This window comes from Mangifera indica, chromosome 3 (assembly GCF_011075055.1).
Source record: "Mangifera indica cultivar Alphonso chromosome 3, CATAS_Mindica_2.1, whole genome shotgun sequence".
In the NCBI taxonomy this organism is placed as follows: Eukaryota; Viridiplantae; Streptophyta; class Magnoliopsida; order Sapindales; family Anacardiaceae; genus Mangifera; species Mangifera indica.
In genome coordinates this window covers 19,065,889-19,210,067 of record NC_058139.1, presented here as the reverse complement: position 1 = coordinate 19,210,067, position 144,179 = coordinate 19,065,889, and the positions used below count along the sequence as shown (strand labels likewise).

General features: G+C 30.5%; 13 protein-coding genes and 1 long non-coding RNA gene across 37 annotated transcripts in view; 7 read left to right on the top strand and 7 right to left on the bottom strand.

Annotated features, from left to right (window-relative positions):
• LOC123211092 (pentatricopeptide repeat-containing protein At4g15720) overlaps positions 1-248 on the bottom strand; it is a 1,959-nt gene extending 1,711 nt beyond the window's left edge. The window contains exon 1 of the mRNA XM_044629626.1: positions 1-248. This exon is cut by the window's left edge and continues 1,711 nt beyond it. Within this exon, the coding sequence (XP_044485561.1) occupies positions 1-152 (152 nt within the window). The 5' untranslated portion in view covers positions 153-248.
• Positions 249-8,151: 7,903 nt separating this feature from the next.
• On the top strand, positions 8,152-9,806 carry LOC123210982 (protein SRG1). Its single transcript, XM_044629481.1, has 4 exons — positions 8,152-8,488; positions 8,577-8,824; positions 9,014-9,341; positions 9,436-9,806. The coding sequence occupies exons 1-4, from the start codon at positions 8,231-8,233 to the stop codon at positions 9,694-9,696; spliced, it is 1,095 nt and encodes a 364-aa protein (XP_044485416.1). The 5' UTR covers positions 8,152-8,230; the 3' UTR covers positions 9,697-9,806.
• Positions 9,807-16,221: 6,415 nt separating this feature from the next.
• On the bottom strand, positions 16,222-49,630 carry LOC123211771 (cullin-1-like). 20 transcript variants are annotated; one of them, XR_006501471.1, is made up of 21 exons: positions 37,485-37,574; positions 22,650-22,830; positions 22,434-22,533; positions 21,709-21,894; positions 21,456-21,503; positions 21,169-21,372; positions 21,007-21,084; positions 20,718-20,807; positions 20,536-20,616; positions 20,367-20,429; positions 18,788-18,823; positions 18,622-18,708; positions 18,388-18,537; positions 18,248-18,303; positions 18,032-18,152; positions 17,741-17,902; positions 17,479-17,622; positions 17,145-17,363; positions 16,896-17,063; positions 16,487-16,804; positions 16,222-16,386 (listed from the first exon to the last, which is right to left on the bottom strand). XR_006501471.1 is itself a non-coding variant. In XM_044630644.1 (20 exons), exons 2-20 carry the CDS (start codon positions 49,216-49,218, stop codon positions 16,703-16,705), a joined length of 2,235 nt encoding a protein of 744 aa, XP_044486579.1. In that variant the 5' UTR covers positions 49,219-49,259; positions 49,550-49,630; the 3' UTR covers positions 16,353-16,702. The 20 variants fall into 20 exon arrangements, 19 of the variants coding, with proteins under 19 accessions (XP_044486579.1, XP_044486578.1, XP_044486576.1 ...); XM_044630644.1 differs by lacking the exons at positions 22,650-22,830; positions 37,485-37,574 and adding exons at positions 49,079-49,259; positions 49,550-49,630 and having other exon boundaries at positions 16,353-16,804; XM_044630643.1 differs by lacking the exons at positions 22,650-22,830; positions 37,485-37,574 and adding exons at positions 49,079-49,259; positions 49,514-49,625 and having other exon boundaries at positions 16,353-16,804.
• Positions 45,933-47,000, bottom strand: LOC123211773. Its single transcript, XR_006501472.1, has 2 exons — positions 46,404-47,000; positions 45,933-46,322 (listed from the first exon to the last, which is right to left on the bottom strand). It is a non-coding gene; the product is annotated as an uncharacterized LOC123211773 (long non-coding RNA).
• Positions 49,631-69,293: 19,663 nt separating the features above from the next.
• LOC123212479 (nuclear transcription factor Y subunit B-1-like) lies at positions 69,294-69,880 on the bottom strand. The gene has a single exon (XM_044631636.1). It carries the CDS (start codon positions 69,838-69,840, stop codon positions 69,367-69,369), a length of 474 nt encoding a protein of 157 aa, XP_044487571.1. The 5' UTR covers positions 69,841-69,880; the 3' UTR covers positions 69,294-69,366.
• Positions 69,881-83,976: 14,096 nt separating this feature from the next.
• Positions 83,977-88,273, top strand: LOC123212006. The gene is made up of 3 exons (XM_044631019.1): positions 83,977-84,113; positions 85,249-85,983; positions 86,076-88,273. The coding sequence occupies exons 2-3, from the start codon at positions 85,249-85,251 to the stop codon at positions 87,906-87,908; spliced, it is 2,568 nt and encodes an 855-aa protein (XP_044486954.1). The 5' UTR covers positions 83,977-84,113; the 3' UTR covers positions 87,909-88,273.
• Positions 88,274-89,269: 996 nt separating this feature from the next.
• LOC123211601 lies at positions 89,270-90,412 on the top strand. The gene is made up of 4 exons (XM_044630399.1): positions 89,270-89,410; positions 89,500-89,613; positions 89,790-89,882; positions 90,269-90,412. The coding sequence occupies exons 1-4, from the start codon at positions 89,270-89,272 to the stop codon at positions 90,410-90,412; spliced, it is 492 nt and encodes a 163-aa protein (XP_044486334.1).
• A 1,925-nt stretch (positions 90,413-92,337) lies between these two features.
• On the bottom strand, positions 92,338-96,865 carry LOC123210125 (mitochondrial thiamine diphosphate carrier 2-like). Of its 2 annotated transcripts, none has more exons than XM_044628343.1 (8): positions 96,630-96,862; positions 96,334-96,494; positions 95,577-95,693; positions 94,837-94,948; positions 94,359-94,486; positions 93,648-93,800; positions 93,031-93,180; positions 92,338-92,845 (listed from the first exon to the last, which is right to left on the bottom strand). In XM_044628343.1, exons 2-8 carry the CDS (start codon positions 96,448-96,450, stop codon positions 92,627-92,629), a joined length of 996 nt encoding a protein of 331 aa, XP_044484278.1. In that variant the 5' UTR covers positions 96,451-96,494; positions 96,630-96,862; the 3' UTR covers positions 92,338-92,626. The 2 variants fall into 2 exon arrangements, with proteins under 2 accessions (XP_044484278.1, XP_044484279.1); XM_044628344.1 differs by having other exon boundaries at positions 92,806-92,939; positions 96,630-96,865.
• A 5,773-nt stretch (positions 96,866-102,638) lies between these two features.
• On the top strand, positions 102,639-103,652 carry LOC123212565 (protein SRC2-like). The gene has a single exon (XM_044631743.1). The coding sequence runs from the start codon at positions 102,639-102,641 to the stop codon at positions 103,509-103,511; it is 873 nt and encodes a 290-aa protein (XP_044487678.1). The 3' UTR covers positions 103,512-103,652.
• A 1,659-nt stretch (positions 103,653-105,311) lies between these two features.
• Positions 105,312-106,615, bottom strand: LOC123210236 (glutathione S-transferase F13-like). Its single transcript, XM_044628481.1, has 3 exons — positions 106,469-106,615; positions 106,329-106,377; positions 105,312-105,769 (listed from the first exon to the last, which is right to left on the bottom strand). Exons 1-3 carry the CDS (start codon positions 106,613-106,615, stop codon positions 105,318-105,320), a joined length of 648 nt encoding a protein of 215 aa, XP_044484416.1. The 3' UTR covers positions 105,312-105,317.
• A 6,912-nt stretch (positions 106,616-113,527) lies between these two features.
• LOC123210494 (60S ribosome subunit biogenesis protein NIP7 homolog) lies at positions 113,528-115,817 on the top strand. Of its 4 annotated transcripts, none has more exons than XM_044628880.1 (2): positions 113,528-114,198; positions 115,574-115,817. In XM_044628880.1, exon 1 carries the CDS (start codon positions 113,593-113,595, stop codon positions 114,154-114,156), a length of 564 nt encoding a protein of 187 aa, XP_044484815.1. In that variant the 5' UTR covers positions 113,528-113,592; the 3' UTR covers positions 114,157-114,198; positions 115,574-115,817. The 4 variants fall into 4 exon arrangements, with proteins under 4 accessions (XP_044484815.1, XP_044484818.1, XP_044484814.1 ...); XM_044628883.1 differs by having other exon boundaries at positions 115,529-115,817; XM_044628879.1 differs by lacking the exon at positions 115,574-115,817 and adding an exon at positions 114,995-115,169.
• Positions 115,818-124,066: 8,249 nt separating this feature from the next.
• Positions 124,067-124,772, top strand: LOC123212429 (flowering-promoting factor 1-like protein 3). The gene has a single exon (XM_044631559.1). The coding sequence runs from the start codon at positions 124,227-124,229 to the stop codon at positions 124,524-124,526; it is 300 nt and encodes a 99-aa protein (XP_044487494.1). The 5' UTR covers positions 124,067-124,226; the 3' UTR covers positions 124,527-124,772.
• Positions 124,773-130,609: 5,837 nt separating this feature from the next.
• LOC123210742 (vesicle-associated membrane protein 724-like) lies at positions 130,610-133,623 on the bottom strand. The gene is made up of 5 exons (XM_044629216.1): positions 133,294-133,623; positions 132,312-132,453; positions 132,091-132,211; positions 131,011-131,073; positions 130,610-130,940 (listed from the first exon to the last, which is right to left on the bottom strand). Exons 1-5 carry the CDS (start codon positions 133,481-133,483, stop codon positions 130,791-130,793), a joined length of 666 nt encoding a protein of 221 aa, XP_044485151.1. The 5' UTR covers positions 133,484-133,623; the 3' UTR covers positions 130,610-130,790.
• A 6,685-nt stretch (positions 133,624-140,308) lies between these two features.
• LOC123210451 lies at positions 140,309-143,717 on the top strand. The gene is made up of 7 exons (XM_044628807.1): positions 140,309-140,612; positions 140,708-140,746; positions 140,838-140,891; positions 140,983-141,036; positions 143,088-143,141; positions 143,230-143,301; positions 143,409-143,717. The coding sequence occupies exons 1-7, from the start codon at positions 140,559-140,561 to the stop codon at positions 143,505-143,507; spliced, it is 426 nt and encodes a 141-aa protein (XP_044484742.1). The 5' UTR covers positions 140,309-140,558; the 3' UTR covers positions 143,508-143,717.
• The last annotated feature ends 462 nt before the right edge of the window (positions 143,718-144,179 follow it).

The following is a 144,179-nucleotide window of genomic DNA, read 5'->3' as shown; positions in this document are numbered from 1 at the left end:
AAGTATAAAGAAATTAAACGGTTACATTTCTGAAGCTTTTGAATCAAATAAATTTTGGTGTGAAAACAGGACAGTTTAATTTGGCGGGAAAGACAGAGAGGGGGAAAGGTAAAAAGAAGGATTTGGTAAACAGACTTTTTGACTCTCATCATTCGAAAGTAAAGACGGCCCCCCGCTTTGAGCAAAGACTAGGCATCCAGGAGAGAAAACCAGTGCCCCATAATTTGGTCTTCCTAGAGCTTTTTAAATCTTTATTTCATCTAATCTCTTTACTGTAATAAATCAAACCCTTTTGGAGTGCTTGGTTCAATAAAAAAAGATAACTTAATAATTTATTTTTATTATTTTAATTATTAATCATAATATAATAGATAATATAGATAACAATCAGATAGATATTAAAAAATTATCAAGATAATTTTAATTTTATAATAATTATATTTTTATTTATTAATTTTTATAGAGTAAATAATCTCATTTTTAGTTAATATAACAAGTAAAATAAAATATATTTTTGAATAATTATACTTATAACATTTAAGTAAATTAATTTACTAGTATTCTTTTATTATCTTTAACTAAATACAATAATTATTTATACCTACTCATTTTTACCAAATTTTATCAAATATAATAATCATTTATACTCAGTATTCTTCTAAATAATCTATTTTCTTTTAAATAATTTATTTTCAAGGTAATCTTTCAACTTTGATAATAAAATATTATCCAACCAAATACCCATTTAAGTCTTAATAACTTCGACCCATTTACTTATTAAGTAAGGTTAGCTAAGTGGGTCTCAATATCCTATTGAAATAGTGGAACCAACCGAAACAGTTTCCTATCCGAAACCTACTTGACTACTACTGATTCTGATTTCATTTGACCCATATTTTTTATTTTTTTTCTTGTAACTTCAACGTCTTTTTAATACTTAGCATAGTAATCAAATCGTGTATCGTATCATGTATAAAAAATTTAATTTTACATATCATATATTGAGCATCATATACAACTTTTAAGAAATAAAATAATAAAAAAATAATTAATACATCATCATTTTGAAAAATATCACAAGTATATTTGAAAATTTAAAATTTTGCATATATACCTCTACTACATCATCATTTTTTTTTTTAAAAGTGTATCAATCTATAGCAGTAATATGTATCATATCATACAATATGTTTACTGTATCATATTAATTATGATACATCGCATAATATATATTGTTTTTCATCTATATCATATTATATTATAGAATACGTATCGTATATTATAAGATACTAATAACTATACTTTTAAATAATACTATATGTATAAATTTATACATACAAACTGAGTTGATAATATTTGATTAGTTGTTTTTAAATTGAGAAAAAAGTAAATAATTATATCACCCAACTATAAATTATCACTTTAAATTATATAAATAAATTTATCATAATTTTATTCTTCTTGCCCTCATCCATTCAACTTTATTTTTCAGCTGGGTTTTACTATTCAAGCCAAACCAGCTGCCATGGTTAAAAACTCATATTTTTCTTATGCCTAATTACAAACTTAAAGCCCTCAATTACTCATCCATCAAAGGAAAAATGTTTACATTACACGATAAAGTCATTCCCACTTATCATTTAAACAAGAAAAAAAAATTATATTAAAAGGATGGAGCCTCAAAATGTGAGAAAATATCATTGTGTTTGACTCATGGAAAGAACAATAGAATAGAATGTAATAAGAAAAATGATGACAGGGTCGTAAAGGGGCAAATGAAAGAGGTAAAAAGGCATAATCTTGATTTATTTACACATTTTTTCAAAGTTTATGAAGCATGGCAATGAAAGAGAGTATTTTCTTGGGATATGGATATGAAAGCATCAAAAAGAAAAACGAAAGCCAATTTAGAGTAATATTTTACGTACCCACTTTGGATACATAAATATATATACACTTACACATATCATCACATAATTATATATTGTTTTATCATTAATTCAAAATTATATGATAACACATATAAATATATATATATTTATATATCTAAAATGTGTATATATAATTTTATTAAAATATTTAATCATATTAAAACAAATCATTATTAATATTAAAATTAGTTTTATTATAAATGTATGTAACATCATTCTTATTCAAAATCAAGAAGAAAGAAAAAGAATGTGGGAAGACTTACTAAAAGAGAGACTTTAAGATGAAAAGCCGATGCAAGGCGAAAGTGACAAAGGCATCGTATCGGTGATGGAGAACCAATGAAAGATGCTCTTGAGCTTGTTGGCAAAGTTGGCTTTTGCACTGTGGCGGTTGGAATTAGGGATTAAGGTTAAAGGAACTTGAGCTAACACAAGTCAAGGCTAGAGTCTGATTTTTTTTTTCCCTCTTTATTAACTATTTGAACAAATGACATCATTTTATTATAGCTAATTTGAAGAATTGTTTCGGTCCATACCCTCAATTGGTTTTAGATTGAATTTAGAGGGTTAGAGTTGGAAACTACTTGCACAGTTTCGATTCCACAAAAATTATAATTGAAACTTACCGAAGATAATTCAATTCTAGGAACCTATCGACTATTGCGTAATTCTAATTTTAAGCAATAGTCGATGCCTACAAAAGCCCAAATTGTGGGGGTTTTTAAGGACTTGGAACCAGAGGCAAAGTAGCACGGAAACTCATAATAGAGTACGTTCCCATATTTCAAAAATATTTTCGTTTCTGAAACTTCTAAAAGACATTTCAAGTAATTTGGAAATTTTTGAAAAATTTTGAAATGTATTTCTTTTAAAAGAAAAATTATAAAATCGATTAAACACATATCTTTTGTATTTTTAAACTTGAAATGTCTTTAAATCTTATATTGAATTCATCTCCTCCTCGACATATTATATAGATTAGTGTGTAGTATTGCTTTTTTCTTAAATATCTATATATATTTACTCAAGAATAATTTATAATAGATTTTATGACTCTATTTTTTTAATCATTTTTTTATTATTTATTTTTATATTATACAAATTTATATATTTTTATTATAAAAATTTAATATTTATAAAAAACTTTTACATGTTTTATATTTATAAGTTTTTTCATATTTTTTTTATATTTTTTTATAAATATGTTTTTAAATTTCTATTTTCATATTTACATGTTTTTCGTTTTTGTACCCAGAAGAAATTTTCTTTAATAATCAAGAAGAGGATAGACGAGAAAGGTGGACGGAGGCATGATGACATTGAACACTAATTTTGGTCAGCAGAAAAGGGGACATGGTTGGAGAATGGCCCCTACCTACTGGTAGTACTGCTACTCACTATCTCTGCAAAAAGAGATAACGTTCTGTGCTCCAACCATTCTGCTTGACTCCTTTGTTCATCTTCTTTAGTCTTTTACTTAACCCACATATTCCCTTCATCATAATGTCATAAAATACCAACAAATGTACAGACAAACAAATCCTGAAATATGACATAACATGCTCCTCGAATTATGTTTATTTGACAGATCAAGTAGCAGTTTGCAGAAGAAACTGTGATTGAACACGTATTAAAGATGATAAACGAAGGTAATTATTACTTCTTCATATTGATTATGAAGGTAAGACACCTGGTGGGCTTGGAAAGAACTGAAAGTTTGGTCCACTTTCCTGCCGGGAAAAAAATTTTCATGGCAAAGGTAAAGTTAGAAAGTCTTTTAACAGCATGTGAAGTTCAGGTTTCAGTCTCATCAGAACAAAATCTGATAAGATCTTGTAGCTTGTCCTCCACTAATACTTAGCCTTTTACATCCAAAAAAACAATTAAAAGGGAACCAAAAGATTTCCAAAATGCTGACCAAGGGGAATGTATACAGGAAAAAGATGGACCTTAAACACATTTGGACACTAATTCTAACTGGGGTGCATATAAAAAAGGGAAATTAATTAAATTACTCCAAAGATAAGGGGCAAAAAAAATTACCCCTACATGTTACTGTTAAACAAAACTGGCCCAAAATTATGAAGAGATAAAAATGCCTCTCATATCAAAATCGGCCATAACCACGCGCATCATCGTCAAACACACGAAAACAAAAATTTTGAATTCACGTTTTCACGCACTCGACAACTTCGATTTTTTCCAGCAATTTTTGTGACATTTCCGGCCACGAAGATGGACAAAAGGGTTAGTAAAACAACCCTTGTCATCTCTTTATGCATTTCGATTCACAATTTGAGCAATTTGATATGAAATTTGGGTGTTTAGCATTAGGGTTCTTATTTGAAATTTTTGACGAAAATGCTTAATTTTTTGGTGATTTTGATAAATCTTCTTAGAGCTTTTGTGTTAGATTAGGTGTAGAGTTGATTGTTGTTGAAATGGAGTTTGAAAAACGAAGTTTGAGAGGTGAAATGTGGCCACACAAATTCGGCAATCACTACGCGAATAGCGCAGTGACCACACGAATTCGTGTGGTGAGAATTGTTGAAGACAGGGTGGTTTTTTGCACTTTTCAAACTTCGTGGACTACACAATGTCTTGTGGTTGGGGGTGAAAATGTATTTTTTTCATCGTGTGGTAGGGCAGAATATAAATTGAAAAAGTTCGTTGACATGTGAAATTACGGTCAACCCCCCGAATTCGTGTGGTTGATGCGCGAATTTTCCGTGGTTGACGCATGAATTCACGAGGTGGGGGCAAAATGCAGTTTTCCAGAGTTATCCGCCACGCGATTTCGTGTGGTTGGAATTAGGGGGCAGTATACGATTATATATAATTTTAGGGCTTTTTTGATATTTTTCATATGAGAGGCAAATTGAAATTTGTCCATCTTAAGGTTTTTTGATGTATAAAATTCGAATTTGATATCTATTTTTTCGAATAAGGCCTCGATATATAAAATTGAATAATTTATAATATAAAATTGATATAAATTTAATATAATTGTAATTTAATTTTCATACAGTGAGCTAGACAAAAGAGGAAAAGGGACAAAGGCAGGGATGAAATGCGATTTCCTCCCGAAAAACACTTCAAGGCTCAAGTTACTACACGTGGATATAGAGATGTGGGAACCGCAATAAAAAAATTATTAACAGAGAGACAATTACAAATTTTTCGACGTACCTGTTTCGGATACTTCATAGACTTGAAAGATAGTTGATTTAGTGGGGTTCTAATACATTATTTCATCCTTCGAGCGGTAAATAAGGTGACCTGGCCAGAAGAGTTATGGTTTCGAGTTAATGATGTGGATGTTAGATTCAGTCCGTATGAGTTTGCTATTATGACAGGCCTTCGATTCAGTCATATGGTAGATATTGACATCTATATTTCATCGAAGGCCACAGATTGGATCTTCCAGACATATTTTCACAGGTATAAATCAGTTATATATGTTGATCTAAGCCATGTTTTCCAATGGAGACTGTAGGGGGAGGATGATGTCCCCCTTAATGATTGAAGCGCCCAATTTCTTGTCAGTCATGCTTGTGCGTATGATATATCAATTTTATATCGGTCAGCGATATCAGCAATGATCTCCTTTGGTCGATAAACACGATCAACTAATATGAATTTGGTCCTCAAAATTTGTCCTAAAGCTCGGGCACCTGTTTGCTTATGATGAGGTAATATCTTATCTCTACAACATGTGTGACGGCTATCCAAATGATGTAATTCAAAACTATCACTTTCTCCCACCCTAATTGTTCGTGCACGCCATTTACATTCTTCGTTACGACATTTAACCCCCCATCTAAGCGTGTCTGATTTGTTCACCAAAAATTGATATCTCCTACAAAGCGCGTCTTGATATATCGCATCAATGACATGTTGTTTACTTTGAAATAATGTACCAACTTTTGGAAAATCACTATCGGTCAATACTTTTGAGCTTCTGGATATAGATGGTTGATCAGGAAAAGGTGGTAACTAATGAAATGCATCAGTACAAACATTCCCACCAGCAGGATTTGTTTTCGAAAAACTACTTGTACCTCCGAAATCTTTATTAACGTAGGTCTTCTTTTCAACCTTCGATTCCTCAATTGGAATATCATGTATAACCTTTCCATCAAATTCACTCCACTCTGGAAAAGTTTCTTCGTAGCCATTAAGAAATTTTTTCGCACGATACAATGCATCAACATCAATAGTATTTATATGCAAAATCTTCCTCTAAAAATTCGTGTTTCGGATTGATCTCGATATTTTGAATCTCTTCTACACCAATAGTTTGATTTTCTGGATAATTACTTTGCTCACCACCTTGTAAATCTTCATCTACTTGTTGAGTCTCATAACTATCATCATTAACTGTAGTTATAACAAAAACTGGAACACATTTTTTGAAGAGGTTAGATAGACCGTTAAGAACTTCAACATCTTCATCATTCAAAATTTCTACCGGAATGTTGTTGTCGAGATGCTTTGGTTTCATACGTAACTGAATGTTAAATATTCTTCGATCTATATTACACTTGTCGCTCACTATTTGGATTAATTCTTCGAATGATATGTGTTCTGGAATTTTAATCAATTTCCTATTATCTCCAACATATTTTATAACATTGTCACCCTTTTCTATCCATTTCTCCCTATATCTAATTGAAGCATATCCAGCCATTTAGATTAATCCTACAATAAAATATATAATCAACATAAATAATACGACTGAAAATATTATTTACAGATGTCTATTGCACAATTATACATATTCCATAATTCAATTATATATTGTGACTATTTAAATATTTTAATTAATGTTATACTAATTTATGAAAATATCACTTGACCTTTACATTGTATAATATCATGTTTTCCTAAATATTATCTAACACATCTCTAACACCCTTCATTATAAAATATCATTTTACCTTCTAATATTATCTATTCAAAACTATCATCTAACACCCTTTATTAACAAATATCATGTTGTCCTATACTACTACAATATTTACAACATAGTCTATCTAATTTTTATTATTTTACTTATTACACACAACTATAATTTATTATATAAAATATCACATATAATTGTATTATTAATAAAATAATAACGATTGAAGTAATATCATGTTATCCTATACTACTATAATATTTACAACATAATCTATCTAATTTTTATTATTTTACTTATTACACACAACTATAATTTATTATATAAAATATCACATATAATTACATTATTAATAAAATAATAATGATTGAAGTAATAACAGGGATAAATACCTCGAAACGACGAACTTTTCTTTTCTCGCCCGAAATCCTGAACACGAACTTCTTTTCTCTCTTCAGAAATCTTTCTCAGATATGTTAAAAATGAAGAAAGATATGTGGTTTATATATAAATAGAGAAATGGTAGTTTTGGTATTATTTTGGGGCATTTTTGTTTAAATGCCTTAAATTAAGGGTATTTTTGTTTAAACCCCAAAATTAGGGATAAATTTGTTTATTACCCTTAAAAAAAATAATTTAATTTAGAAGGGTAGTTTTAGTATTTATGGGGATATTTGGGGTATTTTCGTTTAAATACTTTAATATAAAGGTATTTTTCTTAAACCCAAAATTTGGGATAAATTTTATATTACCCCAAAAAAAGGGGTAATTATTTTAATTTCCCTATAAAAAATGACAAAAGCATATATATCAATAGCATATATGATAATGTCCAACACAAGATGCTATAATTGATAGAAGGAAATCTCTCTAACAAAGGTCAATTTTTTGCTGCCATGCCTGAAAATTGGAAAAAATATATATATATTTTAAAGATGAAATATGCTAAGCACTAACCAATCTCTGTTTTAAATTGAAGTAATGTTATATGCACACTTTTGAGTTTATAATTACATATATAGATGATGTGTTATTATATAATTAGATGTTATTTTATCTTAAATTCAAAATCACTCAATCAAAATAATAAAATATCATTTACGTTCTTAAAAATATGTATACATAATTTTATTATTATCACAAAACCAATTGTGTCACTTGTGGTCCAAGTTGATTGTTGCCATGAATCACGATGCATTTACTTGAATCAAATTTATCTTAAATTATGAAGAACAGAGTATGAGGCCCCTACAGGCCTCACATAATGATACTAAGTGTATGGAAATTTAACTTTCTTTTTCTCTATAAATATTGAGTTGAGCAAGAGTGGAGCTCCCAAGTAAAGCTTTGCTTCTTACCTTTGAGTTGATATTTTTTGCTTCAAAATTCTGTTTCAATGGCTCCAGTACCAGTTTTTCCTATAAACGTTGGTCATATTGATGATGTTCAGGAACTGAGAAAGGCCAAACCAACCACAATTCCTGAAAGATTTGTTAGAGACGTAACTGATAGGCCAAAAATGGCCACAGAATTATCAACATCTACTGACATTCCCATTATCAACTTCTCAAAGCTCCTCAAAGGCAACCCAGATGAATTTCATAACGAAATTTTAAACCTCACTGCTGCCTGTGAACAGTGGGGATTCTTTCAGGTAGAATAATATATATTATTTCACTGTTTATGTATAAGTTCTTGTGAAAAAATAGTGATGAAGCTAATCTTTAGTTTCTTTTTGTCAGGTGATTAACCATGGGATTGATCTGAGTTTACTTGAGAGCATAGAGAAGGTGGCCAAAGATTTCTTCATGCTGCCTTTAGAAGAGAAACAAAAGTACCCCATGGCTCCAGGCACAGTTCAAGGATATGGCCAAGCTTTTGTCTTCTCAGAAAGCCAAAAATTAGACTGGTGCAACATGTTTGCTCTAGGGGTTGAACCTCACTACATAAGGAACCCAAAACTGTGGCCTGAAAAGCCAGCAAACTTCAGGTAAATACTATGTTTACACAATTTTGAGTACATAAATAAACATACAGATGATATATTATTATGTAATCAAATGATTTTAAATTAAGTATAAAAACACACTCAATCACATGATAATAATAATCCCATAATGTAACTTGCAGAAATGTCATATTTTGGCTTGCAGAATGTAATTCTTTTGCTTTTCTGCAGTGAAACTCTGGAGAGTTATTCAAAAGAAGTGAGGAAACTTTGCAAGAATCTGTTAAAATACATAGCAATGAGCCTGGGTTTGAAAGGTGATTTGTTTGAGAAAATGTTTGGGGTGGCTGTTCAAGCTGTGAGGATGAACTACTACCCTCCATGTTCAAGACCAGACCTTGTTTTGGGTCTTAGCCCACATTCAGATGGAAGTGCTGTCACAGTGCTGCAACAGGGAAAGGGTAGCTCAGTAGGACTGCAAATTCTCAAGGACAACGCATGGGTTCCTGTTCAGCCTATTGCAAATGCACTTGTTATAAACATTGGTGACACCATAGAAGTAAGAAAGCATAATCTCGTGAAAAACTTTAACCCATTTTTCAGAATGTTAAAATTATGATTCTTGCTAATTCATTACTATCATTCTGATGCAGGTTTTAACAAATGGCAGATACAAAAGTGTGGAGCACAGGGCATTGACACACAAAGAAAAAGACCGACTCTCAATTGTCACATTCTATGCCCCTAGTTATGAAACAGAGCTTGGCCCTATGCCTGAATTGTTGGATGAAAACACCCCATGCAAATATAGAAGATATAATCATGGAGAGTACAGTAAACACTATGTAACCAACAAGCTGGAGGGCAAGAAAACCCTGGACTTCACCAAGATTCAAATTGACAATTCTGCTTGATTATCCAGACTCCACTGGCTCCTCTGTTATTAAGATAAACTTTATGTGCATTTCGTTTTGGGTATTCAATAAGATACTTAAATGATGTGTTATCATGTGATTTAGTTTTATTTTATCTTTAATTTAAAATCACTAAATCACACGATTAAATATCATTTGAGTACTCAATTAGATACTCAAAATTGGGTACTCAAATAATATTTAATCGTGTGATTTAGTGATTTTAAATTAAAGATAAAATTAAATTAAATCATATGATAACACATCATTTAAGTATCTTATTACGAAATAGTTTTATTGTATTATTAATGTTTTAACTTTCCCTATTATAGTGGATAGAATAAAGACCAGAACCCAAGTTGCATGTTACGTATATAGCAAAAAGTCTTTGATGGACAGCACCGTTTATGAGTTCTGTATGATTCATATTTATTTAAGCACATTCATTATGGAAGGTTGTGGGGCTTATATACCAAAAAAATTATTGTCAAATTGTGTAAATTTGGAAGGAGACTTAGATCATTAGCATCTATAACCACTAAGCAAACGAAACAAACAAAGTTCAGAATGTCACTTTTACTCTTATCCATATTCCAGAATCTGAATAGAGAAAGAACCAATCAATGATAAGGAACCACCAAAACACATACTTTATACTACCTTATTCTGTAGAGTAATGGGTGATAGGTATATGAAGTTATGATTTATGTGACATGAGGATTCACCAGCTTGGGGTCCGATTAGAGTTAAAGTTTTATTTACTTAGTGTGATCGGTCGATCCCTAAAGGATGGTATAACTTAAATAAAGGTTATTCATTAAAATAAAGGTTATGATTATAATTTATGTGATTCATAATGTATCAATATTTTTATTAATTATAAATAAATCGAAGAACTTGTAATTAATGTGGTAGTGATACGTTTTTAGTCACATTACTTCAAATATAAAATTAAAATTTGAACTTTGTTTTTGTAACATTATTATATATTTTTAAATGAATCAAATTAACCATCGATGTCTGTTGAGGTGATTTATTATTACTAATTGATGTACATAATTCAAAGACGTGCTACGATAAAGATGTTGAAAATCCATTACTAACCCTTGATGTCCATTGCAGTGTCTAATAATTGCAAATAAATAATTGGATAAGGAATGATTTTCTAATGTATTTTAGCTCGATGCTTGAAAGTCAACATTTATTATTATAATATCAGTGACTTTAAAAAAATACTCTAATAACGTATGTGTTTAAAATAGGGGTGTACATAATTTGATTCAAATTATAAAATCAAACTATAGACCGTATTATATATATATATATATATATATATATATATATATATATATATATATATATATATATATATATATATAAAAACTATGTTTGATAAAATTTTCTAATAAACAGTTAGGTGCACAACTTATTTTTTCATATTTATTTTGTCATTTGTTATACGTGTATATTATATATATATTTTATATTTATTTTACACATGCATATTATGTTTTAGAAAATTATAATTCAGTTAATTTTATTAAATTATATATATAAATGATTTTAAAATATTTAAACTATAGTAGTTGAATCGTGTATCATATCATATATCAAAAGTCTAATTTATTATATCGTGTATCATATTGTATGGTACACCTTTTAAAAATTAAACAAAAAATTACTAATAAAATATTATAATTAAGATATCATCATTTTAAAAATTATCATAAACATCTTTAACATTTTAAAATTTTTTATATACACCCCTAATGCATTATTATTTTCTCTAAAAAAGTATATCAATTTGTATAAATAATAGATATCATATTGTAAAATATGTATTGTACCTTATGATTCGTTTATCGTATCGTATTAATTCAATATAATTTATAATACGTATCAATTTACATCTGTATCGTGTCATATCGTAGGATATGATACATATCATATATCATAGGATACTGATAACTATTGTTCAAACTAAAATTCAAATTGAAACAAACTGTATTTTTTCAATTTGGTTTGAAAGCTAAAATAGTTTGGTTTGATTTGAAAATTTTTCAAACTGTTTTTTTCAGTTTAGTTTGAAAAATCTCTCAAACCAGACCGTGCACACCTCTAGTTTAAAAATTACAAGAAAGTGTCCTAAGAAAAATTCAATGAGGACAAGAGTTATAAAGGGAATAAGTATATTTATTTTACAAGAGCATCCTCGCCTAATCATAAAATTTATTTAATCTTAAGCATTGAATTTTTCTATCATTGCCTGTTCTCTTCCTCTCTATCCCAATAAATTTTTTTATTTAAAGGATGAGAGAGAGTGGTTACAATCCTAACAATTATATTAAAATTTAAATTTAAATAATAATTTCTTAATAAGTGACATTAGCGAATAACATAATGACCGAAAATTGATACCTTAGAAAACTATTAATTTTCATCGTGGACAGATAAAACGAAAAATAAGTTAATTAACAAATTTTATCTTATGGGTGAGGAATTTTTATCTGTTGGTTGAGGTACAAAGTATCATTTATACAAATGATCGTTTCTCAGATAGATACTTCATAGATAAGAAACTACCGTATAACAATATCTTCCATCGATTGTTGAAGCAAGGGAAATCAATAAAGCTTTTCCTAGGTGGTTGAGGAGAAAAGATCCTCATCCAATCATGTATCCATGTTGGTTAAACCCTACATATTATTGGTTTTGATGGAATGCACTAACTAAGCAACTTGTGATTGATGATTCTAAGTTGAGGTGACATATGAATCCAAAGAACAAGTAGAGCACAAACTTCAACTCAAACATTCATCACATCTAATGTCATGTATGTATGTAGAACAAGCATAACATAAATTAATCATTATAAATTTTCTTTCATAATTCAAATATATAATTTTTTACATGACTAAATGACTATTTTCCACCCAAGGTTTGATGAAATAACAAGTTTTTACTCTTTAAATTTCAAAAAGTCAAATTTTTACTTGTCGTCTATTTTTGTTAATGAATCTATTTGGTTTTTTTAAACATTACTATTTTGCTTTTTTATTGAAATTACAAAATTATTATTAACACGTAATAAAAATATCAAATTATTAATATATTTTTATCAGTTAAAAAAATTATCATTTACAATTATAAAAAATATCAAAACTCCAATCAATTTTAAAATATTTTTTCAAACTATTGAAAGGCGTTTAAGATTATAAAAATTCGAAAAACACCCAAAAATTTTTCAATTTCTAAAAACCCCCTAAAATCCTTATTAACACCCCTAATATTTTTAAAAGTCATAATTTTCTCTCCAAACTTTTGAGAAGGGAAATAAAAAAAATGAAGGAAAAGAAGTAAAAAGAATAAGGAGAAAAGGTAAAAATAGAAAAAGGAAGAAAAAAATTAAAAATATAAAAATCCATGCAAATGATTTACCTATTTATTCAATTAACGACGTGTAAGAATTTGGTTTTATAAAACTTAAAAGATATAAAATAGCCTTATTAACTTTTCTCAGTTTAATATCTCGACAAACTTTTGATTTAAGTGTAAACATAATATTAACTATTGTATAAAACAATATTATTAAAAATATCGTATTTCGACGACATTCATTAAGAAAAAACGATATAATTTGTAAATTCTTCGATCCTAAGAGTTTAACAAAATTATATTCGAATTAAAAAGTTTTTATTTTTTAAACATAATTAATGTGTCAAGTTGATAAAATGATTAGCAAAAGAAACGATGATGCAATGAAATTAGTGGGATTAAATTCTAGAAAAGAGAAGAAGCAGATAAGAAGTAAAGCTGAGTGAGTCGAGGAGGAAGATGATGATGCAATGAAGTTAGTGGAGAGAATCCAAACGAAGAAAAATTAAAAAAGAAGAAGAAGAAGAGGGCACTGAAGAGGAAAGTTGAAAATATTTTAAGCAACATGAGGATGATTAACTCCACTCCACTACAATCAATTACCCAACGCATCGGGAAAAGATTCGGTGACGCATTGTTTCCCTGTAAAAGGGTCAAAGAGAAAATTATACTCCTGTTGTTTCGTGAAGATAAATAACACTTGCTGAATTTTCCTTTTTTTTTTTTTTTCTTTGTTTGTTTTCTGTCTAGCACATCAAAATTCCCAATGACAAATGAAGTGATAAGGAAAATAAGGAAAATAATGGTGCAAGATGACAGTTGAAAAAGGATATGGCCACGTACACCACTTCATAAGATTTAGAAGTGATATTATACACTAGGAATGGAAAAGACGTAATATTCCTGTTTTGATAATCTGATTTATTTTATATATATATATTAGATATACAGTTTATTATGATTTTACTTTGACATCTTAATAGTTTATGGGTTAACTAATCAGTTTAATCTTAGTATCCGTAAGTGACATAGAATATATATATATAAACCCAGTATCTCTCATATATTTTTTTGATATGAGATTTATTTAAGAGTATAACATTCATTTCTTTTATAGAATTCAACAAAGTTTTGTCATTGTAACATCCTCAGTTAAACCTCATATTAACAAAGCATGAGAAATATTGAGTTTATACGTGAATCCTATATTGTTGAGAATGCTAAGATAAGTTGTCGAGATATATTTTGAGTTACAGTGCTTAAAAGCAAACAAATGATATTGAAACAAAAATGTTAATCAAGATAAGTATGACTTTTGGATTGCGACATAAAAATGGAGAGTGGAGAGGGGCCAGCAATCTAGGAACCATGTTTAAAGAGAGGAAAAAAAAAAGATGCAACAGCAGAACTGGTTTAAGCTAAGCTTGAGTCAAACATATGCCATGAATTTGGCAACCCACTAATAGAGAACCAAGAGCTCACGCAAGCTGTTCCCAACTTGCCATTATCATCAGTAATTGTGGGTACATAGCCTACTCCTTTCCTTCTGTCTTTCAAACTCTTCTTTAGGTTCATTTAATAATAATATAAAATTAACCTGATCTGCGAAAAGTGGAGCAGCATTTTGTAAGAGTGAAGGAGGGAGCCAATAAGGCTAAAGAGAACCGTTGATTTTGGTTCATTCACTTCCATTTTGAAGCACATTCATCGAATCAATGAAATTCCCACTTCTTCAAGCCTCATGCTTAAAAAAATGTGTAAAGGTAGAAACACTTGAACCTGACAAAGTGACAAGAGCAATTATCAAAATGTCGTAGGTTGGAAAAATAATTGAAAAAGGGCCTTCGAAAATTTGCAGCCTTAATGATAATGCAGGCAGAACAGAATGCAAAACAATTGATGACGGCTACTCCTTTTGTACTGGAAAATAAATGTTTAATATTGGGAAAGTTGCCGTGTAACATTGGTAACAAAATAAAATATAATTTTCAGGTTCCATATCTTGCTGAAACCTACTTCCATTTTTCAAATGCTTTCCAACGTCACACAAGCTTTATGTATTTATTTATTTTTTAAAGAAAGTTGGAATCCACGTTTCATAAGCGTAGAAGAGACTGAAACCTAGATTTTATCCCTTAAGTTCTAATGCTCCTTTAAAGTTTTATTTCACAAGTGTGGCAGGTCACACAACCTTCTTTGATGCATATTCCTTGTTCCCATCAAGAGGGTTTGAATAAAACGAACTGAATGGTAGAATAGATCGAATTATTTGAAATTTATGGTTTAATTTATTTGGGTTCGAAACGGATTAATTTAAGTACAAAAATGTTTATAGTTTAGATTGTTATTAAAGTGGTTTGTACTTTTAAATCAAATCAAACTATAAAATATACATATACATATATTGTTTTTTTTTTTTCCACTAATGGAGCATATTGTATATATTTAGTCATAAATTATATTTTATTAAAAATATGTACGCTCTTCAACATTCATATTTCCTAATCTATTTATCTGTAAGGGGTTTTTTAAATTTATGAAAACATAAAAATATAAAATATTTTTAAAAAAATATTTAAAATAATTATATAGTATAATACAATATAATCAACTAAATACAATATAATCTATTTATGTGTAAGGGGCTTGTTAATTAGTATGTCTATGCATAACCCAACCCCTAGGCACAATGAATTGTGTCAAAACCAACCTTTTATGACTCTATCATATCTAGTTGAATCCAAGTTCAAATTTTAGAAATATTCAACTTACCGCATTCGTAAATCTAAAAAATTTTGATACAAATCAATAAAACAAAAAGATTAATAAAAAATGAATACAAAAATTATATTGTTTTAAATCAAGATTTAAAGTTGTCCCGTCACATATTGACGTACGCTTCACCTTACTTACAATTACCAATATATTTAATTATGTAGACAATAATATTTATCTGTAATTCTTAATATGTCAAGCTTAAAATATTATTAACACCAAAAATAATTAAAATTCTAAAAACTTTATAAATAGATTTATAAAAACAATATTTAAAACGTGATTAAAAACATCTTGCACTAACAATATTAAATTTTATTTTTATAAACCCAAACCATGAATCAAACTAAACTAGAATGTAATTTTTCACTTTAATTTAAAACACAAAATAGTTTTATTTAATTTGAAATTTTGTCAACCATTTCTTCTAGGCTCTAAATACCAATGTTCCTCGTTCCTAGTTTGGTCATTGCATTTCTTCCTAGGAATTAAAAGCGTTTCTCGCATTGGAAGAAAGACATTCACCTCATACTTCTTTACCTTACAATCAAAATGCAATTTTCATTACACATCTCGCATTGGAAGAAACCAACGATGTAAAATCACAAACAACAACCTCATGAAATGGACTTTTGCATACCTGCGTGATTCCTTTGCTCAACTTAACAATTTCTCCACCACCGGTTTACAATCTATAGTTGTTCTCCACGACTGGCTCCACCGATATAATTTACAAGCATCAAAGCTCTCCCTCCAAGGTAATCACCAACCATGGCACTCGTTATGGCAGTGGCTGTTTTATATGCCCTATTTCCAGAGGCAATAAGTCATCACTTCATGTTGAACCCAGGCCAGATTATGCCAAATACCTGAACAAATTGGGGTTAGCTTTGTCCCTCTCCAGATAGTCCCGAGTGATGAGGTCTTCAATCCTCTTTTTAATTGCTTTGAAATCAGGCTACAAAAATTTACATTTCAATTAACAGAGCTATAAACGAGGAAAGATAAGGCAGTACATTATAACACGAAAGGAATTGCTGTATATAAACCTTGAACATGCGGCCCAACTGCTCTACACACTCCAGCACCAACTGTTGGTGCCCTAAAACCTTCCGACTCTTCATGATTCGAACAATTGATGCATCAATTGCATACCGTCTGTCCTTATCAACATCTTCAGTCACTTTCTTCTTCTCATCCACAGGAGGAAGAGGAATCTGCATATTGAACACGGTTAAAAATCATCCAAGAGAAAAATTAGTAATTAGAAATATGAGACAAGAAAACATTTCCAGAACCTTGATCCTCCTCATTTTATCAGTAAACTTGAAGTTGAACTCAAAGTGATCTGTGGGAGAGATGCTTTTCGTGGGTGGCTCTTTGTTGAGAATCTTATACTTAGCACATGACAAGGAATGAAGCAGTCTAATAACATCATCATCAGACAAGTTCAACTGAGTCATGATCTCTGAATAACTCAGCCTATCGGAGGAATTGAATAGTAGCAAGGCAGAAGCCTGCAGACCAAAAAACCCTCAGTTAGTAATTAAGAAACCCATCTCAGAACCCACACTCTCCAAACAAAAAGGTATTATAAAGGATACTTGAAAAAAAATGGCATGAGCTTTCTACCTGATAGGTTGTGACAATCAGCTCAGTGGTTCTCGTTTCAAATTTCCCAATGAGATTACAAGTACCCAATGAATATATCCAAGTAAGTTTTCTGTGCTTGGTTTTTGTCTGATAGAATTCTCTAAATATTTCAACACACTTCACCTAAAGCAACACAGTTTAAACAGAATAATATTAGAAAAAGTTAAACAAAATAAGCATTTATGAGCCCAACATATGTAACATATCATTTCTTGTCTATACGAGAGATTTATGAACCTACCATCTCTGCTGGAAGGTTAAGATCAAATGACTTGTAACTTGGCCAGAAGCCAGTAGTTAAAACCGTAACTGTCAAATCAATCCCCGGGTTTGCATTTGGGTTGCTGTTTAGATATTCCTCGAAATTGTTCTGATTTTCCTTTGCCAATGTCAGGTCCGTAACCTAGAAAAAATTAAATAAATATATGTGAACAAAGAATAGAGAATCACTCCCTCCCTCTCAGTGTTTTCAATACTATCTGCATTTAACATTGAAACTTCTGATTCACCAAGGATAGTAAAGCGTACTGACCATCCCCTCCATCTTGGAGGTGAACTGACCACCACACTGCTGCTTCAGCTTTGTCAAAATACTTCTCTCATGGTCATCATTAGCACTCTTGTCAAAAAGAAGCCGCCGAGCAAGCTTTTTCCTGCCAGAAGCCATGCAATGTAAAGATTATATTTCTAAAATGACTTCATCCAACAAAAATAGAGTGATTTACTATCCAATAGTGATGGCTTATACCTGTAAAATTCAGCAAATAAATCCTTGTCGCTAATATATGCAAGCAGCTTCACTACCTGTGATAGATGACAGATTCACTTACAAAGTTAAACATCATGTCTGCAGAAGCCATATCAACACTACTCAATGATGTAACAAACCTTCTCGAGTGTTTCTTCAATTGCTTCATCACTAAGTTTCTCACTCCCACCCTTCTTAAGAATATTATCACAAAAAGTGGCTAGGAGTTCTGCACTTGAGCTTCCAGCAACACCCTTATTGCAGAAAACCTCAAAAGCCTCCTTAAGCGACTGCAGGAAAACACAAAACAATCAGATTATACAGGAGTCATTGAATGTTATCTTAAAATGCTGAACCTATTATCTATTTCAGACCTTGTGGAAGAGAGTGTGGTTCTGGAAACAATCATTTACATATGCTAGGTACTTGTCATGTAGCTCAATCACTTTCCTAACAAAAACCTGAAAACCACAAGAAATCAGTTCCTACACACACACACAGTCCTCGTGCTCAATAGAAGTGAAGAGGGAAAAAAAATACCTGTTCTTGCAAACCAACCATGTCCCTTTTTTCAGCCTATTAAAAAAAAAAAAAAACCATTGGCATGAAAATCCATGGATGTCTGCTAACAATTATGCCTTAAATAAGAACTTTTAATATAGAAATGACAGGTAGAACAACAAAACACCATTAAACAGAAGCCAAGCATACTGCAGTAGCAGCTTAAAAGATATGCTGGCTATAATAGAAATACAACTCCTTAAGCTCAGTTCCAACACCCTGTAAGCTATAAAAGTAATACAACTGAAAGTTTGACAATAAAGATAATTCTAAATACATAAAAACTTTATTTCAAACATATTATTCCTTCATTTGTATACTAGAGCATATACCATCTTGCCACTATCACACCTTCCAAAATCCAAAACCACATAAGAGATCTTATTTTCCAGTTTAGCTTGAGATAAAGAAATGAACTGTCGATCATGTCATTCAGCAACTTTAACTTCTCACAATAGTGAAGAGAACCACTAAATGACCTATGCTTCACTCAGTACAATTATTGACCATGATGTGTCTTGAAACCATTTTACACCATTTCTATTTTCCATCCAAAGGAGAATCTCCACCATATGCATGCAATAACTTGACTTTTCTAATTTAACTATAAAAATGATACTTGTAAGAAGTTTATCAGGTAAGGACTCTAAACAAAATGACAGAAAGGACTAAGTAACTACCATTAACACAATGTTACAAGTTAAAAAGCCATCTCAACCTGTGCAGGCCAATAGATTTAAATTGAACACAAGAGTTAAAACTATCTAAGACCCCATCATGCAAAAGATTCAACTCCAAATTTTACTTAGGCAACTGACCAAATATCACCTTCCCCAACCCTGCTCTGTAGCAATTGCCATAACTGCCACAAACACAGAGGGTTGGGCCAGGCAAGACGAGAAAAGGAGTAAGTACATGGTGAGTGAAGACCTGTTACTTGTGCATACAAGTAACAGTAATTGTCCCATCATCTAAAAGCTACTTTTGACGAAGTAAAACATGGCAGGTCTGAAATGTGACAGACCCTGCAAAGCAACTGATATTTGTAAAAGCTAAGAGCGATTTCACATAAAAAGAGCTTTAACTTTAGGTTTTCAGTCTCTAACATGGAGTAGGTGTATAACCTACATATAGTCAGAAACAAAACCCCACACCAAATACACACTAAAAGCAAATAGCCTCTATGTTGTCAGAAGGCACTGAACTTAATGATTTTCATCAAACTCCGACAGTCTTGCTCGGGTAAAATCAGAAAAGGAACATGTACAAATAGTACTACATGCACAAAACCCACAGCCCTAGAAAACATAAAGTTTGAAAGAAAGCACCAAGGCAAAAAGATTAATGCCAAAAAATCTAAACTGGAAACACCAATAATTAGGAAAAGAAATAAAATTCCTAGAAGGTGATCCCAAAAACAAAATTTTTAAATCTTCAGTCAACAGCTAATATGCTCTGCAAACTGCCATCTGGATAAGAATACCAACAATTGTAAATGTATGGCTTTACAGGAGTCTTCATGCGTAAGGAAATAAACAACGAACAAACATATACAGACCTTCTTGTTGCTTGCTGCATCTTCAGCCTGTTTAACCAAAGCTGTACCTTCGGCAGTAACATGCTGCACAGAGAGACAGAGAAAGAAGAAAATGAATGTACAAAATACAGAAGGAATAAAAAAACTACACTTGATTTTCCCTTAATTCAATAAAAATTTAAATAAGTACTTGCTTAAATATGTTGGAAACTGGGTCTAATCCTCGAGGTATTTTAGAAAACAGCCGGAACGTTCTTGACAAATCCTTCACCTAAAACATCACCCAGAAAGAGTTAAAAAAACAGCAGTTACTGCTTAAATTACAAACAATCTACAACATGTATTCAAAATATATGATAATTCAATTAATACCTTGTCATCTCTAAGCAGTGCATGGCATCCTGAGTGCTCTTTTTCAAGCAGTTGGTTAGCAAATACAGTCAACAATTCATGTTGAACTTTCTGTGAAGGAGAAAATAGACTTGTAAAAAGAACAATATCGATGAAAAATAAATCTTTGAATAGGGGCTTCATAAAATGGAAGAACTGCAAATACATGGTGAAATTTGAGTACTATGTATCTTGGAAACCTAGACAACCTTCCTCCATTTGACTGACTGATCTAAAAATGATCGATATTAAATAAAACACAATGGCAAACCTCCAGTAACTTTGGCTCACTACTAGAATGCAAGTAATGAGCAACCCTATCTTTCTCCCGTTTCAGACACTCCTCAGCCTGGAAGTACCAACAGACATATTAGAATCATTTAGAATTGTACAAAAATGAAACTTTGATCTAACAAGAGCATTTAAAGCATACTTTCAACATATAATCTGGGCAAGAATCTTCTAATATCCAGCTTGAAGCCTTCCGAGAATAATATCCAGATGTATCAATAAGCATGGCTGCTTCAAAGTCATTTTCATAGGAATCCATTTGCCCCATCCCAATTTCAACAAATATATCTAAAACATTTTTCAATAAAGCTCGATCAATCTGCTCACCCTCTCGTTCTTGATCAATCTGACTTAAAATAGTTCTGTTAATACACCTTAGCCAAACAATTAAAATGCATGGTGCAAACTTTGGCAAGAAACAACACATACCAAAGATATTACAGCATCTCTTACTTTTCCATTCAACTCCAGGTAGACCTGAAATTAAAACAATGTACGCATAACATAATTTGACATTGTAATACGTAGTGTTGACATCATGTGGAAGAAGGAAACTAAAACTATATGTTAAATTAAAAAAAAAAAAAGTTTAAGCAGATATAGATTTCAAGAGGAAAGGAAGAAAACAATCCAGCAAATACCAAAAGGAAATGCAATAGCACCATGCTCACTCATGGCATACCAGATCACGGAAACAGGAAAGCCCAACTTCATTAAGGGGTGGCAGTGACCTCCGAGCTATAAAGTAACGATCAAGATAATGGAAGAATCGAGAAAGCCACCTGACCATAACCTTATGGTTTTCCCACCGTTTTACAAGCTCTCTTAACATAAACTCATCATGCTTCTCTCTTATAGAAGGCAATACCTGAAATACAAATGCAGAAGTGTATGAGAACAATATTTAGAAACTATAGTGTAAAATGTTAACAACGAAATTAATGAATGAAAGAAAATATCTATTGTCAATTCCAACAATAACACTATTCAGCCGCATATGTACTGAGGGAAAGCATATTGTTGATGTCTTCGCAATTTGTTGACATAGATAACCCTTCAATCCAAAACCCAAAAATAACAAATCCCCATGTACACATCTTAGCTCACACCCTAAATAAATATCTTTTTCATAAATTCAATGTACATCAATTTAATACATATACACATAAAAGGGAATGTTGGACGATGAAGTTAATCTAATTAGGACAAGTTTATGAATCAATTCTGAAATATTGCAAACTTAAGCATGAATACCAAGAGCAGTATTGTTGGTTATGTTAAGCAATTTAGTAATAAGAAATATGGAACCTCAATTCTTAAATTGCAAACCATCGAGACAAATATAAATTCAAAGAAAATTATATTTGATAGATAAATATAAAAATACATCTACAACAAAATTACTACCGTGGAGGTAATGTATTCTTCAAACGACTCTCGGTACTTGTCATACAGCTGTTGGGAGTAGTCATGAGGAGGCTTTTGTGTACACATGTTATAGATGGTTCTATATGTGCAGTTAAGAAAAGCAGCAATAATAGTTATACAATTTTGTTCACTCCACTCAAAAGTACAAGTCCAATCAACAAATATCGATAAACAAAATCCCATAGAAATGGATACGTATAAAGCATCATATAGTCCTCAGAACTGAACTGCGGCTCGAGCAGCCCTTCCAGAATGTTCTTTAACTTTGTAATTCCCTTCTGCATAAACTCCCATCCTTGTTCTAGGTCAATTGTCTTCCGTTCATTCATCGCCATATTCCCAAACACTAATTCTCAATTCCGAGAAAACCCAGAATCTGCAAAATTGAAACAATCAACCCTCATACCAGCTCAAAATCATAATGGAAATTACTCTCAGTACACACCAAAACCTAATCACAACTCAATCAAGAAAAGAAAAAACCAAAATAAACCCTAAACTATAGCAACTCAAAACCATAGTACCAAGAACTCAATTAGATTCTAGTGAGAAATCAACACAAATTCACGTCATTCCCGTCACAGAAACCCTAACTACGTCTCATATATATAGACAAAAGCTAACACACACCTAATTCGAGAGTTCTCATAAATTGTCCATTCCTAGCTCTGAAACCAACAATCAAAGAACCCTAAAAATGTCTTTTGAAGCTAAAATAAACAAAGAAGGCTTAATCATCACTTCAAATTACGACACTTGTAGTAGCTACCGCAAGTGCTTAAGCTAATTTGCATTATATCCTCGGAAACCAAACAAAAAAGCCTAAGATTGAACTCCTCCGAGACAAAACCTAGTCGAATCGAAGCTCAATTGAAATTCACCGCTCCAAAATTAGGGAAAGATTCGAAAAGAAGAAACACAAACAAAAAACAGATCACAAGAAAAAACAAACAAGAAAAACAGATTAAAAAAACAAAGGCGAACTGGTTTATAACCAAAAAGACGATATAAATCGAAAAGGTAAAGACCTGAATTGAAACGAAATCGGAGCAAGAGTGAGTGGTAGACTGGCCGAAGCCAGGTTTTCTCTCGAGTAGACAGAGTGAACAAATGTGGGGCTCCTTTCGGTTTCGGATCCTCTTTTATTACATTTTTTAATTTTAATAATATATTTAAATTAATTAAAGTATATAAATTATGGGAAATTAATAAATACCTTAAATTAAGGGGTCTACTTAAAATTGTCCAAAACAATTAGGGTTAAGTAAAAATACCCTTTTTGTGAAATGCCCAAACTGCCTCTATATATAAACTAATATTTTTTCTTATTTTCCATGTTATTTTCCCACGGGTAAAAGAGATTTTCGTTGATTTTCATGTTTTTTGACCACCGAAAATGACAAAGAAGGTTAGTACATCTTCTCTACTCTTATTTAAATCAATTTATTATTCCGTCTGAACGAATCCATAGTAATTGATATTGAGTAAAAATAAGAGTGAAAGTGATTGTCTGAGTATTATGAGAAGTGTGTATAATAAAAGTGAGTGAGAGAGTTTATATAGATGTGGTGAATGGTAATTTTAGTATTTTTAAAAAAATTTATAGCATTTTTGCTTAAAAATAAGAAAAATGGACATTTTTACTTAATGAATGAGTAAAATGGGTATTTAATATAATTTTTCATAAATTATTATTTGTTTGTTCGCTCTTCCTATAAATTTTTGCTAATTACGTCATTATATCAAAAAGAGTAACTCATCTATCCTCGATAATCTATATTCAGGTTTTATATAATTTGATTTTCAAATTGTAGATTACAAAAGTTAATTCACAAATAAATAATTAACGAAGCCAAGGAACCATACATCTAACACTAACATAAAATTATTTTTAAGATTCAATAGCTATTATGATATAAATGTTTAAGCGTTTAAATGTATTATCTTTTTATATAAACACTTATTTTAATAGCAAAATTTTTAATTACCCTATATTAAAATTCTTTTTTTGGAATTTAAAGCCCAAGACTCTTATGAAATATTTGAACCATTAATTGACTTTTGAAACATGGACAGGAAGAGCTGAAGTTGGGATTTATGAATTAATAACCCAAAAATCACTTATCATCAATTGATCTAATTTGAATATATAATTGGGTAAATATTGAATCAAGACAATTCTAAATAAAATTTGAAATATTTGAAACGAGAGATTTTTGGGAATTTAATGTTAAATCACTTTCAACCTAACGAAGCTTAAACCCTAAATAATATGAAAATAGGGGTATTTAAAACTAGTTAATCGAAGTAATTTCACAATATTTTAAATTGAATTAAATTTTTTGTTAAGAGAAAATCATATACTAGTTAACTAAATCAAATTTTTAATTAATTGATTTTGAACCAAATTCTAAAGAATCATCCTACTTTTATCTTTTTTTTTTTAAATAGGTTCAATATTTCGTTAATTTCTTATTTAATTTTTTAAAATCAATTCGACTCGATTAATCAATTTAAAAAATAGATAAATCAATAATCGAATAAAAAAATTAGGTTTTTTATATTTTTAAACTGATATTTGAATTAATTTTTTAAATAATTTATTTTTCTGATTGGGATTTTAGTTCAAAATATATTTGACTGGATTGTCAGAAAACTTGAAACACCCCTAAAAATATACTGTTCAAAATGTTGCTATATTTCCCACGCACTATGCTCTTTTTCAAGTACGAGTCTATTTCTTATAATGTGGTGAGGAATTTTCTATCTAAGTAATGGTTGCTACGTATAGGAAGGTCTACTCAATTTGGATTATGGATCATTTTTTATTGGCCTAAAAAGTATTTCCCATCGAAGTTTTACCTAATCTCAAAAGTATATTCAAGACAGTTGAAAAACTCAAATCTCATTAATAAGCTAACTTCTATTAAAATTTTTTGTTAGAAAAAAAGGTAAAATCTTCGTTTTACACTAAACTCTAAACCTCTAAAAATTTATATCATCTATCCCCCTTAGTTTAGAAAACTAACAATTTTTCTCTATAATTAAACTTTAAAAAGTTGCATTTCCCCCAAGGTTTCGACTTTTCAGGCAATCTCTCCCTCTTTGGCAATTGACAGTATCTGGTTGTCTCTCTCCTTTCTTCCGATCTCATCTTTGGTAAAGAAAACGAAACTTCATCTAAACAAAGACAAATCGTCTTCGTCCAAATGAATCAATGAAGACGATTCTTGTCTTTGTTGATTCCAAATGAATCAATGAAGACAAGAAAACGTCTTCGTTGAGCGATGATGAGGTCAAATCTTCAAGCGACAATAAGACTAAAGTGATGATGAGACTGAATCTTCAAGCGATTTCTAGAATCGACAATGAGACAAAGATGAAGATGATTTCTCATCTTAGTCGATTAATCTAGATTCAACAAAGATGAGTTCATTCAGACAAAGTTTTGATTTCTTCAACAAGGATAAGACCAGAAGAAGGGAGAGGGACAATTAGAGGTTGTCGATTGTTAGAGAGGGAGAGGTCGCCCGAAAAGTTGAAACATTAGGGGGGAAATATAGTTTTTCAAAATTTAATCTTGGGGAAAAATTGTTAGTTTTCTGAACTAAAGGGGGAAATTATATAAATTTTTAGAGTTTAACGTAAAATGACGATTTTATCTTTACTTCTAACAGAAAATTTTAACAAAAGTTAGTGCATATGTGGGAATTTAGGTTTATCAAATGTCGCAGGTGTGTTTTTGAGATTGGGGTAAAACTTGGATGGGAAATTGTCTTTTGGCCTTTTTTGTTTTGCTAAATATTGTGAATCATATATTACATGCTTTATAAATAGATTTTTTTTTAATAAAACTATGTGTACCTATTTTGAATATATCTAATCATGTGCTGACACACAAAATTGTGAATCCATAATATTGGTTTTTTAAATGTAAAATAAATATAATTAAAGGCATAACAAAAATAAGTAAATAAAATCCTAATTACTTAATTTAAATTAGGATTTATGTTTTCACTTTTAAGTAATGAAATGTGTAATTACTTTTGTATGTCTAATTGGGATTATAAAATAATCTATCATCATATAATTTAGTGTTGTTTTATCATTAATTTAAAATTACTTAATCACATATTGATACAATATTTTATAGTCAAAAGACTTATTTCTACCCAAGGTATAGTGAAATCTCAAAGTTTTACCCTCCAATTTCCAAAACTCAAACACTCATCCATAAATAAATTTTTGTTAAAAATCTCAGTTAGAGTTAGAAGTAAAACTGTCATTTAACAAAAAAATTAAAAAGCTAAACTTTTACAAAAAATTTCCCCCTCAATTTGAAAATCTCACACTTTTCCCCTCAATTTTTCCTTCAAAGTTTGAAAAGTGACTATTTTCACCTAGATTTTTTCTTCTCTGGCAACTCACTTTTTTCAACCGTCGGTCGACCTTCCCTCTTTCTTCTCCCTCGGTTGCCTTTCCTTGCTTTGATTTTTCCTTCGTCTGAGATGGAGATGACGGTCTCCATCTATGATTGTCATCTTTGTCTCAAACAAATGCAAAATCAAAGCAAGGAGAGGCAACCGGCAGAGGGAGAAGAAGGAGGGAAGGTCGGCTTATGGGTGGGAATAAATCGGTCGTTAGAAAGGAGGGAATGCACATAGTTTTCATATATTAAAGGTTGGAAAGCACAATTGTATCAAATTGAGCAAAGATTATTTCTCTCTAGCTTCATTATACATTCTTCTGTCGGATCAAAACTTGAACTTAATCATTTTTCTTTCTTTGTTATACAAAGTGAGTACACGTTGTTTTATAAAGAAGTATGATGCTTCAAATTTTTAAGGTTGACTGATCATTTTCCTTTCTTTCTAGTTTTGAAAAGACTTATAGGACGCTTGATCCCTAAGAAAGCGTGAGAAAGTGAAAGAAATTGAGAACCAAACTAGGCAATTCATCATTTGCAAAGCTTTTCAATTTGGCAGCAGGGTCTATATTGACTAATGGAAAACATTGATGGAATCAATAGTTATATGTTAATGTTAGATTATTTACGTGAACATACAAAAGAGTACAAAATATTGAATTAAATTAGTTTAGGGTTACAAGAGTACCACAAGTGTCATATTTTTTGAGTTCATAAAAACTCCTAAAATTTATCTAAATTGATGTAATTTGTTTTCCTCTCCTAAAAGGTTAAATCCTCTCTTGTTATAATTTACATAAAAATATATAATAAATTATTGGACTTTCCCATAAAAAATTCAATAAACTTTAAAACCCATAACAAATTTATTGAATTTATTTTTATTAATTATTTAAACTCATTTATAAACTATTATTAAATTATTAAATTATATATTTTATTAAAAATTATATTATAATTAATTTATAAACAAAGAGAGCATAGTGGTACACATTTTCTTTGTCTTAGGAATCTAATGAAGACTCAATGTTCACATAGATCCAAATTTTGCTTTTGATTTTTGTATTTGTTAACTAGACATTACCAATTATTTCAAAACAAAATTATAGTAAAGTCCAATCAAAAGGGATTAATTTATTTTTTTCTCTGGAATCTTATCATGATAGGAACTTTGATAATTTTTTAAAAGAAGATAATTTATGATTTCGATCATTATAATATTTGTCTGACGGTACCTTTGTGTTGGTATTTTTTCAGTAGAGCAAGCTTAAGTTGTGTCAAACTTTTCAAGTGTCGTTTTATTTCTGTTAATATATACATTTAATTAAAAAAAAAAATCAAAAGGGATTGATTGGTTAAAAGATAACCCTTAACCAAACAACTTCTAAAAACGACGTGCTGAAATCAAGGCCGTAACATGCAGTGGAGGACCCTGTCTGGAACAGTAAAAGGTAAGGATATAAGGCCAAACCCAGAAAATTAACAGCCCAAAGTTGTTAGAAAAGTTGTGTCAACAGTTGATGGCTTTAGAGGGATTAGGATTGCATATATAAATATCTTTGTAGTGGCACTGCCCTTTTTCAAATAGGGAAAAAGGATTGGAATTTTTGTATGGCTATTCTAGTTTTAATAGAGTATTTCTAATGTTTTATCCAAGGTTTCAAGAACCAAAGCAAAGCATGAATCGTTTTGAGTATTGCTTTTAATTGAATTGATTAAATCGATCGGATAGTTTTAACTTGTCGGTCCAACTTGAATTTTAGGTTTTTGTAAAAACTTAAAATAATTACATCTGATTATATATTCTTTACACACTAAATTTTAATCTATGTATAATTTTCAATTAAAACTCTATGAAACACTTGTTAAAATACTATTACAAATTAATTATACAATATAACTATTACAACACAAATCAAAACAAAAATCAAACTTACTATATTAAACAAAGGCCAAAGGACTATTTCCCACCCAAGGTATGTTGTATTTGCAAGTTTCCCCCGTTTAACTTTGATAATCTCAAATATCCATTTATGCGCAGTTAAAATTAACAGTAGTAAGGGTAAAATCGTTATTTTATCTATAATATTAAAAATAAACTAAAATATAATCTCTTTTTGCCTCTTGAACTTTAAAAACTAAATGTTTCCCCTAGCATAAGTTTTAAAAAATGACAGTTTCCCCTTAAAGTTTCGTTTCCAGATCTCCGACGTCATCTCCGGTGCTATTGCTAGTGACCTCTCTCTCCCAAAGCTTACTCTTCCTCCGACAGTCTCTCTCCTCCCATTTGAAAGTCTGATCTATGTTGAAAAAGTCGTGAAAGACGAAGAGTTTTGTTGGGGAAGACGAAATCAATTAAAACCCTATAAAACACCTGTTAAAATACTATTACAAATTAATTATATAATATAACTATTACAACACAAATCAAAACAAAAATCAAACTTATTACATTAAACAAAACACAAGAACAGATTGAACAAAACACAAATTATGGGTTGGGAATACTATAGTATATTATATAATAGATTATAAAATTTAAATTTTATACTGTCAACTTAAATTGAAAATGCCAAAATAATATATGATACAATAATATTGTAATATATTATAAATAATATATTATATAATAATATTGCTTGGGAAGTTGGGAAAACCATCCTTCCCCCAAGATTTTTGACTCTACAATATTAAAAAATGAGAGTCAACATAATGAGTTTGAAGAGAAACTTGACCATAGCAGTGGAGTTGATGAAGAAGCACCGATATCTACAGTAAACTTTGGGCAGAAAGAGCAGAATTTGAAGATACAATCTTGGGCTGAACGACACAAACATCGAGAACAGTTGTATATCGTCAAATTCTGTAAGTTTTTTGGTTGGCTGGGTGCGTTTGGTTTAGGCCGAAGATGCACAGTCGAATGAATTAGGTTTTACAATTTTTTTTTAAAAAATTTATTATATATGATTCATTGAACCTGATTAGTTTAGAACTATCTTAAACCGAGAACCAATGTTAAACTGCTGTTCCAACTATGGTCCGATTCTCACAACCATGGTTGGTCGATGAAATATAGTTAATAACATAATTTTAAAAACTGAACCAGATCGATAAATTTGACTGGTTGAACTACCAACTATTAACTAAATCAATTAGCTCATATGTAAAATCAGGTTTAACTTGATGTATATAAAAAATTGATCTTTATTTAAAATTTATTATGAAAAACTTGAACATAAATATTATTTATCAAATTAAGTTTATTTTAATATTAAATAAGTCAAATTATATATTTAATAATAAATTATATAAAAATATTTTATATATTATTTTTAAACAGTTAATCGATCTGATCATTAATCAACTAATTTGATCATTAGTTAGATCAAATCATCCCCTTTACATAGTTTATATTTAGTCCACTTCTATAAATATTGCTTAATAAAACTGAAATGCCACACTTAGGTAAACGGTATGTGATTGATTTTGAGATCTTTTAATAAAATTAAGATTTTGAGATAAAATCAAGCCAACAAAACAAGTTGAAATGTACAGGGATATAACATTTTTACATGGTGCTGCTATAAATACAGTTTACATCCATGACTTTATCCGGTCATCCCAAATCCACTATGAATAGTAGGCAGAGGTGTTAATGGGTTGGGTTAGGCTGGGCTGGGCCAGCTGTGGCTCAACCTATCGGGCTAATGGGTCGGATCGGGTCTAAAGTCTAAACAATAATAGATTTCGGGTTGGGCTGACCCATTTATATATAAAGGCCCAAGCTTCAACCCATATAATAATGTGTCTTAATTGAACTGGGTCGGGTTTTAAATGGGTCGGCCCGACCCATGTAATCAATATTTAAAAAAAATTATTTAAAATTTTTAAACACAAATTATTTTTCAATTATTAAAATCAAAGACAATAACTTCAAATATTTTATTTATAATCTCTCACTTATAGCGGAGAAATATTGTGAGTACATGATAAAAAATATTATAAATTTTAATATAGTATAAATAAATTAATTTACATATTTTATAAATTATAAAACATAAACAAATATAGATAATATTCAAATAGAATGAATTCATTTGAAACTTGATTTATTTGTAATATTTTGTAATGATAAAATTAAAATTAAAATAAAATTATAAACACAAAGAATTATTATTTGTGAATTTAGATAAAAAAAGTTGATAAGAGAAAATAAAATTGAAAATATAATAAAATAATTGAGATTGAGAGATTTGTAAATGAAAGTGAAAATAAAGAAAAATTGAATGGGTTTATATTGACAAAAAAATTAATTAATTAAAATATTTAAAAAAAATAAGAAGGCCAAGGCTTTTGCCACAAGACAGAGGGAAGCAAAGCTTCTACCGCAGAAGCCTTGTGCCACAAGGTAAAAGGAAGCACACAAGATAGAAGCAAAAAAAAGAATATTTTTATTTTTAAACAATATCAGACCAACCCATGAGAGAAGCTTTGTGCCACAAGGCAGAAAGAAGCACACAAGATAGAAGCAAGAAAAAAGAATATTTTTATTTTTAATGTTTTGTGTCGAGCCTCCATTCGATCCGACCTAATTGACGTGTCTAATCGAAGGAAAGTCCATTACATACAGAATTTAAGTATTAATGAACTCTCTTACTGTTTGACTAATTAATTTCTTACAAACACTTACTATAGTCTATTTTCTCATAAAAAACACACACACCAAGCTCCACTTGGTTTCCAAGTTTTTCATGTTCATGTTGTTGATCTAATGGGTTTGAAGGTCTAATCCATATTATTAAATAATAATAATTTAATTTTATATTAGTGTCCTTACTATAAAGAGATATAAATATGTCTCTTTTGAATTTTTGGATATAACAGACAGAAGGCAAAGATTACACATCAAAATTTTGTTTTTTTGTGCTTATGCAAAACAAAGAAAGAAAAGGTTAAATTTTTACTTAGTGTTTGGTTCATCACTAGCAATTATCAAGATCATTGGGGCTTCATTTCAAGAATTATTTAAATAGTTATTTTTTTTATATTGATCTATACTCATAAAATATTTAAAATTCTGAACAGAAAAATAATTTTGATATTTCTTGATTATTGATTTCAAATTCATATTTAATTTGAAAATAATTATACATGTTTTTTATTGATAGTGAATTTAATTTTAAATTTGACTCGTAGTTTTATATCTTTACACGAGGGTTTCCACGTAAATCTTATATTCTTGTTTGTGGTTGTTTTGGCTTATTTCACACAAGCAATTGATTTTACATGTTTGGTCCAGAATGTACACATGTATTACAATAAAATTTTTTACACCCAATTATGAATATTTAGTTAAATACTCAAATAATGTGTTATTATATATTAATAAGATAATTTTGAATTAAAAATAAAGTAATATTCAATCACATTATGACACATTATCTGATTACCAAATTAGAAATTCAAAATTCGGTACGTATAATATTACACATTATATTAAAGATACAAACACCCTCCAACAATATATTTTACAATTTATTTATATACAAGAAGTTTTTGTCTAAAAGTTCTTCACCAAGTTTCACACTCCCCATCTTTCTTAAAGAATATTATCACAAAGGAGTTCTGCACTGGGGCTTCCAGCAACAGCCTTGTTGCAGAAACACTTCAAAAGCCTCAAGCAACTGCAGGAAAAACACAAAACAGTCAGATCATACAGGAGTCATTGAATGTCATTCTAAATGTTGAACCTATTCTCTATTTCAGACCTTGCGGAAGAGAGTGTGGTTCTGGAAACAATCATTTACACATGCTAGGTACTTGTCACGTATCTCAATCACTTTCCTAACAAAAACCTGAAAACCACAACAAATCAGTTCCTACCCACACACGCAGTTCTAGTACTCAATAGAAGTGAAAGAGGAAATAAAAGGTCCCTTTTTCAGGCTATAAAAAAAAAAAACCATTGGCATGAAAATCCATGGATGTCTGCTACAATTATGCCTTAAATAAGAACTTTTAATATAGAAATGACATGGAGAACAACAATACACCAGTAAACAGAAGCCAAGCACACTGCAGCAGCAGCTTAAAAGATATGCCGGCTAAAATAGCAATACAACTCCTTATGCTCAGTTCCAACACCCTATAAGCTATAAAAATAATTAGACCGGAAGTTTGACAATAAAGATAATTCTAAATACATAAAAACTTTATTTTAAACATATTATTCCATCATTTGTATACTAGAGCATATACCATCTTGCCACTATCACACCTTCCAAAATCCAAAACCACATGAGAGATCTTACTTTCCAGTATAGCTTGAGATAAAGAAATAAATTTTCAATCATGTCATTCAGCAACTTTAACTTCTCACAATAGTAAAGAGAACGACTAAATGACCTATGCTTTACTCAGCACAATTATTGAATATGATGCGTCTTGAACCCATTTTACACCATTTCTATTGTCCATCCAAAGGAGAATCTCCACCATTTGTATGCAATAACTTGACTTTCCTAATTTACTATAAAAATGATACTTGTAAGAAGTTTATTAGGTAAAGACTTTAAATAAAATCACAGAAAGGACCAAGTAACTACCATGAACACAATGTTACAAGTTAAAAAGTCGTCTCAACCTGTGCAGGCCAATAGCTTTAAATTGAACACAAGAGTTACAACTATCTAACACCCCATCATGCAAAAGATTCAACTCCAAATTTTATGTAGGCAAATGACCAAATATCACCTGCCCCAACCCTGCTCCGTAGCAATTGCCATACCCGCCACAAACACAGAGGGGTTTGGACCAGGCAAGGCAAGAGAAAAGGAGTAAGGACAGGGTGGGTGAGTGAAGACCTGTTGCTTGTGCATACATGTAGCAGTAATTGTCCCATCATCAAAAAGCTACTTTTGACGCGGTAAAACATGGCAGGTCTGAAATGTGACAGACCCTGCAAAGCAACTGATATTTGTAAAAGCTAAAAGCGATTTCACATATAAAGAGCTTTAATTGTAGGTTTTCAGTCTCTATGTGGAGTAGGTGTATATCCTACATATAGTCAGAAACGAAATCCCACACCAGATACACTATAAGCAAATAGTCTCTATGTTGTCAGAAGGCACTAAACTCAATGATTTTCATCAGACTCCAACAGTCTTGCTCAAGTAAACTCAGAAAAGGAACATGTACAAATAGTACTACATGCACAAGACCCAACGCCCTAGAAAACATAAAGTTTGAAAGAAAGCACCAAGGCAAAACGATTAATGCCAAAAAATCTAAACTGGAAACACCAATTATTAGGAAAGGAAATAAAATTCCTAGAAGGTGATCCCAAAAACAAAATTTTTAAATCTTCAGTCAATAGCTAAAATGCTCTGCAAACTGCCATCTGGATAAGAATACCAACAATTTGTAAATGTATGGCTTTACAGGAGTCTCCATGTGTAAGCAAATAAACAACGAACAAACACATACATACCTTCCTGCTGCTTGCTGCATCTTCAGCCTGTTTAACCAAACCTGTACCTTTAGCAGTAACATGCTGCACAGAGAGACAGTGAAAGAAGAAAATGAATGTGCAAAATACAGAAGGAATTAAAAAACTACACTTGATTTTCCTTTAATTCAATAAAAATATAAATAAGTACCCGCTTAAATATGTTGGAAACTGGGTCTAATCCTCGACGTATTTTAGAAGGGAGCCTGAACATTCTTGACAAATCCTCCACCTAAAAAAACACATAGAAAGAGTTAAAAAACCGCAGTTACTGCTTAAATTACAAACAATCTACAACATGTATTCAAAATATATGATAATTCAATTAATACCGTGTCATCTCTAAGCAGTGCATGGCATCCTGAGTGCTCTTTTTCAAGCAGTTGGTTAGAAAATACAGTCAACAATTCATGTTGAACTTTCTGCGAAGGAGAAAATAGACTTGTAGAAAGAAAAATATTGATGAAAAATAAAACTTTGAATAGGGGCTTCATAAAATGGAAGAACTGCAAATACATGGTGAAATTCGAGTATTATGTATCTTGAACCCAGACAACTTTCCTCCATTTGACTAACTGCTCTAAAAATGATCGATATTAAATAAAACACAATGGCAAACCTCCAGTAACTTTGGCTCACTACTAGAATGCAGGTAATGAGCAACCCTATCTTTCTCCCGTTTCAGACACTCCTCAGCCTGGAAGTACCAACAGACATATTAGAATCATTTAGAATTGTACAAAAAATGAAACTTCGATCTAACAAAAGCATTTAAAGCATACTTTCAACATATAATATGGGTAAGAATCTTCTAATATCCAGCTTGAAGCCTTCCGAGAATAATATCCAGATGTATCAATGAGCATGGCTACTTCAAAGTCATTTTCATAGGAATCCATTTGCCCCATCCCAATTTCAACAAATATATCTAAAACATTCTTCAATAAAGCTCGATCAATCTGCTCACCCTCTCGTTCTTGATTGATCTGATTTATAATAGCTTTGTTAATAGACCTTAGCCAAACAATTAAAATGCATGGTGCAAACTTTGGCAAGAAACAACACATACCAAAGATATTACAGCATCTCTTACTTTTCCATTCAACTCCAAGTAGACCTGAAATTAAAACAATGTACACATAACATAATTTGACATTGTAATAAGTAGCATTGACATCATATGGAAGAAGGAAACTAAAACTATATGTTAAATTTAAAAAAAAAAAAGGTTTAAGCAGATATAGATTTCAAGAAGAAAGGAAGAAAACAATCCAGCAACTACCAAAAGGAAATGCAATAGCACCATGCTCACTCATGGCATACCAGATCATGGAAACAGGAAAGCCCAGCTTCATTAAGGGGCTGCAGTGACCTCTGAGGTATAAAGTAACGATCAAGATAATGGAAGAATCGAGAAAGCCACCTGACCATAACCTTATGGTTTTCCCACCGTTTTACAAGCTCTCTTAACATAAACTCATCATGCTTCTCTCTTATAGAAGGCAATACCTGAAATACAAACGAAGAAGTGTATGAGAACAATATTTAGAAACTATAACGTAAAAATGTTAACAAAGAAATTAATGAATGAAAGAAAATATCTATTGTCAATTCCAACAATAACACTATTCAGCCGCATATGTAGTGAGGAAAAGCTTATTGTTGATGTCTTCGCAATTTGTTGACATGGATATAACCCTTCAATCCAAAACCCAAAAATAACAAATCCCCATGTACACATCTTAGCTCACACCGTGAATAAATATCTTTTTCATAAATTCAATGTACATCAATTTAATCCATATACACATAAAAGGGGATGTTGGATGATGAAGTTAATCTAATTAGGACATGTTATGAATCAATTCCGAAATATTGAAAACTTAAGCATGAATACCAAGAGCAGTATCGCTGGTTATGTTAAGCAATTTAGCCATAAGAAATATGGCACCTCAATTCTTAAATTGCAAACTGTGGTGACAAATATAAATTCAAAGAAAATTATATTTGATTGATAAATATAAAAATACATATGCAACAAAATTACTACCGTGGAGGTAATGTACTCTTCAAATGACTCACGGTACTTGTCATACAGCTGTTGGGAGTATCCATGAGGAGGCTTTTGTGTGCACATGTTATAGATGGTTCTAGATGTGCAGTTAAGAAAAGCAGCAATAATAGTTATACAATTTTGTTCACTCTGCTCAAAAGCATAAGTCTAATCAACAGATATCGATAAACAAAATCCCATAGAAATGGATACGTATAAAGCATCATGTACTCCTCAGAACTGAACTGCGGCTCAGGCAGCCCTTCCAGAATGTTCTTCAACTTTGTAATTCCCTTCTGCATAAACTCCCATCCTTGTTCTAAGTCAATCTTCTGTTCATTCATCGCCATATTGCCAAACACTAATTCTCAAATCCCAGAAAACCCAGAATCTGCAAAACTGAAACAATCAACCCTCATACCAGCTCAAAATCATAATGAAAATTACTCTCAGTACACACCAAAACCTAATCACAACTCAATCAAGAAAAGAAAAAACCAAAATAAACCCTAAACTATAGCTACTCAAAAACACAGTACCAACAACTCAATTAGATTCTAGTGAGAAATCAACACAAATTCACGTCATTCCCATCACAGAAACCCTAACTATATCTCATATATATAGACAAAAGTTAACATGCACCTAACTCGAGAGTTCTCATAAATTGTCCATTCCTAGCTCTGAAACCAACAATCAAAGAACCCTAAAAATGTCTTTTGAAGCTAAAATAAACAAAAAAGGCTTAATCATCACTTCAAATTACGACAATTATAGTGGCTACCACAAGTGCTTAAGCTAATTTGCATTATATCCTCGGAAACCAAACAAAAAAGCCTAAGATTGAACTCCTCCGAGACAAAACCTAGTCGAATCGAAGCTCGATTGAAATTCGCCGCCTCAAAATCAGGGAAAGATTCGAAAAGAAGAAACAAAAACAAAAAACAGATCAAAAGTAAAAACAAACAACAAAAACAGATTAAAAAAAAACTAAAGCGAATTAATGAATAACGAAAATGACGAATAAATCGAAGAAGTAAAGACCTGAATTGAAGCGAAATCGGAGCAAGAGAGAAGTGGTGGACTGTCGGACGCCAAGTTTGCTCTCAAGTAGACAGAAATAGAGAAATGTGCGGCTCTTTCGGGTTTCGGATCCTCTTTTATTACATTTTATAAATTTTAATAAAAGGAATATAATTAAATTAAAGTATATAAATTATTATTATTATTTGTTTGTTTCGCTTCTTCTATATTTTGATGATAAATTTCCAGAATTTAACTTTTTAGCATAGCTTTCTAAGAAATATAAATTTCTAACTACCAAAAATTTAATCATTTTGATTATTGAATAATAGTTTAGTGCAAGCAAAATTAGATTCGAATTGAGTTTATTCAAATGTAAGCTCAAATGAGATCTAAACGAGTTTAGCTTAAACAAACTCAAGTTTAAAAATTCAATATTTTTAAACTCAAACTTGAATTTCAGTTTTACAGTTATTCGACTTGTTCAACTCGCAGCCCTAAAAATTCAATACGAAACAACATCATTTTGACTAATATGCATTAAAATGATATCATTTTAGTAATGTGACGATTTCAAAGCTCAATTCAAGTTGAATTTGTCCTTGACTCTTTTGAAATGAGACGAGTTTGAATTCTTTTTAAAACAAGCTTGAACTCTTTTAAAACAAGTCCAAACTCGGTTTTATATAAATGAAATTGAGTTAAACTTAAATCAAATCCAACTCTAACCCTAAAGGCAAGTTCAGTGAACAGATTTACATTTTTAAATTGACGTGAAATTCATTTATTTATTTATATTTCTTAAAAACAAGAATTTATTTATATCTTAAATCTTTATAAACTTTTAAATTTTTATTTCTTATATATTAAAGGGAAGTTGAAATTTTTACCATTATTTGGGTTCGTTTATACAGATTTATCACATTTTTTAAATATTATATAAATTATCCTTGTCTTCAAGCTAGGGTTGACAAGGTCTCCAAGTTAGGGTTAGCGAGGTCTTTAAGCCTGGGCGATGTCACCAAGGCTTAGAGACCTCGTTAACCTGTTTTTGTCTAATTTCCATTCTCAAACCCTAAACCAAATCAGAATCAACAAATCAAATCTAATATTCATTTTTAAACCCTAAATCTAACAAAATAATGCAACCATCATCAACAATCTATAAATCATGTTATCAACTAGAAAAATAACTCACATATCCTCAACAATTCATGTTTATGTTTTGTGTGATTTGATTTTCAAACCGTCGGTGGTAAAAGTTAGTTCACGGATAAACAGTTAGTAAAGTCAGGGAGTCATGCATTCAATAGTAATGTAAGGGTATTTTTGAGATTTAATAGCTATTGTGGTATAAATGTTTAAGTGTCTAAATATATTGTATTTTTATAAAAATGCTCATATTTTATGGTAAAAATTTTAATATCCCTATATTAAAATCCTTTTTCGGAATTTATGAATTAATAACCCCAAAATCTCTTATCATCAATTGATCTAATTTAAATATATAATTGGTTAAATATTGAATGAAGACAACTCCAAATAATATTTGAAATGAGAGATTTTTGGGAATTTAATGTTAAATAACTTTCAGCCAAATGAGGCCTAAACCCTAAATAATGTGAAAAATAGGGATGTTTAAAACTAGTTGACTAAAGTAATTTCACAATATTTTAAATCGAATTAAATTTTTTGTTTAGAGAAAATTATAAGTTGAAATTGAACTAATTTAAATATTAATTGATTTCAAACCGAAAATACTAGTTAACTAAATCGAATTTTTGATTAACTGATTTTGAATCAAATTCTAAAGAAGCATTCTAATTTATCTTTTAAAAAAAATAGGTTCCATATTTTGTTAATTTCTTATTTAATTTTTTAAATCGATTCAATTCGATTAATTAGTTTAAAAAACAGATAAATTGATAATCAAACAAAAAAATTAGGTTTTTTATATTTTAAACCAATATTTGAATTGATTTTTTAAATAATTTATTTTTTAATTTAGATTTTAGTTGAAAATATATTTAACTCGATTGTGAGGTAACTTGAAACACCCCTAATAAATACACTGTTTAAAATGTTGCTATATTTTCCATTATATTTTCCATGCACTATGTTCTCTTTTACTTCTTTTAATGTGGTGAGGACTTTTCTATCTTAGTAATGGTTGCTACTTATAGGAATGTACACTCAATTTGGATTATGGATCATTTTTTGTTGGCCAAAGGAGAATTTCCCACCCAAGTTTTAACTAATCTCAAAGCACATTCGAGAAAGTTAAAAAACTCAAATACCCACTCATGAGTAATTTATGTTAAAATTTTTTATTGGAGATAAAGGAAAAATTGTCATTTTACACTAAACTCTAAAACTCTAAAAATCTATATCATTTGCTTCCTTTAGTTTAGAAAACTAACCAATTTCCCCTATGATTAAACTTTAAAAAATTGTATTTTTCCTCTAAAGTTTCAACTTTTCAGGCGACCTCTCCCTCTCTGGTAACCGATAGCCTCTGGTCGTCTCTCTCCCTTCTTTCGGTCTCATCCTCGCTAGAGAAAATGAAACTTCATCTAGACAAAGACAAATAATCTTTATCCAAATGAATTGATGAAGACAAGAAATCATCTTTGTTAAGCAATGATGAGGTTAAATCTTCAAGCAACAATGAGACTGAAGTGACAATGAGACTAAATCGATGACGAGACCGGATCTTCAAGCGATTTCTAGAATCGACAATGAGATGAAAGTGAAGATGATTTCTCGTCTTTGTCGATTCATTTAGAATCAACGAAGATCAGTTCATCTAGACGAAGTTTTAATTTCTTCAGCAAGGATGAGATCGAAAGAAGAGAGAAAGACAGTCAGAGGTTGTTGATTGTCACAGAGGGAAAGGTCACCTAAAAAGTTGAAACCCTTAGGGGAGAATGTAGCTTTTCAAAGTTTAATCTTTTGGGAAAATTGTTAGTTTTTTAAACTCAAAGGGGAAATTATATAAATTTTTAGGGTTTAGTATAAAATGACAATTTTATCTTTGCCTCTAACAAAAAATTTTAATAAAAGTTAGTGCATATATGGATATTTAGGTTTTTCAACTGTCCTATGTGTGTTTTTAAGATTGAGATAAAACTTGAATGGGAAATTGTCCTTTGGCTTTTTTATTTTGCTAAATATTGTGGATCATATGTTACATGTTTTATAAATAGATTTTTTTTTCAATAAAACTATGTGTACCCATTGGGTATATATTTAATTAGGTGATTTTAAATTAAAGATAAAATAATATTTAATCACATGATAAAACACATAATTATATATACATGATATTGTTTTTTTTTAAATGTAAAATAAATATAATTAAAGGCATAACAAAAATAAGTAAATAAAATCCTAATTACTTCATTTAAATTAGGATTTATGTTTTCACTTTAAGCAATCAAATGTGTAACTACATTTGTATGTCTAACTGGGATTATAAGATAATATATTATCGTATGATTGAATGTTATTTTATTATTAATTCAAAATTGTTTAATCACATAATAATATAATATTTAATGGCCAAAAAACTTGTTTCCACCCAAGGTATAGTAAAATATTAAAGTTTTACCTTCTAACTTTCAAAAATTCAAACACCCACCCATAAAAATTTTTTTGTTACAAATCTCAATTAGGGTTAGGGGTAAAATTGTCATTTAACAAAAATTTTAAAAACTAAACTTTTAGCACATTTCCCCCTTCAATTTGAAAATCTCACAATTTTTTCCTCAAATTTTCCTTCAAAGTTTGAACAGTGGTTATTTCCTCTAGATTTTTTCTCTTTCAGTGACTCACTCTTCTTGGTTGTCGACTGGCCTTCCCTTTTTCTTCTCCCTCAGCCGATCGCCTCTCTTTGCTTTGATTTTGCCTTCGTTTGAGATGGAGACTACAGTCTCGATCTCTGACAAAGGTTGGAAGAAGGAGGTGATAGGCAAAAAAAGAAGGAGGGAAGGTCGATTGACAGACGAGAAGAACTCGGTCGTTGGACAAAAAGAGAGAAAACCCTTGGGAAAAATTACCACTTTTCAAACTTTAAAGGAAAAATTGGAGGGAAAAAGTGATAAAAATTTAGTTTTAAATTTTTTTTTTATTAAATAACAGTTCTACCTTTAACCCTAATTAAGATTTTTTTAAAAAAATTATTTATAAATAGATGTTTGAATTTTTAAAAGTTTGAGGATAAAACTTTGGGGATTTCATTATATTTTCGGTGGAAACAAGTCTTTCGATTATATTTAATTACCCAATTAAATATTCAAAAGTAAATACATATAATTTTCGTATGTAAGTTTAGAAAGCATAATTGTATCAAATTGAGCAAAGATTATTTCTCCCTAGCTTTGTTATACAAAAACACTTTTTTTTCCATCGGATCAAAACTTGAACTTAATCATTTTCCTTTCTTTGTTATACAAAGTGAGTACACGTCGTTTTATAAACAATTATGATGCTTCATGTTTTCAAAGTTCTTTTCTAGTTTTAAAAGGACTTGATGCTTGATCCCTAAGAAAGCGTGAGAAAGTGAAAGAAATTGAGAGTCAAACTAGGCAATTTATCATTTGCCGAGCTTTTCAATTTGGCAGCAAGGTCCATATTGACTGATGGAAGGCATTGATGGAGTCAATAGTTATATGTTAATGTAAGATAATTTATGTGGACATATAAAAGAGTATAAAATATTGAATTAAATTAGTTTAGGGTTATAAAAATATCACAAGCGTCATAATTTTCAAATCTGTAAAACTCTTGAAATTTATCTATGTTGACATGATTTGTTTCCCCCTTTTAAAAGGCTAAAGTCTCTTTTATTATAGTTTACATAACAAGTATATAATAAATTATTGAACTTTCTCATAAAAAATTCAATAAATCGTAAATCTGTAATAAATTTATTAAATTTATTTTTATTAATAATTTAAAATCATTTAATTATATGTTTTATTAAAATTATATTAAAATTAATTTATAAACAAAGAGAGTATCGTGCTACACATTTTCTTTGTCCTAGGAATCTAATGAAGGCTCAATGTTCACATAGATGCGTCCAAATTTTGCTTTTGATTTTCCTATTTGTTAGCTTGACATTGCCAAATCATTTCAAAACAAAATAATAGTTTTGATTAATTTAGTTTGTATAAAAGGAGATGATTTAAGTTTTTGATCTTTTACAGATTTTGTTTGACAGTAGTTTTGTGTTAATCTTCTTTTGGGTAAATCAAACTTAAGATTGTATCGAATCCTTTCAAGTGTCATTTTGTTTCTGTTAATACGTACATTTAATTACAAAATAAATAAATCAAAAGGGATTAATTGGTTAAAAGATAAGGCTAAACCAAACATTTTTAAAAGACAACGTGCTGAAATCAAGGCCGCAACATGCAGTGAAGGACCCTGCGTGCAAGAGTAAAAGGGAAGGAAGGAAATAAGGCTAAACCTAGAAAGTTAGAAAAGTGGTGACATTAGTTGATGGTTTCAGAGGGATTAGAATTGCATGTATAAATCTTTGTAGTGGTACTGTCGTTTTTCAAATAGGGAAAAAGGAGATTTTTGTTTAAATCTCCTCATACCAACTCTAGTTTTAATAGAATGTTTCTAATGTTCTATCCAAGGTTTCAAGAATCAAAGCAAAGCATGAATCATTTTGAGTATTGGTTTTGATCAAACTAATCGGATCAACCAGACAGTTTTGATTAATCGATCCAACCGAAATTTCTGTTTTGTGTAAAAATCTAAAAAAATTACGTCTGATTAAATATTTTTTACATACTAAATTTTAATCTATGCATAATTTTTAATTAAAACTCTACAAAATTACATCCTCCTTACATTGTTGATATCTAATTCAATTCTAAAAATATTGTTTAATAAAACTAAAATGCCACACTTAGGTGAATGATATGTGATTGATTTTGAGATTTTTTAGTAAAATTGAGATCTTATTAAAACATAACTACAGATTAATTACAAGCATAACTACAGATTGATAAACACATTTAACTGAAACATCTCATCAAAATAATGAATTAGTTAGATATGTATTTGTAAGGAAGAGCTGACTAATGGGGGGGATGTAACAACTTGATTATGCAGTCCGACAGGCCTTATGAGAAGGAAAGGGTGGAAGCCGCAGGAGGTAGGGTCATCAACTGGAATGGTAGCAGCGTTTTAGGAGTTCTTGCTACTTCAAGGTCAATAGGTATATGTCAACACTGCCACTTCTAATTATTTATATATTTTCATACTTGTTGAATTTTACATTGAATTTTTTGATTCATTAGTTTCCTACAACAGCAAAGATTGGTATTTCTTCTGCTTGAAGTTTATTGCATGTAGCAGATGTTAGATGATATTACCGTTTAGATGTGGATTCAAATTGAGTCAAGTCTAATGTTGATCGATGTAAACTTATAATACCCAGTTTAAGTTTAAGTTTGAATTCCTTTGAATTGATGTATAGTATTGTCAAAATAAACAATGTTCTCTTAATGAGATGTACAATATTGTTAAAAAGACAAACAAGATAGTTTAGTTTTAATTCACCTATGTTTCTATCTATATTTCCCATTAGATGACAGATGAGCTCAAAACATGCTCTAATTAACCGTTTCTAACCTTATTGATCTTTTTTCAGCCGCATCAAATGTATAGAAGTACCAAATATAGAAGAGTTAAATTGCGAGAAAACACGTTTCTAAGTTTTGAGCTCTACAACATATTTTTCTAAATGATTCATATGGTGCATAATACAGAAGATCAATATTTGAAGTCGGTATGTGATCTTTGAGCTTGAGGTCACTGTAAATGAGCGAAATGAGTTAGATGACTTCCTAATAATAGCATCTGACAGATTATGGAATGTTGTGTCGAACGAATTTGCCTATGAAGTTCTTAATGGTCAATTGACGGTGAGGTTTTCAGATGATTGTAGTGAAACTTCTGCTGCCGAGACACCGACATTACGGATTGAGCTGGCTATGGCTCGAGGCAGCAAAGACAATATCAGTGTCATAGTAGTTGTGCTCAAAAGCTCGAGCAATATTTCTTGCTATGTTCTTTCTTCTTTCCTTCAAGCTTATGCTGTCAACAGGGTCGCTGGATAGTTGTAGAGATAATTTTATCTTTATATTATTTTGTTCTTAGTAAAATCCTATAAAGATATGTGCTAATTAAGAATCATCATCCATTTGGTAAAAAAAATCTTGTTTTGATGCTTCATTTTTAGTTCAATCATACTGACTCTGTTATCATGACTCTCAGTTTTGCACACTCAACATGAAAATAATTCTGAAGATGAAATGATCCCATGACAGAATTTGAATCAACTTAGAAGTCAGCTGGCAATACTTTCAGTGTAACACTCACAAGGAAATATCACTGACAAACCATATTCATATTAGAAACGTAGAAGGTTGAAAATTGCTCGCAATTCGCAACACCCATAAGGAAATACATCCAAAGCTGTTTTAAAGGACACAAATAAAGAAAAGACTGCTTTCAATATATAGAGAAGCTAGCTTGTTTCACTTCTCGATTCTCAATCTTTAACTGTCTCTGAAATCTATCAATATAACTAAGGAAGTAGAGGAGAGGGAGGATGAGCACTCATCTTAAATCGTCTCTTCACTCCTTTCATCCTCAAACCTTCGAACTTATTTTAAATATGATCTATTATCCTAATCTGACAAGCAAAGTTGAAAATCCTTCCCCCGAAGAAAAGGAAACCAAAAAGAAAACATTTTCCGGACTGCATTCAGTATAAACTGCACAATTCTTACTCAGAACCCCAGAAAGCTTCAGAACCTATTCTCTATTTCAGACCTTGCGGAAACACCTTGAGAACCTTTTCCACTTGAGCTTCCGGAAACACCCTTGTTGCAGAAAGACTTCAAAAGCGTCAAACAACTGCAGGAAAACACAAAACAATCAGATCATACAGGAATCATTGAATGTTATCTTAATATGTTGAACCTATTCTCTATTTCAGACCTTGCGGAAGAGAGTGTGGTTCTGGAAACAATCATTTACATATGCTAGGTACTTGTCACGTAGCTCAATCACTTTCCTAACAAAAGCCTGAAAACCACAACAAATCAGTTACTACCCACACACGCAGTCCTGGTACTCAATAGAAGTGAAAGAGGAAAAAAAAGGTCCCTTTTTTCAGCCTATAAAAAAAAAAACCATTGGCATGAAAATCCATGGATGTCTGATAACAATTATGCCTTAAATAAGAACTTTTAATATAGAAATGACATGGAGAACAACAAAACACCAGTAAACAGAAGCCAAGCATACTGCAGTAGCAGCCTAAAAGATATGCTGGCTAAAAGAGAAATACAACTCCTTAAGCTCAGTGCCAACACCCTATAAGCTATAAAAATAATACGACCAAACGTTTGGCAATAATGATAATTCTAAATACATAAAAACTTTATTTCAAACATATTATTCCTTCGTTTGTATACTAGAGCATATACCATCTTGCCACTATCATAGCTTCCAAAATCCAAAACCACATGAGAGATCTTACTTTCCAGTTTACCATGAGATAAAGAAATAAATTGTCAATCATGTCATTCAGCAACTTTAACTTCTCACAATAGTAAAGAGTACACTGAATGACCTATGCTTCATTCAGTACAATTATTGAATATGATGCGTCTTGAACCCATTTTACACCATTTCTATTTTCCATCCAAAGGAGAATCTCCACCATTTGTATGCAATAACTTGACTTTTCTAATCTCCACCCCATAAGCTATAAAAATAAATCGACCGGATATCACCTTCCCCAACCCTGCTCTGTAGCAATTGCCATACCTGCCACAAACACAGAGGGGTTTGGACCAGGCAAGGCAAAAGAAAGAGTAAGGACAGGGTAAGTGAGTGAAGGCCTGTTACTTGTGCACACATGTAACAGCAATTGTCCCATCATCTAAAAGCTACTTTTGACGAAGTAAAACATGGCAGGTCTGAAATGTGACAGACCCTGCAAAGCAACTGATATTTGTAAAAGCTAAGAGCGATTTTACATCAAAAGAGCTTTAACCGCAGGCTTTCAGTCTCTAATGTTAAGTAGGTGTATATCCTACATATATTCAGAAACGAAATCTCACACCAAATACACAATATAAGCAAATAGTCTATATGTTGTCAGAAGACACTAAACTTAACAGTGTTCATCAGACTGCAACAGTCTTACTCAAGTAAACTCAGAAAAGGAACATGCACAAAACCCAAAGTCCTAGAAAACATAAAGTTTGAAAGTAAGCACCAAGGCAAAACGATTAATGCCAAAAAATCTAAACTGGAAACACCAATAATTAGGAAAGGAAATAAAATTCCTAGAAGGTGATACCAAAAACAAAATTTTTAAATCTTCGGTCAACAGCTAAAATGCTCTGCAAACTGCCATCTGGATAAGAATACCAACAATTGTAAATGTATGGCTTTACAAGAGTCTTCATGTGTAAGCAAATAAACAACGAACAAACACATACAGACCTTCTTGTTGCTTGCTGCATCTTCAGCCTGTTTAACCAAAGCTGTACCTTTAGCAGTAAGATGCTGCACAGAGAGACAGAGAAAGAAGAAAATGAATGTGCAAAATACAGAAGGAATCAAAAAACTACACTTGATTTTCCTTTAATTCAACAAAAATATAAATAAGTACCCGCTTAAATATGTTGGAAACTGGGTCTAATCCTCGACGTATTTTAGGAAGGGGCCTGAACATTCTTGACAAATCCTCCACCTAAAACATCACTTAGAAGGAGTTATAAAAACAGCAGTTACTGCTTAAATTACAAACAATCTACAACATGTATTCAAAATATATGATAATTCAATTAATGCCATGTCATCTCTAAGCAGTGCATGGCATCCTGAGTGCTCTTTTTCAAGCAGTTGGTTAGCAAATGCAGTCAACAATTCATGTTGAACTTTCTGCGAAGGAGAAAATAGACTTGTAATAAGAACAATATTGATGAAAGATAAAACTTTGAATAGGGGCTTCATAAAATGGAAGAACTACAAATACATGGTGAAATTCGAGTATTATGTATCCTGGAAACCTAGACAACCTTCCTCCATTTGACTAACTGCTCTTAAAATGATCGATATTAAATAAAACACAATGGCAAACCTCCTGTAACTTTGGCTCACTACTAGAATGCACGTAATGAGCAACCCTATCTTTCTCCCCTTTCAGACACTCCTCAGCCTGGAAGTACCAACAGACATATTAGAATAATTTAGAATTGTACAAAAAATGAAACTTTGATCTAACAAGAGCATTTAAAGCATACTTTCAACATATAATCTGGGTAAGAATCTTCTAATATCCAACTTGAAGCCTTCCGAGAATAATATCCAGATGTATCAACTAGCATGGCAGCTTCAAAGTCATTTTCATAGGAATCCATTTGCCCCATCCCAATTTCAACAAAAATATCTAAAACATTCTTCAATAAAGCTCGATCAATCTGCTCACCCTCTCGTTCTTGATCAATCTGATTTAAAATAGCTCTGTTAATAGACCTTAGCCGAACAATTAAAATGCATGGTGTAAACTTTGGTAAGAAACAACACATACCAAAGATATTACAGCATCTCTTACTTTTCCATTCAACTCCAGGTAGACCTGAAATTAAAACAATGTATGCATAACATAATTTGACATTGTAATACGTAGTGTTGACATCATGTGGAAGAAGGAAACTAAAACTACATGTTAAATTAAAAAAAAAAATGTTTAAGCAGATATAGATTTCAAGAGGAAAGGAAGAAAACAATCCAGCAAATACCAAAAGGAAATGCCATAGCACCATGCTTACTCATGGCATACCAGATCACGAAAACAGGAAAGCCCAACTTCATTAAGGGATGGCAGTGACCTCCGAGCTATGAAGTAACGATCAAGATAATGGAAGAATCGAGAAAGCCACCTGACCATAACCTTATGGTTTGCCCACCGTTTTACAAGCTCTCTTAACATAAACTCATCATGCTTCTCTCTTATAGAAGGCAATACCTGAAATACAAATGCAGAAGTGTATGAGAACAATATTTAGAAACTATAGTGTAAAAATGTTAACAAAGAAATTAATGAATGAAAGAAAATATCTATTGTCAATTCCAACAATAACACTATTCAGCCGCATATGCACTGAGGGAAAGCATATTGTTGATGTCTTCACAATTTGTTGACATAGATAACCCTTCAATCCAAAACCCAAAAATAACAAATCCCCATGTACACATCTTAGCTCACACCCTGAATAAATATCTTTTTTATAAATTCAAAGAAAATTATATTTGATAGATAAATATAAAAAATACATCTGCAACAAAATTACTACCGTGGAGGTAATGTATTCTTCAAACGACTCTCGGTACTTGTCATACAGCTGTTGGGAGTAGTCATGAGGAGGCTTTTGCGTACACATGTTATAGATGGTTCTATATGTGCAGTTAAGAAAAGCAAAAATAATAGTTATACAATTTTGTTCACTCCACTCAAAAGTACAAGTCCAATCAACAGATATCGATAAACAAAATCCCATAGAAATGGATACGTATAAAGCATCATATACTCCTCAGAACTGAACTGTGGCTCAGGCAGCCCTTCCAGAATGTTCTTTAACTTTGTAATTCCCTTCTGCATAAACTCCCATCCTTGTTCTAAGTCAATCGTCTTCCGTTCATTCATCGCCATATTCCCAAACACTAATTCTCAATTCCCAGAAAACCCAGAATCTGCAAAATTGAAACAATCAACCCTCATAACAGCTCAAAATCATAATGAAAATTACTCTCAGTACACACCAAAACCTAATCACAACTCAATCAAGAAAAGAAAAAACCAAAATAAACCCTAAACTATAGCAACTCAAAAACACAGTACCAACAACTCAATTAGATTCTAGTGAGAAATCAACACAAATTCACGTCATTCCCATCACAGAAACCCCAACTATGTCTCAGATATATAGACAGAAGCTAACACGCACCTAACTCGAGAGTTCTCATAAATTGACCATTCCTACCTCTTAAACTACCAGTCAATGAGAGATTTTTGGGACTTCCAGATTGTCGGTTGCCCAAGTTGGCTTAAGGATAAACACTGAGAGGTGTTTCGTTTCGGTAATGCTTTATTATCCATAAAAAGATTATTTTGAATGTAAATTATTAAAAAAATTATTAAGTATAAATAATTATTATATTTAATAAAATTTAATAAAAATTAATGATATAAATAATTATTATGTTTGATTGATAGTAATAAAAAAATACTAATAAATTATTCAACTTAAATATCTTTGAATATAATTATTTTTAAATATTTTTAAATTATTTATTATATTAATTAAAAATAAATTTATTTTTACTTTAAAACTTAATAAATAATAATAAAATTATAATAAAATCAAGGGTACTTTGATAATATTTTAATACTTAAGATAAATGTGGTAATCAGATTATCATCTATATTACTTTTCACATTAACCTTGATAATAGATAATTATTGTAATTTTTTATTACTGACAAACCAAACAAAATAATATCAATAATAAAAGATAGATTATTAAGGTAATTTGTAAAATACTCCAACCAAACAACCTTTTAATTGTGTCAAGAAGTCATGTGTCTAATAGTAATATAGGGGTGTTTTTGGAGGGTAATTAATTAAAATAAGCAAAATTTTAAGCGTGTATACATTTTTAGGCCACCCTAGAAAAGTTTTACCAAAATAAACAAACCGTATTTTTTTTACCCTTTTTACCATTATGTTGAAAAACCAAGTAAAAATATTTTTTATGAGAATGTGCGTCGGTTTATGGCGGTTACGATGGTGGCTAGGGATTTTACACTGAAACCCTATATATGTCGAATTATGTATATGGATGTTTTTGAATGTTTCGAACGCTTAAAATGATGTAGTTTCAATGTTAATGGATGTCTGGAAGTGTAGCCGTAGAGAGACAAAAGCGCGCAAATTTACAGTGTCACGCAAACTGCGCAAACACTGTTTACACCGCATAAAAGTAGATATCATAGTCTGTGAACAGTATTTTTTGCGCGATTTTGCAAGCAGTTTGCGTGACACTGTTCACTTTTTGCGTTTTTGTCTCTCAACGGCTACACTTTTAGGCATCCATTAATATCCAAACTACATCATTTTAAGCGTTCGAAACATTCAAAAACATTCATATACATTCGACATATTTAGGGTTTCACTGTAAAATCTCTAGCTACTATCGTAACCCCCATAAACCGATACACATTCTCAGAAAAAATACTTTTACTTGATTTTTCAACATAAGGGTAAAAAGGGTAAAAAAAATATGGTTTGTTTATTTTGGTAAAACTTTTCTAGGGTGGCCTAAAAATGTATACACATTTAAAATTTTGCTTATTTTAATTAATTACCCGTTTTTGGAATTTAATAGTTTTTGTGACATAAATATTTAAGTGTTTAAATATACTGTACTTTTATAAAAACGCTGATTTTTTATGACAAAAATTTTAATATTCTAAATAAAGTTAGGTAAATATTGAGTGAAGATAATTCTAAATAAAATTTGAAATATTCGAAACGTGAGATTTTTTGGAGTTTAATGTTAAATCACTTTCAGTCCAGCGAGGCTTAAACCCTAAATAATGTGAAAAAGAAGGGTGTTTAAAATTGGTTAACTGAAGTAATTTCATAATATTTTAAGTCTAATTAAATTTTTTATTTAGAGAAAATCAAAAATTGAAATTAAACTGATTTAAATTTTAATTGATTTTAAATTAAAAATACTAGTTAACTAAATCAAATTTTGGGTTAATCAATTTTGAATCAAATTTTAAAGAATCATCCTACTTTATCTTTTTTTTTTTAAAATAGGTTTAATATTTCATTAATTTTTTATTTAATATTTTAAAATCGATTTGATTTGGTTAATCAATTCAAAAAATAGATAAATTAATAATCAAACAAAAAAAAATAGATTTTTTGTTATTTTTTAAATAATTTATTTTTTCATTCAGATTTTAGTTCAAAATACATTTGACTTGATTATCAGATAACTTGAAACACCCCTAATAAATACACCGTTTAAAATGTTGCTTTATTTTCCAAGCACTGTCTTCTTTCTCAAGTGCAAGTCTGTTTCTTAAAATGTGGTGAGGAATTTTCTGTCTTAGTAACGGTTGCTACATATGGGAAGGTCCACTCAATTTGGATTATGGATAATTTTTTGTTGGCCAAAGATATTTCCTAAGTTCAAAGCACATCCAAGACAATCGAAAACTCAAATATACACCTATGAGCTAACTTCTGTTAAAATTTTTTGTTAAAGGAAAAAATAAAATTGTCATTTTACACTAAACTCTATACCTCTAAAAATTTAGTTTAGAAAACTAATAATTTTCTCTCATGATTAAATTTTAAAAAGTTACATTTTTCCCCTAAGGTTTTAACTTATCAAGTAACCTCTCCCTCTCTGACAACCGACAGCCTCTGACCGTCTCTCTTCCTTCCTCCGGTTTCATCCTCATTAGATAAGATGAAACTTCATCTGGACAAAGACAAGTTGTCTTTGTCCAAACGAATCTATGAAGACGATTCTTGTCTTTGTTGATTCCAAATGAATCAATGAAGATTAGAAATCGTCTTCATTGAGTGATGATGAGGTCAAATCTTGAAGTGATGATGAGACCGAATTGATGACGAGATTAGATCTTCAAGCAATTTCTAGAATCGACAATGAGACAAAATTGAAGATGATTTCTCATCTTAGTCGATTCATCTAGAATCAACGAAGATGAGTCCATAGGGGAATTTGTTAGTTTTCCAAATTAAAGGGAGAAATTATATAATCTTGTGGAGAAATTATATAATTTTTAGGGTTTAGTGTAAAATGACGATTTTATTTTTGCTTCTAATAGAAAATTTTAACAAAAGTTAGCGCATAAGTGGGTATTGCATAAGTGGGTATTTATGTTTTTCAACTGTCGTGAGTGTGTTTTTGAAATTAGGGTAAAACTTGGATGGGAAATCGTCCTTTGGCCTTTTTTGTTTTGCTAAATATTGTGAATCATATATTACATACTTTATAAATAATTTTTTTTCAATAAAACTGTGTATACTTATTTTAAATATATAAATGAGTGCACATTTGATTAGGTGATTTTAAATTAAAAATAAAGTAATATATAATTATATGATGATACACATAATTGTATATCTATAATATTGTTTTTTTTTTCAACGCAAAATAAATATAACTCAAGGCATAACAAAAATAAGTAAATAAAATCCTAATTACTTCATTTTAATTAAGATTTATGTTTTCACTTTAAGCAATCAAATGTGTAATTACTTTTATATGTTTAATTTGAATTATTAAATAATGTATCATCATATGATTAAGTGTTATTTATTTAAAATTATTTAATCATATAATGATACAATATTTAATGGCTAAAAGACTTGTTCCCACCCAAGATATAGTAAATTTCAAAGTTTTACCCTCCAACTTTCAAAAACTCAAATACTCACTCATAAATAAATTTTTGTTACATATCTCAATAAGGATTAGAGGTAAAACCGTTATTTAACAAAAAATTTAAAAACTAAACTTTTATCACATTTCCTCCCTTAATTTAAAAATCTCACAATTTTCTTCTCAAATTTTCTTTCAACGTTTGAAAAATCGTTATTCCCCCTAGATTTTTTCTCTTCTGGTGACTCACTCTTCCTGGTCGTCAATTAGCCTTCCCTTTGTCTTCTCCCTCAATCGGTCACCTCTCCTTGCTTTGATTTTGTTTTCGTTTAAAACGAAGACGATAATCTCAGTCTCCAACAAAGGTTGGAAGAAAGAGATGATCAGCAAAAAAAGGAGGGAAGGTCAACCGACGGGTAGGAAGAAATCGATTGTCGGACAAAAGGAGAGAAAATGCTAGGGGGAAATTACCACTTTTCAAACTTTGAAGGAAAATTTGACGGGAAAATTGTGAGATTTTCAAATTGAAGGGGAAAAAGTGATAAAAGTTTAGTTTTTAAATTTTTTGTTAAATGACAATTATACCCCTAACCCTAATTAAGATTTTTAACAGAAATTTACTAAAGAAAGGGCGTTTAAATTTTTGAAAGTTTGAGAGTAAGATTGTAGAGATATCACTATACCTTAGATGGAACCAAGTCTTTTGACCATATTTAATTACCCAAGTAAATATTCAAAAATAAATGCATATAGTTTTCATATGTTAAAGTTTAGAAAGCACAATTGTATGAAATTGAGCAAAGATTATTTCTCCCTAGCTTTGTTATACAAAGACGCTTGTTCTTCCATCTGAGCAAAACTTGAACTTAATCATTGTTCTTTCTTTGTTATACAAAGTGAGTACAAGCCATTTTATAAAGAATTATGATGCTTCATGTTTTCAAGGTTGACTGATCATTTTTCTAGTTTTGAAAGGACTTATAGGATGCTTGATCCCTAAGAGCTTTTCAATTTGGCAACAGGGTCCATATTGACTGATAGAAAACATTGATGGAATCAATAGTTATATGTTAATGTAAGATAATTTAGGTAGACATACAAAATAGTACAAAATATTGAATTAAATTAGTTTATGGCTATAGGAGTACCACAAGCGTCGTAATTTTAGAATCTGTAAAACTCTTAAAATTTATCTACATTAACGTGATTTATTTTCCTCTTTTAAAAAGTTAAAACCTTTTTTATTATAGTTTACATGACAAATATATAATAAATTATTGAATTTTCTCATATAAAATTCAATAAATCTTAAAATCTATAATAAATTTATTTTTATTAGTAATTTAAAATCATTTGTGAACTATTATTGAATTATTTAATTACATGTTTTATTAAAATCATATTATAATCAATTTATAAACAAAGAGAGTATCACGGCATACATTTTCTTTGTCTTAGGAATTTAATGAACGCTCAATATTCACATAGATGTGTCCAAATTTTGCTTTTGATCTTTATATTTGTTAGCTAGACATTACCAAATTATTTGAAAACAAAATAATAGTTAAGTCAAATAAGAAGGGATTAATTTAGTTGGTATAAAAAAAGATGATTTAGGCTTTCGAATCTTTGTACATTTTGTCTTACCAGTAGTTTTATGTTGGTCTTTTTTTGGGTAGATCAAGTTTAAGATTGTGCCGAACCCTTATTAAAACACAAATCAAAACAAAAATCAAACTTATTACGTTAAACAAAATGAGAGTCAACATGGTTTGGGAATAATGCAGTATATTATAAGATAGATTATAAACTTTATATTGTCAACTTCAATTAAAAATGTCAAAATAATAATATATTATATAATAATATTGCTTGGGAAGTTGGAAAAACCATCCATCTCGAGATTTTTGACTCTGCAATATTAAAAAATGAGAGTCAACATACTGAGTTTGGAGAGAGACTTAACCATAGCAGTAGACTTGATGAAGAAGTGCCAATGTCTACGATGAACTTTCAACTGAAAGAACAGAATTCGAAGAAGCAAATTTGGGCTGAACCACACAAACATGGAGAACAGTTAAATGTCGTCAAATTCTATAAGCTTTTGGTTGGCTGGATATGTTTGGTTTAGGCCGAAGACGCACAGTCGAATGAATTAGGTTTTATTGCTTTTGAATGTCCGGTTCACAGTTCAATTGATTTGGCCCAGTTCTCACAACTATGGTTTTACTGCAGTTGGTCAATAAAATATAGATTGATTAGTCTGACTAGTTGAATTATCAACCGTTAACTAAATCGATTAGATCATGTGTAAAACTAGTCTTGACTTGATTTATATAAAAAATTGATCTTTGTCAAAAATTCATTATGAAAACTTGAATATAAATATTATTTATCAAACTAAATTTATTTTAATATTAAATATGTTAAATAATATATTTAATAATAAATTATATAAAATTATTTTATATATTATTTTTGTATAGTTAATTGATCTGATCACCAATCAACTAATCTGACCACCAATTAAACCAAATTGTCTCCTCTATAAGGTTTATATCTAGTCTAATTCTAAAAAATATTACTTAATAAAACTGAAATGTCACACTTAGTGAATGATATGTGATTGATTTTGAGATTTTTTAATAAAATTGAGATCTTGAGATAAAATGAAGCCAACAAAAAAATGTTGAAATGTAAAAGGACATAACATTTTTAAATGGTGCGGCTATAAATACGGCCTACATCCATGACTTTATCCGGCCATCCCAAATCCACCATGAATCGAAGGAAAGTCCATTACAAGCAGAATTTAAATATTAATGAACTCACTTACTGTTTGACATATTAATTTCTTAGTAATACTTATACTTAAAAGATTGGGTAAAGAGAATAGATGTAAAATAAACATATATGTCCAGAGAGAAAGAATCAAAACATGTATTTGCAAAAGAGAGAAAGGATAAAAATTTTACTTACTTCTTTGCCTCGTATATGGAAATAAGATGATGAAATAAGTCTCTCACTTGCAAAACCTCCAAAGAAATTCCACCATTAAGTCAAAATACAACTCTTGTTGTGAGGTAAAGAGAGAGGAGAGGGTTTTGCAATTTAGTAAGAGAATTTTTAATTTAAAACGGAGTAAGTCTCTTTCAATGAATTAACTTTACTCTTTTATAATGGTGGTTAGTTGTAGTTTTTTAAAATTCTACTTTTGAGCCACCAAAATGTTGATTTAAATATTTACCATGCATATATATATATATATATATATATATATATATATATATATATATATATATATATATATATATATATATATTAGTCACATTAATTTTATCTCACTAATACCTTAACTTTTAAGATATTATTTTTACATATATATAACATTTTATATAATTGTTATTATCCTTCGAAAGGTGCTAGCCAATCTCAGATAATTAATTAGTTTATTGGTGTGATCCTTTAGGTTCACCATGACGTAACTGTGAGTTCTTTTTTGAATGATTCAAAAGTGTATATAGCAACCTAATGATTATGGTAAACATCTAGCAAAGTGTTATAGCCCCTAAACCACGATGAAGAAATACTCAATTCAGCCTAAAATATCCAATCGTACGTTCCATGTAGGTAATATATTTTCGTTGTCCAATCCAGATTGATTTTGGACTTATGGATTGTCAAAATCCTAATTTTGATTATTTATGAATCATTGATTTAAATATTTAAAATATGTTATAACGAACATCCTTCGTATGACTTACCTTATAATTTGGCCAAATATTCGATTTCTAATATTTATCAATGTTTGCTTCAAAACTCAGATATAGGTCGAATCGAGGGATATTCAGAATTCAATACTTTCGAGTAAATAGATCATATTTTGACCATCATTCTTCTTCACATACAAATAACATATGACCAATATGATTCGTTTTACGATATGTGGTTAACCCCGTATATGTACACCATATAAATCACACATATCCGTATTGGATCTAACTATAACATCTTAGATCAAAGGATTACTTCGTATACCGGTACGATCTTATGATAAGTTATTAACTATGATTTAATGACCAAGTGATTTATCGTTATTGGTCATGTTCAAAAAATAGTTTTCTAATTGTTAATTCATACTAATATTTTAATAACATGAGTATCATTGTCACCCATACTAATGTCATCTCATGACATTCAATAGAGATATTCAATATACCTACTATATAATATAATTGTCCAAGTTATATCATGTCTATAAAGAACAATTCAATAATTCAATTTGTATTAAGTGAGTCATCCAGACAATTTATACACATACTTTATATTATCATAAAATAAAATAAACAATTTTATGCATATGAACAAAAGAACTACTTCCTTATTAATAAATTATTTAAAATATTATATATAAGATGAAATACCCTAAAACCAATAACATAAATACTTCCTAGGGCATACATTAACAAAAGTCCCACTTGCACTAGAGTCATTCGTTGTTGTATCATATACTCATTTTCTCAAGATGATGATCCAACTGCTTTAGTGTCATCACCTTAGTCAGTGGGTCAACAATGTTTTCTATTGATAGTGTTTTATGAATTATGATACCAACAATTCCAATGAATTATCTTAAAATGTGATATTTTTGCTAAATATTTTTGACTTCTGATGTACCCTTGGTTCTTTTGCCTGTGTAATAGCACCGATATTATCACATAACATGGTTATTAGATAAGTCATGTTTGAAACCACACCAAATTTAGATACAAACTTGAGCATTCATATAACCTTTTTTGTAGCTTCTGAAGCACCAATATATTCAGCTTCTATAGTAAAGTCAATTGTGGTTGATTGTTTGGAACTCTTTCAACTAACTGTACCCCTATTACAAATAAAAATGAACCTTGACATAGATTTTCTATCATCAACATCTGACTAGAAATTAAAGTCTGAGTATCCCTTAGATTGGTGTGATATCTGCTCGTAACACTTACAACAAATGTTATATCAGGGTCTTATACATAGCATTGAGTATATGAGTCCGCCTACAACCAAAACATAGGGCACATTACGCATCCGCTATTGCTCTTCATTGGTCTTTGGACTTATATCTTTAGAAAGATGAAAACCGTGAGTGAAGGGCAAAAATCCTCTTTTCAAGTTTTCCATATTGAACCTTTTCAATAATTTTTCTATGTACATTTTTTGGAATAATCTAATTATCTTTTTTGTTTTATCTTTATAGATACAAATTCCAAGAACATACGTGACATCTTCTAAATATTTCATTAAAAAGTATCTAGATAACCAGATCTTGACCTATTCATCATGTCAATGTCATTACCCATTAGTAGTGTATCGTCTATATACAATATGAGAAATGTAAGGGCATGATCCTTAACCCATTTGTAAACACAGGATTCATCCATATTTTTTTTAAAACCAAATGATTTGATTGTTTCATCAAATCAAGTATTCCAGCTTCTAGAAGCTTGTTTCAATCCATAAATGGATCGATACAACTTACATACTTTATGTCTTTCAAAAGTAGATACAAAACCTATAAGTTGTTCCATATATATGTTTTTCTCAATGAATTCATTCAGGAATGCGATCTTGACATTCATTTACCAAATTTCATTACCATGGTATGCTGCAATAACTAGCATTATTCGAATAGATTTAATCATAACTACAGGTGAAAAAGTTTCCTCATTATCCAACCCCTGTTTCTCAGTATAACCTTTTGCTACTAGTCATGTCTTATAAGTCTCCACCTATCCATCCTTGCTAATCTTTTTCTTGAAGACCCACTTATAGTCAATAAGAACAATTCCTTCTGGTGGATCAACAAGTGTCTAGACTTGATTAGCATGTTGGATTCTATTTCAGAATTCATTGCTTCTAACCATCTACCTGAATCAATATCCAGTATTACTTCTTTATAGCTTCCAAGATCATCATTACGATTTATTTCTCCCACTAAATAAGATTCAAAATTTTGTTCATAAAGAAATTTTTATCTGTTTAGAGGTTTGGATACTCTAGAAGATCTTCAAACTGGAATTGATACATCAAATATAGAGGTCTATTGAGAGAATCCTCCTGGCTTAGCCTATTTGATTTGAGGCTCTTCGAAATTTTCTTAATCTCTATTCTTCTTCCCACACCTCCTTCTTGCAAGAACTCTTTCTCCAAGAAGTGCGTATTTCTATTAACTAAAATTCATTTATCAGTTGCAAAGTAAAAGTAATATCCTAAATAATCTTTAAGATAACCTATGAATTGAGCCTTTTCAAACTTGACATCCAACTTATCGATTTTAATTAATTTAACATAAGTTAAATATGCCCAAATTTTAAGATAATTGACATTGGGAGGCTTACCATACCACATCTTAGATGGTATTTTCTAAACTGATTTGAATGGTGCTCTGTTCAGAATACACATAATGGTAAACAATGCATATCCCCATAATGATATTGGTAGGTCCATAAAACTTACTATGGATTGTACCATTTCTAACAGGGTATTATTCCTCCTCTTTGATACACCACTGTGTTATGTTATATACGGAGAAGTCATCTGGGATATGATTCCATTTTCTTTTAGATAGTCTCGAAATTTCATACTCAAATATTTACCTTCATGATCTAATTGTAAGACTTTGATATTCTTTTCGGATTGTTTCTCTACTTCATTCTTCAATTCTCTAAACTTTTAGAATGATTCATATTTGTATTTCATTAAATACACATAACCATACCTTGAATAATCATTGGTAAAGGTGATGAAATATTGAAAAATACCTCTTGCCATTTCACCAAATGGTCCTCATATATCAAAATGTATTAGTTTCAATAGTTCTTTGGATCTTTCCCTTTTATTTTTAAAGAGTAATCTGGTCAGTTTTCCTTGAAGACAAGATTCACAAGTTGGATAGGTTTCAAAACCTAATGAATTCAAAATTCTACTTATTTCCAATCTTATTATCCGGTTATCTCCTATATAAGCAAGACAATGATGCCAAAGTAACGTTGGATTAATTTCCTCTCAAGATCTTTTATTCGTGACAAAATTTATAGTATTTAGATAATTTAGTTTCAAAACATTCAAACCATTTGTATTTGTTACTTTGCTAACTAGAGAATTTCCAAAATGAATCAAACATTTATTACCATTGAATTGTACACTATAACCATTTTTACATAAGATAGATACAAAAATCATATTTCTAGTAGTTTTAGCAAAAGATGTCCTAATGGAAGCTTCAGAGAACAATCCCTTATGGCTTCAACTGTAACTCTTGCTCTATTAGCCATCTTCAAAATGACTTTATTCTTGGATAGTGCAAAACTATTCTGCAAGTTCTACAATGACACACATATGTGAGATGTAACTGCTGAATCTAATATCCAAATTTGATTATTTGAATTAACATTTAACTCAAATTCTATCACAAATAAAGGAAATATACCTACTTTCTTTTCCTTCAAACACTAAAGGTATAGAGGACAATTCCTCTTCCAGTGTCCATCTTTGTTACAGTGGAAGCACTGCCTTTTTGCCTTGACCTTGTCTATATTAGGTTGGTCTTTCTTAAAGTTCTTTTTCTTTGGTCCAACTTTTGGACCTTTCCAAGGTCATTTGTGTTTCTTCTTTACTTCACTTATGGGGGCAATGTTAACTTCCCCATGCCCTTTCCCTTGCTTATAAAATTCTTGAATCTCATTTAGAAGCTCTGGAAGTATGTGTTCAATTCTATTTAGATTGTAATTTGTTATAAATAGTTTATAACTATTCGAAGGGATTAGAGAATCAAAATCACCTTCATTTTGTGGGGAATCACAACCCCATAGACAATTAACTACTCTAGAATATTTATCATCTTGAGGCATTCCCTCATTTAGTCTCTATCTAAAAAGTCACACGGATTATACTCGACCACTCATGAGTTCTCGCCACACAACTCTTGTAAGGCCCTTAACATGTTTTCATGCTTTTTTTAGAGCTTTCTGTTCATTTAAGCTAGCATATAACTTTGGGCTCTCCGGTTATGATCTTGCCAGGCTTCAAAAACTTATTTTTCATCATCCATGGCATTCGGAGCCAAGTCAAGTAGAATGGGTGCTTCCAATACATACACAACCTTTTCAAAAGTGAGAACAATTCTCAAATTTCTTAGCCAATCATTAAAGTTCGATCCGATCAATATATTATTATCCAGAATTCATAGTAAAACTTTATTGGCCATTTCTTTTTATCTTATCATAATCATTTAGAAAATACTGTTAAAAAAAAATGAATTTTTATTAGTCTTATATATATATGAATTTAAACCCTTTTATTGCATAATCTCATTTGCTCCCACTATTTTATTCGAATTCCACACTCTCTTAGATACGATCTGAAATTTTTGTTAGATTAAATTTCTTAGTGGGGAATTGAATTCTTATTAAACGTAATTAACCTCACGTAATAGAAATCTTGGTTAATTAAATTTAATAAGTAGGAAACCTTTTCCATTTATATCCTATATAAAACTCGATTAATTTAGCATGTTTTTCGCTCCGGATACCTCACATAATAGACTTCTTGGTATCTTCGGCTAGTTAAATCCGAACCATCACGCTTTCTCGAAATGACATTTTTATCATATCCTCACATATTAGAGTTCTTGGTCATGATAAAAATAATCACTTAAGAACAAAATAAATTTAATTCAATGACATAAATCTTACATCCCTCACATAATAGAAATCTTGGGATATTAAAATTTATGTTATAGAATTTAATTATCCGATGATGAAAGACATAAATTTAATAATTTTAATTAAGGAGATTTATATTTAACTTAATTTTAGTTAATTTTTATTAAACATGACATACATACATCTTATATATGCATAATTTAAAAACATGGTGGGATGATCACGGGGTTTTCGAAATTACAACCTAATGGCAAACTATTCACCCAGGTCTCTGTCTTTATTCAGATCGCTGTTCAAATCGTCTTTGGGTTTTCGTCTAATCACTCCGATTATACTAGAAACTAAGGCATGCAGGTCTGATAAATAAAATTAAATAAATAATATGTGGTTATTTAATACAAACCCCTTAATTAAAAGAATATTACAACCAAATTATTTATACTTTGAAAAATGACAAATTACACCCATGATCATCTCATAATCATCCATCTATCCAACATTTATATTAACATTTACTATAAATTATGAACTTATTAATAATCTATTAAATATTAATTCAAAATATATGATCTAATCAAAATTAAATCATTTAAATATAAATGATATGATGTATATTATTTAAATATTCATAACATTTATTTTATGTAACATTTACCTAACACTAGACCATGAACTAACTTCATTTTTTATGAACATACATGCAAATATATTAATAATTCAGAATTTTTTATTAATATATTTTTTATGAACTTAAAAAATAACACTAGACCATAACATTTAGTATGTCCAAATATGAACTTAAAAAATAATTCAGAATTTTTTATGAACAATTTCAACATATATATGCAAATATGTTAGCATATCTCTATACATCAAACTTTCCTATGCATATAACATACATGCATGCCCTTAATTCATGTATTTTATGTACAATACACAAAATTAGCATAAATTTTTCAATGCATATCATCATATACATCCAGCCAACATGCATTAATAACAATTCCAGGATTTAAATTTCAATTCTTAAGCCAAAAAGCACATGTATGTCTAAATCAAGCACATATACATGTGTCCTATGAACACTTCATCATGTACATATCTTAAAGCACATATTCTTCATCTTAAAATCATTAGAACATGGAAAAAAGAAAAAAAACTCAGTCAAGAGTTATAAAGCAAAACATGCTTGAAAAACTTAATTTCCTAACAAACTAACAACATGCATGTACACATATGGTACATATACATACCCTTATGTATAAAAATCATATATTTAGCTTCAAAAAGACATGCAAGGTATTAAACCAAGCTCTGATACTATTTGAAAGATTGCGTGAAGAGAATAGATGCAAAACAAACATACTTGTTAAAAGAGAAGGAATCAATGTATTTGCAAAAGAGAGAAAGGATAAGGATTTTACCTACTTCTTTGCCTCCTATATAGATATAGGATGATGGAATGGGTCATTCACTTGTAAGGCCTCCAAAGAAAGTCTACCACCAAGCCAAATTACAACCTTTGTTTTGAGGTAGAGAGAGAGGAAAGAGTTTTGCAATTTAGTGAAATAATTTTTAGTTTAAAATGAACTAACTCCTTTTGAATGAACTAACTTCATTCTTTTATAATGGTGATTAGCTGTAGTTTTCTAAAATTCTATTTTTGGCCTACCAAAATGTTGATTTAAAGACTTACCATGCATTAGCCACATTAATTTCATCTCACTAACAACTTAACTTTTAAGATGTTATTTTGCATCTATATAACATTTTATATGATTTTTATTATCCTTTGGCAGGTGCTAGCCAACCCTAGATAATTAATTCTCTCTTTCGTAAGTTTAGTTTATTGGTATGACCCTTTAGGTTCATTATGACATAGCTGTGAGTTCTTTTTTAGACGATCCGAAAGGGTATATGAAAACTCAACTACTATAGTAAACATTTAGCAATGTGTCATAGCCCCTAAACTAGAATGAAAAAAATTCTCCATCGAACCTAATATATTCGATTGTATGTTCCATGTAGGTAATATCATTTTGGTGTCTAATCCAGATCAATTTCAGACTCATGGATTGTCAAAGTCCTAATTTTGATTCTTTACAAATTATCAATTTAAATATTTAGAACATGTCATAACGAACATTCTTTGTATGACTTATATTATACTTTGATCAAAGATTTGATTTCTAATATTTATCGATGTTCCCTTCAAAACTCAAATATAGGTCAAATTGAGGGATATTCAAAACCCAATACTTTCGAGTCAATAGATCCTATATTGACCATCATTCTTCTCTATAGACAAATAACACATGACCAATATGGTTTGTTTTATTAGATGAGGTTAACCCTATATATATATACCATATGAATCACACATATCCGTATTGGATCCGACTATGATGTCTTAAGTCAAAGGATTATTTCGTATATTAGTATAATCTTACGATAAGTCATTGATTATGATTTAATAACCAAGTGACTTATCGTTATTGGTCATGTTCAACAAACGGTTTTCTAACTGTTCACCCATACTAATACCCTAATGACATGACCATTATCGTCACCCACACTAATGTCATCTCATGACATTCAATGGACATATTCAGTATGCCTATTATATGATATAATTGTTCAAATTATATCACATCCATAGAGAACAATTCGATGATTCAATTTGTATTAAGTGAGTCATCCGGACAGTTTATACACATATTTTATATTATCGTAAAATAAAGAAAATAACCTATGCATATGAACAAAAGAACTACTTCTTTATTAATAAATTATTTAAAATATTATACACATGATGAAATACCCTAAAACCGATAATACGAATGGTTCCTAGCACATACACTAACAAGACTATAGTTTATTTTCTCATAAAAACACTCACACCAAGCTCCACCTGGTTTCCAAGTTTTTCGTGTTCATGCTGTTGATCTAAAGGCCTTGAAATTCTAATCCACATTATTAAATAATAATAATCTAATTTTACATTAGTGTCATTTTTATAAAGAGGTGTAAATATGTTTCTTTTGAATTTTTGGGTGTAACACAAAGAAAAGGCAAGAATTGCACATCAACATTTTGTTTTTCTTGCTTACTCAAAACAAAGAAAGAAAATGTTAGATTTTTTGTTTTTTGACATTTGATTCATCACTAGTTATTATCAAGATCATTGAAGGTTAATTTTAAGAATTATTTGAAGGGTTATTTCTTTTATATTAATCTATAATTACAGAGTATTATAAGATTTTTGTTAGAAAAATAATTTGGGTATTTCTTAACTGTTAATCTCAAGATCGTTGGGGGTTAATTTAAAAAATTATTTGAAGGATTATTACTCTTATATTGATCTATAATTACAAAGTATTATGAGATTTTGGATAGAAAAATAATTTGGACATTTATTAATTGTTGATCTCAAGATCATTGGGGGATAATTTCAAGAATTATTTAAAGAATTATTTCTCTTACATTAATCTATAATTACAGAGTATTATAAGGTTTTGGCTAGAAAAATAATTTGGATATTTCTTGATTGTTGATCTCAAATTTATAATTAACTTATAAATAATTGTACCTATTTTTTTGATTGATAATGGATTTAATTCGGAATTTGACTTGTGGTTTTTTCTCTCTACATTGAAAGGTTTTTCCCGTAAATCTTATGTTTTTGTTTATGGTTGTTTTGTTTTATTTCCTGCACGCAATTAATTTTTTTTTTTTTTTTTTTTGTGATTGATTGACTTGATTAATTTTCACAATTAGATTTCTTGTTGATGGCCCCAACACAAGCTCCAATTGAAGTTGTAAATTTTTGTGATTAATTGACTTGATCAATTTGCATAATTAGACTTTTGTTTGTGGTCCCAACACAAGCTCCCATTGAACTATTTTACAACTGCAATCCCCCCAATCTCTAGCCCTGAAATCCCTTCAAGAATCAGATGGAAATTGTATCCCGCAATTTGTGTTTTGATATGCTAATTTGCAAGAATTTATGAGAAGAAACAGTCAAATTGTAGGGAATATAAAAATAGAACCCAACACGTAAAAGTATTAGCAGCAAAACCGATTATTTTTTTCAAATAAAACATATTTTACATCTTTGGTCAAAACTATACACGTGTACGTATTACAATAAAATTATTTGCACCCAGTTTTAAGTATTTAATTAGATATTCAGATAATTTGTCATTATATATTGATAAAATAATTTTAAATTAAAAATAAAATAACATTTAATCACATTATGACACATTATCTGAGTATCAAATTAGGTATTCGAAATTAAGTACATATGATACTGCTCATTATATTAAAGATACAAATGCCCTCCAACAATATATTTTATAATTTATTTATATATGAGAAGTCTTTGTATATAAACTATTGAGAAACATAATAATACAAAATATTTTGAATAATTATTTAAAAGATTGGATGGTGTAAGGCAAAATTTATTATTGTGAGTTATGTCGACCAAGCACTAAAATTGTAAAAAAAAAAAAGGTCAAATAACTATGTTGCACCCAAGGTTTGATGAAAAGACAAATTCTTACCTTTTTAATTTTGAAAAAACCAAAAACCTCTCGATTAAAATAAAGCTTATACCCCAAAATATTATTAAACATATATTTACCCCTAAGTTATATTAATTTTGATTAAAAATATAAACTTATAATTTAACAGTTGCTAGTGAGATTCATGGTTGGTGATGTCAGAATCATACGAAGAAATTGTAGGGGTGAAGTGAAAATGAGGAGAAAAAAGAAAAAAAATAAAGTAATTAGGGTTAACTTACCCAAAAAAAAATTTAGAATTAAGGTGTATTTTGTTTGTATTATGTGATATTTACCGTATTATAATATTTAAAAAAAATGACGTAAATATATTTTAACTATTAAAACTAATAATTAACTTTAATAAATTAGTGAAAAATGATATTTTTAAATTTAAAATGTGAAAATATATTATTTTATCAAATCTTAGGTGAAAAAAGTAATTAAAAAAAGAAAATATATAAACTATACCGAAAAAACAAAACAACATTGGTATATTTTAATCTTTTAATCACCTTCGGTACAAGGAAACTATATATTAAAAAGTAAAAGAATTTATCCAAAGTTTAAAAATTGCAAATAGGTGCACCTAGGATTTGACGTTTAATTTTAATACATAAATATGACATTGAAATACAAGACAATGTCCTGCATTAACGATAACACATTAATAAAAAATAATATATAAGTTAGTATTATTTTATTTATAATTCATAATTATTTTATTATATGATATATCTATTTTGTGTATTCAAAATAGATACATATAATTTTATTAATGAATCAAAATTGAAAACAAAAATTATACCGTTGCTAATGAAAATTTAAATAATTTCCCTAATATAGGTTGATGGGCACCTCATTGTGATTATTCAGAATTAACAATACATTTAATTATGTAGACAATAATGCATATTCCTAATTTTTACTATGTTGATCTTGAGATGGTAACACTAAAAATAATTAAAGTTCAATAAAGTCTACATATATATAGAGTGAAAAAATGTTAAAATAGGTAACATATCATTAGTTGATAATACTATATTTTATTTTTTAGACCCAAACTGTAAATCAAATTAAATCAGACTATGCTCTTCGGTTTAATTTGGTTTGATTAGAAGCACAAAACAGTTTGATTTGATTTGAGATTTTGTCAAACCGTTTTTTTAGTTTAATTAAAAATTATTCGTAAATAGAATCAAATCGAACTATACACACCTGTATTAAATATGGAAGTGTCAACAACTGGATTCATATCTTAACTTGGCAACAACCAATATGGTTGGCTTTGTATTATTTCGGCAAAGCTCAATTAGTCGAGCACTAGGGTCTTCTTGAGAAATACTCCTCTCCAAGGAAGAGAAATTCCAGGGATGTCTATCAGTTAACAAAATTTTATGATCTGAGTTAGCTTTATAAATTTAATAATTGAGAAAATACCTTATCTTTGTGTTCCTGATAACAGTTTATAATATTTGCTTTATTTGTAAAATTGTAAGAAATATTGAGAAATTCTAAAAAAAAATATCAACAGTTTATTTCATGTCTAGTTTAGGCTTGAAATATGGTTCAAAATCTGAAACTTTTAATTGAACTGGTTTGAGTACCTCGAATAAAACTCGAACAGACAAACTTAAAGCCCAAATCCGAAAGATATTTTAGAATGGACTCGATTCACTAGGCCCGATTGATAGGCCTATTAACACCATTCTAATTAATAATTATCATATATAATATTAAATAAATAATATTTGATTAGCAAAGTGAAATGGTTTTGCTCATTGTCTCACCAAAAACACATATTGAGAAGAGGGCTGGATGGCTTAAATTTGACCTGATTGTTGAGATTAACAAGATCAAACAAATATTCTTCTAGGAGTAGAAGACGACTGTCACATTGTACTGCAATATGAAATATGGTAGGCCATTTTTTCAAGCTCATCTTTTTGTCTCCCATCCTGTCTCATTTTCATTATTTCTGATGCATCTTTTCATGTGGGTGTGCCCAAATACATAACATTTCAACAAGTATTCGCTTTTGAATACATCATTAAATATATAAATTATACATAAATAAATGTTATTTTATCTTTAATTTAAAATAAATTAATAATTTGATAACATATTATCTGTAAATCTAATTGTATACTCAAAAATATGTAAACATGGTTTTATTGTATTTCAACACAACTGTAATAATCTATTCTCATCTCTCCAAACTATTGATACAATTAGAATATGATTTGGAGTCATATAGAAATCCTAATCTTAGTAACTCTAACTCTTATCTCTCCCTCTCTTCTGATATCTTCATGAAAATAACTCCAGTATTTTTTGGATAAAGATTAGGATGAATGTGAACAAGCTCAAGATGTACTTTAATTGTTATGTTCTTTTCTGCAAACAGTATTGTGGATAGTTGGGTGAATGGTGGTCCCCAAGTTCCCAAAATTGAGGGTTAAAGAAAACCCTAACCCTAGACAGATATACTTAATTACCTCTTGTCAGCATCTATTGATATATATAGAAAGATGTGGACTATTTAAAAAAAAAAAAAAAAAAGAAACCCTAAAGGACAGACAGTTCATACCAGAACAAGAAGGGTAAATGCTGCGTGAACTATTTCAATACAAAGGTGGGACTCAAAAGTAGTCATGGAAGAAGAAGATGAAGATGATGATTTTATGAAGAGAAATATTAAACAGGTGTAAGCCAATTTGATTCTAGCCAGAGTAACATATAAAAACTGCAAATTCTTGGGGGAAAAATAAACTTGATATGCCCAACTGACCTTTATAGATAGGCCTTTCATCTTCTTCCTCGCGAGTTTACAGCAAGAACGAAGAACAAAAGAAATTTCAGAACAGTAAGGAATATCTCCATTCCACGCCACTCATGATGAAATCAGAAGTTTCCACTTGATTCCCAAGAACAAGTTTGCAAGATCCATAAATCCCATACATAAATAAAACACCAATATGTTTAAAAAAAAAAAAAAACACCTAATTTGTTCATTCCATTCATGGGTATAATCATAAACAAAACTAGAAATCGCTTGGCCTAAAACCTACTCAGAGACTTTGAGTAATTAATATGGCCTTGAGTTAGAACTAAAACTCCTAGGCTGATGATTTAGTTGGTGATGATGATCACTTCCATATGAAGGTGGTTCTTCCTTTTGATCTTCAGTATTGATATTACTCTGAGAGCCCTTCTCCTGCTGATTATTTGCTCTATCTCCTTCTATTTCCCTATACCTATACAAATACCTTTTCAATGGCCCTGCATAGTCATCAAACCCTAGCGTTCCCATAGCCCAGCAAATATCATCTCCATTCACTGTCTTCCTCCTTTCCTTTTTGCACTTCTCCGAAGCTTCACTGGTGATGAAACTTATGAACTCTGAAACACATTCTTGCATCGTTTCTTTAGCTTCCCTTGAGATTTTCGCGTTTGGTGGCAAAATCTGCTTCATGATTCTCCCCACGTTTGCTATTGGCAACAGCCGGTCTTGCTCCTTGATACCTCCATCATCAGCAGTTGCTCCAATATTATCTCCCATTAAAGATACAATGAACTGGGTCTCTTGTCTGTTGCCGACTTAGACTTTGCAGCTTGCGGTCAAAGGCTTAACTCCATAAATCTATATATAAATTACATACATGTATACAAACATACATACATACATACAACTATGAGAGTCGTGAGTTGTGTCTTTATTCTCAACATGGCACGTGATGATGCCAACCAGGTAGGCTTCAACGGTAGGGTCATAGCTCACTGGAGCTCAGCTCAGTCTGTTGGGCGCTTAATATTAATTAAAACTATACAAATTGTGATTGTGATTCTCCTCAAAATTGTTTAGTGATTTGTGTGAATTAAGTCCACGGTCCACACACCCATGTTGGCAGCCACTTGCCAGACCTCAGTCATATACTTTAAACTAAATTAGGTTTTGATATCTAATCTAAGAAAATCCTTATACAGATACGACTAGTTACAGGAATAACAATTCATACCTTGATCTATAAATAAATATCTTTTACAAAAAAATATAATTTACACGTAGACATTTCTTTTGTTTCATTCACTCATGTAAGGAATTAATAATACTGAAATGTAATTGATAAAATTATAACTCGTTTAATTCCTTTTATTCTATACTAAATGATCATTTACAAGAAATGGAATATGCAGAGAAAAAATAAAGGAAAAAACCCAATAATAAATTAGATATACAATTTCATATCAAACACTTAAATTAAGTAAACATCAACATAAGATAGGTTAAGAGCTATTCTCTTTCACACTCCAACAAAATATTTTTATAAAAACACTAATAACATAACTATGAATATAGATTGAACCATATTGAAAACCAATTTGCATCAAATCTTCACTATATTTATCTCTCATCCTAGGGAATAATAGAATTGATTAACCGGTCCCATCATTATCAATACCATAGCGTAAAACATAAGACTCTAAATGCCAACTAAACATCTCATCAATCAGGCTTTAAACTGCATCTGCATCTGCATGCAACAATGGATGGTGAGAGGGTTTCAACAAATTTTGATTATGATTTGAATTAATTAAGATGGACCCTAATAATCCAAGATGTGAATCATGAATATGCTTTTGGTACCCAATTCTGTCTTTAGACTCCACCAGTCAACTGAGGTTAAGCATGTTTATTATAATGATAAAAAAAGTTATAATAAAAGTGGTGGGGGATTATACCATATAACGAATCATCGTTTGGCGTGGATTCAACCAACACTTTTAACTTACCAAATTAACAAAAGCTGATGATGATTTAAATATTAATCGATTACGTAAGTTTTACTCTAGATTGCATCATCCAATACGACAGCAGACCAATTTTTTATTTGTATTAATATATATAAAAGGTTAGTGCTGTGTTTACAAATAAATTGTACAAACTTATTTAAATAAATTGATATAATAACATCTGATTGAATAATTGCATGATTTTTAGACCTTAAGGATTAACAAAGCTGGTAGAGTATTAGAACTTATAAGGTAAAGACTTGAGTTCGAACCCTTATCATGTTTTTGAAACTTTGATTTATCTGATGTAGTGGTTGTGAGTCTGGTTATTGTGTCCTAGGTTTACCCATTCCATAAATACGGGTAGGGATTCCTGGTTACCAAAAAAAAATCATAACATATTATCTTAGTTTATACTAATACGTTTGTGTAATTTATTTATACATATAATTTTATTTTGTAAATAAAGAGTAATACTATGTGCATCAAGTTTTGAATATCTAATTAAATACTTAGATGATATCTTATTATGTAATTGAATATTATTTTATTTCTAATTCAAAATCATTATATCTCATCTGTATATCTAACAAAGTATTCAAAATTGATTACATATTGTTTAATTGATATATAAATTAATTCATATGAGTTAATGCCTGTCCACTTCACTTGCTTTCATTAATTAACAAGTTAGACTCGCATGTCAATATATATAATACCTATCCACTTCACTTGCTTTCATTAATTTTTAACTTTATTTAGATCAACAATATTAATGCACTGAGTTCAATAATTTATTATTTAGCGATTGATTTATGGTTGTTAAGGAAGGAAATTAAATTAGTATTAATCAACTGGCATGACAAGTGTCCAATGTTATATGTACTTATTTTGTGTGTGTATATATATATATATATATATATATATATATATATATATATATATATATATATATAGTTGTATCATTATGTGATTAGGTATTATCTTATCTAATAAAATTATACGTATTTATTTTAAATACATAAATGGATACACACATATACGTGTTATCGTGTGATTGGGTGATCTTAAATTAAAAATAAAATAATATCAAATCATATAATGACACATATAAAGTATACCCATTTACGTACTCAAAGTGCATATGCATTATATTGTTTTATTTTATCATTAATTCAGAATCACTCAATCACATCATGACACATTCATGTGTATACACATTTGTATATAAAAAAAGTGCAAACAAAGTTTTGTTGCATGACAATTAGGGGGCTTTTGGTTGAAGTCATCTTTTATTACTTTGGTAATCTATGTTTTATTACTTTTATTATTTTGTTTGGTTTACAAAACAATAAAATATTCTGGTAATCTTTTATTATTAATAGTGATGTGAGATAATTTGATTACAGTTTCACTTTAAATATTAAAAGATTACCCAAATAATCTCATTATTTAATACTATTTTATTCTTACTTATTAAAATTTTAAAATTAAAAAACCTCAATTTTCAATTAAAATAATAAGTAATATAGAAAATATTTTACACATATTAATCTTTCATATCATAAGTAAAATAATATATTATTATTTTTTTATTACTTTTAATCAAATATAATAATTACTTATACATATCTATTTTACCAAACATATTTAAAGATAATAATAAATTTATATTTAGTAATTTTTCAAAGAATAAATATTTACAATAATATTTTATTTTTAGTAATATAAGAATATTCGAATGAAACGCGCCCTTAGAAATTTCATTTCATGCTTCAACTAATTTTTTATTGGATTAGAATTAAGAAAGATTTTCTTTTTAACTTAGATCATAACATACTGTTTGACTCATGTTTGCTCATGATCTTGTTCAATCTTTTTCTTCCTTTCACGTGGTGGCTGTTTTGCTCTCCCAAATAAAAAATTTGCTGCATGAACAGCACCAAAAGCTGCATTCAACTGAGTTGTTCTTGTTCACTACTTTTTTCTTTGAACATCCATACTCTGTCCTGAGTTTTCATTAGACATATAATGCCAGCAGGTGATTAATTTAATTTTAGAAGCTCATACCTGAGCCTCTTCTTGTTAACTTGGGCTTAAAGATTCATGGATTTCAGGTAAATAAGTCAAACCAATTCTTGAAATTACCATGCTCCATATTGCCACTTTCATTAAATTGCTACAAAACCTGGCAAATCATTCCAGAAAGATTTCAACTTAACTATGAAGATATCTTTTGCTTTTGTAAATTGATTAAAGTACTACCCGTATGTGTATCTGCGTGCATATATATATATATATATATATATATATATATATATATATGTTGCAGAAGTACTTCTCTGTCTCTGATGATGAAGAATAATATTTATATATAGTTTTTGATGGCACGAGGAGGTTATTGAAATTCCCAGGCTGCTTTTATCTAATTGTCCGTACTGTCTTCAGTGGATGAGTCGTTGGTTGAATACTCTTTTTTTTTGTTTTTTGGTCCTCAATTCAATTTATATAATTTCACTTTACTTTATCATTAAATTAAAGGGCAAAAGGTTTTTCATTCAAATTTTAATGTAAAAATAAATATATATTTATAAAATTTTAAAAATCTAAATATTTATCTATAAATCAATTTTTATTAAAATTTTTAGTTAAGATAAAATATAAAATTATCATAATAATAATATTATTAAAATATATATAATTTATTATATTTCTCCGTCAAAGTTTTAAAAACTAAAAACTTTATCTCTGTCTAAAATTTTTTAACTTTTAAAAGTTACATTTTTCCTCCAAACTTAGGATTTCTATATTTTTCTCATTTTAAATACCCCAAATTTTTGAAAACTTCAATTTAACCCCCATCTTCAACTTCAGATTGTTCAAAAATTCGGCAACCTCTCCCTTCGTCGACCTTTGCCTCTAACGTGATGTATACAGGTGGAGCCAACGAAGAGATCTCTTTTTATATTAAAATATTTACTTAAAATACTAATATATTTTATAGTTTTAGATTATTTATTTTTTCAAATTTATTTAGGTTTTTGTTATGTATAGTAACGTGATTAATATATGATATTTGTGATATTTGAAATAGTGAGTTGGTTTTAATTTTGCCCAATTTTGTTATTTAATATAATTATGTTGTGTTTAAGGGGTGTGGGAAGGAGTTTTTTTCCGCTAGAATGGGTAGGGATTTTTTTATGCGAAGAGGGGACGAAGAATCATTATCATCCCCATAAAGGGAATGAGTAAGAGATAGAGATTGATATCTTCTATGAAGAAAGATAGGAGACGGGATTGATATCCCCTGTAAGGAAATGAATGGGGATGACGACGGGGACGGGGATTAAGATCCCCTCCTTACCCCTCCCTATTGTCATCCCTACTTAGTAATCTTTTCACATATAGTTGGTAATAAGATTATTTTTTGTATTATCTATCATATTACCATTGGTAATAAAAAATTAGTAAAATATTTTATTACGGATAAATTAAATAAGGTAATACTAATAATAAAATATATATTAGCAAAATATTTTTTGACCACTCTTAAGCAAACACCTTCTAATTGTTATATCACTGGGATTTCAATTTTGAATACACAACATTATTATTTGTAATTTAGATAGTTAAAAAGAGAAATATTTAAAAACATTTTTTAGAAAAGAAAAAAGAAATACACATGTTACTTGGAAAACTTGAATTTATTATATTAATTTATACTGATAAATTTATATATTTTGTTTATACATGTATTTTGACTAATAGGACACAAGAAAATTGACTAGAATCAAAAACCAAAAATCAATATTAGATGATAAACAAACGGGAAATTAATTAAAATATATATCGAATTTGCCGTCTAAACTTTTTTTCGGTAAGATTTCTCAACTTTCACGTTTTTAAGCAAATGATATTTTTTATTTCAAAAATACCCTTCATCTTATTTCTTTTCATTTACAATTGTTTTCATAAATTAAACTTTTATATTTCAGAGTATACGGATCAAGCTTAATTTTTTTGTAATGAATAAGATTTACAAATGAAAAACAGATTAATTTAGGATGTAATAATTGATATTTTATACGTTTATACATTTACAAAATAATGAACATAAAAGATGCGTTTTCTTGAATTGGTGCAAAAATGTGCGAAAATGTAATGGGATACATGAAAATGTGAAGGGGTGCATGAAAGTCTGAAGGGGTGCGTCAACTCCGAAGAGGTGAGTAAAAATACAAACGGTTGAGTGAAAATAGAAAATAGTGCGTGAAAATATAAATGGATACGTAAAAATATAAACAAGTACAGAAAAATATAAACAAGCGGGTAAAATACAAAAGGGGAACATAGATTATAAAAGGGGTGCATAAGAATATAAAAAATATATATTATATTAATAATATATATATATATATATATATATATATATATATATATATATATATATATATATATATAAGGGTGTGGGGAAATGCAAAGGGGTGCGTCATTTGCATTTCCATGCACCATTTTATATATAATATATAATATATTAATAGTATAATATATGATATTTATATATATATTACATTAATAATATAATATATAATATATTTATATATATATAAGGGTGCGACCTTTGCATTTTCCATGCACCCTTTTATATATAATATATAATATATTAATAATATATTATATTATATTATTATTATTATTATTATTATTATTATTATTACGCACCTCTTCACATTTTCAAGTATCCCTTCATAGTTTCACACACCCTTTATACTTTCACGCTCCCCTTTAGCTTATGACATACCCTTTCAAAGTGTCGCACCCTTTCATACACCCCTTCAGCATTGTTATACCCCTTTCAGAAGTTGACACACCCTTTTAAGATTTCACGCACCTCTTAAGAAAATGACGCTCCCTTTTACGATTTTACGCACCCCTTCGAAGTTGACACACCGTTTTATGATTTCACGCAGCCCTTTACGATTTGACGCACCCCTTTGAAGTTGACACATCTTTTTACGATTTCACGCACCCCTTTGGAGTTGATGCACCCCCTTCATATTTTCACGCACCCTTTCACATTTTCACACACCATTTTACACTTTTGTACATTTTTGCACCCGCTCGAAAAAACGCACCATTGTATGTTCATCATTTTGTAAAGGTATAAAGATATATAAATATCAATTATTACATTCTAAATTAATATGTTTTTCATCTGTAAATCTTATGCATTACAAAAAAATTAAGTTTAATCTATATACTCTAAAATATAAAAGTTTAATTTGTAAAAATTGTTGTAAATGAAAATAAATAGGATGAAGGGTATTTTTAGAATAAAAAATATCATTTGCTTAAAAAGGTAAAAGTTGAGAAATCTTACGAAAAAATGTTTAGGCAGTAAATTCGGTGCTTATTTTAATTAATTTTCTTAAATAAACCAAATATAGTGTTAAACAGTCCCAGTACTTTTCAAATTTCAAGAGAATCTCTAAGAATTTCCAATGAGGTTCTGTTGGTTAAATTTCTTAATACAAACAGATCCCTCTTCAGTCTTTCCCACTTTCTTTAAAAAATTTAAAAAATGAAGGAGATGATCTGGATTCTGGATTTAGGGTTTGCAGCTGTGATTAAAGGTTCCAACTTCGTGATGAATGTGATTTGGATTCTACCAATTAAATAAAGAAATCATAAAATGATTAAAGATCAACAACCCAATTAATTAACTGCTAATTACTTTATACATATCCAGTAAATTTCCTTCTTTTACACCCACTTGCCCTATATTCTTCAAAAGACAACCGCAATCTATTTCTAATGATTCAGTTGGAATTCTTATGAATGGAATGAATTAGTTTAGATTTCTCATATTAATAAAAAATAAGAGTGTATACGATCCAATTTGATACAATTTAAAACTTTTTAAACAAAATTAAAAGAATACAGATTGATTCGATTTCAAATCAAACTAAATTTAAAAAAAAAAAAGTTTGATTTGGTTTAGTTTATAGTTTACACTTATTAAAAAATATTTCATTTTCAAATATATTATACTTAATAAATAATAATTGAATTATAGTTATTTAAAATATAAAATAAACATGTAAAATAGATGTGAAACCGCTTCTTTATATATGCTTATATCTTATACAGTAAAAGCGATTTCATTCAGCTGGCTTTCTAGTAACAAATTATTTGTATTATGTCGTGGAAAATTTGGTTTCTTAAATATCTGAAAATGTTGCACCTTGAATCTCTGCATCTTCTCTTCTTCAAGGCCGATCAATGCGTTAATATTCTCCTTTCCATTATCAAAGAGCAGAAGAACGAATTCATCAAGCTCGTTGAGAGGTAGTTTGAAGCAAGCTGACACATAGATAGAAGTTTCATGATCCCTCTATAAATCTCCAGCCAATCTATGGCCGATCTCACGTACTGGTCTGTCACTCTCTCCTGGCCTTCCTTCATCTTCTCAACACAGAATGAGAACGGTTTCTCAGCCAGATCTGCAACTTTGGCAATGGCAAAAGCTGTGACGACACAGTTTCCTGCAAACCCTTTTTCGCAAAGTGTTGATATTTTAGACCTAGGTCCACTGCAAAAAGAAACGATGAAAAGTCATCTGGGTTTGTGTAGACCGCCTTTGTACTTGCCCTCAATATGTGGGCTACGAGGACTTCTAAGGCTGAGCATGACTTGGTCATGACTTTCCCTGTGAGAGCATTGACCATTTGGGGGCAGAAAGAGAAGAGTTTAATTGCGAGTGCATTCATCAGAGAAAATTAATGGAAATGGGGATGCCTGATTCGGTTCACTGAAACAAAGAAGTCGGAGATGGAATCTCTTTTTGCATAACGCATTCATTATGCTTAAATTTAATTTGAAGTGAATTTCTTGCTTTTAGGCAAGTTTTATTATTGTATAAAGCTTGAGTTTGAAGGCCTTCACCTCTACAAATAGATGTAAACATTTCACTTGCTAATCTTGTAAGATTTATTTTGTTTAACTAAATGAAATGAATCTATCTATCAATCCGTCCAAATTCACAAGATATATGCATACTGAATTGAATACTTTAAACATATAAGAATACTTGAAACTCCATATAATTTGAATATATAGAGCTCTTGCATTGATGTCACAAGTTTTCCGCTTTTAAAATCTGTTTGAATGACAACTTTTAATGAACGAAATCACTTTGAATGGGTTTCGAAAATGACACTTAGCTAATATGTAGTAATAGGTTATTGAACCCCTCGAAGGTCTAATAAACTTTAAGTGCACACTCATCCTCTTTACTCATATCATAACTTTAAAAACTATTATTTAAATTCATATATAAATTATTATTTAACTATTTAATTATTAAATTTTATTAAATTATAATTATAATTAATATTAGCAAACGTCGGAATATTTTCTACCAAATCTTCCATCAAGTATCACACGGTTTGGCACAAAACCAATTGAGAAACCTCCACATGCAAACATAGTGACCTTTGAATTAATTAGATCATAAAAAATAATCAAACTTGCTTAAAGGACTTCATTTCGGGACAAATATTTAATACAGAAAGAATAAACAAGAGTGTTGTTTCTGCGAGACTCTTGTGTAGGCCATGCCAGGCCTATGAACGACGTGGTGAAATATTGTAGAGTTAGGAAGAGAGAGAGTTCTCAAAGATCCTTTAACATAAGTTTGGGTGCTGCTGTTACAAACAAGACTCCAGCATCGTTGCATAGAAGCTCTAATCTACTGGGTCATTTGAAGTCTTCCGGCCATGAAATAGTAAGAAAACAGTTCAGCCACCGCTTTCTTCTCTCTTTGAGGAATCTCATGTGTTGATGAGGAGGAAGTCTTGTCCGGAGAAGATTGAAAGGAGAGTGATTCAACGGGAAAAGTCACAGGTTGGTCAATGTTTGATAAGAAAATAGTTTGCATAGGAGGTGAATTCTTGGCAGATACCAAAATTGCCGGTTCTTCCTTTGCCAAGTCCAGTTCCTTCATGTGATCAATACTAGTAATATCCATGGTGAAATAATAAGGTAACACACTCTGACAGATAATTTGAATGATAAAAGAGTTAGATTTCAAATATAAGAGCAAGAGTTAAAATCTCATATTTTAAAATTAAAATTTTAATTTATCTAATATAATAATTTTAAAATTAATTATCAAATTTGATATCATCGATTTAATCTTACTCGGCTTTTAACTGGTAGGCCGGCGAAGGAATGCAGTTAACATATCCTAATTGATAGGCCGAGGAAGTTGTGTGTAGCCATTGGGCTTCTACTGTTTGGGATTTGTGGCCTTAGACAAAAAATTCAGACCCATAACTGCAGCCTATGAGCAATCTACGGCACCAAATAATTGATGTAGATTGATTGAACTGAAAACCACGAGAGACTTTGACACTTATCTTTTCTTTTTTTTTTTTCTCATTGGTACGTACGTCATAAGAGAATAATATAATTATGTGTATAATCTTTATACATAATTTTATATATAAATAATAATATATTATTATATAATTAAATATTATTTTATTTTTAATTTTTAATTATTCAATCATATAATAATATATTATCATTTGCGTATAAAAATTATATACCTAACACTACTTATAAAATAGACAAAAAAATATTCGCTACTCAATTTCACATTCTTTGTATAAAGAACTGAGTGGATGTGGATGTATAAATTCATTCTATTAGTGGTATTATATTATATTATATAATAAAAGCTCAATTTCTTAATTAAATAAAATAATAATAAATTTTTAATAATTATATTTTTATTTTAAAAATATAATAAATATTTTAAAATTTTTAAAAAAATTTAAATATATTTTTATCACATCATTATTTTTTTAAATATATATTAATAATATATATTTTACTGTGTAATACGTGCTACTATATTGATTTGATGTTATTTTTTATAAATATTATATAATATTATAAAATTCCAGTAAGGGCCCAATAGAAAAGAAGCTTTATCCTATAATTTTCCAAGTCGTTCTAGTCAACGGTTTTTTTTTAAATATAATTCTTTGTTAATGTGAGAAGAAAATCCTCTGCAACAGATGCAAATGATTACTAAATACATCCATCCAGTTGAAGGTCGCCACGTTCAAGTGTAGAAAACTGCACGGTGATGATGAATTTTGAGAAATTCCAAGTCAATGATATGGGATACTTGAAAATAAAAAAAAAAAAAGGAAAAAGGAAAAAGGTGGAGCCAATCATAAGACACGCGATGACATGGACCAATCTGTCGTAGCTAGGACTGGACTCCAACTAAGGTAGCTCAGAGTCAAAAGCTAACTCAATTTAATTTGAAAATATTCAAATTCGTTTATTTTAAATATAAATCAAATTTAAATTAAAAAATTTGATTTATTTTAAAACTAAACCAAATTTTAGTTATAGGAAGTTTGACTCAGTTTGAATAACGAGTTATATAGATGACTTGATTCAAATTATGATAAATAATTATTAAACGATATTATTTTATTAATAAATCACAAATTTAAGCTAAATTCGAACCGAACTATTTTTATTCAAATCGAATTCGAACAACTCTTAATATTGACTTAATGAATTCAAATCAAATTATTTTTCATTTGAGCCAAATTCGAGCCAAAGGATATTCAACTCAGTTTGGTTCGTATCCACCCCTAGTCGCAACCACCTCATTAGACTCGATAACGAAATCCAGCCACCCATTTTTCATACAAGATCCTCTCTTACTATCTTACTAGAAAAAGTAATTATTTTAAAATTGGATCAACGATCAAATCGATTTTATTACTAGTTTATAGTTTGATCCATTCAACCTACTATAAAATTATAATAATTTTATTAAATAATATCAAACATTTAATATATGTTTTAAACATAAATTGCATGAAACTTATTAGAAACAAATTTATACAATTATCAATAATAATAAAATATATTTGCTTCTTTAAAACATAAATCTCAATTCATTAAAAAAAACCTTAAAAAATAGAATAAAAATCAAAATGAGGGGTTAGAGTAATAAAACTTGGCCAAGTCTAGTTCTTCCAATTTTGATCAGTTTATTCAATTCATCAATTTTAATAAAGTCTTATATCAAACTAATTTTTAGTAAATGTCAGGCTAGATCACAAGTCAATTTTAAATTAAACTGATTAAACTAATTAATTTGATTTGATTTTGAAAATATTGGATAAAAGCCCTACTAAAACTCCATATTCTTTTATAAATTATTATAATAATCAATTTTTCCTATTATTATTATTAATTTACTAAAAATTAAAAAAAAAATCCGATGAAGGATAATTTCATCATTTAAATAAATAAACCGTTCGAAACTGAAACTGTCAACCCCACGCTCACACACGGTGCCACGCGCTCCAAACTTTCTTGGGCAGGTATCTACCGTATATTATACTATTATGCTATAACTTACTTGCAATGTGATGTATAAAACCCTTCTTTTCAATATACATACGTGGCTGTAAACTATTGGACGATATCCCTCACTACCAAATAGCTTTCCGTCCAAGATCTTCTCTTACAAAAATGGGTCTTTTTTTTTTTTAATTATATCATAAGCCCTTGATTATATCAGATAAATACAATTTCTTAGGATGCTTCGGTAACTTATTATTAATAAAAATAAAATATTATTACAAAAATAATTTTTTTTTTAAATTATTAGTTATAAAAAATTATTATATTTATAAAAATAAATTATTATTATTATATTTTATTAGATATAATAAAATATTATTTTTAAAAATATTTTGGGTATAATTATTTTTAAAATATTATTTATATTATTAATTAAAAATAAAGATATTTTTGTATTAAAAAATTAATAAATAATTATAGAATTATAACAAAATTGATATTATTTTAATAATATTTTAATGTCTAATTATAAGGAAGTAATCAAGTTACTTTTATATTGTTTGTTACATTATCATTAATAATAAAAATTTTGGTACTGAGAAATAGATTATTAAGGGGCATTTGGTTTAAGGCAATTAAAGATTACTCTCGTAATCTATATTTTATTATTTATATTACTTTATTTAGATTATAAAAAATAAAAAATTTCGATATTCTTCTATTACCAATGATAATATGATAGATAATATAAAAGGTAATCTGATAACTACCTCCACCTTAAATATTAAAAATATTATCAAAATAATTTTTATTTTATTATGATTATATTCATATTTATTAATTTTTTTAAGATAAAAATAATCTTATTTTTAATTAATATAACAAATAACATAAAAATATTTTAAATAATTATATCCAAAGGTATTTAAGTAAAACAATATACTGATATTATTTTATTACCTCTAATTAAACATAATAATTATTTATACCTATCAATTTTTATCATATTTTATTAAACATAGTAATAATTTATACCCAGTAATCTTTAAAATAATTTATCTTCAAGATAATTTTTCAATTTTGATAATAAAACATTCCTAAAATCAAATCATCCTTAGGGGGCATTTGGTTTAAATAATGTTTTATTACTAAAATTGAAAGATTATCTTGAAGATAAAGTATTTTGAAAATTACTAGATATAAATGATTATTATATTTGATAAAATTTAATATGTATAAATAATTATTATATTGGTTAGAAGTAATGAAATAATGCTAGTAAATTATTTTACTTAAATACTCTTGAGTATAATTATTTTAAAATATTTTTTATATTACTTGTTATATAAACTGAAAATAAGGGTATTTTTATCCTAAAAAATTAATAAATAAAAATATATTTATAATAAAATCAAAATTACATTGGTAATTTTTTAATACCTAAGGTGAATGTGGTAATCAAATTATCATTTACATTACTTATCACATCATCATTGATAATAGAAGATTATCATATTATTTTATTACTAATAAACCAAATAAAATAATATAAATAATAAAAGATAGATTATCAAAGTAATATTTATTAACTGGAAGACATATTACTTTAACGGGTGGTTTAGTTCCTAATTAATAAATATTACTTTGATAACTATATTTTATTACTTATATTATCTTGTTTAATTTGTTAGTAATAAAATACTATGATAATATTCTATTATCAATGTATTTGTCACAGGTAATATAAGTGATAATTTGATTATTACCTTCAACTTAGGTATTAAAAAATTACCAATGTAATTTCGATTTTATTATAATTATATTTTTATTTATTAATTTTTTAGGATAAAAATACCCTTATTTTCAGTTAAAGACATTCTTTTATTACCTTTAATTAAATATAATAATTATTTATACCTATTAAATTTTATCAAACATAATAATCATTTATACCCAATAATTTTATAAATAATCTATCTACAAGGTAATTTTTTAATTTTAATAATAAAATATTATTCAAAGCAAACATTTTCTTAAAGTAATATATAATTACCTTGAACAAAACGTTTCCTTAATAAAGTTGAATGTGTATTTACATGGGTATTAAAATTATATTAACTTTTTCTCATGATAAAAATTTTAAGATAAGAAATAAATTTATTATAATAAATATAACTTATCATACAAAATAAATAAATAATTGAAAAAATTAGTTTTGAAAATAAATATAAATAAAAATAGAGGTATTATTAGGCACTTGCCGACGCGCCACGCTTCAGTAAAGGCGCGTGGAGACGTCAATTTTCATACTTTAAACAGCTAGCCAGAGGGTCCCTACAAACAACAAAACAGGAAAATAGAAAAAAAATAATTAAATAAATAAAATATTCCATAAAATTCGTATAATATACATATACATATACATACATACATACATACATACATATATATATATATATATATATATATATATATATATATGTATATTCTCTTTCTCTCTTCGCTAGTCGCAGCTTTAAATACAGAAAAGAATCTTTATTAGTTGTTTCTAATTTTCTTAAAATTTCTATCATTTTCTCTTCTCGGCTCTGGCCATGAAACTTTAACCTCTCTCTATCTCTATCTATCTCTTCACAGGTACTTTATCTGTATTTTTACTTTCTGTTTTCGTAAAAACATATATATGAGTCTGCGTGTGTCTCTTTCTCTAACCGTGAACAAGTTCTCGTTTTGTTTATTTTAATTTACAAGTTGCTGTTAATCGGTGCGTAACAAGGAATACCCATTTCCCCAGGATGCTTCTTCAGCTTAGTTTTTGACGTGTTTGCTTTGCAAATAATAATAATATAATTTTTATTTTTATTTGTATTTTTCTTCTACATGGTAGCTTAATACTTGTAGTAAAATTTTCTTGTCTTTTCTTTTTCTTTGTATTGTACTGTGCTTTGCTTCTTCTACGATTTAATGTACTCTTTCTTATCTTCTCTCTTTTTACCATCTTGAAAGCTTAAATTTCTGGGGATCATATTAGAATTCTCGTTGCAAACAGTGTTTCTTGCTTTATGTTTATTATTTGTTTGTTTGTTTGGGTGGAGTGTTCATCCCAGAGTTCTTTGTTTGATATGGCCAAGAATGTGCTTACTGCTTTGTAGGCACTTATATTTTTTGTGTGAGGTTTTGGTTTTTACAGTTACCGGAATTCTTTGTTGGTTCATTCGGGTTCAAAAATAGATCTGGGTTTCCTTTTTTTTTTTTTTTTTTTCAGTTTGTGACCGCTGCTCTATTATTCCATTTGTTTTTTCTGAATGTTGCTTATATTTTAGGAATTTATATGCTGCTTTTTCTCCAGGAATATTTGTTAATATATTCACAAAGTTTGCTTTTATATATTAAATTATGTGGTTTTTATTTTTATTTTTATATTTTTCCCTTTGGGTATTCTGAATTTGGATAAATAGTAGAAAAAAAAAAAAAAAGAAACCAAAATTGTATATGTTTCACTGTTCTATAGCTCATAAACTTCTGCACCTTGTCATTCCTTTTTGTTTGTATATTAATTTATTTTTTTTTTAATTTCAGTATTAATTTGTAAGCTTGTATTAGATAATTTGTGGAAGTCTAAGAATGTTATTATTCTTGCTAATGTAACAAAACAGAAACATTAACACTGTGAGACCTCTGGATTCTCTGTTGACAGATAAGGGTACTTTCTTCTATTTTTTGTTGATATTGAAGGCATAATAAACTTGGATTTATTCATATTTTGTTGCAGATGGATGTAATGCAAGAAAATAATTGTGGGGCTGTTCTTGAAGATTCACCCAGCGATAAATTACTTTCTCCAGAATCTGCTGATGTACGTGATGAATATAGTGAGCCAGAGTTGCTTCCTCGAGTTGGCTATGAGTTTCAGGTTGAAATTCCATCTCTAGTAGCAGAATCTGACTGCCTCTTCGGTACAAAGAACCCAGCTGACATTCCCCACACATTGCTAACGGGATTGCCGATACCAGCAACCTGGATCAATGATGAAGTTGGATATAAACATGAACCCCTGGAAGCTCATGGTGATTCAATTGATATATCAGGATGTGCCAAAGGGACCCAAAATTCTTCTGGAAGGTGCCGTTTGAAACCAAAAGTTGAGCCTAAGAATGAAATGGATCAGAAGGATAATGGCAAAGGCTACCAATTGGTTCCAGGTTCTGCAGATGACACATGGGGTGAAATTGATAAAGCTAGTTTTGTCCTTGGTTTATATATCTTTGGGAAGAATCTTGTTCAGGTGAAGAAATTTGTTGGGAGTAAAAGGATGGGGGAAATACTGTCATTGTACTATGGAACATTCTATAGGTCAGAAAAATACCTTAAGTGGTCAGAGTGCAGGAAAATAAAAAGCAAAAGATGTGTATATGGGCAAAGAATTTTTACAGGAATCAGGCAACAGGAATTGCTATCTCGTTTACAACTCCATTTGTCGGAGGAAAGTCGAAATACTCTATTAGAGGTACTTTTTCAACTGTTTCCACATCTTGCTGTTGCCTTCAAAAAAAAAGAAATGTGTTTTACTATCAAATTGTAAATTTTTTCCATTTGTAGGATTCCAAGGCACTTGAAGAGGGAAAACTTTCTTTGGAAGAGTATGTTTTTACTTTAAGGGATAAAGTTGGGTTGAATGCTCTTGTGGAGGCAGTTGGAATTGGTAAAGGGAAGCAGGATCTCACAGGCATGGCCATGGAGCCTTTGAAGTCCAATCAAGTTGATAATGGCCGTCCAGAGATACCCATTGGCAAGGAATGGTCCAAGCTTACATCCATGGAGATTATCAAATTTCTGACAGGAGGTTACAGGTTAAGCAAAGCACGCTCAAGTGATGTCTTCTGGGAAGCTGTTTGGCCTCGCTTACTAGCAAGAGGGTGGCACTCTGAGGAGCCAAATAATCATGGTTGTGCTTCAGGGTCCAAGCATTCATTGGTCTTTCTTATCCCTGGTGTAAAGAAGTTTTCAAGAAGGAAATTAGTGAAGGGAAACCACTATTTTGATTCAGTCAGTGATGTCCTGAACAAAGTTGCTGGAGAACCTGGGCTTCTTGAGCTTGAGATTGGAGATGATAAGGGAGATACTAGCAAGGAAGAAAATGGATGGGCCAATGAAACTGTATTGAACAAAGTAGATTTTGCTGATCAGCAGCGGCACTGTTATCTCAGGCCCCGTACTCCAAATTGTAAGGATGTCATGAAGTTTACTGTTGTGGACACAAGTCTTGCTAACGGGGGAACAATGAAGGTTAGAGAATTGAGAAGCTTGCCAGTCGAAATGAGGAATCCTACCAGCTCCAGAAGTCATACTGAAGATAGTGGCACAGAAACTTCTGAGGAGTCAACAGATGAATCTGATTCTCCTGATACCATGTGTCCTGATAGGGAAAAACAAAATGGTTTAAAACCAACAAAGATAGATATCGATGAGTCCTTTAATGGGTTACTCAGGAATGCTTCAAATGCAGTCGATTTTGACATGGATGTGTCTTTTGACAGGATTCTCAGTAATGCTTCAAATGGGACCTTATCAGTATGTGGCCCGGACTTGACTAATGCACCTGTTGTAAAATTTTCAGACCAGAAAAGCAGTATCTGCAATGGCACACAACCAAGAAATGCAATAAAAGCCGAATTGAGCCAGAGAATGAAACCTAGCAATAATGTTCGTCTAGCCCCTGCTACAAAAAAAGGTCGGAGACTAACTGCTTGTAATCGTTCGGAGACTACCGGTGTCACAATTAATGGCTTAGTGAGTCCTGTATTTAAACAAGATGAGGCCAGATGCAGTGATGGCTATGCTGATTCTAGTGAGAGTGTCACCTTTCAAGTTGATCCATCGCAGGAGAATTTAGCATCCACTGGCCCTTTGCATAAGGGAGGCTTAATCACAAGTGGTGAAGGCAATCTCAGTAATACAATTTCTGATGTTGAACATCCTTACGAGGAACCTCCACTCCGCAGGGTGATCGACCTAAACTTGCCTATTCTTCCAGATGGTGAAACTGATGAATATTTTATCAAGGAAGAGACAAAAGGACAACCTGATCAGACAAGCAGACAACCGGATGATTCCAGTGCAAATTTGCATACTTTGGAACAGCAGCCTAACATGATCAATCGGAGACACAGTACAAGAAACCGTCCTCTGACCACCAAAGCACTGGAAGCTCTTGCTTTTGGATTTTTAAACACAAAGCAGAAGCGGAGATTTGGAGATGCCTTTCCACAAGAAACCCAGTTACCTTCTCGTCGTGCCCGTAGTAGGGGAAGAGTTAATGAGAATCTTGGCAGTGCTGTTGCCAATTTACAACATGATGAGGAGACACAAGATGATCTGTGTAGTGAAAATAACAATATTTTCGCTTCAAATCTTGGATTAAAAGTTGATTGAGTGCTCTGATTATGGCATAATAATATAACTTCCAGCAACGTTTTATATAGATTATCATCATCCCGTCAGCTGCTTTGGAGTCTGTGATCTACGAAGAGCATTGCAATGCAGCATATATAGAGATTTCATGAGACCAGAATGTCCACGGGAAGATTTACAGGATGCAAGCATTCTGCCTGGTACCAAGACTGCAGTTGATTCTACATTCTGATCAAGATTCTCCTCCCATTGTAAAAGTGATTTTAGTTCATTATAATCCAATGCAGAATCCATATTGACAGACACTATAGGTTGCCTTTTGTGTTTGTTTTCATTATAAATCATCCTTAATGAAGTGAAAATTTATGGTCTATTACTTTTTTCAACGAGCAATCTTTATTTGAACTGAATTATCATTTTGGGACTGAATCAATTACAGCAAATAAGTGATATACAAAATTTAATAATCGACAGGAGTTTAACCTGAAAATCAGATACTCTTTTTATCTGTTGTTGTCTGATCAAATAAAAAATATTCATTTCTTAGCTCACGCTTGTTTGTATTTACCCAAACTTTGATAAAATCTGGTGTTGGGATGACACCAGAGAGGGATGGGAAGAGAATTGAGATCCCTGTCCTCATCCTTACAAAGGATATCAATTATTGTTTTTGACTCTATCTTTATCACGGAGATGAGAAGGTTTTCTCATCCTCTCTCTATAAAGAAATTTTTTTTTTTTCATCTCTTTTCTATTTTTGTGAAAAAAAATATCCTCCCGGTATATATAAGAAAAAATATTTTTCTTATGCCCTTTAAATACAACATAAATATATTAAAAAATAAAATTAAGTATAATTAAAATTAACCTACTATTTTAAATATAATATATTAACATCTTAATATGTACAACACAAATATAAATAATTTAAAATTATAAAAATATACTAATATTTTAAATAAAAATATCAATATAATGGAACGAGGATAGAGATAGTAGCAAGAGAGAGGATAGGACACATGTATTTTTATTTTCAATTGTGATAATTTTTTTTATCCATGCCTCATCCCTTTCTCTTTTTTTTTATTATATCAGTGAATTCTCTCTTTATTACCATTAGAGATCTTAAATTCAGATTGAAATGATCTTCTCTTACCTGGTGCGCGCACGAAGCAACGTTTAACCAAAAGAAAGGCACAGAGGATAGGTACTTGGCTATCTAAAAAGTGATCCACGTGGGCACCTCTCAACAAGGCGCGTGCTTTCGTCCCCTTCATTTCTTCTGCCCCCACCTTCATGCTTACGGTTATCACTAATTTAGCTGAAAAACTGAGCTGTTGTGTCGTTTTGAGTTGGTAATAAATTAGTAAGAGAAGAAGAAGATGGGTCAGGCATTTCGTCGAGCAACTGGAAGGAATGCAGTCGATCGGAAACCACCTGTCAACCCCACCGAAGAGGTCAAGATCTCCCGGACTGCTGCTCCATTCCACGGACGCAATCGTCCTAGTAAACTCCTCTTTACTGTTGCCATTTATTGATTGAATTTACTGTAATTCTGAGAAAATGTAGTGAATTCTATAATTTTGGGTGATCTTTTGACGATGAGACGAAGCACTTCAATGCCAACAATGTGCTTGAAGAACGAGAACCCAGACATGATGAAATGCTCGGTCAAATGCTGGGAAGAGTCAGAACAAAGCCTGGAGGAAAACTTGAGATGGGTGAGGTGAGATTTTGAATATTAGAGCTGGCTGTTAAACAACTTCCAGTTAACTCCGAAGCTCACCACCATTGTCCATTGCTATAGCTTGATGAGAAAATATTTGTTTAGTAAAAACAGTTTGCACCATGTTGATTGCTTCTGGCGCCTGTGATTTATGAAATTCCAAATTATTGTTGCAGTCATCAGTGGGGGAAAGAGATAATAGACCAATGCCGCAACTTCCAAACACCACACTGGATAAGGAAAGGCCTGTCCCTCCAGGAACCTTAAATGTAGCATCATGCTACTTGAATCGTGCATCAAAAATCTAATTTTTTGTATTGTCTATTAAGTATCATATCGTATAATACAGTTTTTAAAAAATAAAATAATAACAAATTTTAAATGAGAAGTCATTATTTTAAAAAATATTATAAATATACTTAAAAATTTAAAATTTCTCGTATACGTCTTTATTACTTTATCATTTTTTTTAAAAAGTATATCTATCTGTATTAATAATATATATCATTTTATATAATATATTTATTATATAATATTAATTTTATATATCTCATGATACGTATTATTTTTTATCTGTATCGTTTGATATATCATGAGTATAGAATATTGATAAGTATACATAGCACGGCTTAGCCGCATCATGCTGCTGCATCAGGGCAAGGCTGAGGACCACGAGGGGCCTATGGATGCTAATCAGATTGCTGAGAAGTGCAGACTTGCTGTCGTCCAGGTTAAGCCAATCTTGCAGTTTCTAGCAGGGCCTTCAGAAAATAGCAGTAAACGGAAAACCCATCAGTGAAGACTTAAATTCTTTTTGCATTGACAATGTGATTTTATTTTACACTGGTCAAATTTGGAAATTTCATCAAGTAACCTCAGCTTGCAACTGGTTCATTTTCTTCAACATATAAAGCAAAAGATACAGAAAGTCTTTGGGATAATTTATTGTGTAGGCATTAGGCAAATATGTATTAAAAAAAAAAACTTCTGTGCTCTTATTCTTTCATTTGGTGAGCTTGTTGAAGACACAACAAAGATGCCAATTCCTTGGCTTTATTGGGAAATCTGATATTTGACTGCTGAATGAAATCACTTTGAATGATGGGTAACCAACCCGTAACCCTAATGCCTCACTTACCCCTCTGAGGCTCGTAGATTCTCTAACTGAGCACTGATGACAACTTGTTCTGGATTCAAAAATCTTTGCGCTAAAAGCAACACAGTATTATAAATTAAAAAAAAAAAAATTTAGGTATTCAGACTCAACAACCACTTTCATTCTTGCAAACTAGTTTCTACAGGAATGAATAATCTGATATGTTGGGTTAAGAGTGCTAACGGTCTGATTTTGCATGGTTTAAAAAAATTTTTAAACTAAATTAAACAAGATTTAAAAAATTTTAAACCAAACAAAAAAATTATTTACACTGATTTAAATTATTATATGAATTTAATAAAAATCATTACCTTTTGAATAGTTTAAATTTAATAAGTAATAATATAATTATAATTATATAGGATATTAAATAAATACAGCAAATGAATATGAAGTACATATTTAATAAAGATATAAATAAATAAATATATATATATATATATATATATATATATATATATATATATATATATATATATATATATATAAAATAAATGGTATACCTAACTACATGTTAAAAGTTTGTCAAATCTGGTTTCATATATATATATATAAATATAAAGGCTTTCGATTTAGTTCAATTTGGAAACCGTACAATTTTTTTAAAATTAATTTAAATTAAATTATTTTATAAATTAAATTAAACTAAATTATAATTTTTGAACAATTTAATCTAATTTTATGATTTGAATTAACCCATCTTTTTATCAGACAATTATGTCCAGACAGAAGTAACCGTAATTCTACAATTGGCATTGGAAAGTACTACTCCATACTATCAAACCCAACATAATATCAATTTATAAGGTAGACACAATTAGGCTACATTTGTTTAAGTATTAAAATATTATTTTAATAATTTATACCTTATTAATAATATTTCTTTGTTTAATTTACCAGATAATAAAATTTTTTTATTAATAATAATAATATAACAGATAATATAAAAGATAATTTAATTACTATATTTACATTAAATATTACAAAATTATCAAGATAATTTTGATTTTATTATAATTATTTTATTATTTATTAATTTTTTAAAATAAAAATTTCTTCATTTTCAATTAATATAACTAATAACATATAAAATATTTTAGAATAATTATATATAAAAAGTACATAAATAAAATAATATTTTATTATTATTTTGATACCTTTAACCGAATATAACAATTATTTATATCTTTTAAATTTTATAAAATTTGATTAAATATAGTAATAATTTATATTCAATAATTATCTAAATAACTTATTTTTAAAATAATTTTTTATTTTTGATAATAAAACATTTTTCAAACCAAATGCCTCCTTATTGGCATTGGAGATGCTCCACTCCACACAATCAAATCTAATAGAAAGACACTTTATAAGGCACACACGCCAATAAATGTCACCGCTCAATTAAAATTTCTCCACATATCAACGATTAAGTGCCGAAGGCATAGAGCTTACCAGTTAAAAAAGGCAAGGATCATTTCCCCAGTCACTATCAAGTCCTGCATCCTCGTTGGTATAAAAGAGATGCCTCAGGAAAACCATAAAAGCACTTCATAAAAGAAAGAAAGGGAAAAATGGCACCAAACATTTTTATTAATTAATTTGGTAGATTTATCAAATGTAATATAATTCCGCTATAAACCCCATATGAAGTACATATCACTAGTAATCAGCTTTTCTCTAGGTATTCACTTTTAACCTCAAATATTGTAGACTCTACCACTGTAAAGCTAATGGCCTGTAAACTGAAAAAGAATGTAACACGATTCTCCCTCTTTCCTACGAGAGGGCCTTTTAAGATTGACTGAGAAAGAATGAGACTAATACAAACAGTTGAACCGAAAAATAAAGTTAGAATCAAGTCAAAATAGACTCTAACCAATCCGATGCAAATTCATAAGCCACAAATGTTACAGCTCCTGCAGGTGCAGCTTTGACAGTTGATGGAACAATTCCCTTGTAAAGACCAGCCCAACCCTCTGACCGCAATATTTGACGTAATGCATCAAACATATTTTTATAAGCACGATTTTCGACTCTAGCACCATATTTTGGATGCCTCTGCAATCCCTCAATCTGCAAAAGCCAGAACGAGGAGAAAGTGCAGCATATGACTATATTAATTTGTGCTTCTGGGTTCACATTGTTCTCAATCAACTAATGAGCACAGCTTGAACACATCATGATAAAAACCAAATAAAAATATTGATGAAGAGACATAATTTACAGCATATGAAATTGTAGAAATGCAGAGATTAAACCTGGAATCGCTTTTTGACGACGTCAAGTGGATGACAGACAAGTTTAGCACATGTCCCAGACGCTATCCCACAGAGAAAAAGCTGAAAGCTTGAAGGAGTGTCATCTATACTAGCGGAGCTTGTGCTAGAAGATCTGCTCCGGTTCCAGGCCTCCAAGAACACAGTAAATAAATCTAAGTTAAAACACTACTCCAACAGCTAGTTTAAATAATGAGCAGAGAGATATATCCGCCAAGACTCAGCAATCAAAATTATGGTTTCTCTCCAACATTAACCGGAGAAAATTTGTTGAATATCAATCTGGCAAAATTCATGATTAGCTACAAAAAGCATAATTGCAATGCATGGTAAGCACACATGCATAAGAATTAAGAAATTTGCCACCTAGCATCAACTATGAGGAGTTAATGGCAAACATATAAGAATATAAGGAAACTAACAAAATATTTTCAAATACGTTAAAAGCATTCCATAGAATTTTGATATTTTAAAACATAATATCAATCCTAAACATGGAGTGTAAACCGTGCAAAGTCCAAAATAGTTCTCAAAACCTGGAAATGCAATCTATATACCCAGTTCATACAAATTCTCTTGAAAGGAAACCAGAGGCTTACCCTAGTCCAGCGCTTAAATGTGTCATAGGTGCCAAATTGTAGACCAGCATAAGGAGCAATCTCAACCAGAGTTGGTGACAATCCAGCATACAATCCTCTGAAGCCACGGGTTCTGACAATATCAACAAATGCAGACCTCATGGTTGGATACACCTAAATGTAGCCATTTACTAGTCAAATAATGCTCTTAAATGAACTCAGATGGCCTTAGTTCTTCTGTCAAACATTTAAACTGAGTCAAGGAATCCGTGTTTTTTTTTTTTTAATGGTTAACAAAACATAAAAATGCCTCTTTTCCTTGCAACTCACAATATGATAAAAAAAGTGCCAAACTGATCCCAGGAAAAAAAAAAAATTTAAACACAAACCTCTAATCCCATTTTGAAGTCAAATAGTAAACTTTGAGCACTTGGATAAAACATACAATGATTGAATGGGAGAGAGCATCTTATGGAATACCAAAATTAGCATTGAAAAAAGAAGAAAATTGTCTAAAATACTCACAAAAGAAAAATAACAAAAATAGGTCACATGTATAATCAAACTTAGATGTTAAAAGTTTCAAAATGATTGCTCTCAGACAAAACAGAAAAACAAATGATCATTGATTTCACTAACTTGTAAAGTTTCATATTTCAATTTGTCATGTTCAATGAATCATTCTGAAAACACAAAAAAGGGTCATTCAATCCAATACGTGAAACAATATACCTTAGGTTCTCCTTGTGAAGCTAATATTGTCCGTACGAGATCAAATGGATAAGATCCAATAGTAGCTGCACACCCAGCTAATGCTCCACTCAGATAGGACAAGTAAGGACTCAAATTGATGTGATTTTCTGTCAAACCAAAAAAAAAAAAAAAAAGTCACAAAATGTAAGAGTGAAGAATACAATAAATGCAAAGTACTTTGTTGAAAATTCAAATTGACAGCATTTGTGCCCTAGTACATCAGAATAGGACTGAAAATAAATTGACTCAACCAGCTCTTATTTCCAAGAAAAAGTAAGAAAGAAACAAGTTCACATGCACTACTTCAAGCACACAATTGGAGCTAGAATAAGCACTTAATCAAAGGTAAAACAAGGCAAAGTCTTGAAACTAACCACATAGAGGAAAATGAACCAGAATATTCAATCATAGTTAGTAGTTGCAATATCTACTATTATCCGGATTTAAAAATAAATACCTGCTTTAGAAGAGCCCGCTGCAAGTGTTTTTAGTTTGTGTAGCACTGTAAATTGTATGGCAGTGTATGGCATAACCATAAGTAAAGCAGGGACATTCCCACGCCAGAAACCCTACCACAAGCAACAATCTTGTATAGAAAAGGGAGCAAAATCTCCATAAAAGTAACTTATGATGGAGTCTAAAAATATTCTGAAGGCAGCAGTCCAATCTCATCAATTATCAACTGAAGATAACAAAAGTTAAGGAATAAACTACCATTTAGCAGGATAAGAAATCTGCGGCAAGAATTTATAGAATAAATTATAAAATTTAACAAAGGTGACTCATGCAGGTTTCTGTAAATTAATTCCAGATTTTAGCAGATAAATTGAGTAGCCTAAAGAAGTCCCAGCACAGCAAGTGATAGTTTCATTAGTAAAAAAGAATATAATCAATTTTGCCTAGGCTTGTTGCAGTAACTAAATAAATAGAACCAACATTGTACATAATACCAGTTGGCCATGAGAAAACAACTATTGCAGAGTTCATTGCCATACTAAAATCAGGTAGCTTAGATTACTTAATACCAATAACAAAAGATTCATCAACAAAGTTCCAAGTTACTAATATAAATAAGTGAAAGCCATATATAAGTCCATCCAGGAAACTGAAAACTACAAAGATGGATATAAACACACAACTTGAAACTGTATAAAGAAAAACAGACAAAGTGTTTCTTCAGAAATTGATATGTCATACCGGCAAACCTTCCTCTCTAAATATATCCTTTGTTGCTTGAAGCATTCCAGTATATTTTGATGCTGCATACATATTTTCACTCAGCAAAGCCCATGAAGTTGTGGGCTCCAATTGAACCTGTCAAATAATTGCCAGTACAATCACATATACAAATATAAAAAATGACTGCCAAAATTCCCTGTCTACCTAAACACAAAATCATTTTTGTCCCGCCAAATTTACTATTTGAGCTTTGCAGTCAAGTTTACTAAGGCACATTAACTCAAAAAATAAAGAGATTGAGGATCATAACAAAATTATACTATGAATTACCAAAACAGAAATTCGTGACTCATATCAGTTTCTTCCAAACAAATAAAACAATATGCTATCCTGTGCACCAATATGCCACATAAAGTAAACCTATATTCAGATCAGAATCCCAGGAAAAAATTGATACTCCAATAACTCAACAAATCTCTGAAAACAAAAGAACAAGAGTTGAAACTGGAATTCCCACTGAAACCTACACTTTCTCAGAAGTAAGAATAAATCCTCAGGCAAATTATCAAATGAATTTGGACAACTGACCCAATGTTGTATGAAACAAAAACAAATTACTATAACTAAAATCATAGATATCTTACGAGTTCAGATATATAAATAGCATATTGTTGCGCAATGTCAAACTAACTAAACTGTATGTTTCTCATCTAACATCTAATGCGAATAAACAAGTTAAACAGAAGTAATATAATTAAAGTAAAATTAAAAGGACCTGGAATCGGATCTTAATAACATCGAGAGGGGAAGTAACTGTGCGTGAGATGGCACCGGCAACCGCCCCAGCAGTTGAATCAATTAAGGCACGTTTAAGCTGTCCCGGCTCCTCCATCGCCGAGCACCAAAGCCCTCACTTCTCTGAACTTAAAATACAACCTAACAATAACAATCAAAACAGCACACCAAACATGTGACAAGTGTCAAAGTCAACGCAGGGCATATTAAACATTAACATTTAGAAAATAAATTTACCACCGAAACGAACCAAAAGAAGAAAAACGATATAAAAACCTTGAAATAGGAAGGAAAGTTAGGGTTTCACGATTTAACACAAACGAAACTCGGCGAATTGTCAGAAAGAATGGCGGCCATTGAAACTGTATTCCATTTGAAAAGAGAGGAAAACTTTCTTCCCTTCTTCGTTTTGCCGCCTTATTGGATTTGGCTTCACTGCGAGGACTCGAAGAAACTGGGCGAGGGGAAGAATTTTAAAAATGAAATTTCCAAATCAGTACTTTAAAAAATGATATGAATGAGACTCTTTATATATATATATATATATATATATATATATATATATATATATATATATATATATAATAATTAAATGGGATAAAATAAAATATCTAAGCATGTTGTTACATTTCAAGGGCATTTTGGCGAATGCGTCAGTTCTTCATGTATCCAAAACTAGAATGTGTCGAGAACCGAATTTGAAACTTAATTTGCGCCCTGACTCGGTCAAACTCAGTAATCTTTACAGGGTCAAAGGGCTTATTTCCATCCAAAGTATTTTGTTTTTCCTGTTTCTATCTTTTTTTTTATTAAATCTCAAATACTTATTCATAGACAGTTAAAATTAATAAAACTCTAATATTTTAAAATTTTATCTCTTTTTATTCTCCTAAACCCTAAAAAATAGCAATCTCTCGCTTAAACCATATTTTGAAAAGTAGTCATTTTTCCCTTATATTTATTTTATTATCTGACGACATCTCCAGTGCTTCTCCATTAACATCTCCTTTCTTTTTTTTTTATGGTTGCTCCCTCAACATCTCTCTCTTTGATTGGCAATCCTAAACCCAATGGAACAACGATATTTTGTTAAGAAAGACGATATTTTCATCTTCCCCTATGACGTTGGGCTTTTTTCTAGCATCAAACGAAGTCATCCAAGGGTACAAATGAGAGAAGTTTGGTCGTCGAAGCAAGAGGAGGCATCGAGAGCTCTTCATTGCTAGCGATAGTGTCAGATTTGACGTTGAAGATCTGAAAACTAAACTTTAGGGGAGAAATATCAAACTTTTAGTTTTTAAGATTTAGGGAAGAAAATAAAATAAAATTTTAGTTTATTTTTAATATTACAGATAAAATAACGATTTTGCTCTTAAAATCATTAACTTTAACTATTTATTAATAAGTATTTGAGATTTTAAAAAATAAAAACTTAAAAAAATGATATACTTGAAGTGGGAATAAATTCTTCGGCCTTCTTTATAATATAATTTGAAAAAGAAAAGGTCACACAATCTTGTCTTTTGTGTGAAAAAGAAAAGTTTCGTTGGTCTTTATTTGGACCGTAGATAGTGGTTTTCTTTGTCACAAACTTTATCTACAGTCTGTCACTCTTCCACCATTTTCTTGTCCAAAAACTAATTTTATTAATCACACCAAATCCTTGAAATCTACTGAGAAGAATTTCAGATAACATGCGGACCCAACAAATTATTACATAGAGCCAAAATATTACACGAAAGAAATTCTATATCATTAACTTCAACAAGGGTTAAATTAAGAGATAACAAAAAATGAGAGGGAATGAAAGAGAAATCAACCATTGGTTCATAAATGCAAATAAAATCGAGCTTATGAATTTTATATAAACTAGAAAATTCCATATGAGAATGTCGATTGTTGATACCTTGTATGTTATAGTAGAACATGGATTGTATGTGTCATCGAGATTGGATTGGAAGGAGAGGATAATGGAAGAGAAAGATTTTTTGTTTGATTTTTCTCTGTTTGTATGTTTTTCTTGAGTGGGATAGCATATGGGATTAGAAGAAAAAAAGGGGAGCAAATATGAAATTGGAGTTTGTGAGGAAGAGAAAGGGATTTTGTGTTTGGGATTTAGCAAGGACAAGTGGGAGATTTTGGACGAGCAACAAAGCATGCGAGAGGTTGTTGTTAAGTGGGATGACATTGCAGAAGAAGGAGAGATCATTTGAAACACTTTTTCATAAAGTAGGATATGAAGTTGTAGGTTGGTGATGTTGCTCTTTGTAGTGACAATCGATGTAGCATCAAATCCAACCACAAGAACGGCGGGGATGTTGGCCAGATTGGAAAGGCTAGTGAAGAATGAAGGGTTCTAAGGTAAAAGTGACAACTTTGGTGGTGGTTGGGAGTGTGACCAGGTTGGATGTTGTGGGAGGGGGTAGGGTTGATACGGTCGATAAGTTGTTTGTTAGGGTTTTTTAACAGTGATGGTTGGGCGGCGAGAAAGTTGCGGTGGAAGCATTGTGAGGGTTGGTGCCGATGGTGAATAATTCAATTAGGAGTAATAAAAGTAGGTTAATATGGTAAATTTCAAAAAAGGAAGAACAATTAGAGCTAATCTAATTATTACAGTCTCTACATGCGTTAAACACGTGATTTACACATTAAAAAGGTTAAAAAATTATTAGGTAATTAACCTATATTAAAATTAAAAAATGAAAACAATTGACGATTTCATATTGATTTAGGTTATGTTAGTTCAATCCGAAAATTGTTTAGCTCTAGTTAAAGTTAAAAAATTTGATATAATTCTAATTCAAATCATATTAAAATTGAAGACTTTAACGTAAAACCTAAATTGATACGATGAAAATATAATATAATAACATGAACTATTAAATCTATAATTTAATAATTTTAAATTAAATATAAAATAACAATAATCACTTGTAACAAATTATTACATTCATCTTACTCATTAATTGATATTCAGATAAACATGTCAACAAGTTACATTTTGGAGCCACTTCTCTGAAAATTTACCTGCTAAATCTTCTGCCTGTTATGTGGCAAAGAGTCCTTGCATTGTAATTGCTCGAGACCTACCTTGTGCCTTGAAACCACAAAAAACAAATAATATTATGCATACTCATTTTGAATAAATAAATAAATATATACTTAAGTATATTATTATACAATAAGATGTCATTTTATCTTTAATTCAAAATTATTTAATTATATGATAACACACATAAAATATATACTCATTTATATACTTAAAGTGCAGGTCAAAGGACCTATTACCACCCAAAGAACCTATTACCACCCAAAGATTATTGTTTTCTTAAGTTTTCACTCTTTAACTTTGAAAATTTTTTTACTCACTCATAAGCTGTTAAATATTTTAGTTTTAAAGGTAAAATCGTTATTTTCTCTGTAATATTAAAAATAACATAAAATTTTCTTTTCTTTTCCTTCTTTAAACTCTAAAAATTAATGTTTTCCCCTTAGAGTAAGTTTTAAAAAATAACATTTTTCTCCCAAGGTTTGGTTTGCATTGGCCAATGCCCTTTTTGGCAACTTCTTCCTCTTAAAGCTTTCTTTTCCTCATATGGTCTCTCTCTCTCCCCATATCTCCCTCTGGTTAGCTGTCCAAGGTAGAAGACGAAGATGGGAAGATGAAGCTCTTAGTTTATTGGGGAAGACAAACTTTGTCTTCCACCTTAGATGAACGGTCAGGAAGGAAATATTGGGAGAGAGAAATCGTCGAAAGAAGAGAAAGCCTCAAGAGAGAGAAGTCGTTGGAGAATGCAAACCAAACCTTAGAGGAGAAAATGTTATTTTTTCAAAACTTTGTCTAGAGAGGAAAATCATTATTTTCTAAAGTTTAAGGAAGGCAAGTGATAAAATTTTAAAATTAAAAGATTTTGTTAAATTTAATCATCTTTGATTAGAAAAAATAATTTTTTAAAATTAAAAAATAAAAACTTAAAAAAACAATAATCTTTGAATAGGAGTAAGTCCTCAACCTAAAAAAAATTTACCTAGTTTTATTGAAAAAGAAGAAGACTCAAACCCAATGAATATGCAAATGTTGGCGTAACGACGCTCAAAAACTGAATGAGCTGAAGTTATTGACTGCAGATGGAAGGCAGACAGCTGGAAGCTTCTGAAATCTGAGGGAAGCAATGAGATAAAAATGAATGTGGTAGTCCCAAAAAGGCTGACAAAACATATACCCAAGAACATGCAGTAGACTTCAACAAGGACTGTCCAACCTACAGTCATACAGATTTAATTCCCCCGTCAGCCAGCTCTGCTCTCTGTTTCAGAGCTTAAAGCAAGATTTCCACGTTTCAGGCTGCTTCATTCTGCTCCTCAAGTGTTTTGGAAATCCCTTAAATGTTAGAAAATTTTTTGAATGTAGGTAAACACTGATTTGATATTGGTTTAATTTAATAGAACTCAGATAAATACATGATACAGTCAATTAACTTCTATAGGTATTGTGATCATTTTTATTACATGCCCTATACACTTTGTTGAAAAATTCGGGTTACGATGATACAAATAGTTTATCGGGCTTATGACGAGAGTCTAATAAATTGTTATAAAAAAGATTAAGTCTCTTTTTGAATAATATAAACATGACAAATCATCTCATTAAAAATAGAATTATATAGGGAAGAAATATCAGTTTTATTAGATCGATAATTGATTTGATTTAGATGAATTTTACATTGACTATAGTGTATAAGTTTTGCCGAATTCTATAATTTATATGCAAATGAATTAATATTAGTTATTGAATTTAGAATTGATGGAATACATGAATGTATTTGTGAGAGTCTGGGTAGTTTAAATCTAACACAACATGCCAGGTTATATGAAACAAATGCTGTAGGCAGCCTATGAATATGCAGGAAAAAACAGATCATTCTTTCGCAGTGCGAAGGTAGAATATTAGCTGAAAGACCTGGAAGTTCCTGCCACAGAATTCTGTAAACGAATGAAGCAGCTTGTTTTAGGAAAATCCCCTTGTAGGGTTTCACTGGCAAAGTCCACGAGCATGGATAATTCTACCGAACCAAGGTCTACTTCACCTCAGCTTCCAAATGTCCATCCAAAATCATTTCTGAAGAAGCAACAGGTTGATCACCAGGTTATCATTATTCATGCTGACACCTTGCTGGGTGGAGCATTGACATCTCTAATGAAATGCTAAACCTTTTGATGAGGAGCCATTACAATGTCAATGATTTAAAGTGCTCAACGGGATATGTGCCTTTCAATCTCTGCTGTAATAAGCAGCAGTACAACGACGGTGAAATGGAGGAGCAAGTGTGAAATTAGGTGGTGAAAATATTTTGATATGTGCTAACATTAATTATGATTTTAGTTTAATATTTTTCTATTAGATTTAAATGTTTAAAAATTTATAAATTAATCTCTGAAAATTTTCAAACTCGTATATTTTAAACTATTATATAACCCAATAATTATAATATTATATTTACACTCACAATTTATTGTATTGTGTTCAATTTTTGGGGGTATAATTATCATTTTGAAAACTATTGGAGGTAGATTGAAAATTCAAAAAAATTTCATAGGACCCTCAAATTTTTTATGAATTTTTTATAACCCCAAAAAATTTCAAAAAGACCCCAATACTATAAAAAAAATCACAGTTTGCCCGCGATATACTATTTTACAACAAAGATATTATTATCTACAGGGAGAGAGGAAGAAAATGTGAGGGTTAAAGGAAATGGAAATAAAAAGTTTCTTTTATAATTTGTATATTTAAAAAGTTATTTTTAATTTTTGTTATTTTAAAGTAATAATATAATTTTGAAAAATAAAATAGTTGAGATAAAATGATAATTTTACTTCCTGATATTATTTCATTAATAAAATTTAATTTTGGATAAAAAAATATTATTTATATTTGATTTTAGATAAAAAAAATTATTTATATCAATTAAAGGTCAAAAAAGTGTTTTCGGGCCGAACCTTAGGTGGGAAAAGCAATTCACCCTTTCTATTTTAACATTTTGCAATACATTTTGTTGAGAAAATTATGCTGTAAATCCAAATTACAGAGGGGAGAGACTCATTATAGGTAAACAGTATCTATCTATATTTACCAATTTGACAGCTTTGTTTTCAATGGGTAAACCGTGGTTAACAAAATTTGTTAACCGTGGTTAACTTCCTCAGCTGATTACCTAACCATAGTTAATTCTCCGTATTCAAAACCCACTATATAAACTCCCCCCGCCCATCCACCCCTTCAAGATGCCAATGGCTTATCGTCCCTTGGAGCTCAACATACTCTACGCAAAAAACCTTAAAAATGTCAATCTCATTTCCAGGATGGACTTGTACGTCGTCGTTTCACTCGTTGGCGATCACTCAAAGAAGAAACAGAAGATCAAGTCCCGTGTGGATTATAATTGTGGGCCGAACCCCACCTGGAACTTCCCCGTGAAGTTCACCGTTGACGAGTTATTGGGCCAGCAGAACCGCCTGAGCCTCCAGTTCAAGATCAAGTGTACCGGTTTCCTCCGGGTTAAAAAGGTGGGGAAAGTCAACGTTCCGGTCAAGGACCTCTTGGACATCCCCGGAGATGTTAAAATTTTCACATCTCAGACTTATCAAGTGATGAAACCCTCTGGAAAACCGAAGGGTGAATTAACCTTTTCGTTCAAGTTCGGTGATATAATCTCGGCACCGGCTGCTGGAGCCGCCACCGTCTCCATGAACGTGAATGCAGGTGAGCCGTATGGGTCTTATGATAAAGGAAAAGTAAATACTGATGAGCCTGTTATGGCATACCCGGCGGTGATGGGATCCAGTTCGGCCCCTTACGGTGTACATGGGCCGTACCCACCACCGCCTGGCAAAGCGACAACAGCTGCTCCGCCTCAGGGTTATGGTTATCCTTATGCACCGCCTCCTCCTCCGCAGGGGTACGGTTATGGGTATCCGGGTCAGGGTGGATACGGGTATCCGCCAGTGCAACAACCGCCTAAGAAGAGCAAGTTTGGAGGAGGAATGGGAGCTGGGTTGATCGGAGGAATGCTTGGTGGTATGATTCTAGGAGACATTGTTTCCGATGCAGCAGATGACTGTTATTATGATGATTATGATGGTGGCTTTGATTATTGAATTTGTTCGGTAATTTAACTGTTTTAATTGGATTTTTTTTCTTTTAATTTTCTTTAAAGTATCGGATGGGATGGAAGGCAATGGAATAAATAGAGACCCACCGGATCATCGGATCGGGTATATCTTTAATTTTTATTTAAATTGAATTTAAATTATTTTTAATTTTAATTTGATAAATTCAAATTGGCTTTGAGTTTAATTATATTTTATTTGAATTAAATTCAAATTAAAGGGCGTTCAAAATCGACTAATTCCATATCCACCCCAATTTTTAAGTAGTGTTCTGACTAACACAATTAGCTTTTCTTCGTAGTATAATTTGTATCCAATGGCTAAAATTAGACAAATGTAGATTCTCAACTCAATTTTTAAATGGTTTGTGTCGTGGAATGTTTCTTGGACCCAATTATTTCGGTTGGACTTTGTCCATAAAATGACTAAAGAAGAGTTTGCAAAAGGTACCGTGTACCTATGATGATTGATATTGTGACAACAGATAATTTCCATTTTACCTCATACTTAACCTTTTCAATTTTTTAAAGTGATTTATCCCCTTTCAAATTTCTAAGGTTTACCTTCTCCAACAATGACAACCATATAATAAGATAGAAAAAGACAACGATCATCTCTTGACAGACGAGTTTTATTGTCAATGAAGAGATAAAGATGTCATCACGAAGCTTGTTTGCTAGAAGATAGTCGTCGTCTCTTTTCTCTTATTAAATGGTTGTCATTGTCGGAGAGAAAAATTAGAAACATTAGGGATTTAAGAGGAAAAAACTATTTTTTATAACCTAAAAAATAAAGTTTGAGGTAAATTATTAGTTTTAAAACATAGGAGAGAATATGATAAAATTATATTTTTTTTAATATTACTGGTAAACTGATGATTTTACTCTTGACTTTAATAGAAAATTCTAATAAAAATTGGGTAATGTGTGGGACTTAAAGTTTTAAAAGTTGGTAGGTAGGAGTAGAATTCACTAAACATTGGGTGGGAATATGTCTTTTGGGCATATTCTTACGTGGAAACAGCAGTCATTTGTAATGAAAGCAAACCATTCATAGATAGGACAGGAAGAAAAAATTACAAAAATTTTTGTGGAAACCCAAATCGGGAAAAGCCACGAGAAAGGTTGGAAATCAAAACCCTCTTGAATATCAAATATATAAATCAAAACCCTAACCATTCAAATAATTATCTCTCATCTCAATAATGAATTGGTGAACTGCATAATTTACATTTACGACAAAACAACTGTTTCGATTGAAATTTGCCCCTTTTTTATGGAATAAGCCTATCGATTTCAGATTGGAATGACCAAAAAACTTCTAAAACAATCAATAAACAACTGGTGAAATAACTTCATTTTGATTTAATTTGACGTTTAAAATGTCTTTTCATCTCACCCGAATGTTTTTTCGATACTGGAACTCTTGATTATTCATTTGGAATGCATATTCTTGAATTTGGGTCACCATTTCCGGCTATCTCTACCTTGACTCGAATAATCTATCTGCTTATTATGTTTGAAACTAATTTGTGCCTACATTTTTTGTTACCTTGCTGCCGAAAACTGACAATCTTGGAGGTGAATTCAAGAGAGAATGGACTTTGACATATCAATCTGAATAAACTATTTGTATATATATGTTTGTAAAATTACAACATTGTGCTGGTAAAACAAGTTCAGTAAAGCCAAAAATTTTATTATTGCAAATATCAGATTATGCATAAAACCCAAGAAAATAAAGATACAGTGATGCCGTTTTATTCTATAATATAATGACAGATCTACTATATTCCTAGCTCAATAGCATGCCTTCTGAAGCTTTAATGGTTGCAGGCCTGGCAGAAATCTCATTCCACCAAGCATTAACATGGGGACGAGAAGTTACAATGCTGGCTTTAGGAGTTTTCATGAAATATAAAAGAAATGGTACATGGTTTAAATCAGCCATGGTGTAAAAATCACCTCCCAAATATTTACATTTTGACAATCTTTCTTCATAGACATCAAGAACTTTCCCCAGTTTCTCCAGTCCATCTTCCACAATCATCTCATCAGGAACTTCCCCTCTTCGTGGATTCCTCACTAACTGGTGAATAAGTGCTTGCATTGGACCATTAAACTGGTGAGCCTCCACTTCCATCCAAGTCTCTGCAATTACAGACTCCTTTAGACTACTTGACCTTAACAAATCTGTTCCTTTGCCATTGTATTTCTTTGCCAGATACTTGCAGATGGCTCTTGATTCTGTCAGCACAGCAACATCATATAAGCTATGTAGCATAGAAACAGAAACACGGAAATGTGAAAACACTGAAACTTAATTTTTTCAAAAATATAAGAAACGGAAACGTGGGAAAATTCATTTTATAAAAAAAAAGTACAACCTGAATTTTTTTCAAAAACATAATGCTTTTTAGTAACAATAGAGTATGCATTTAACAAACTTAATCTATTAACTGATAACTAAATAAATAATATATATCAAATCTAATAAAACCGATTATTTTGAGTGTTTATCAATAGTTGGAAAAGTTATAAATAGAAAATCGAGAAGTTTTAACACGTTGGAGAGAAAAGAAACTTTAGATGTCAGAGAGGAAAAAAGATGAAATCATAATTAGAGTTTGAATTTGTGAAGGAGAGTGAAACATAAAATTGATTTTTAATCAATTTAAAAAAATAAGGGAAAGAAACACGTTTCATAATTTTTTATATTTCTGAAATGCTCCCAGAAATGCACTCCGTGCTTCCTAGCATATAAGAATTGCAAAAACAAATAATTGCTGTAAAGCTGTGATTTTACCAAAGAGTTTGATATCTTCGTCTTCCAGTGCAGGAATCTGCCCAAATGGCTGACAAAAACAATGCAACTTGTGTTAGATCTATACTGGATGAACTTTTGTGTATGGTGAGTAAGAAAAAAAATAGTTCTCTGTTCCTCACATTTAGGGATAAATATGGCTGTTTCTTGTGGTCGCCATTGTAAACATCAACAGGGACAAGCTCGTATTCGAGACCCTTTTCATGAAGGCAGAGAAGGACACGAATAGTGCAGGTGGACAATGCCAATCCATGAACTTTGATTGCCATTGAAACCAAAATTGATGGCAGAAAAAAAAAAAAAACTTGATGGGGTTTTTGAATCTGAAGGTTTGAGTTATATAGAGTTTGAGATTGTAAATGATCCATTGCTGCATATGTTGTCGTCTCTGTAAAGTTGTATTCAATTTCTGCCGGCATTCTTGTTATCTTTCTACCAGAAACAGAATCTTTACAGACGAATTACAGACAAAATGGCCGCTGAGATGTATCAATTTGAATAAACTATATGATTATGTTTATAGAATTAACAACTGGGAGAAACTCATTGTTATTATAAGATATTGGGAAGATCGAATTTAGCTGAACTGGCCTCCACGAGCCATCTTAAGTTGCAGGAAAATGAAAGTAACAATTCCCATATGCCAAGGTTTAAAAATAATATTTTTCCTACTAGGATTTACTCTTCAATCTCGGGCACTCCTCTGGCGATCTCTCCCTCTTTTAGCTAGTGACTTAAGTTGGGAATACGAAGCTCTTGTAACAATAAAGTTGTATTTGAAGGCAAACAGAAAGCTCTACTTGTAAAAAGTTGTACATAGATTTCAAGTGTTTTTTTTTTTTTTTGAAAGAAACACTTCCAAAATCTAAAGCATGTTTTAAAATTTTTAAATTACTCCCGAAACGTTTCATACTAGTTTCAAAGTATTTTTTGGTAACCAAAAAGTTTCGGAAAAGTAGAAACTCACCGAATGGTCGGTTTCTGTGCTTCCTAGCCGGGTATTAATGGATTAACTGGCTCCAGACCACCTATACTGCCATATGCATAATTTAAGTAATGCTGTACATCAAGTTTGTATTCCAACTTTCGCATCACTATTCAATTGCCACAGTATAAATCTCTTCAGAGCCACAGGATATCTTCTGCACTCCATCTTTAGTCATTTTATTAGGTGGTCAATTGACTATGTTCGATTTGAACTCAAACTAAATTCAAATTAAAAGATTTGGTTCAGTTTTAAAATCGAATCGAACTCAAACTAAGAGGTTTTCTACTCAATTTAGCTTGAGTTTGACTCGGAACAATAGTTTAAACTCCTAAGTCAAATTTGTATTTCAAATTTACAATTCATTTACAAAAAAATGTTGTTTTGTCCATTATTTAGATAAAATAATATCATTTTGTCAATGTGTCATAAACTCAAACTATGAATTTGAACTACAAATTCGAGCTATAAATTCGAATTGAACTGAATCAAACAATTTTTCATTTAAAGTAAACTTGTATCAACCTTAATTTTGGCTCGATAAACTCGAGTCAAACTATTTTTTATTTGAATCAAATTTAAACCAAGAAGCATTCAAGCTTAATTTGGTTCATGTCTAACCGTAATTTTATAGGCATGGTCCAAGTGAAACAATATGGTCTAGATAACATTCCAGGACACTAAAACCATTTTAAAAATGAATTGAGAGTCTACCATTGCATATAAAGGGGAGTTGAATAAAGCTTAGGCCATTGTATACACAAACTATAAAAATTCATGTTATTTTATGAGTCTATACATGATAGAGATGGAGACTAGTTAATCCATTCCCAACCATCCCATCCAACATTTAAAAAAAAAAAAAAAACCTAAAAAAAGTTCCAACTTTAACATCTAAATTACTTAATAAAAAGTGAACAAAATAAAAAATCAAAACCACCATCAAAACAATTTTTCTAGCTGACGATGCTTATGAAATGCCCGAAATACAACTCTAGAAGTGTATTTATCCTCTTGATTTGCCCATCTATTCCAGATGAAAGTTGGTGGGCAAATGAAGTGCAAATCCCATAAACTTGAACAATTATCTCCAAAATTTTCATATAGACCATGAGTCTTGATCACTAACAATGATTGTAGTAACCCTCGGTATGTGATCCACACATTCCAATTATCAATGCATAGCATGATTTGTTTAATTGTCTTTCAGTATTCTATAATAATTTTTTGCAAAGAAAAAGTAACAGAAGAGATAACGTAATTTTGAGAGTACAAAAAAAACAATCTATCTAAAAGTTACATAACTTCTTAATTAATATAAAAAGTAGTTGAGAATTCAAACTTTGAAATCTCAATTGCAATTAACTTCTATAATTGTCAAGGGTAGTAAAGTAATTTTTTCTACAAGGTTTAATTAATAATATATTTTAACCCTATTGGATTAGGTCAACCCATTATGAGTGGACCGGATCCAATATTTGGATAATGTTTTTGAATTATATATTGCTAAGCATGAGAACATGTGTTGTTTATATAGTTATGTACGTGTAATTTATTATTGTGTATTTGTTGGTCATGTGTAAGGTGAACATGTTGACTAAAGATCAATATATGAACTATGAGATGAATCCAAAGTATAATCTTTTCACTCACCTTGATGTCATGAATGAGAGATATTATGATTTAAAAGACAGAGACATAAAATTAACTGAAATAGAGAGGATATACAAACTACTATTTTCATTGCCAAATCATTGGACTCCTATAATTCCTAATCTTGTCCAGCACAAGAAATTCAAGAATTATTGACAATGTGTGGATGAATTACAATTTGCTGAAGAATACAAAATTATAATAAATATAAGAAAATCAACAGCTCTCTCCATTTTCCCAAATCAGCAAAGTATGAGGTATGCTGGTTATCACAAGCAATATAATAACTTTATCATAGATAAAGAAACTCCTAATATCGTTAGAGATAAAGAAAATAATTTTTAATAATCCGATTGGTGGATATCAAGTCCTTATAAAAATGAAGAGTGGCCGATTGTTAAGATGCCCTGTTTTAAATCAGAAAAATCTCAGGCCAAGAATTATTCAGAAGATGGTCCTAGTCATTGAAATGTTTGAATTTCATGTTTATATTTATTTTTATTTGATTTTTATTTTTTATTTTAGTAATGTTGTTGTAAATAACTTCTTTTGAATTATGGATATATTGAACTATACGTTGATTCAATAATTGTTTTTTACTGTTTATGAGAATCCTAAGATTGGTAGAATTTAATAACTCTCGTTTAGAATATACATTGGCGCAATTGGATTTATTTTAAAATATTGAATATTTGTATCATAGACGATGATTGGAAATATAGTAAACTTTCGACTTTATGTCTTATATGAAATATTTTAATTTTTTAATGCACAATTACAATAATAAAATGTGTAGATATCTTATTGTTGGTGTTGTGTTGACATATCTCTATAGTTATATAAATAATGGCTTCGAAAAACATTATTGTCAATTTGAATAAGGGAGAAAGACTGAATGAAGACAATTATAAGATCTTAAGAATGAGAATGCAATATATCCTAGATGAACAAGATGTCTTGGAGGCTGTTAATCAGGTTATGGAAAAGCTCCCTAACACAGCCCAATATAAGCGTGACATGAACACTTACAATGCTTAGAAAAAGAAAGATTCAATTGCTAAAGGAATACTTATTAGCTCATTGAATAATGAACTTATCAGTATGAGCAATTTAAAACTAAAAATACTATGTGGGTATCATTGATACAGAGGTTTGGAAGAATGACTGTCTCTAAATTGAGATAGTTAACTATCAAGTTTGATACGTATAATAAAGTTTATAATAAGACGATGAAGCAACATTTGAGGGAAATGTTAAACATGATAATTGAGCTAAAGAAGGTAGGGCATGACCTGATTGATGAACAATAAGTTCAAGCTATTATACAACTCTATCTGATAGTTGGGAGCACATAAAAGTCAATATGAGTCACATTGACAATATCAAGGCTTTCAATGACATTGCTCGTCATCTTAAACTAGAAGCTGAGCACCTAGAGACTGCTGGACCAAATGCTCATGCATATGTTTATGAGTCTAGTTCTAAGAAGTTTTCTGGCTACAAGCGAAAATGGTGAAAATCCAGAAAAGAGAAAGAGATTGCCCAAGGACCTATGAATAACAACAAGGAGTCCAAGCGCAAAAGAGGCAAGTGCACTAGAAAAAGAGATATGACCAATCTGACCTATTATAACTTTGGGATCAAGGGTTACTTCACCCATGAATACACGAAGTCGAAGAATGTATTGCCTTATCTTGTCTCAAATTGTGATATTTATGTTTCCAATATTGTTTTATTAACTGAATCTCATTCTATGTCAGAGCTGAGATTCAGATGGTCATCTAGGATATTAGAAAAACATTCGTGACACTACAAGGAGATTAAACAAAGGACACATATGACATTAACATTATTTGTGCTATGTATTCATAGGACATTAAGAGGTCACCTACTTACTAAGTATATTTCACTTATTGTGTTCTTTTATGTGGTTTGCTAGTAAGATTGTAAAGTAATGGAATGGCAACAAGGGAGCCAACATTTCAGCTCAATGTAGGGGCATTTTGGTCATTTTACATAATAGGTTGTACTTTTGTATTACTTTGTTTGTGAGATATATATATATATATATATATATATATATAGAATGACTTATTACACTTTTGGGATTGTAGAAGTGAATTAATTATCACGCATATTTATTATCATTGCTACGAATTTAAGTGAGGTAATCTCAAGTTATCACGTCTCTTCATATACTTATTCTAAGTAAAGGTATGTATTTGAAGAGAGGTGTTACACTTGAGCTCTAAAAAAGGTTATGTCAATTACCTTATATTCAACATTGAATATCTCTAAAAAATTTTGTCCAAGTCAATTTGGAGATGTCATTCAATTTCGAGGTCGTCCTTTGCCACACTCTAGTGTCTACTCGAAATAGGTAGGTGGCATATCTTATCTTCTCTGCGTTTATCATTGTGAATAAGGACATGACAATCTTGACAACTTTATCCATTCCTTAGTTACTGTTATTGCAGGATCATTCATGCAAACAAAGTTTTGTGGTTGGTAACATGCTCTTGTGCTTTCTTATACTTTGCTCCTTTAATTGCATCTTCATTAAAAGGAATTGAGATTGCTACCAGAAATTCCTCTTAAAACATTTTCTTACTTGATTAAGTCAAACCACATAATATTAGCATTTGCAATGTTATATACATCTAGTTTTTATCATCCAGTTAAGTATTTAGATCATCTTTGTTTGGATAAATCGTTCATTGTGAAAACAAACAATTTGTCTTTTAGACAATGAATGAGCGACACCAAGAGAGATGGTTAGGAAGGAGAGATAAGTAGGAAGAGTTGAAACGAGAAAATAGGTGGGAAGGACTGGTTGTTAGTTGAAATGGAGATGATAGAAAAAGAGAATAAAACCTTAGGTGAAAAATGTTAAATTTTCAAACATTGAGCAGATGAAATTATTAGTTTTTTTTTTTTAAATAAGAGGGAAAATAAAATAAAATTTTGGTTTTTAAATTTTTTTATAAATAATAGTTTTACTTTTAATCATGATAGAAAATTTTAACAGAATGGTAAATATTTAAGTTTTTAAAATTTCACGGATGGGAGTTTGGGAATAGACCAAACTTTGGGTGGGAATAAGTCTTTTGATCTTTTTTATTATCCAATTAAGTATTCAAATGATGTGTTATTATATGATTTAATATTACTTTATTTTTAATTTAAAATCACTTAATTATATGATAACATATCATTTAAGTATCTAATTAAATCAAACTAATTGTATGCAATTTTATGTATTAATATAGAACAATGCTATATGTACTCATTTTTAATATACAATTCATATACACAAATGATATGTCACCATGTGATTGATGTTGTTTTATCTTTAATTTAAAATTACCAAATTATATGATAACACATTAACTATATATGCGAATTGTGTATCAAAAATAGATACACATAGTTTTATTGATTAGTATATGATTAGACACATCCATGAGATAGGTTGGGTCGGGCCTTAGGCCCACACAATAATGAGCCTTTCGGCAAGACTGACCCATGTAATTTTTAAGGCCCAAGGTCTCACCTTATATATATAAGGTCGGGTCTTAATCAAACTACCCATTTAAACAATTTTTTTTATAAAATGTTTAATTAAAAAATTTAAATATAAACTATTTTTCAATTATTAAAACCAAAGACAATATCTCAAACATTTTATTTATAATCTCTTACTTGTGGTAAAAGAATACCGTGATTACATGATGAAAAATATTTTAAATTTATGATATAATACAAATAAATTAATTTACATATTGTATAATTACAAAAATAAATAAAATATATATAACATATCATTTATCTACTCATCTTCAATATCCAAATTTTTGAATTCATTTGACACTGAATTTATTTGTAATATTTTGTAATAGTAAAATTGAAATAAAAATGAAATTATAAACGCAAAAAATTATTATTTGTGAATTCAGACAGTTTTCGAAAGAGAGTTGATAAGATAAAATGAGATTGAGAATATAATAAAAGAATTGAAAATGAAAGATTTATAAATAAAATTGGAAATTTTTAAAAATTTGGATTGATTTATACAAAAAAAATAAAAAAAATATTTAAAAAAAACAATGGCAATAGCCATTGAAAGGTTCTGACCGAAGCAACCGAAGTTTCTACCATTTTTTTTTTAATTGTTAAACAGTATCAAGTTGGGATAAGTTGGCTCGTGAACCTAATATTAAAGCTCACAGTCTGCTCCGGAAGGTTTATGGGTTGGGTCCAATATATTACAATATCAGATTGAGCCTGAATTCCAGGCTTCGAGCCTGGCCCAATTGACATGTCATGATACATCATTTTAATTTTCTCTGTGGACGGTTTGTTTTCGTCTTATTCCGTCTCAATTTTGACGGTAGAAAACCATCAGGCCGGGATTTAAGTAGCCCAATAATTCCGATGAAATATTGGGCTTACATTTTTTTCATGGCAATCCACCTTCGGCCCAAAGAGAGTTTACAGAGGACTTAATAGACATTTCACCTACTTAAACCCTAATCAAACGACCGCATCAGTCAACAGCAAATTCCAAAAAAGGAGCACTGAAGCAAAACCCTCCTCTACATCTCAAAAATGCGCCCACTCGACGAAGCCGAAACGACCGCCGTTTTTGAAAAGCTCTTCAAGTTTACCGGCAACAACCTTAAGAACATTGTCGAGAATCCCTCTCACGAGGGACCCGATCCAAACCCGGGTCGCTACTGTTTCCGGCTCCACAAGAACCGGGTCTACTACGTGAGCGAATCGCTCGTTAAACGCGCCACGAACATCGCAAGGCCCAACCTGGTCTCTCTCGGCACGTGCATTGGAAAGTTCACGCATAGCGGGAAGTTTCATCTTACCATACAGGCTTTGAATTTGGTTGCGGCAAATGCCAGGCACAAAGTATGGATAAAACCCACATCCGAGATGTCATTTTTATACGGAAACCACGTGTTGAAAGGCGGATTAGGGAGGATAACAGACAGTATCGCCCCTGGTGATGGGGTGGTGGTGTTTTCGATGTCTGACGTGGCGCTAGGGTTTGGTGTGGCGGCGAAGAGTACTCAAGATTGTCGGAAACTGGACCCCAATGGGATTGTGGTGCTGCACCAGGCTGATATTGGAGAGTATTTGAGGATAGAGGACGAACTTTGAAGATAATTTAGGGCGTTCTGAGAGGATTTTTTTATAGGTTTTGTAAGTGTGGTTTTTAATTTTATTGGGTTTTTTTGTTATGATCGTTATCTTTATTGAATTATAATGAACTTGGGTTATGTTTAAAATGAAAAACATGCTGTATTGAATTTAGTATACATTTTTTTTTTCCTAATTTGCAGTCCTGAGCCTGATTTTGTGAGCTTTTGAGTTGATCTCATGTTTTGTGGAAGTTGCGCTGTTTGAGTATAATGAGTTTGGGATTGGCACTATTGGGCATTAATGTAATGTTGTGTTCAAACTCTTGGGAAACTTATTGTTGGTCCAGTTTTTATTTTTACTTCTCAACACCCAAAACGACTTCAGTGTAAATCGCTAAAAGCTTAGGTAATATGATGAGAAGGATTCATTTGGGAAGTTTTTGAGGTTTAAGGAGTTCTATGAGTAGATTTAATTTGGTTCCTAGTTATGTGAAGTTTGTTCTTTAAAGTATGGTTTGGATGGTTTTGTCATATCAGTTCTTATAAGTAATGTTTGGATGTATCTTTGACATGATTAAGTTGGTTACACTTATCTAGTCGAATCCCAAATGGAGGTTGTGTTTGCCTATGAGAATGTTTGGACATGATTTTATATAATGATTTGGGAATCCTCTGTGCTTCTTGTTGTATTGAAATGATTGAGATAAATATGTAGTTATTTTCTGGGTGTTGATTTGTTGATACTGTCTTTGCCATTTTGTGTCAAAAATATGAAGGTGCTTTCACAATTGTTCTCAAATTATTCACTTTAGCAGTTGTGCAGATGACTGTCTCTTATATGTGGAAACTTTTTGTAGCTTGTAGGCTTGTGTTAAGATTGAGTTGCTCTTTCTTCTGTTTGATTGGAGTTGTAGAGAGTAATCAGAGTTACGATGTTGTGTAGGAATGTAAACCCTTAATGAGCTGTACACAATTGCAGTTTACTGTGACATTCTATGATTCCCAGAGGAAATGAATGGCATTGCAGTCTAATGCCTTATTGCTGTTTGATTGTCTTTCTTATTGTGCTCATGGGCATGGTCCTTTGTCTTGTCATGCCTGAGAGTTCCATTTAACTTAAATTATAAACTATATTAACTCTAAATATCAGGTCTTCGATTTGCATGCATAAATTTTAGGCTTGGTTGATCTATCTTGCAATTTAATCATTGCTGGCATTCTACATCTGTTAATTGCTCATAATGTTTATATCCAGCCCCATGTATTGACGTTGCATACAGGTTATGAAAATAAAAAGTCAGCTATCTGTTTTGCCTTTTCACATTCGAAAGTTCTGGGGTTAAATTGTTCTTTCTCCTTTCACCATTTTATGTCATCCCTTTCACTTACAGGTTTTGTTGTTGATCCTGTAACTTCATGTGTATCTATCACTGCAGAATGGATTCGGATGAAAATGTGCAGCAGTTTATATGACTGTGCCTTTAAGCCACAAGGTGATGTGTCTGGAGAACAGCAATCACAATGCCTGGAACTGCATAATCACCCACATCATAAATGTAATATTAGCTATTAGGAAGAAGAGGCCAAAAGAAAATGTCGAGAGCATACGCTGTCCTGCTCTGCTGTTTCCATTGATTGACATGCATCTTCCTATTCGGTCATTATAATTACCAAGTTTTATCAGGTTTTATTATTAATCCCTAAGAGATGAGTTGATTTAAGAGTGATATTATATACACAAACAATATTTAACTTTGTCCACAAAAAATGACATATCACTATATGATTGAATGATTTTGAATCAGAGATAAAACAATATCTAATCATATGATGACAAATTATTGTTTGTGTACATATAATTTTATTGTTTTGATAAATTTCACAAAAAATATATTATACGTATCCAATTTTGAATATCTATTTAAGTTTTCAGATGATGTATTATCATATAATTGAGTATTATTTTATTTTTAATTTAAAATTACGTATTCATATAATAATATATTATTTGAGTATTTATTTATATGAGAATATATTATTTAAATATCTAATTTAATACTTAAAATTAGGTGTTCATGATAAGTTTATTGATTTGATAATCTGATGATAAAATTGTCCTATATGTATTGTCTTGGTAGAGCAGATTGAATAAATCTAAATTCTTCAGCCCACTAACATTAATCCACTTATAAATTTCTGAAAGATCTATGGGCATAATGGATCATAACCAAGATCTGTACGTGCCCCATATTAATATTAAGATCAATTACAAATTAGTATGGCTTTAGTTAAGTGTGATTATAATACATTAATCATGTGATTTAGAAAGAATTATCCCCCTTAATTTGTTCTCTTATATATATGAAGGAATTGATCCTACATTCCAAATATTGATTACTTTATTCTGGAAATCAATGTAAATGGTCTCATTCTATCATCTTTAATTAAAGTTAGGCATAATACTAATAATAGTAGATAAGCAAAAACATTCTTTATTAGCTTTAAACTTATTCCCTTTACATCAAAGGCCTCACTTTCTTTAAAAATTATTTTCCTCTAGAAGAAAAATTCCCATTAATCTCTGCACAGGCACCATTGGAAATTACTCAACCTTTACAACACCCAATTGTATTTTCCTCTCAATAATTTAACAAGTTATGGAGAATAAGTTCATAAACACTAGAGAAGAGGCAGACGTAATTTAATGTAAAGATACCCCAACTGTTTGATTAAGATGGATTTATTTATTTATACTTAGTTTTTTTTTCTAAGAGAATTTCTCTTTGAATGTTGCTAATTAATCCCATTAGCCTTTTTGCATAGTGGATTACAGTTCTTCTCCAAAGCATCACGTACCTCAAGTCCCACATCAATTTTCTTCTTAGTAATTGGAAGATATAATATTCGTTAACATTTCCTAAGAATTTTAGAATATTATAATAATAATTAATCATTATCCTAGGGAGGATCGAGGAAAGCCACATTAATGTTAAGTACAAATAATTAGATGATATGTGAGTAAATGATTGGATGTTACTTTATCTTTAATTTAAAATCACATAATAACATAATGACATACCATAATTTAAATATCTAATCGAATACATATAATTTTATTAGAATATTAAATAATCTTTTTTAATATTAATCTCTAAAAATTCAATTTTATTCTATAAAACAGGAAACATTGCCTGACTTCGCCAAACTAATAAACCTCGGGATATAGTGACTAGATCCCAACTAGATAATTCAGAGTTTTGCTTTTGTTGTAGCACTTCACTATTTGATTTCAAGTTAATAAGTTTAAGTTTTTCACATGAAAAGGGAACCATGCTATTTGGACTCTAACCTTTTACAAGGGGGTTTTTTTATCACTTAACCACTGAAACTAATTTTTGGGGTCTTATTTTATATAATATTACAACATTTATTCGAAATAAAACTAAATGTACACATTTTTAATTATATAAATGAATAGATAAATAATATATTATAATATTTTAAATCAATAAAACTATGTGTACCCATTTGAGTACACAAATATATACACACTTATATATATCATCACATGATTGAATGATTTTGAATTAAATATAAAACAATATCAAATCATGTTATAACACTTGTAAGCATGTATATATTTGTATACATAAAGTAAATATACATAGTATTGCTCACTTTAAATTAAAGATAAAATATTATTTAATCACATGATAATATATTTTATATATATATATATATATATATATATATATATATATATATATATATATATATATATATATATAGTATTACTCATTTTATTTACTCTACCAAATGATCGTATTTGCTTATAAAAATGTAATTACGTGTACTGGTTTTCTAGGCTGATCAATGGAAGTCGTGTTAAAAATGATGAACTATATACAATCATATAAAAATTTATATTTAATATACACTTTTGCAAAATGGAATATATAAATCTTCTAATCCACTCTCAGCCGCCCATGGTGATGTTATATTTATCCTTTATAAATTTTTAGTCATTGGACACTAAAAGCTAGAGCTACCTAGCTTCATTAACACAAAGAAGTAAAATATATATTATATGAGAAATATTATATATACCCGTTTTAAATATATAATACTTATTTATATGTGTTATTATGTGACTAAATGTTACTTTATCTTTAATTCAAAATTACACAATCATACGATGACACATATAAATATATACATATTTATAAACTTAAAACAAATATATATAATTTTATTGTTATTATATCCTACTAGTACTATCTATAATTGTATTGGTATATTATGATGTTCCCTATTACCTAAATTAGGTATCTTAAAAGTATAATTAACAAATTATTAAAAAAATTCTCAAATAAAGTGAATTAAACTTTGATTATTTATTAATTTAATAAGAGCTAGCCATGCATCTGGTAGCATAAACCCTAGAAGTTGCCAGAATTTTATTTACTATCTGTAAGAGACCAGCAGATGTATCTGTGCTTCCCTTTCTTGCTTTGTTAAATTTAGGGTTCACAATTTTGGCTTTTCTAAGGGACAAGAATAGCCACATGGGCTTGTAATGTTGTGAATGATTGAGATGTGCTTAGAGCTTTGATTTTATATGTGTTTCAGTTTTAAAGCTCAGTTATATTCTCAGTGTGACAAAAGGATCAAAGCAGCCATGCGTTTTCAGAAAGGTGGTCAGGTTCAGCCAAATGTTATCTTTCTGAATAACTTTATAAGGATAAGACTTCGGAGAAAATATGTAGGAGAAAAGCTGAAGTGGCATCTCGTCAAGCCTCAACTATATTCGTGGTTGTAAACAACTGTCCACAAATGAGGAGGGTAGAATTGTAATTGTACAATATGCTATCACTCTAATTGAGGTTTACATATGTGAATAAAGAATCTTACACTAAAATGGAATACATGGATACAAGTAAATAAAGAATCTTACACTAATATGGATATGTAAATTACTATTTAACACTCTCTTACAATTGGAGCAAAAGTGTATGGAGCTAAAGTTGAAGATAATGAATAGAAGTGAAGATCAATATCAATAAGCTAGATACGAGCATGGAAGACAGAAATTGGTTGCTATGTGGTGTGAGAACTAATTGTCATAGAGCAGTAACTTGGAATCTCAAACATAAGATATAACAAAGCCAATGAAGGTCACCAATTAGATGAGCTGGGTAAGATATTCAGACTCAACATTAGGCTAGGACACGACAACTTGCTTCTTGACAATCCAAAAAACAAGGTTGCAACCAAGAACAGTGAATAGAGACATCAACAATCTAACCAAATCAAAGTAGGTTAGAAGACAAGGATAAAAGTCACAATAAAAGATAAGATTTCACAATACGTAAGTCTCAGTGAATAAAAGAAGATAGTTGTTGGATAATTTGATTTACAATTTAGGTGATATGGTAATTACAATTTAAATGATATATAGTAATTTATCATCATTAATACTTAAATTGAAACTCGTCATAAGTGTATATAGTTTTATTGATATTATAACTCTAATTAGGGTTTAACACAAGTAAATAAGGTATCTTACATTAATATAGAATACATGGATAAAGTAAATAAATGAACATATAAATTACTATATAGCAAGTTGGACTCAAACTATGGGTGCAAAATTTTCAGAGATACCACCTCATCATCATGCGCCAAACAACTTAATTTTATAATATTCTTCATGTCACCTGTCCTTGTCATAAAATGGTCTTGAAAACCTTATAAAAAATGGTATCATGTTCTATTCATTTAAGTGACATTCTTTGCACAAGTGAGCTCGAAATGAACTAAGTAATGAAAAGGTAGTATAGTATATGAATTAAACTGTTCAATGAGGAAACAACGTAGGGAAAACTCTCTGTTGTCCAACAAATAACAAAGATTGAGAAGAAATTTAGGAAAGTTGACGTACATTTAGTTTGTTGAAGAAGCTGAGAGACCTTTGTTCATGTAGGTTGTGTTGGGTTTGGTCACTTAAATATGCATCAGAGGAACAAAAGACACGAAGAGGGGGATGCCAATAAGTGTGGAAGTGACCATGGTGCTGGATAAAGAAAGATTGTGAATCCTAAAGGCTTGCACAAATGTAAATCAACCTTTGAGTTTTGTGAAATTGGCGTCAGAATCTAGCATTGCTTTTACAGACTCAAGTTGTTGTCTTGCCTCTTCTTCCTCATAGATCATACATTCTTCCTTCTTTCTTTCTCTCTATTTTTGCTTCTTTTTAATGAACATAAAGCTTAAAGCAACTTAAAAACCAATATAACAGCAGAATGAGCTCCTTTGTAGTGTGAGCATGAAATGCCTCATTTTTTAACTATTCAAGTTGAAATGTAAGTAGAAGTGTATTTATAAAGCATTATAAAACCTAAAGAGCAATATTTTGTGCACTTAATTTTGAATACCCAATTGAATATTTAGATAATATATGATATTATATATTTTATCTTTAATTCAAAATTACTGAATCACATAATGATATAATATTTAAATATCTAATTGGATATCTAAAAATGTATCGCATAGTTTAATCAAAATCTGAAAATTTGAATGGAGTGTGAAAAGAGTCACCTCTTCTTGGACAAAAAAGCAATACTTACACAACCCAATTACGTAGCAGTTGCTCAAGGGTGAACTTTAATTTATTCCAATTAGTACAATATCCTAACCGGTGTCCCTTTCGTCCTCAAACTTTAATGGAATAAACTTCTCATCCTCATCATCTAGTCACCTCAAAACTTAATGGAAATTCGTGCATGTTAGATACCTAAGGCATAAAGTTATACAAACATTGTTAGAAGCCACAATAAAAAGCTTTACACGATGTAACATAATATAATCCAGCTAGTTCATATATAGAAAAGAAAATTATAAACCTGGCTAAATTTAATACAACCTGTTATATCAATACGATACGATATAAAATAATGGAGTTAGAATTATAATTTTTGACTAAAACAAAGTAGTTTGGGTCAAGTTTGGGTTAACTCTAAAAAAATTGGGTTGTGATCGGGGTGATACGAAACCAACCCGAATTAACTCGAATAAACTCAAAAATTCTAAACAAAATATTGAATAATATGATATCAAGAAAAAAAAATCCTCAATATCCCTTATTTTTTTCATTTGATAAAAGTAATTTAATTCACACGATTCATATACTCTAATTCAAATCAATAAAAAAATTAACATCGCATAATCAAACACTAAATTTGCATCACCCTTGCATTGCTTCTTAAAACATTGTACTAGTTAGATGAATGTCTACTTGGAGAAGCTAGCCTTAGGTCTTTTCATAGAATTTTATTATCTTCTATTAAAAACATTCATTCTAATTTAATAACTCTTTTTGACATACTTGTAAAAAATTATATATAATATATATATATATATATATATATATATATATATATATATATATATATATATATATATATATATATATTGTTAATGAAGTACCGCTTATTTAAACATATTATGTTTGGTGTATTATATTCATATGTTTATTAGTGGTTTTGATATTATGATAATCATATTCATCGTATGAAATGAAAATTAAATTTTTTAAATATTTGATAAGTAGTTGTTAATTTCATTAGTTATCAATTACATTATTTTGAAGTTATAGACTTATTTAAGTTTTTTTATTATGATATTTTGTTTCTTTACCTTTACAACTGATCATGTAAAAAGACAGTGAGCAAACTTAGTATTAACTTGAAATATAACACTTTTATTTTGACAAAATATCATTTCATGTATTGTTTTATAGCAAAGAGCAATACTATGTGTACCAAAATCATTAATCACATTGGGTATAGCAAATCACTCATATGTTTGTCATCTGATTGGTTATTCTTATGTCATTCACCTCATAAAGTCAAACATCACATGATGTAACACCATATACATTTGTGTACCCTGAATTAACTTATTCGCAAGTATGAAATATTTGACAAATTGCATGTTGCTTCATAACAAGATCAGGTGAATCATTGTATTGTTGTTAATGTTTATTTAAACATATTATGTTTGGTGTAGTATGACATATTCATCGTATATTTAAATCTTTTAAATATTTAATTAGTTGTTAATTTCATTGGTTATCAATTCTTATTTAATTTTTTTATTATGATATTTTTGTTTCTTTACCTTTACAACTGATCATGTAAAAAGACAGTGATCAAACTTAGTATTAACTTGAAATATAACACTTCAAAATATTGTTCATGTATTGTATAGCAAATCATATTATCTCTTGATATTTGACAAATTGTGTGCTTCATAACAAATCATGTCATTGTATGTTGTGTTTTAGTAGGACTTTACATATTATATAATTTCGGTTAATTCAAGTAAAGTCATGTCACCTTAAAAATATTTCAGTTTGATTTAAGATTAAAAAAATTTAACACAATTCTATTTTATGTCAGATTAAAATTGAAATTTAAACTGACATAATATAAATATGATTCGATGATGTAAACTGTCTGGTCTAAAAAATTAGGTGAAACAAAATTATCATGAAGTGTAAAGAATGCCGAAAAATGAAGTGAATTGTCAACACAGTTAGGCACAAAGCAGTCCTTACTGTAAAAGAAATCTTCCACTTCCAACAACCAGAATTTAGAATCCCTCCCATTTTGGTCCCACTCGGCCACCCCCACATTATTCAATTGTTTTTCTCACAAGTCGAAACCAGCCACTGATTTGGAAGAAGATAAAATTATTATACTTTCAATACTAATACGTACTCTACATGGTTATTCTGAGCATCCTTCCTTTCTGCTTGCGGTAAAATATATTCCATTTTTATTCAACTCCGATTCTCTTCCTCCTCTTTCTTCTTTCCTAGCTCATTATACATTTACCGCTGAATATAAGGGATATTAAATTTTTTACCCTAATTTAAACCCACTTATACATTTATATCACAATTCATATATGTTCATTCAACCAATATACTACAAAATATTGAAAAACCTAAAAATACCCTTACCTGTTGTGTAGAGGAATTTTTGCCATATTGCTTTGCTTTCCTGTGAATGGAGTTTTTTCTTTCTTTCTTTCTGATTTTTTTTTTTTGGGCATGTGTTAATGGATTGATTTTGATGATGATGTTAATTGGATTGTTTTTTTCTTTAATAAATTTGTTGAATAAAATCATTGGATTGATTTAAGGGATTTAAAGTTGTTGGGTGCTGGCAAGTGAGTTTAAAATTTTTTAGATTTGAATTTAATCTTTAAAAGTTTAAATTCAAATGTAATTTAATCTAAAAAATTTAAACTCCAAAATGTTTAAACTCACTTTATTTAACACATCTATAAATTTTGTTTCAAATATTGATACCATGTTCTTGCATATGTTCTCCTTCTGTAAGGCATAAAGAAAATAGTATTTTTTTTTTTTGTCTAATTTTTCTAGATTAGAGAAAAAAATCGTTTAAGTTTTTCAAAATAAGGTGTGAAAAGTGTGGTATAAATGCATAAATGGTCCAAATTTGGGTGAAATTTTCAATATTCCTCAATATAATATAATATGGAACATGTCTCTTAATTCTTTGAATTGGGAAAGAGAAGCATTGGCATCCAATCTTCATGGATGATATTTTAAATGTAATTATATATAAACCCTTTTGGAGAGCTACGCAGTTGACATGTATACATACTCTTTCACCTCCGAGATGTACATTTTCTTTTAGCTTTCTCTAGAATACGTCTCCATCTAAATTTTTCTCTTCAAACAAACAACAAAGATTCCCATTGTGAAGTTAATTAAAAGAGTCTAGTAATTAAAAAAGAAACAGGATTCTCTTCAATCCTATCTCTCTCTCACTGGACCCCTACTGTTAATTAGTCTTTCTGAACATCCCCCTATTGTATCTTGTCACACTTCTTCTTCTTCTTATTATTAGTATTTTATTGCTCATTTCACCTTTATAAATACCATGCCCAGTTCTACCTTCATACTCAGATCTTGCAAACTATCACACTCTTTAGCTACATATTCATCTACCCTTTTCCCCATTTCTGTCTTGAAAGCTTCTTTAACATATACAAATGGCAGGCGTTTGGGTTTTCAAAGATGGGGTTGTTCGCTTGGTTGATGGTGAGTCCTCTCGCAGAGTGTTAGTGCATATTCCCACCAATGAAGTTATCACTTCTTACGCAGTTCTTGAGCGTAAACTCTTGGCTCTCGGATGGGAGAGATACTATGACGATCCTTCTCTTCTTCAGTTTCATAAAAGATCCACCGTCCATCTTATCTCTCTTCCTAAAGACTTCAACAAGTTCAAGTCCATGCACATGTACGACATCGTTGTGAAGAATCGCAACGTTTTCGAAGTTAGAGACATGTAGTAGATGGCAAGCCCTTTGGTCAGTGGAATCTCTGGACATGTTAGTAGTTTGTCTGTTTATTTCTGACTTTACCATGTGGGTTTATTTCTAAGTTTCATTGCTCTTAATTATAGTTTAGGGAAGTTAATGTATAATTAAGTAAACAAGGGCTTGGTTGCTTGGAGTCAGTCATATTGAAATCTTCTGTACATTATTACTACAGTCATTGTCAAAAGTAATGAGAATGGTTTGCTCTCTGTGTGTTAATTATTATTCTCTACTCAATTTAATTACTTCCTTCTGCTAAAGCAAAACAAAATCCAAATCTTTGGAGGCAAGTGCTCTTTCTATTCATTACAAAGGCACTACGCAACTTCAAGAATCCACAACCCCAGATAAATTCCATTCACCCATCTTATATTTTATGCAACTGTGAGCAGGCAAGTGTAAAAATCTATCCTCAACCCCAATAAATTCCATTCACCCATCTTATATTTTATGCGACTGTGAGCAGGCAAGTGTAAAAATCTATCCTCTTTTCGAACCCAGAAAGTGCACAAGATTCTGACTACTATTTACCAATCACCATTTCACTTGTAAGATGGATAGCATATTGCTAGCTGGAACACGTAGTTTATCTGAGTACATTATTATATGGCAAAAGCAAAGGGATTTACCCAATTCGGAATCAGATTTTCCAGAAATAGAAAAGGACGACGTATATAATAGGATGAACTGATTGTCCATGCCCAAGAAAGGAGGTGGGTCACCATAAACTGAAGGCGCCAGTTGGTGTACATCTCAAGCTATAAGCTAGAGCAACCAAAGATTTTGCTTGCAGAATGACCCTAGTGGTACCAAATTTCAGCAGCCACATGTATGCATATATTTATAAAATGGGGTTCAGCCCTTTAGAATTTTGAAGGGGACACTACGGTACATTGAGTTGGTTCTTAATTAGACCTCATGCACGCTGCAGATGAAAGTCCTCACCGTTTAAAGAATTTGACATAAAATATATATGGGGGAGCTATTTCTGCCATTAATGACAGATTAGATTCAGTAACTTTCCTAGATAAAAGTAATTAAGTTATAGTTAATTCGATGAATCTGGTATATTTGACTTAAAATTCTCAGTCCCATATTAGACATGACTACACAGAACTACATTGTCAAATATTATTTCAGCCTGTCACCTATAGACTATAGCTTCTCATTCTGACTCTCTTGGAAGTTTCAGAATTGTATCGAAACCATTAGCCTTACCCTTAAATTACATGGGACCGCCATATTCATTATAAGTAGCTTTCCTATGGCTAAAACTTGAAAGTTCTTTGTATATTAATGGAATAGAAGATGATGGAACTTGATCTCATTAGATTGGGATAAATGTTCATTAAATTTTCTGATTAAACCTCAAACAAGCTACCCAGAATGATGAGGATGAAGATCAATACAACTTATTCATATGAGTTCAGAACGCAAAACAGACATAGCCAAAAATCCTTTTTCAGTTTGATTACAAGCTGCAGCAACGCAGTCAAAGATCATAATGAAAATTGTAGATAAAAGGATAAGGACAGTGCATAACAAATATATATATTTGAGAGAGCCCATTCTTGCCGTTTTGAATTCCTGTGCATGTTGAGTTTTTAAAAGATATATTATATTGACTTGGCCATAAAGCATTAACCCAAAGCTTTACGGCTAAGCCATGCTGCGTGGCTCCAAGCAACAGGTTCCTGTGAAAGAGAGAGAATCTTATACACCTATTTTGCTGGAACCTCACATATATTGACAATTGGAGATTCACGCCAGTCCAAGCCCATTTCTTGAATATGGGCTTATTGCACTTTTTTAGTGAGTAGTCAGTTCCAGCTCTGCAGTCCTGTCAGAGAGAAGGCAATTAATGTTCTATCTGAATATCGGCAAAAGGATAGCGCAACTGGCAAGAGATCTTCTATTTTGTCTTCTCATGAGTTTGATTTGATTGCAGTGGGAGCCCAGATAATTTGTCTTATCATGTCACTTGCCACAAGGCCTCACTCACAGCGTTTTCCATTAAGCATTTTTTTCCAAAGAGTTTTAACCTGTTGCAAGATTCATTTACTTTGGTGTTTCAAGCTTCAATGGAGTTGAAGATAAGTGGATTGGTTGGTTTACAAGATAAAAATGTCAGCAAAATAATTGACATTTCAAGCTAAAAGCAGAAATCCAACAGCTGTAAAGCTTGAAGTCCATATATATATATATATTAGGTCCTTTTAGAATTTAAGATCAAAAGTAGTAGCATTTTCAATGCTACATTCTAGCTCAAACAATAGGTTAAAAGTAATATTTGATCACAATTTTATCAATATCACATTTATTAATTAGTTTGAGTGACGAAAGAAAAGAAAATCTAAACTATAAGAATACAGTTCAAAACCCATCAATAACTTATTAAAATTAAACTTTTAATTTATTTGATATAATATTAATTTTTTGTATTTCAAATTACGTGTAAAGAACCTAACAAGTCTTGGTAAATTGCTTTCGGGGAACCAGCCTACCTTAATTTCATGAGATTCAAATGAATTAGGCAGTGATGGTCAGTAAGCTATGAGAAAATTGGTGCATGAAAAATTACTATAATAATAATAAGATAGGTTTTAAAAGGTGTTGAGTTCGGTAGGAAGCATGACTTGTGATACTTAGGAACTTGGAAGCACTAAAATTAAGAACTTATGAGGGGCCTATTTGCACTCTACATGGTGAAAATTGCTCATGTTTTCGGCCATTTTATAAATGTTAAATTAGTCCCAGTTGTCATTAGAAGTGGGAATGGGAGACAAATAATGAAAACGATATGTAAATTAAATATTGAAGAAAATGTTAGTCAAAAAGAGCCGGAAATAAAAAAAAAAAAAAAGAGGATGAACTGCCTAGACATGTCAACAGGGAGGGCCACAGCAAAGTCAGACCCTCTTTTTGACACCTATCGTAAAAACATATAATTTAGTTGGTTAGCCTAAAAAAAACATGTTGATTAACATGTTAAACTACCATAAAAACACAACCCAAAAGTGTAACATCCTTGGTCCATTAACTCGGTCCATTATCAAGATATTGTCTATTTTAAACACACAATCCATCATAGTTTTATTTTTTGATTTTATAACCCAAAACAGTCTTAACAGTTTAAGGAGCTCACAGACTATTTAATCAGTCAAATTCTCTCACCACTAACTAATGTGGGATTCATAGATAGAGTACAGATAGACCCAACATCTCTCCCGTGTTTTGTTGATGTGGGATTTGCCTAAGGGTATCACATACACCCCCTTACGGGACTCAGTGTCCTCGTTGAGATTTGCCCCACTATCATTCAAGAGTACACGCGAAGCCGCTCTGATACCATTTGTAACATTCCTAGTCCAATAACCTGGCCCATTGTCAAGATATTGTCCACTTTAAACACACAGTATATCATAGTTTTGTTTTTGGGCTTTACAACTCAAAACGCGTCTTAACAGTTTAAAGAGTTCATAGGCTATTTAACCAGTCAAATTCTCCCACCACTAACCAATATGGGATTCATAGATAGAGTACAGACAAACCCAACATCTCTCTTGTACTTTGTCGATGTAAGATTTATCTAAAGGTATCACAAAAAGATTCTAAGTTACGTCTCAAACCCTTATAAACTTATTAATTGGTAGGTTGAGGACTGATCTTACTGTTAATACGGAAGTCAGTCTAACACAATCCACTGCTATTTTTATGTTACCGTCATTGACTTAAATCTTGCTAAGCACGTTGGAAATTAAAATAAATTTTACTAAGCTTTATTAAAATAAATTTACTGAACTTCATAATATTCAAGCTTTCCAAACCATGAGAGAAATGGAGCTTGGGAGTTTCTTGCTAGTCTAAGAAATGCAATATGCTTTAATCCACCCATCTGTCCTTTTTGGCACTACCACAATTGCAGAATCACTTAATTCTACCAGCCGCGAAAACTCGAGAAATGGGGACCTTGAGATGAATGATTCAACAAATAATTGGCCATAGTTTGATACATTAACACTTAAGAAATTGCATAACTTTGTGATTGGAGACCACAGTTGTATCTAGCTTTGACCCTTTGCCTTTCATTATTGGCGTTGTCCATCCGTGCATCCCATAATCATGTATGGTAGAGAAGTAGGCTTCCTAATGCCCTTGACGTTGGGAATTCCCTTAACTTTTCTTTTCTTTTTTTTTCACCAAACTAACTTCTTCATCAGCTAGAAAGCTAGCTTACCCATAAACTTTTTCAGCAAGGCCAAACATTTGTGATGCATTCATGTTTTCAGAAGAAAGGAAAGAGAGCTGTAGGTTGGATCTAATTCTCAAGATCATAGAATAGAATATATCCTTCACCTCCAGTGGCAAAAACAAAATTTTATCAATAAATATATATATTTTTTTGGATAATCGAGGATTTGTCCATATTTGTTAGACGAATAAACTCGAGACATAATGTTGGATCCATAATCATTGTATCAAGTAAGTTAAAGTTTCACAAATATGACAAAAGCTCGAATCTAAGTCGTTATCTTGAAAATTCTAATGTTTCATCAGTTTTACTAATCTTTAGAATCACCAATAAATATCTAAATCTTACATTTTTTTTCAGAATTTGTGTTTAGTTTTAAACATTCGGCTAAAAATGGATGAATTTCTCAACAAAATGGCTTTCCAATGAAAGAGAAGCAACACTTCTATGACTGATATTTATAATTTTGTAGAAATACATTCTAAATTTTTTTCCAGCGTTTATTGCTTAAAATTTTCTTGATTATAATCATTCAAATTCAACAAGAATTTGGTTAAAAAGAAACTTGGAAATCAAGATAACTGTTAATAATAAAGACAAAAGTTACACATGATTAACTAACATAGATTTTATACAGTGAAAAGTATAAAAAATTTTATTTCTGATATATATTTTTTTTTTTTGGTAAGTAATTTCTGAAAATATAATCCTATAGAAAAAATTTATTCTTTTTTCAAGCAAGTTCATACTACACAATTAAAATATGTACAAGGAATAGTCAAACTGCATGGTACTTAGATAAAAATAATTGATGAAAATAATTATAGTAATGCACAAAACTAATAAGAAAATCACAATAATTAGTTTAAATGCTCTAGAACCTCAACCAATGAAACAGGAGACAATCAAAACACACAAGATCAACGATTTAAAATGATCATTTAGTGATAATGAGACATTTTGATCATGTAACTCACCAAATAACCTATACCAAGTAGATAAAATTCACAATCAAATTTTTAAACTTCTTAAATACAAATCGAAACAAGAAAAAATAAAATAAAATTCCAGAGTTAGAGATTTTACCTAGATGCACATTATCATTTACAGACTAAAAGAATCAAATTAAAAAGGCAATCTAGTGAAAAATAACTGAAGGGAATGAGTAGTTTTTTAGTTTTCAGGGTCCTTTCTTATTATTCTAGTAAAAAAGCAAATAAATATAATTATTCTCCTCTCTTCACAAGTATACATTCATTGCTTATTTTATGAAGAATAATTGATGATATTTTATTCTATATTCTTAAATTGACTCCAGCATTCTACTCAACATTTGATTGCTGTTAAGAACAGATTGATGATCAAAGGTGCCTATGTTCATACACAGTTCAGTTCAATTTTTTTCCAATTTAAACTTTGCATTTCGAGAGAAATTTCTTTAAATATTATGATGATTGTTCATTATATATAATGACAGTTTGGGAGAAGCTCATAGTCCTATATTCAAACTCAAGTTTAATATTTCCCCAACAATAAAACTATGTGTACACATTTTTAAATATACAATTGGGTACACAAATTATGTGTCATCATATGATTAGATAATTTTAAATTAAAAAAAAATATAATACTCAATAGTATGATGATAAATCCTCTATATACCTAATTATATACTCAAAAGTTTGTACACATAGTACTGTTTTTCTCCAAATTATACAATATCGCAATCAAATTTGGTCATTTGTTAATGAATTGCCTTTTTTTTTTTTTTTGGGTTGTTGCTTATCATATTACTATTTTAAAATAATACAACAGGCAAATTACTACATAATTATTTAACAAGAGCAAGTGCAACACCTTATACAAACCTCTTAGTAATAAGGATCAAGTTTGAAGATGCTATAAAGCATTGCGATGATGAGCCCAAAATTCCCCTGTTGAACAGAAGGGTGGAAGTTGTTCACACAGTATGCATTAAAGAATTTCTAGTTGGTGCAGTTAAATCCATGGCAAACTGAAAGCCAGATAATCAGAACTAGAGCTAACAAAATCCCAAGAACAACCAGTTTTATCTTCATATTCTGATACCACATTTTCCTTCGAATTCGTTTCCCTTCATCCCTGTATACTTGGGCCTGAAATGTAACAAAGAAAGCTGCTTAGTATTAACTGAAAGAAATATGATGCTTCGTAAAGTTTCCTTACCTCTTTATGCAAATTCTCAGTCTTGTCAGCAAGATTCTGAATGTTTTCCCCTCTTTCCATAGCCTAAAAGGCATACATAGGGTCAAATAAGCAAGAAAAACAAATCTCTTACGATTTATCAGTTGATTTCATGTAATTCATGTACAAGTGAGCTACTAAGAAGCATTTAAGTAAAACAAGCTTGACAGCTAATCCAACTAACATAACGAATTTGGGACTGAACTTTCATGTCTTTAAATACACTAAATACTAAATCAACTGCTCTGGAACTATACAATATCCATTATACAACTGATAACATTACAGACTAATGGCAATCAGTTACTGTCAGAGTCAATCTTTTATGTTTCAATCTTCCAGTGGAATTGACTAGATAAAACAGTTGCCTAAATAGCCGAAGTTAAGATGATAAAATTACCACTAACCAGAATAATTCTGTCAGAAGGTTCAGTATTGAATTTTGATCACTCCACATACCAGTCATTTGGGCAAGTCAAAACAAGTTATGACCTCTAAGATTTTGTTTTCAAACGTCAGTAATTTCTAACTTCATTTGACCACACTCCATATAGATCACACCCCAAATAGGAGTCCCAATATGGCTCTCTGGAGCACTAGGTTGTCCACCATTTACTACACCTTTCTAGGCGATGATCTCAACGGGTACTCCACCATACAATTCATACAAACTGAAAATTTTAAAAAAAAAAAAATCCTCTAACAGCATTCACAATAACCTAGACTCCACAGTGCCATAGCTATGGAAACCATGCTCTCCAAATGTATTTAAAACTGAGGCCACAAAGCAGTGGTAGTTGGTGCTCCACCAATCATTGCAAAAACTTTCCGAATAAAAAGGAAAAATCAAGAAACAAAACCGAAGATGAAAAAAAAAGAGAATCATGAACTCCCTGTGATGATGTTACCAGATGAAGTACTGTTACAACAGGTAGTGAGAAAAATAGAAGAGCAAAAATGCAAATGCTTAAAACATATATAATATAGAGTGCCATATACAAGAGTAAAAGAAATTGAGAATATTCAGTAAAAGTAGGCATTTTCTCTGAGTAGATAGCTTACCTTGTCAATATTCTCTAACATTATGCTTTTGACTTCTGAAACTTGAGCCTTAACTTTTATTAGCTTTTCAATCTCTTCTGAGTGATCAATGATATACTTCATGTGCTCTTTCATAATGGGCCTGTAAATTAAAAAATTGTGTATTCGCTTACTACTACTTTATACAAAAATGCATGGAAATTATCATATCATAGTTTAACAGTTTTTATTGATGAACATACCCAAATTCCTTGTTCAAACTTTTGGCCATAGCAGTATCTGCTTTACCACCCCCATATCTTTTCTTGAAGTCTGTTCTCATACGTTCCAAAAATGCAATAGAAATCTGCTTGCTAACAGATTCTTTTGCTACAACACAGTAAGCTGCATGTTTGCAGAAACAAGAATGTCAAAAAGTGCCAATGATAGAGTATGCAAGTATTGACCACAGTAAAATAAAATAAATGATTTCACTGAACCATTAAGCACCAGCAGTGATGTCTGCAAATACCACTCCATGGCCATACCTCACTGCTTTTCAAGCCACCACAATACAAATAAGAAAAAGATTTATAGCCATTGTCTGTAGCTAATTTGGTACCTCCAGACCATTTGAAGCATGACAATCTAGAAGGAATCACTCTAAACAAATTCTATGGCAGGAAGCATGCAATAGACCAGCAATATCCCCTCCCAAAAAACATATTCCCTATACTTATATGGACAGAGTAATAAATGGCATTCTGGATTATCTGAAAATTAGCATTCCAAAACTTCCGATTATGATGGCTATCACCCCATAGGACAATGCAAGCTTAGGAACACTCCTAACATTCAGCCAAAAGAAAAAGAAACAACAAGAAATAACAATCTAAACCCAACTTACACCATCCATTAATAAACAACCAAATAGAAAAAATCCAAAATGTAGACACAATAGAAACCAAGTATAGACACAATAGAAACTTACCATACGTAGCAAAGCAAAAGTTGAGATATAGACACAATAGAAACCAAGTAATTATATCTACCAGCCCTAGCAATATAAATCCAGTCACAACAAATGAGCTATGCTCAAGTTAAAACTAAAAAAATTAGAAACGTTTTCACATTAGATCCAAGCATCCAACTACTTTGAGTTATAATTCAACTTAAATTCAATACATCTCCTAAAAAATGTGCAGTCAAGCTGAAGAGATTGATAGAATTATAATAAAAAATTACCATAGCCATCTTCAACGAGGAAGTTGAAGGTGTGGTGGTCGCAATTGTAAGTAAACTTGTTATTAGAAGAAGGGAGTCTCTGCAGGCACTGAACAGCAATCGCCGGGAAGTTGCCAGTGAACTCGGTGTACTCAGCCAAGATCACCGTGCCTCGCGCCACGAAGCTATATATGAAAGATTCCTGAGTCATTGAGTCGCAACTCGGCTGTAACAGCGAGAGAGAGAAAGGTTGAAGGAAGAAGAACACGATCAGACAAAAGAGAGATCGGCTGGCCTGTTTAGTTCTACCTACGTCTAGTGTTATTATTTGGCTCCCCTTTTTCTTTTATTTTTTAAAATTCTTAATGGAAATGAAATTGTCATATTATAAGATTGAAACGACGCGTTTTGACTTGAAATATCAAAGTGAACTGGCAAAATGAATGGAGTGGGTAATGGAAAAGGTTGTTTCAAAGCAAGTAATGATGTGAAAAACAAGTAATTGGACCAGAGTAAGAGTCAATCCAAGTTTATTCAAATATATTTGAATTCAGTTTGAACGAGTCTAAAATAAATTTAATTTAAATAAATTTTATATTTTTAAATTTTTTTAATTAATATATATTAAAATAACATTATCTTAATATCAAACAAAATTTAACCCTCTTCAGATAGATTACATTCTAATCCGTTAAACTTAAATGTCACTTTACTAAAACATTGAGTGTGGAGTGAAGCAAAGAATAGAGGGTCGTTCTGAGTTGACGGCGATTTATTTAAATTTAAAATTTTTAAAAATAATAATAATAATAATAAATGAAGACAATAAAATACGACAATAATTCTCTTTTTAAGGGAATGCTGGAGGGGCCCTCATGGATAGAATCATAGACCGGGCCCATCTAATTTCAAGCCCGGCTTCAGTTCTTTTACTATAAACCATATCTTGTTATGCATACATGTATGTATGTGGTGGGGAATTCACCACATATATGTATGCATGTGGTGAATTCCACACCGCGAAAGTAAGTTTAATGTGGGAATATATTTAATATACGAAGGGCTACATTTAATAAAAGGATGTTAATTAAAATAAACACAAAAGTTTTTATCTAAACTCTTTTAGATAAATTTTGAATGATTTAATTTTTATTCTAATAATACTCATTTCTATTAATTACATCAAATTCAATATAGTTTTTTGTTAACAATATTTTCTTTTGAAGCATACTCTACGCTTAATAACTTATGATCTAAAGATTCAAAAATTTATTCGAAAGCAAATTAATTTTTGGTGTAATATAGATTAGAACAAAAAGATGAACATAAATGTAGAGAGTGCATACGAGTGCGAAGAGTGTGTGTAGGTGCGTATTGTGCATGTGGGTGTGAATAATGTGAGTAAGTACAAAAAAGTGCGAGAGATTAAAAAGGCATTCGACCCATTATATCTAAAAAACCAACTAACCTGTTCCTATTCCTTACCTAATCAATACTCTGTTGATTCACATTCAGATAACGAATGTCGACAATCACTATTTGACAATGTTATCTAAGTTGTCTGAAATAAATCTGATTTCTTTGCGTTGTTAAGATTGAATAGGCATTTTATTCCTCAATTTATGGATGTTTGAAATGGTTATTTTTTTCTCGATTTCGATTATATTGTTGTGTTTGGTTTATAGTTGTAGGTTGTGATTTATTTTGGTTTTAGAGTTGTAGGTTTCGATTATAATGTAGTGTATTTTGTCATATTTGATTATGTTGTGTTGTCATTGATAGAGAAGAAAGGTTGATTCTGGTCGCATGCGTCACTCTTTTGCACTCACATGCACCACATGCACCCACATATACCTATAGCACCCCATGCACCCGTATGTACCGCACGCACTCATTGCACCTATTCTCATCCCTACGCACTCGTCACACCTATAATACCCTCAAGTACTTTTCAGGGGTATTTATGTCTTTTGATCCTACTTTAAGATATTTCTAGTTTTAAATATATATGTTCAAATATATATATGTGTGTGTGTGTATAAAACAAGTACAAAAAGATAAAGGTATATATATAGATATATATCCATATTAAAAAGTATGTATATATATAAATAGAGAAAAGACAAAAAAGGAAAACTTTATGCCTTTTTCCATCATCTTCTCTCATCTCTTCCAAAAGAAAGCAACTTTCTTCAAGTTTTTGGTTTATTTTTGAAGAAAAATGGATGATTTGAAAGGGTTTTGGAAGACAAGTAAGGAAAGAAAATAAGATGAGCCACTTTGGAAGCCTTGGTGGTTTTGATGATAAAAAAAAAAAAGAAAAAAAGGAGGAAGCCAACTTGACAAAGATTAGTTCGAAACAAGATAAGTGGAATAATTTTTGGTATATTTCATATTTTATGCTTTTGGTTCCTTGGCTCTATGTTATAAATGATGATTTTGAAGTTGAAAAATGTTATTTTATCATTTATGGTATTTATGTATGTCATTTTGTTCATGACAGAGAGTTGGATAATATTTATAATTTTATCATTGATTTCATCTGACGTTTTAACTATCTTATTTGATGAATCATGAGTGCTATTATAGCTTGTTGGAAAGCTCTTTGAATCCTCTTTTTAATGATATATAGCTTGTATGAATTAAATACCGTTTTACTATTAAATTGCATGAATAAAAAGACTGTCTTACCAAATAAATAGTAAATACAGTTTTTTACCACTCATTTCATCTCATGTTTTGACTGTCTTATTTGATGAATCATAGGTGTTGTTATAGTTTATTGGAAAACTCTTTGAATCATCTTTTCAATGATATATAGCTTGTATAAATTAGAAACCATTTGGATTGTTAAATTGCATTAACAAAAAGATTGCCCTACTAAATAAATAGTTTAATGAACAGTAATTTACAGTTTTTTGGAAGGAAAGAAAGAAAGAAAAGGAGGAGAAAAAGAAAAGAAAGAACAGAAAGAAAGGAGAGAAAAAGAAAAGCAAGAAAAAGAATTTGGGGCTCAAGATTCAAGGGTCGTCCTAAGAGTATGGTCTGGTGGGTTATGAATAGTTTTAGATGGAAGTAAAATTAGTAAGAGATAACACACACATGTATGCTACGAACTATGAGGGGATACTTTACCTTACACCACCTACAGTAGGCCACGGTCGTAGTAGGATATAAACTTGCAGTAGAGTATGCTCATAGTAGAACATAATTCAAATTCAGAAATGGTATAATAAGCGAAAGGAAAAGAGCTCGAGTTTAGAAAAGTATCAAATCCCTACAGTCAACTTTTAGAAAGTATCAAATAGACATCATATGGGACAAAATGTAACCCAAATAGTAAATGATGAACTAGATTATCCCTTTGATTCCTTGAGGAGACTATGATGTGAGATTGAGTCTTAAGAGTGATTTAAAATAGGAAAATAGATAGTTTACCTAATTCTTTCCTTTTACTAAGTGTTCTTATCTCTCACTTCCTTTTCTTTTATGATTGCAGGTACATGTGATCGAGATAACTGCGAGGTAGGGTCAAGTTAGCGAAGATAGATCCAGGCTAAGGTAGGTTATCTATGGGTTTTGTTACATGCATATGATATTGTTGACTTTTGACTTTATTTAGATAGTTGTATAGTTAGATCTAGGGCCATGTACATGATTACTCCATAATCTCAAATGAGTTTTTATATGAGATATATATACATCTTTTGTTTGCTTCCAGATTTTCAGTTTTCTCATAATAATTTCAAAATGTTTTTAGCAACGAGTTCATTTTAAAATTTGTTTTAAAATAATCGCTCTAGATATTAATTCGTAATATTTTTTCTCTAGAAGGTAACACTTTTAGGGAAGGATGTTATAACACCTCTTTGCACCCACACACATTTTTCGCATCTCTTCGCACCCAAACACATTTTTTGCATCTCTTCGCACCCAAACACACTCGTCACACCTTTTCACACTCGCATGCACCTAGACTCACTCATCGCACTCATACTCACATGATGAATTATTTTTTGGATGAATTATTTTGTTTTGGGTTTAAATGATTTAACGTTGCAAATTTTTTGTTTTTAGGGGATTTCTCAAGGAATTCCAGTTAATATTTAGCTTGGGGAAAATGCGTTATAATGATGCTTATAGTTTATAGTTAAGTTAAAAGTTTGAAGTCATGTAGAAACAATTAAGCATATAAGGAGTACTTTTAATCTTGGCTAGAAAAAATTGTTCAAAGAAAGTTGCTTTGGGCAATTTTTGAAAACATAGCTCCATTTTGATGCATCATATACTCTTTCAGTAAGTTAACAAAGGAGTGTTGGGAGAGGACTATTGGTTTCAACTGAACAGGTAGGCTGTAGATTTGACCCTGTTGAGTTTACTCTAATAAGGGGTTTAAATTTGGCAAAGAGATGGATTGGAGTGATATGACAAGAGAATCACAGTTGAGAGAGAAGTGTTTCCTAAATGCCAAACATGTATCCTATGTTGATTTGCGAAAAGTTTTTAAAGAGAAGGCATGGGACAATAATGATGAAGATGCAATGAAAATAGTTGCGCTCTATTTGCTTTACTATGGACTAGTAGGAGTAGATAATAGGAAAGTCGTATATAATTGATGATTGGATGCATTTAATATATATCCATGGGGGACACTTGTTTGGAAGATGACTATAGACTCTATGAGTCGGGCCATATAGAAAAAATATAATGAAGTTTCAAAAATATATCTACTATATTCAAAGGATATCTCAATATTATCATATGAGATGATAAGATATGCAATGATATTTCAGATAATATAATGTTTATTTTACTTTTATATTTATGATTAAATATGTAAAACTAATACCGTAGTTTTAATGTTACAAATGTAGATATACGAAACTTTTAATAATCTAGGGTATTTTGTGGTTTGCAAGTATATAGAAAGTGTCCTCCGAATGTTAAGATGGAAGAGTTTGAAAGGTTTAGGTTGGGGGGATGTTCACTACATTTTTTAAGCTTATCAGGTATGTTATTACGATTTATAATATAATACAATTAAACATATATTTTTACAAAATTTTAACTAAATTATTTATCACATTTTATAGGATGTTATAACTCCTATTTTAATTTCGTCTATATAAAGATGTTGTGGAGTGCGTTGGTGATAGAGAAAAATATGATAATGTTTGTGTTTCTATAAGATCTTTTCTAGAAATCCAATCTTCACAATCAAAAAATCAGAGTTCACCTATTTGTACACATCAGAATACACATATACGTAGTCCTATCACATCAAGTCTACCTATGCACAACCATTTATTTATTTGAGTTTCTTTTATTTATTTATAACATATCTAAATTTTTTTTCACAAGGTATACACCTTGACCTTCTTATAAAATAATAAAACTCTCATGTATTTGTTTGAGTGCAAAATTATATATTTGTTTGATTCCGGAATATGTTGTATTTTCCACTGGTTTATTAAATTTATTAAAAGAAAATTATAATTTTTCTTAAATTTTGTTAAAGAAAAATATTAGGGTTTAGGTTTTCAAACTAATTAAAATTAATGAAAATATATTTTTTTCACTCCTAATTCATATTAATTTTAATTAAAAATAATTAATATTAATGATAAAATGTATGTTTGAGGTAATTAAAATTTTTAAAATTTTAAGGATATTAATAAAATTTCTAAAATTTTTACAAATTAAAAAGAAAAAGTTTGGGGTGTTTTTTTTTTAATTTTTAAAATTTGAATAAGTCTCTTTATATTTTTAAAAATAATAATTATACCTTTAATGAAATTAACAAAATAAAATAAATTAAAATGTAAATGTTATAATACAAACTACTGATTATAAATTATTTTAAAAATATATAAGATGAAAATATGATAATTTCTACAACATGATAAAGAAAAAAATCTATTTAACCCTAATAAGTTTAAGAAAATGATATTTATACATTTACAATAATATTAACAATTTAATCTAACTAGGGTTGAACTCAAACCGAGCTCTAGTTTAAACTTGACTCGAATGAGCCCTAAACAAGCCAACTCTATACAAGCTCGAGCTATTCACCAAATTTTTTAATTAAAAATTTTTATACAAAACGATGTCATTTTGATCAATATGTATTAAAACAACGTCGTTTTAATAACAAAAAATTAGTCGAATCTAATTTGAACAGTGTTTGAGCTTGACTTTTACAAGCTCAACGAGCTCGAGCTCGAACTTGAGTTCAGCTATATATAAACCGAGTCAATCTTGAGCTTAACTCAATTCGAATCTAACCTTAAATCTAACAAAGGTTTTATTTGTCACAACAATTTGATAGCAAAATAACTAAATAAGAGAAGTTTCATAGCGATTATGAAATGAAAAAGTGAAAATGTCATATAAAGATGGTAATTTTGGCTCGAATTTGGGATCTCGACCCACCTCTATCCTAACAGTGAGAGAGTTCATCGATAGAAATAAAGAAATAGATAGAGACAAAGACGAGTACAAAAAAATTCCCACAATCAAGAATGAGGGTACATTTGTTCCTTTTCCTCCTCATTGTCATGTATTTGCCTTTTTATAATAATATATTTATTTAAAATATTAATATAATAATATATTTATTTAAAATACTAATATATTATTATAATTTTAAATTATTTATGTATTTTAAATTTATTTATGTTTGTTGTTATTGTGTATATTAAGGTGATTAATATATACTATTTATGACATTTGAAATTATACGTTGATTTTAATTTTAATTAATTTTATTGTTTAATATATTTATATTATGTTTAAAATGTACGATAAAATTTTTTTTTTTTTAAAACACAGGAATAAAAATGAGATTTTTTTTTTACATATAAGGGATAGAAAATTTTTATTATTCTCGTAATAGGGATAGATTGGAAACAAAAATTGATATTTTTTACGAGAACGGGGATGGGAAATAAGGTCTTTGGCCCCGCCGTCTCCTGTTGTCATCCTTAATGCTATGGACTAATGCAACTATTATTCGGCTTAAAAAAATTTAATGAATTGGTCATATGAACTTGAAATGTTAAATTTCTCATACTAGCACAGTAGCATTCTGCGTCGAAAAGATGAATTCAAATTTTCCATGTTTCAAGATTTATATGCCCGCCCAAAAACATTCCTAAATTCAAACTCTTTCAATTCTTCTATTATCTCTCTCTCTCTCTTCTTCTTTTTCACGTCTTCAATAAAACCCTAGATAAACCTTTACTTAAATTCAAAAAAATTCCAATTCCATCCCGTCTCTGCTAATGGCCAACTCCGATTCTACTCTATCTGTCCCTGTTTCTGCTCCACTCGCACCCGTACGCTTTATCTCTCTCTTTCTTTCATTATCTACGAGCTTTGATCTACTTTATTTCACTTTTTTTTTTTTTTTAAATTTTATGTTGGTTTGCAGAAGAGAGAAAATATTACTCCGGTTGGCTCTAAAATCCAAGTGAGTTTTTTTTTTTAAAATTATTTTAGGGCTTTTCTAAGGTTGACTAAGTAGCTGCTGAGTTAAATTATGTTTCTGTTTTTGTTGTTAGGAGTTGAATGAATCGAGGACAGAGTTGATTAATAGAATTCAAGGGCTCAAACAGGTTAATTTAAACAATATTCATAACATTGTTCATTTTTGTGCTGTCTTTATGTTTGATTGCAATCATATAGGGGTATTTATTTGTTTCGTAGGATTTGCAAAACTGGAGATCCAAATTAGACACTCAAGTCAAGATCTACCGCGATGTGAGTTTCTTTCTTCTTTTTCCTAATTTCTTTGCTATAATAAATAAGTGGGTTTTTATTTGTTACTTTCCATTGATCATATCGTGCTAAGAGTCTATTTAAGATGCTGTATGGATTGAGAAGGAAATTTGATTGAGGTGATGTTTCGTGACATGAAATTTGATAGTATAATTGGAGTTAGATGGAATTGGAGATATTGTTTTCATTAAACATTGAGATAAGTGTTTCCAGTTCTTCTCTATTCGGATTCCATGTTACTCATTTGTTTGTTTGCTTTAAACTTCCTATTGGAGAAATCAGAAATGTATGGCATTGAACTATGTGTTATGTTTTCTTCATCATCACGGTGTTTATTTGTGACAGAGAAATATACAGTTAACTAATTTCCGTTAAAATAAAATTAGGCATGATTTGATTCTTTAAAATGAAGTAAACATTAAATACAGACATCTTACACCAACAAGAACAGAAATGTGGGTGAATGACTGAACATGTTGATCAAATCTCAGAGTTCTGGTAGCTTGATTTGTCTATGACCTCAATTTCAAGGCACATCACACATGTTAAATGTATAAAATATTAAAAGGGTGTCAAAGAGATTGATAGACCTTAAACCTGTTGTTGTGCCTTCTTCATGAGAGGCAAAGGATTTGTGTGACTGCTTGGATCTTCTGTATTCTTCAGCCAGTTTGGAGAGATGTTAGGACTAATATTTAGGTGAAATATCATAGATGTATAGGCAATTATAAAGTGAGATTCGGCAGTTATGAAACATGTATGGGTAGTTATGAATTGAGCAAACATAAAAGAGAGATTGGATAAGGAAAGAAAGATAAAAAGTTGAGTTTTTTTGGACAACCTTTGATTGATTAAAGTAGAGAAGGAGAAAAATATTGTTGTGGGTTTTATGGAGCCTTTGGCTAATTTGGGAGGTTGTCAGCATCTCAAATTTTTGGTTTATCCATTTGTAAATCCTCTTTATCAATAAATTAACTTTGTTTTCTTTATTTGTTTGTGTTGAAATTGGCTTGGTAGCTAACAAATTAGTATCAAAGCACTTTTCTGGGATTGGTTAATACCTGGGTGGAGTCAAGAGTGGAAGGAATAAGGAAGGAAGTGACATGATGAGATGAAACACACAAGAGGCTCAGCAACCGAAAAGAATATGTAGGTTGGCTTGCAAGATGCACCTCATCCAAGACTGAAGTTGTCGATATGTATTGGAGAAAATCGAATGGGTTGGCGACTTAGGGAAAAAATGATGTTGAGTTGTTTGGGTTTGTAAAACAAATGGTACACAAATTTTAGTTTTACAGTTAAAAAAAAAAAAAATTAAAAGCAAAAGTGCTTAAGAGGACTTCCCAATTTTCCCATGAAGTGGTTCTCAAAGTTGCGGGTAATGTTAAAACTAATATATGTATAGACAATTATGAAAGGAGATTGAGCAGTTATTAAACATGTAATGTATGTATGGGTGGTTATGAAATAAGCAAGCATAAAAGAGAGACTGGGGGAGAGAAAGAGAAAAATTTGGGTTTTGTTTGGACAATATATAGTTGATTAAGAGAGAAAGTCTAGCCTCTTGAACACTAGACAAATTAGCGAGAGTTATGGCCTGTCAAATAGCTAGAAATGGGAAGCACTGGCCTCTCGAATAGCTAGAATTATCCACTTGCTAATTGTTTCAGGTAGTGAGTGGCTAAATTGTTGTCCTGCTAAGTGATATAAATAAAATCAGAACTTTATTCATCATTTTCCTCTGTTTTGTGTGTGTTTGGTTGCGATAGGATTGTTTTATTGTTGTGTTTGGGCGAGAATTGCAGGTAGAACCTAACATGAGACTTTGTAACTAGGAAAATTCTCGCATTTGTCAAACAAGTATTAGGCTTATAAAGAAGTACTTTTTTATGATCAGAAATGAATGAAAATGATAATCATCTTCTCTCGTTTTAATTTTATTTTTGGTCAAATACCCAATTTGTCACACAGGACAAGTATTTTATGTGTGTTATCTGTTTTCTTGATGTAAAATTTTTTTAACCTAAATGCAGGAGCTGTCCGAATTGAAGAAATCACTTAGTGTTGAAGTTGAGCAACTTCGATCAGTGAGTGGCGCTCCTATAAGTCTCTCTAAGTTTTTCATTTTTTGAGAAATTCTATTTGCTTAAATACTTTTTTCCTGACTGAATTTAGGAATTTCAAGACTTGAGGAGCACTCTCCAGCAACAACAAGATGATGTTACTGCTAGTCTCAGAAATTTGGGGGTATGCAATTCTTAAGACTCTTCTTTTGTTGCTTTCTCAGACCATTTGTTTCCAAACATTTAAGAACTTAACCAACACCTTGATTAATGCTTTATGAACTTTTGCAGCTGCAGGATGCTTCAGGAGATGCCAAAGAGGTCCAAGACCCCAAGGTCGATGAAAAAGACCGGGAAGTCAATCCTCCCCATGTGAAGGATGAAGACTAAACTGGCATCAATTTTAAGTTAATTTCTTTTAGTCTGTGCTCTCAGAGGAAATTTGGTGTTCCTCTGTCTATCCAAATCATGATCCTTGTATGTGTCCATGTGTTATTGCCATGTTGTCTAGATAGAACTCTCATTTGAATCAATTGAGACATGGACTTGTGATCTGCTTAGGTTTATGTTCAAGCAAATGTGCTTTTACAATCATCTCAACCAATCTGGGTTATTTTACAATTAGAAGCACTCACTTCAATGATCTCAACCAAATTGTAGCATTAGGTGTTGTATTATTAAAGTCAGTAAAGGTTAAGTAGCAATTGATATAACCATGGAAACGTTACATATAGAAAGGATTGCCAGAAAGAAAACCCTGAGAAAGTAACTCTATACAATCCTAAACCCCGCAGCAAAAGAGATTCTCTATGTTAGCCCCACAAACCATGGATTACTTTCTAAATGGCTTTTAGGAAGTACAACCAAGATGATGAACGGTGAAGTTGAATCTGCAAATTGTTCTGCATCTTTGTTTCCTTCTAGGCTAATGTGATTGGAGATTGTTCTGATAAAATGTAATCATGGGAGTCTTTGTTTGCATACAATAAAACTATATATGTCTAGTTTTAAATATCCAATTGGGTACTTATATAATGTATTAACATGTGATTTTGAATAAAT

Coding starts and splice junctions, on each gene's coding strand:
- LOC123210982 (XM_044629481.1), top strand. CDS start 8,231: ATGGCTCCAGTACCAGTTTTTCCTATAAACGTTGGTCATATTGATGAT. Junction 8,489..8,576: donor AACAGTGGGGATTCTTTCAG/GTAGAATAATAT, acceptor TCTTTTTGTCAG/GTGATTAACCATGGGATTGA. Junction 9,342..9,435: donor ACATTGGTGACACCATAGAA/GTAAGAAAGCAT, acceptor ATTCTGATGCAG/GTTTTAACAAATGGCAGATA.
- LOC123210451 (XM_044628807.1), top strand. CDS start 140,559: ATGGCCAACTCCGATTCTACTCTATCTGTCCCTGTTTCTGCTCCACTC. Junction 140,613..140,707: donor TTTCTGCTCCACTCGCACCC/GTACGCTTTATC, acceptor GTTGGTTTGCAG/AAGAGAGAAAATATTACTCC. Junction 140,747..140,837: donor CGGTTGGCTCTAAAATCCAA/GTGAGTTTTTTT, acceptor TTTTGTTGTTAG/GAGTTGAATGAATCGAGGAC.
- LOC123210494 (XM_044628880.1), top strand. CDS start 113,593: ATGCGCCCACTCGACGAAGCCGAAACGACCGCCGTTTTTGAAAAGCTC.
- LOC123212429 (XM_044631559.1), top strand. CDS start 124,227: ATGGCAGGCGTTTGGGTTTTCAAAGATGGGGTTGTTCGCTTGGTTGAT.
- LOC123210125 (XM_044628343.1), bottom strand. CDS start 96,450: ATGGAGGAGCCGGGACAGCTTAAACGTGCCTTAATTGATTCAACTGCT. Junction 93,801..94,358: donor CTTCACAAGGAGAACCTAAG/GTATATTGTTTC, acceptor GGCTACATTTAG/GTGTATCCAACCATGAGGTC. Junction 93,181..93,647: donor CATTTAAGCGCTGGACTAGG/GTAAGCCTCTGG, acceptor GTGTTCTTGGAG/GCCTGGAACCGGAGCAGATC.
- LOC123210236 (XM_044628481.1), bottom strand. CDS start 106,615: ATGGCAATCAAAGTTCATGGATTGGCATTGTCCACCTGCACTATTCGT. Junction 106,378..106,468: donor AGCCATATTTATCCCTAAAT/GTGAGGAACAGA, acceptor TGTTTTTGTCAG/CCATTTGGGCAGATTCCTGC. Junction 105,770..106,328: donor CGAAGATATCAAACTCTTTG/GTAAAATCACAG, acceptor CTGTGCTGACAG/AATCAAGAGCCATCTGCAAG.
- LOC123211771 (XM_044630644.1), bottom strand. CDS start 49,218: ATGGCGATGAATGAACGGAAGACGATTGACTTAGAACAAGGATGGGAG. Junction 21,895..22,433: donor AAGAATACATTACCTCCACG/GTAGTAATTTTG, acceptor TTTGTATTTCAG/GTATTGCCTTCTATAAGAGA. Junction 20,808..21,006: donor GTGAGCCAAAGTTACTGGAG/GTTTGCCATTGT, acceptor TCTCCTTCACAG/AAAGTTCAACATGAATTGTT.
- LOC123211601 (XM_044630399.1), top strand. CDS start 89,270: ATGGGTCAGGCATTTCGTCGAGCAACTGGAAGGAATGCAGTCGATCGG. Junction 89,411..89,499: donor CTAGTAAACTCCTCTTTACT/GTTGCCATTTAT, acceptor GATGAGACGAAG/CACTTCAATGCCAACAATGT. Junction 89,883..90,268: donor TCCCTCCAGGAACCTTAAAT/GTAGCATCATGC, acceptor CTGCTGCATCAG/GGCAAGGCTGAGGACCACGA.
- LOC123210742 (XM_044629216.1), bottom strand. CDS start 133,483: ATGACTCAGGAATCTTTCATATATAGCTTCGTGGCGCGAGGCACGGTG. Junction 132,212..132,311: donor AGTTTGAACAAGGAATTTGG/GTATGTTCATCA, acceptor TTTAATTTACAG/GCCCATTATGAAAGAGCACA. Junction 130,941..131,010: donor CTGAGAATTTGCATAAAGAG/GTAAGGAAACTT, acceptor GTTACATTTCAG/GCCCAAGTATACAGGGATGA.
- LOC123212565 (XM_044631743.1), top strand. CDS start 102,639: ATGCCAATGGCTTATCGTCCCTTGGAGCTCAACATACTCTACGCAAAA.
- LOC123212479 (XM_044631636.1), bottom strand. CDS start 69,840: ATGGGAGATAATATTGGAGCAACTGCTGATGATGGAGGTATCAAGGAG.
- LOC123212006 (XM_044631019.1), top strand. CDS start 85,249: ATGGATGTAATGCAAGAAAATAATTGTGGGGCTGTTCTTGAAGATTCA. Junction 85,984..86,075: donor GTCGAAATACTCTATTAGAG/GTACTTTTTCAA, acceptor TTCCATTTGTAG/GATTCCAAGGCACTTGAAGA.